The sequence below is a fragment of the Pelodiscus sinensis genome, chromosome 7 (genome assembly GCF_049634645.1).
Source record: "Pelodiscus sinensis isolate JC-2024 chromosome 7, ASM4963464v1, whole genome shotgun sequence".
Taxonomy (NCBI): Eukaryota; Metazoa; Chordata; order Testudines; family Trionychidae; genus Pelodiscus; species Pelodiscus sinensis.
In genome coordinates, this window is record NC_134717.1 from 56846524 (window position 1) to 56965341 (window position 118818).

General features: G+C 49.2%; 3 protein-coding genes and 1 long non-coding RNA gene across 13 annotated transcripts; 3 read left to right on the plus strand and 1 right to left on the minus strand.

Moving 5' to 3' along the window:
• Window positions 1–6882: 6882 nt before the first annotated feature.
• LOC142830219 (uncharacterized) lies at window positions 6883–10263 on the minus strand. Its single transcript, XR_012905268.1, has 3 exons — window positions 8327–10263; window positions 7904–8007; window positions 6883–7694 (listed from the first exon to the last, which is right to left on the minus strand). It is a non-coding gene; the product is annotated as an uncharacterized LOC142830219 (long non-coding RNA).
• A 10782-nt stretch (window positions 10264–21045) lies between these two features.
• Window positions 21046–42589, plus strand: CASP10 (caspase 10). 4 transcript variants are annotated; one of them, XM_075933868.1, is made up of 12 exons: window positions 21046–21457; window positions 25586–25709; window positions 26503–26851; window positions 27588–27687; window positions 28968–29106; window positions 30867–30976; window positions 32913–32949; window positions 33353–33424; window positions 33764–33852; window positions 35433–35544; window positions 37229–37733; window positions 42023–42589. In XM_075933868.1, exons 3-12 carry the CDS (start codon window positions 26538–26540, stop codon window positions 42183–42185), a joined length of 1641 nt encoding a protein of 546 aa, XP_075789983.1. In that variant the 5' UTR covers window positions 21046–21457; window positions 25586–25709; window positions 26503–26537; the 3' UTR covers window positions 42186–42589. The 4 variants fall into 4 exon arrangements, with proteins under 4 accessions (XP_075789983.1, XP_075789985.1, XP_075789984.1 ...); XM_075933870.1 differs by having other exon boundaries at window positions 28971–29106; XM_075933869.1 differs by having other exon boundaries at window positions 25590–25709.
• A 6710-nt stretch (window positions 42590–49299) lies between these two features.
• On the plus strand, window positions 49300–93928 carry LOC102447455 (caspase-8-like). 2 transcript variants are annotated; one of them, XM_075933875.1, is made up of 8 exons: window positions 49300–49467; window positions 64410–64727; window positions 65364–65541; window positions 66847–66985; window positions 83575–83666; window positions 85237–85348; window positions 88113–88602; window positions 90518–93928. In XM_075933875.1, exons 2-8 carry the CDS (start codon window positions 64417–64419, stop codon window positions 90666–90668), a joined length of 1473 nt encoding a protein of 490 aa, XP_075789990.1. In that variant the 5' UTR covers window positions 49300–49467; window positions 64410–64416; the 3' UTR covers window positions 90669–93928. The 2 variants fall into 2 exon arrangements, with proteins under 2 accessions (XP_075789990.1, XP_075789991.1); XM_075933876.1 differs by having other exon boundaries at window positions 49374–49467; window positions 65364–65469.
• Window positions 93929–94053: 125 nt separating this feature from the next.
• Window positions 94054–118474, plus strand: LOC102446244 (caspase-8). Of its 6 annotated transcripts, none has more exons than XM_025189907.2 (9): window positions 94054–94071; window positions 103791–104171; window positions 107115–107220; window positions 108572–108710; window positions 108810–108857; window positions 111928–111995; window positions 114494–114629; window positions 116000–116501; window positions 117683–118474. In XM_025189907.2, exons 2-9 carry the CDS (start codon window positions 103867–103869, stop codon window positions 117816–117818), a joined length of 1440 nt encoding a protein of 479 aa, XP_025045692.1. In that variant the 5' UTR covers window positions 94054–94071; window positions 103791–103866; the 3' UTR covers window positions 117819–118474. The 6 variants fall into 6 exon arrangements, with proteins under 6 accessions (XP_025045692.1, XP_006133700.1, XP_025045693.1 ...); XM_006133638.4 differs by lacking the exon at window positions 94054–94071 and adding an exon at window positions 100988–101147; XM_025189908.2 differs by lacking the exon at window positions 94054–94071 and adding an exon at window positions 100988–101147 and having other exon boundaries at window positions 108813–108857.
• Window positions 118475–118818: the final 344 nt, after the last annotated feature.

A 118818-nucleotide genomic window follows, 5' to 3' on the forward strand; every position in this document is an offset into this window, starting at 1 on the left:
AGAGATTAAAGACTGACTCTTCAGCTTAGAAAAAGCTGAGACCAAGGGAGACCGGGGTAGGAAAAAAGTCAATATGGAAAAGTTATTTACTCATTCCCATAGCATAAGAACTAGGGGTCACCAAATGAAATAGCTAGGAGGTGTAACCTATAAGGGAACTTTTTCCCAGAACTCCCCCCCTGTGGACTGCTCACTCCGTTCCCCCTTTGGCTGTCATTGGTATGGGACTGCTAAGTACGAGTAGGGTAGTCTCATCTCCAAAATCTTGCCTCCCATCCCATTAGTTCCTAAATGGAAAACTGAAACCAAGCACTCCCAATGCACCCTGTTTAAACAGACCCCACAACCAATCTCAGTGAAACAAGTGCATGGTCATTTTGATGCTTAGGCCCTCCAAAAAGCCAAACTCCATTGTGACTTCCCCCTAACCAACCCCTCACTCAGGTCTCGGTCTCTCAGTTGCAAGCAAGGGGGCTCAACTCAAAGACCTGCCTCCAATCTAGTCCATCTCTGGAGGCTCACTGCAACAAAGCACTCCCAATGTACCCTCTTTCAACAAAGCACCAGTGAACAATGTACACAGACATTTGGATACTTATCCCAACCACCTCGCAGCAAAGCACAGCCAAAAGCCACACTTACCAAGCTCCACTCTGACTTTTCCCAAGAGACTCCCCTATAAGCTGCTCACTCAGGGCTCTCTGGTTGCCAGCTCCAATCCAATCTGCCCATCTACAAGAAATCAATCCAGTCAGATTCTTCCAGCAGACTTTAAACACCACCATTGAAGGAAGCAAATAGACATTTCTATACCTTGCCCAGCCACCTCACAGCATACCCTCCCCCAAAAGCCTTAGGGTACATCTAGACTACGTGCCTCTGTCGCCAGAAGCATGTAGATTAGGCTACCAGACATAGGAAAATAAAGCGGCGATTTAAATAATCGCTGCTTCATTTAAATTTACATGGCTGCCGCGCTGAGCCAACAAACAGTTGATCAGCTGTTTGTCGGCTCAGCGCAATAGTCTGGACATGCAGGTGTCGACATCAAATGTATTTGTCAACCACACAGGTAAACCTCATCCCAGCATGAGGTCCCATCTGCAAGAAACCAATCCACTGCACCCTCTTCCATCAGGCCCTTCAAACACCCGCGAACGAAGTAGACAGACATTTCACCTGCAAAAAAGCACTCCCAATATACCCACTTCAAACAGACCATACAATCAACATCAGGTGAAGGAAGTGGACAGACGTTTGGATACTTAGCCAAGCCATGTCACAGCATGGCTCCCTCCCTCCCCCCCCCAAAAAATCCACACTTACCACAGCTCCACCACACTTTTTCCAGGAGACTCCCCTGTAAGCTGCTCACTCAGTTTTCTCTGGCTGCGAGCTCCAAGCAGTGGGGCCTGTCTCAAAGCCTTGCTCCCAGGTCCCATCTGAAAGAAACCAATCCAATGCACCCTCTTCCATCAGACCCTGCAACCAACACCAGTGAACGAAGTAGACATTTGGATACTTAGCCCAATCATCTCAAAGCATAGCCCCTCCCCCTCCATAGCTGCACTTACCAAGCATCACTGGGACTTCTCCCAGGCAGGCTCTTCTATTGGATGCTTACTCCATTCTCTCTGGGTGCCAGCTCGAAGCAGAGAGGCCCGGCTCACAGCCTTGCAGTCAATCTCATCTGTCCCTGAACTCCTAGCTGCAAGAAATTACCACTGATGTACCATCTTCAAATAGACCTGCCAACCAACACCAATGAAAGAAGTGCAGGGACATTTGGATACGTAGCCCAACCACCTCACAGCACAGCCAAAAGCCACACTTACCTGAGCACCTCTTAGATATTTACCAGACGACTCCTCTAAGTTACTCAGAGCTCCACTTCTAGCTGCTTTTCGTTTAAGCCTGATAGCTCCAAGCGAGAGACCCATCTCAAAGCCTTGCCTCCATTCCAGACAGCATCCAAAGGGTCACCTACAACAAGGCATTCCCAATGCACCCTCTTCCAATAGACTGTACAACAAACATCAGGTGAATGAAGTGAACAGACATTTGGATACTTAGCAAACACCCCCCAAAAAGAAACACTCACCACAAGGCCATCAGATTTCCCCCCAAGAGACTCCCCTGTAAGCTGCTCACTCAATTCTCTCTGGCTGCCAGTTCCAAGCAGAGGGGCAGGTTCAAAGCCTGCCTCCAATCCAGTCTCCAGGGACCTATCTGGAACAAAACACTCCCAATATACCCTCTCACATCAGGCCCTGCAATCCACACCGGTGAAGGAAGTGCACGGACAATTGGATAACTAGCCCAAACACCTCACAGCACAGCCAAAAGCCACACTTACCTGCGTACCTCTTAGATATTTCCCAGGCGACTCCTCTAAGTTGCTCACTGAGTTCTGCTTCTGGCTGCTTTTCGTGTAAGGCTGCCAGCTCCATGTAAAGGCCCATCTCAAGGCCTTTCCTCCAATCCAATCTGCCCTGAACTCATGCCTGCAAGAAACCAATCCAGTGCACCCTCTTCCATCAGACCCTCCAACCAGTATCAGGTGAAGAAAGTGGACAGACATGGGGACACTTAGCTCAGCCATCTCATGACATAACCCCCCCCCCAAAAAGCCACACTTACCACAGCTCCATCAGAATTTTTCCAGGAGACTCCCATGTAAGCTGCTCACTCAGTTCTCTCTGGCTGCGAGCTCCAAGCATAGGGGCCCGGCTCAAAGCCTTGCCCTCAGGTCCCATCATCAAAAAACCAATGAAGTGCACCCTCTTCCAGCAGACCCTGCAACCAACACCAGTGATCAAAGCACATGGACATTTGGATACTTAGCCCAACCACCTCAGCAAGCTTTCCTGCTCTCCCTCCCCTCCCCCCATCCCACTTACCGAGCCTCATTTGGCCTTTCCTGAGATTGCTCATTCTTTTTTTCTGGGTGCCAGCTCCAAGCAGAGGGTCCTGACTCAAAGCCTTGCATCCGACCTCATCTGCCCCTGAAATCCTAGCTGCAAGAAATGACAACAAAAGCACCATCTTCAAACAGACCCTCCAATCCACACTAGTGAAGGAAGTGCACCCGCATGTGGATACCTAGCCCAACCACCTCAGAGCACAGCCAAAAGACACTTACCAGAGCTCCTCTTATGTATTTCCCAGGTGACTCCTCTAAGATGCTCACTGAGTTCTGCTTCTGGCTGCATTTCATGTAAGGCTGCCAGCTCCAAGCGAAAGGCCCAGCTCAAGGCCTTGCCCTGAAGTCTCACCTGCTAGGAACCCTCTTCCATCAGGCCCTGCAACCAACACCAGTGAACCAAGTGCTCAGACATTTGGATACTTAGCCCAATCACCTCACATCACAGCCTCCCATCCATCCAAAAAAAAGCCACACTTACCGCAGCTCCACTTGGACTCATCCCAGGTGGGCTCCCCTATTGGATGGTCACTAAATTCTCTTTGGATGCTACCTTGAAGAAGGGAAGCCCACCTCAAAGCCTTGCCTCAATTCCACTCAGCATCTAGAGGCTCACCTGCAACAAAGCACTCTCTTCCAACAGACCATACAACGAACATCAGGTAAATGAAGTGAACAGGTATTTGGATACTTAGCCCAATTACCTCACAGTACAGCTTCTCCCCCACCCTGAACCCACACTTACCCAGCCGCACTTGGAACTTCTTGAGGCCAACTCCTCTTTGGGCTGCTCACTCAATTCTCTGGCTGCCAGCTCGAAGCAGAGGGGCCGGTTCAAAGCCTTGCCTCCAATCCAGTCTCCGGGGATCCATCTGCAACAAAACACTCCCAATACACCCCCTCACATCAGGCCATGCAACCCACACCAGTGAAGAAAGTGCATGGATATTTGGATACCTAGCCCAACCACCTCCCAGCACAGCCAAAAGCCACACTTACCTGAGCACCTCTTAGATATTTCCCAGGTGACTCCTCTACGTTGCTCACTGACTTCTGCTTCTGGATGCTTTTCTTGTAAGGATGCCAGCTCCAAGTAAAGGCCTGTCTCAGGGCCTTGCCTCCAATCCAGTCAGCCTCCAGCGGTTCACCTGCAAAAAAGCACTCCCAATGCACCCTTTTCCATCAGGCCCTCCAACCAACATCAGATAAAAAAGGGAATAGATATTTGCATACCTTGCGCAGTCACCTCAAAGCATAGTCCCTCCCCGAAAAGCCACACTTACCACAGTTCCATCAGACTTTTTCCAGGAGTGTCCCCTGTAAGCTGCTCACTCAGTTCTCTCTGGCTGAGAGCTCCAAGCAGAGGAGCCCATCTCAAAGCCTTGCCCCCAGGTCCCATCTGTAAGAAACCAATCCAGTGCAGCCTCTTCCATCAGACCCTGCAACCAACACCAGTGAATGAAGTAGACAGATGTTTGGATAGTTAGCCCAGCCACCTCACAGCACAGCCAAAAGCCACACTTACCTGAGCTCCTCTTAGATATTTCCCAGGCGACTTCAAGTTGCTCACTGGGTTCCGATTCTGGCTGCTTTCCATGTAAAGCTGTTAGCTCCAACAGAAAGGCCTGTCTCAAAAGCCTTACCTACAATCCAGTCAACCTCCAAAGGCTCACCTGCCAAAAAGCACTCCCAATATACCCACTTCAAACAGACCGTAAAATCAACATCAGGTGAAGGAAGTGGACAGACATTTGGATACTTGGCCAAGCCATGTCACAGCATGGCTCCCCCCCCCCAAAAAAAATCCACACTTACTACAGCTCCACCACACTTTTTCCAGGAGACTCCCCTGTAAGCTGCTCACTCAGTTTTCTCTGGCTGCTAGCTCCAAGCAGAGGGGCCTGTCTCAAAGCCTTGCTCCCAGGTCCCATCTGTAAGAAACACTTACCACAGCTCCACTCTGTCCATTTTCACCCCGTCGCTGTATACCAGAATGTTGCGGGGGGGAAAAAAAAAAAAAAAAACGTCAGTCGGGTGTGATAGCTGCCCGGGTTCTCTCGGTTGCCGTTTACAGCAACGTATGGCCGTCCCGTTGATTTTTTTTCGAGTCCATACTTGGGGAATGGCCTCATGCAGGGGCTTAGCTTGATTTACAGCATCTTTTAGAAAAATTTCCAATCTTGATTTACTAGTGATAGAGAATTTAGACAACCCTTGTTACATTGTTTCCAAGTTAATTACAGACCTTGTTATACAATGGTGAAAGGCAACTTGATTCTTACATTTGTTCCAGTAGGCAGCGTCAGGACCAGCGTCTGGCAAATTAGAAGGACGCTCAGTGGTGGGCCAATTTGCTATCAGGAGCCATTTTTTTTTCTTGCTCGCTAGGGGTTATAAGTAGCTTACGCAGTTGCAGGAGGTCTGCTTCAGAGGATTCATAGGCATTGCACACTAGCAAAAATTCCTCTGCAAATTTGGTAGGGTTTTCCTGGGGCTCTGGAAAACCTTTTACAATTGAGTGGAGCTCCGTGTGGGTCCAGGCTTTATAGCTCCAAGTGGGACAGGTCTGAGTCTTCTCGGAGGACGGGGTAAAGGGAAGCGCTTGGTCTGGTGGTGGGAGAGGAGGTTTCCAATAAAGCTTTTTACTTATAATTAGAATTTTTAAGGGAGGCGAACTTCGATTCAGTCCATCTAAGATTTGCCTCGGCCCACCACTGCATGAAGCAATCTACCTCTCCTCTAGCCAATTTAGTTTTGGGACGGCCAAGTTTGTCTTTTAAGACGTCCACTTGGTCTTTGTTCCAAGATCCTAACAGTGGCCACTGAGTTTTGGGATCCCCCAGAGTCAATCTAGATCATTTTTCCAGAAATTTGCAGGGGTCCGGACCCTTTCTAAAATATATAAGCTGAGCCGGGGTCCCTTGAGGGAACTGCCCCCCGCTTAGACGTCTGGTTACCCATACAGGAGGGCTTCACACACCAATCACACAAGGAGGAAATCTGGGTTCATCAGAGCGGTGCCCAGTGCAACACACAAAAGAAGCCCACAGGCTACTGCCTCAATCGCCCTTGCGTTCACTCCAAGGATTTTATCCAAGATGCGGTGCGGCTGCGATAGTACAGATTCCAGTCACGCAGACCGCGGGGACAGGAGCCCCTTGGGTCAGCCAGTCCCTGGACAGGGATGGCTCCCAGACTCACTCACACCACAGGGAAGACGGATAGTCACAGAGACAAGACAGTCCTCAGTCCGGACAAAACACAGAAGTGACGACCTGACCAGAGTCCTGATGTTAGATCCCGGGATCCCTACCAGAACCGAGCGGGAACCAACAGGTTCCATGGCGTAGACTTCGCTGTGGTTGTGCACCTTTCCATTCTGGTAGAGGACCGCTCGGGCCAAATGCCCAGGTGCCGGCTGCCACGGTCATCCTGCAAGACAGTCAGGGATGATCACAACCTCAGCAAAGACGGTTGCCATCTCGGTGGGACCTCCAAATTGTCAAAGTCATACAAGACTCAGATTTGTCAGACCGCTCTGTTTATTAGCAATGCCGCTCTGCTAAATGCACCCAGAAAATGTGAGTGCCATACAAAGTTCAAACCCCTTGATTTATACACTCAAAAGAAAGCCAAAATTAACAGGATTAAAAGAGGGGGCAAAACTTCACATGATTAGTGTGAGGCTAGTCAAGTATCTTCATTTCCACGCCAAGCACACAGCAATCTCCTGTCCATATCTCCTTGGTGATCTCACTTGCTTTCTCCCTAACACCTAATGTTCCTTTGCTAGCCAGGTGGGCCTGAGTTAATAGGAAATCTGATCTGCATCCCTACAGACAACATTAACATACTTTTCTTCTTCCTGTTCAGAGAAACAATATTCCTTCAACTTATTCAATTACAGCATAATTCATCTTTCTCTTACAGTACAATTCTTTCTACTTTCACAGCTGCTCACTCAAGTCTCTCTAGCTGCCGGCTCCAAGAGAAAGGCCCAGCTCATGGGCCTTGTCTCCAATCCAACACTGCAAGAAACAAATCCAGTCAGATTCTCCCGAAAGACTCTCCAACCAACACCAGTTAAGGACATGCATGGATATTGGGATACTTAGCCTGCTTCTCCCCAACCCCAAAAAAGCCCAAACTTACCGAGCTCCAGTCGGACTTTCCCTCAGCCAAGTGCTCTGTGGGCTGCTCACTCAGGTCTCTGGCTGCAAGCCCTGCCTCTGATCTTCGCTGCCCCTGAAGTGCTAGCTGCAAGAAATTACCACCGATACACCATCTTCAAACAGACCCTCCAACCAACACCGGTGAAGGAAGGGGACAGACATTTGGATACTTAGCATAGCCACCTCGCAGCATAGTGCCCCGAAAAGCCACACTTACTGCAGCTGCATCAGACTTTCCAGGAGACTATTCTAAGTTGCTCACTCAGTTCTCCGGCTGCAAGCTCCAAGCAGAGGGGCTGGTTTAAAGCCTGCCTCCAATCCAGTCTCCCGGGAATCCATCTGGAACAAAACACTCCCAATACACCCTCTCACATCAGGCCCTGAAATCCACACCGGTGAGAGAAGTGCAGGGACATTTGGATACCTAGCTCAACCACCTCACAGCACAAACCAAAGAGACACTTATCTGAGATCCTCTTAGGTATCTCCCAGGGTACTCCTCTATGTTGCCCACTGAGTTCTGCTTCTGGCTGCATTTTGTGTAACGCTGCCAGATCCAAGAGAAAGGCCCAGCTCAAGGCTTTGCCCTGAAGTCTCACCTGCAAGAAACCCTCTTCTATCAGGCCCTGCAACCAACACCAGTGAACAAAGTGCTCAGACATTTGGCTACTTAGCCCAGTCACCTCACATCACAACTTCCATTCTTCCCCATCCACCCAAAAATAGCCACATTTACCACAGCTCCACTCTGACTCTTGCCAGGCAGGCTCCCCTATTGGATGGTTATTAAATTCTCTTTGGATACTACCTGGAAGGAGGGAGGCCCATCTCAAAGCCTTGCCTCCATTTCAGTCATCCTCCAGAGGCCTATCTTCAATGAAGCACTCCCAGTGTAGCCTTTAACAACAGACCCTGCAAACAACAGCAGTGAAGTAAGTGCTCATTAGGGTAATTAGCCCAACCACCTCATACCACAGCCCCTCCCCAGAAGCACCCTCACACCGCTCCACTCCCTCTTTCCCCCGGCCAGCTGCTGTGGGTTGTTCTCTCAATTCTCCCTGGGCACCGGCTCCAAGCAGGGGGCCTGGCTCACAGCCTTGCCTCTTGGCCACACTGCCCCAGTCCCAACTGCAGGAAACCAACCCAGTCAGTCTCTTCCCCCTCTACCCAGCGGGGGAGGAGGGATCCCTGCGCCCCGCCCCCTCACGCTGCCCCCAAAAGCCGCACTCACCGCTCGCCACTGCAAGGCCAGATGCTGCGCGAGACCAACGCGCGTTCTTCGCGCCGCCATGTTAAGCCAGCCCAGGAGGGAGCCGCACGCGCCGGCAGCCCCACGCGCTGCAGCTGGAGACCCGGGAGCGGGCGGGGCGGGGCCCTCGCTGGGAGCCGCGGGACCGCTCGGTGCTCTGATCCCCCGCCCGGTCATTCACCAACCGGAAACATGAAGCCGGCTGCTTGAAACGTGCCGCGCGAGTCAATAACCAACTTTCTGCCAGGCAGCCAGCGGCACGTGCCAGGACAGCGAATCTGTTCCTGTGTGATGAAGCACGCGCCAGACCGGCCCTTTTATATGCTGGGCGATACCATCGCCTCACGAGGGCGGGGTTGGGGGAAACAGGTGGTGTTAATCCCGTTTAAATGCCCCACCCTCTTTTGGCGCGAAAAGGTGGCTCTCGCGCCTGCGCAGTTGGGGAGCGTCTGTGTGCGCCAGAAGTCCGGCGGGGGCACGTGCTATGAGGCCAAGTCCCCGAGCAGGGGGACGCCCCCGCGGCGCGTGGCCCAGCGGCTCCGGGACCTGTACAGCCGCGGGCGAAGGGGCTACGCGGCGCGGCGGACGCGCAGGGCCTGGGCGGGGGGTGAGGCGGCGGCCGGCAGTTTCCAACGGGCGGAGGGACCCGCCGCTGCGGCAGGGCCAGGGGGCCTTCGGGGGGGAGCGGGGCGCGTTCTCCTGCTGGGCCAGGGGCGGGCGGCGCCGCGTGGTGGGCGGCTGCTGGGGGTCAAACCCGCGGGGCGTCTCCTTGTCTCCGCTGGGCTCCTCTGTTGCCGGGGGGAACTGCCCTGGGGCGGCCCGAGACGAGCTGCTGGCAATCGGCGCCCCCATCTCCAAACCTCTCCACGATATTGGGCCGCCTAGTTCTCCTGTATGGACGGGCGCCCCTGATTGCCCCCCCCCCCCGCGCTGTGACCCATTTCCACTGTCGCTTTGCAAACGTTGTTTCGGTGACTCCTTACTCTGCGCAAGGTGTGTCCCTCTCCCATTGGTTTGTCTTGTAATGGCCAATGGGAACAAACACAGGAGCAAATAGTAGGGACTGATTTTAGCAAGTCTTTCTGTGATTCTCTCATCTGCTGTGCTCCGGTTGGTTTTGTTATAGGGCTGCATGCTAGAGGGCATCATGTCCAGCCATGCAGACTTATGGAAAAATTGCTCCCTGCCCTTCCCTGTCTCTGCTTGCACTAAAGCCAGTCAGCAGACATCGGGGAAGACCCCCTTCTTCCCCTGCACTCCCCAAAGCTCCAGTAGCCACATGCGCATTGCTGCATTGTATACAGAATGGAGAACAGAAAGCTCAACAGAGGAACTGCACTGAAATCAGGGAAGCATTGCATGATGGGAAATCCCTGCTCCAGCTGATAATGACCCCTCACCTAACTGCACCCAGCTGCCTAATGATCAGGCCAATTCTAGGAATAAGTCCTTTGATATCCCAAACACTGAAGCTGCCTAATTGTATGATGAGGTCCTTCCAAGGCACTATTTGACTGGAGGGCCTGCAGGCTGGAATGCTCTATTCCCGCCCCTCCCCTGCAATAGGGCAACACTGCATTGGTGCTCCAGCCATGTGGGGGGAGGAGCTCTGTGGCTTGTGGCCCCCTTTATCCTGCATAGCTGCAGCACCAGCATGTCTTGCCCTATTACACGGGACCATGAGCTTGATTGGCTGAATCCTGCACTATGTGCTCCAGAGTATAAAGCTCACACTGCACAGCCTTCAGTTAGGAGCCGGTGCCTTCAGTGAGGAGCCAGCTTCCAACTTGCAGCTGGCGGCCCTGCTCCAGGGCAGCCAGATTCTTTACAGTGTAAAGCTGCACAGTCTGCAGTGTGTATGATTGGGTAACTAGTAAGATTTTAACAGTTACATGCTTACATTTTAGCTGGTGTTTACATCCCTAAAGTATCAGTATTTGCACACCTATGGAAGGTGTCCCAGGTAATTGGCCCTCTGTCCCATCCTGTCTAGACCCTGCAGACCCACACTTTTCCAGACCCTGCACCTCCACCCCTAGCCCGCTCTTGCACACCACGTCATGCCCAGACTGCCCATTTGCCCTTTGCTCTTGTACCCTATGTCCCAACCAGACCCTGAAGCTCCACCACCCCAAGCCTACATCTACGCCCTAATGTGACCCACACAACTCATGTGGTTTGTTGACCCATGCAGTGGCACTTAGACCGCTTACAGCAAGAGAGCCAGCTTGCTTTTAGCTCAAGCTGTAGAGGTTCCCACACTAAGCTCCAGAGGGCCAGGTTCAAGTCTGCCCAGTGGCAGACAAGTGGGCATTTCACTTCTTCCATTTTCCATCATACAGTCTCCTCTCAAAACACAACTCCGAGAGAATAAACATGGCACAGACACCAGACTGTTTCCCTGGTCGGGGAAATGTTTCTGAATACTTCCCCAGTCCTTTTACTTTCCAGTAGGGAGGTAGGGAACAAAAATATCTTGAGATGGAAGATCATTCATAGCAGTGTGGGGTTGTCAGCCTCTAGTGGCTGGACCACACAAAGAGATTTATGAGACGGTACATTTCTCACAGGTGACCCACCCAAATGGGTTGTGACAAACACTCAAGCTACTTCCCCAGACTTCTTTCCTACAGAGCAATGATCTATGATAGGAATTCCTCCCAAGCCCCATCCTTATAATCGCAGGAAGAAGGGTCACCAAGCCCCTAAGCAATCCTTTTGCTCAGTGCTGCAAAGGAAGGCAAAAACCCCTTTTATGAAAAATCTAGGCACACTAAACAGATATCGGGGGAGGGATGGGGGAGAGGAATAACTCTAAGTGAATACTTTTAGGCCAAAACATGTCAAGGAGTTTTCTTTTAAAATTTCCTTTTATCTTCCATTTAAACTTTTCAAATATTTCTCAACTCACTACCACAAAACAAGGTGGCCATCACATGCACTCCAAGAGTAATTAAGCAACCAAAATAGAGTGACTGGCTGGCCTGCATCTATTCTGTAAAATAGTTCCTCTTCTCTCAGCTTTATACATTAATTTCTTTTTCAAAATGTCCTTCTCCTTTTTATTCCCCCAACCCAGAGTAAGGATGTGAAAGGCACCTCTTGATCAATAAGTTCCTGAGTTACAGTGCCAAACCCGTGTTGCAGACATCAGGGTAGAGAGATGACAGTTAGGGATGTCAGGGATGGTCTAGATCAGTGTTTGTCATTCAGCGGTATGAGTACCCTCGGGTACTCAAGAGACATCTGGGGGGTATGTCAACATAAGTAAATTTGGACAAAACTGAATTTTTGTTTTAAGTTTTACAGCATTTATTATTTTTGTACTTTTTACATCCAAAATCGCCTGCCTTGCCACTATTAAGTTGTTTAAACAAATGTGTTGCACAAAATATGTGTTGCATCTGAAAACTGTAGGTACTGGGGGTACTTATAATTTTTAAGGGGTACTTTATAAAAAAAGGTTGAGAAATACTGGTCTAGATGGTACTGGGTCCTGCCATGACGGCAGGGGACTGGACTCGACCTGTCAAGGTCCCTTCCAGTTCTAGTGTTCTATGATTCCCCCTTTGATCATGGGCCTCCCAGAACTTTGTTCTTAAAGGCTCAGGCACCTGAGTTTTTGCCAAGTTTCCTTTCATCCTTTCATTTCCTTTCATCTGGGATTTGCCTGAATTTTTAATTTTGACTTTTTCTTCTTTGTAGAGCAGAAGTTTATCCTATTGCATCACCTGAATTCCACACTGACTTTCTGGCCTAGTGTCAAAACTGTTTTTCCATTCAATGCACAAGTGGGGATTGCATCTCTCCAACTGAGGTTTTGCCTCTAAGCCCAGCCTTTAGTTTTTTTCCACGTGCCACTGTGTACAACTGTCTTGTCAATATTCAGTAAAGGCAGTATACTGACTCCTGTCATGTCTCTTGTATAGAGAAATCTGTTGTAATTTTTGCTGAAAATTAGAATCTTCTGTCGAAGCAAAGACTTCACTCAGTTTACACGGCTAAACAGACACTTATTGGCCAATAAAAGCAAAGTGAGCCAAACGAGGTCCCAGCAAAGTCGGGGCCAGTAAGGCTGGCTAATACAATCAATCCTAGTATTTTATACCCTTAACCAAACAAGTCTGACGTCAGGGCAAGAAATCAAAGCGAACTTCAAAGAGGAATTATTATCAGCATAGAAAGAAACAGGTTTAGAGGGAGTTCGAGCTTCAGCTCAAAATAGTTCATTAACACATTCCAACAGCGCATCCTTCTGGCCTCTCTCCACCTCGGTGAAGGCCAGTTCACTCCCTCGTGCAGACACAAGAAACTGAAATGGCTTTTGTTATACAGAATGGCTTCTATCTAAATGTGAAATGGTATCTACACTTCTCACAGCGTCCAGTACCAGTTGCATCTAAGGCAGGCGTGGGCAATAATTTTGGAAGGGGGGGGGGTCACGTCACACATTTTGGAAGTGGCTGATGGCTGACCCAGAAGGAGCAGGGCCTTGGGCAGAAGGGGCGGGGTCGAGAACTACCCTGCCAGGAACTTTGCTTGGCCTGGAGTCCCTGCCCCCTGACTTTTGGGCAATGGAAAGGACCTGGAGCCGATGGGAGGGTGCTGGGGGCGATCCTCCTCCCAGAGTTGGAGGCTTAGAATTCACATAATATGGCTGGCAGCTCCTGGCCCCCCTGCTAATCTGTTGCCTGGCAGCCACCCAACAGGAACAAGCCCTGTGAACAGAAGCAGTTGAAAGGGCTCATGCCTCCCGGGCAGCTCCCAGACAACAGGCCAGTGGGGCTGTGAGCCCTTTCAGCTGCTTCTTTTTAAAGGGCTGGAACCTGCCAGGTGGCTGCCAGGCAATTCAGCTGCCCAGCAAGCGCGAGCGCTTTAAATAAGAAGCGGTTGAAAGGGCTTGCACGTCTCTGTCTCCTGGACAGCGCACTAGGGGAGTGGTCAGCAACCTTTCAGAGTGGAGTGCTGAGATTTCAATTATTCACCGCTATGTATGGGTCCAATTGCCAGTGATACTTTTTAATGTCACTAATAGTCCTACTTACAGCAGCTTCATTAATAAATTAATTAAATCCAGATCTTATCTTTTAGTGCAGAGGTCTGCAACCTTCAGAAGTGGCATATTGAGATTTAATTTATTCACAGATCTGTGTGCCGAGGGGAGAGAAGAGGCCAGGGCAGGCTGGGTACGGTGACCTTATTATCTGAACCAGGTGCAGCTAGTGAGAACGGATTAAATTATGAAACAGATTAAACGTTTTTACTGTCTAATGTCAGTTTATCAAACTTCATTTTAAATACAGTAAAATATGTCCAACACAAAAGGTTTCAATGTTTTCTTTATTTATGGTAGGGGTGTGGAACCCTTTTTGGGTCAGGAGTCACTGACCCACATAAATATCAGTTGGGGACCACACAAATGAGAAGCAAAAAACTCCTCTAAAAACCCTCAATGCTCACTGATGTGGCCCCTAACTGAGACACTTTACTCCTTTGGCGCCCTAGCCTCACGGGATGAGGGGAAAGGAAGTAGAGGTTCAAAGCTTCCCATAGACCAGATTTACTTTTCTGGGGTTCTGGAGTTTCTAGCTGTTATAGACTTCCTTAGGCACTAGGTTAGGAACCAAAATAAGAGGTACAGTGTGTGAGACAGGGCTGCCAGCAAGTAGGATAGGGATGGGATGCAGGATCTGAGAGAGAGGTGGGGTGCAGAAGCAGGCTGGGAGTAGGATATTTGCCCAGGTGGAGAGAGCAGAAACAAGGGAAGGTGAGATGTGTGGGCAGCAGAGGATGCAGGAGCAACATGCATGAAGAAGCAGGGTGGGGTGTCTGGCCAGGAGACAGGGTGCAGGATCAAGCAGGGGCGGCCTGTGACCCCAGGCGAGGTAGGCAGCTGCCTAGGGCGCCGCTGCCCCAGGCACCTGATGATGACGTCACAGCCATTCAGGCAGGGGTGCTGATTGTGCCGCTCCGCCTAGGGTGCCAGCTGCTGCACCGGCCTCTGGCCGCTCCTGGGGATAAGGAAAGGTCTTGAAACAAGCTGGGGGTGCCAGGTCTTGAGTGAAGTGGGGGGAGTCTGGGCATGAGGGGGGACCTTACCTGACTTCCTGCCACCTTGCAGCAATGGCTGCAGCAACACTGTCCCAGCCTGCCCCAGACGGAGGCCCCGCTGCCAGAGCAGCCAAGCAGTCTGGACTGGCCCAGAGGCTGAAGGGACCGTTGTCATGACGATATGGCCGGATGCCGTCGCCATGTGGCCCAAGTCCAGCCCCAGAGGCACATCTGCTGCAGACATGTGGCTCGGGGCCGGCCTCAGAGGCCAGAGATGCAGCTGCTGTGGCTATGCAGCCCGGGGCCAGCCCCAGAGGTGCTGCTGACGCAGCCATGCGGTCCGGGACTGATCCAGAAGCTGAAGGCACTGCTGTCACTGCCATACAGCCTGGTATCATCCCCGGAGGCACACTACCATGGCCATGGAGCCTGGGGCTGGCCCTGGAGGCAGCGGTGGATATAAGGCAGGACGAGCAGGGTAGCTGCCCTGGGGCCCGTGCTTCAATAGCCCTGCACCAGCCCCGCTCGTCCTGCTGTGTATCTGCCACTGCTGCCCTTATCTGCTGGAGACACCTCCGCCACTGCCTTTCGCTGTGAGTCCACAAGCGGCTCCCTTAGCCAGTGGCTCATGTGGCAGCTCGTTGCCATGGAGGCAAACGGCGACAGCTGGCCATGGCGCCCGAGTATCCCGCTGCTCCACCTTCCTGCCCTGCCCAAGGAGAGGCTGTGGGTGGCGCGGTTTCTCCCCTGGGGGGAGCCCAGACCCCTTTCCTGCCGTGCCCAGGGGTAGAGCGACCTGCCCGCCAGGGAGACCCCATCTCCTCCTGCCAGTCCCCACCTCCCCCCACTCATGGGCGCAGCGCCATCCAGCTCCACAGACAGCGCTCCCCCCCCCCCACACACCCCTGGGAGCAGGGGGAGTTGTCAGCTGCTCTAGCCCAGCCAGGAGCTGTTCAAGAGGCTGAAATGGTCATTTTGGCCTGTCTGATGAGTCAGACACCCCTGCCCGCTGGTCCTCCCTATGGCCCATCTGTGCGCCATCCTCCACATAGCCACACCCTGCCTGCCCCCCAACCCGAGTAACCACACGCTGCCTGCCCCCCCAAGTCCCAAAACCCACATGCTGCCTGCCCCCCAAATCCCAGCACCTAATGCTGCCTGGCCCCTCAAGTCCCAACAGCCACATGCTGTCTATCCCCAACACCCAGCGCTGCCTGCCCCCCCAAGCCTCAACACCCACATGCCCCCTGCCCCCCCCAGTCTCAACACCCACACTCCACCTGGCCCCCGCAAGTCCCAATGCTGCCTGGCTGCGGAACACCCAACATGGACAGTCAAAGAGAATCTACTGTGAGCCAGGAGCGTTTTGTAGGTCTTTCCATTATATCGATTGAAAACGACCTGTGTAAAGAAATGGATTTTACTGACACAATTGAAGAATGTGCTGCCAAAAGAGCTAAACAGCTATAGTAGACTTAAATACAAATTAAAATGTTTAATTATTAATGCAGAATTGTGTTTAAGAATGAATTATAATATAATTAAAATAAAAATTATCCAACTAAATTCTATCAAATTTACCCAATTCACATTTAATATGAAAAATAGCCTTCAATTTGTGCATTTGACACCTTTTTTCTATTTTGTCTCCAAAGGGGGGCCCCGCAAAATTGTGCTGCCTTGGGCCCCGCAAAACTCTCATCCGTCCCTGCTAGAAGGCACCACTGCCATGGACGCACAGACATGTCCTGCGTGTCCACGGCAGCAGCACCTCCCTGGCCAGCTCTGGTCTGCGTCCCACAGCACCTCCAATCCCTGCCAAGGCTCCACTGAGGAGCCTCAGCCTCACTGCTGCCTCCTCCCTCCACAACATAACCTGCTGCAGAGAGGAGGAAGCATTCTCCAGTGGCTGCAGGGGGAGGAGGGGCCGAGCTGAGCTCCCTCCCCCATGGTTCCTGAAAATTGTCACATGTCGCATGTGTTCTGTAGGTTGAGGCAGCTAGAAGACAGGGCTCAGAACTGCCTCACGGGCTGGATCAATGCCCTAGGCATTTTGCTTACCCCAATCTAAGGGAATGAACAGCACAGGCAATCATTGAGAGTGCATCTACAGTGTTATTTTGGAATAATGGCTATTATTCTGAAATAATGCAGCATCTACACAACAATTTCAAAATACATTCAAAATAACGGACGGCTTGTTCTGACTTCCGTAAACCTCATTCCATGAGGAATAATGTTTATTCCGAAATTGCTATTTCAAAATAGCTCCTCCCCAGGGCCATTCAGAGTAATTACTCTCTAGTGGTTCATGGGGCTCTAAATAGAGATAGTACATCAACATGAGGGGAGCCTGCCTTGGACTAATTTCAAGGCTTCCCTATAGTATAGATGCACTGTTTTGAAATAAACTATTTTGGAATGTTTCTTCCAGAATAGCTTATCTTGAAATAAGCATGCAGTGTAGACTAGGGACGTAATAAGTAGTCGATTAACCAAAAAGCAAAAGCTTATAGGTTAATGCTATAGACTACACACATTTCTCCACCCCCGACCTTGCCAGTAAATTTTTTAGCTCTGCATTTAAAGTGTATTAGAAGCTGGGTGGGAAGGCAGCCTGGCTTAGTCCTGTTTCACACTGGGTCTGGGACCTACCCCCACTGTGTTTCTGCATTTGAAGTGTCTTAGGAGCCAGGAAGGCAGGAAACTCAGCCCAGTTCCAGATTGCACCAGGTACAGGAGCTCAGACACACACACCCCAGATGGGGTGCTGCCACCCCACTAAGCTGCCTCTGATAAAGAGGCAGCAGGAGAGGGAGACAGGCAGCTGGTCCACAAGGGGAGCTGATTTTTAAACTAGCTCCCATCATGGAGCAGCCCCCACCTGGCACCCCGCACTGCGGCCTCTGATACAGAGGCAGCAGCACAGAGTGGCAGGGGTTTCTCAGGAGTGAAGCCAGAGCACACTGGCTGCTGGCCCCACCCCTTCGGGACTATAGACTAGTTGACTAACCTATAAGAATTCATGAAGTTACTCGACTATCCAGGTAACTAATACTTAAGGGTATGTCTACACTACCCTCCTAATTCGAACTAGCGGGGTAATGTAGGCATACCGCACTTGCAAATGAAGCCCGGGATTTGAATTTCCCAGGCTTCATTTGCATAAGCCGGGCGCCGCCATTTTTAAATCCTGGCTGGTTGGAACCCCGTGCCGCGCAGCTACACACGGCACGAACTAGGTAGTTCGGACTAGGCTTCCTAGTTCGAACTACCGTTACTCCTCGTGGAGTACCAAATATTTAAGTCTTTAAAGTTCTTTAAAATGAAAACAAAACAGCCTGAATTAAAAAAAATAAAATGTTGAAAAGAACAAGCAATAGAGATAAAAAGAGAATGCAGGAAGAAGACCATCACCAAGAATGGAGGCTATCCTATTCATTGCACCCAATATAGCATGTATGGTTATCTTCCCTATATGCAAAAGCGACAAGGAGTCCTGTGGCACCTTATAGACTAACAGATGTATTGGAGCATAAGCTTTCGTGGGCAAAGACCCACTTCATCAGATGCAGGCCCGAATAAGACTAGAGATAACGAGGTAAATTCAGTCAGGGAGGGTAAGGCCCACTTCTAGCAGTTGATGTGGAGGTGTGAACACCAAGAGAGGAGAAACTGCTTTTGTACTTTCAAAGCCATCGTTTAATCCTAAACTGATGGTGTCAAATTTGCAGATGAATTGTAGCTCAGCAGTTTCTCTTTGAAGTCTGGTCTTGAAGTTTTTTTGCTGCAGGATGGCTACCTTTAAATCTGCTACTGTGTGTCCAGGGAGATTGAAGTGTTCTCCTACAGGTTTTTGTATATTGCCATTCCTAATACCTGATTTGTGTCCATTTATTCTTTTACGTAGGGACTGTCCAGTTTGGCCGATGTATATAGCAGAGGGGCATTGCTGGCATACAATGGCGTATATTATATTGGTAGATGTGCAGGTGAATGAACCAGTGATGGCGTGGTTAGATCCTGTGATGGTGGTGTTGGTGTAGATAGGTGGGAAGAGTTGGCACCAAGATTTGTTGCATGGATTTGTTCCTGAGTTAGAGTTACTGTGGTGCAGTGTATAGTTGCTGGTGAGAATTTGCTTTAGGTTGGTGGGTTGTCTGTGGGCAAGGACTGGCCTGCCTCCCAAGGCCTGTGAAAGTGAGGGATCATTGTCCAGGATGGGTTGGAGAGGTTTTAGCTGAAGACTGTAGGTGATGGCCAGTGGTGTTCTGTTGGTTTCTTTCTTGGGCTTGTCTTGTAGTAGGAGGCTTCTGGGTACATGTCTGGTTCTGTTAATCTGTTTCTTCCCTTCCTCGTGCAGGTATTGTAGTTTCAAGAATGCTTGGTGAAGATCTTGTAGGTGTTGGTCTCTGTCTGAGGGGTTGGAGAAGATGCGGTTGTACCTTAGTGCTTGGCTGTAGACAATGGATTGTGTGGTGAGCCAGGATGGAAGCTGGAGGCATGAAGGTAGGCACAGCCAGGTCGGTAGGTTTCCGGTATAGAGTGGTGTTTATGTGACCATCACTTATTTGCACCGTGGTGTCCAGGAAGTGGATCGCTTGTGTAAATTAATGGAGATTGCCTATCTTCTAGAACTGGAAGGTATCTTGAAAGGCCATTGAGGCCAGTCCCCTGCCTTCACAGCAGGACCAAGTACCATCCCTGACAAATTTTTGCCCCAAATGGCCTCATAGAGCTGGAAGAGACCTCAGAATGTCATCAAATCCAGCCTCCTGCTCTAGGCAGGACCAATCCCTTGAACCTCCTGAAGGATTGAGCTCACAACCCTGGGTTTAACAGGCCAATACTCAAACCACTCAGCTATCCCTCCCACCAGTGTAGACTGGTCCAGGCTAAGGTTGATGGTGAGGTGGAAGCTGTTGATGGTGATGTGGAATTCTTCGAGCCTCCTTCCCATGGGTCCAGATGATGAAGATGTCATCAATGTAGTGTAGGTAGAGAAGGAGTGTTAGTGGATGAGAGCTAAGGAAGTGTTGTTCCAGGTCAGCCATAAAAATGTTGGCATATTGTGGGGCCATACGGGTGCCCATAGCAGTGCCACTGGTACGGAGGTATATAATGTCACTGAATCTGAAATAGTTGTGTGTGAGGATAAAGTCACAGAGCTCAGCCACCAGTTGTGCTGTGGCATCATCAGGGATACTGTTCCTGACAGCTTGTATTCCATCTATGTGTGGGATATTTGTGTAGAGAGAGCCTCTACATCCATGGTGGCTAGGATGGTGTTTTCTGAAAGATCACCAATGCATTGTAGTTTTCTCAGGAAATCAGTGATAGCTGGGAGTACTGGTGGTATAGGATCTGAGTAGAGAGTCCACATATCCAGACAGTCCTTCAGTGAGAGTGCCAATGCCCGAGATGATGGGGCATCCAGGATTTCCAGGTTTGTGGATCTTTGGTAGTAGATAGAACAACCCTGGTCTGGGTTCTAAGAGTGTGTTGATTTGTTCCTGTGCTTGTGTAGGGAGTGTCCTGAGCAGATGGTATAGTTTCTTAGTGCATTCCTTAGTAGGCTTTGAGGAAAGTGGCCTATAGAATTTGGTATTGGAGAGTTGTCTGGCAGCCTCTTTTTGGAAGTCAGACCTGTTCATGATGACAACAGCACTCTTTGATTATAATGTCAGAGTTGTTTCTGAGGCTGTGGATGGCATTGCGTTCTTCACGCAGGGCTGGACAGAGGCATGGGCAAGCCAGGCAGCTGCCCAGGGCGCCAACCCACGGGGGGGTGCCTGATGGCAGCTGTAAGGGGTGCGTGGCTTCTCTTACAGCTGCCATCAGGAGCTGCGCACCTGGCTCCCACGGTGCCAGCCCCACAGCATCGGACAACAGCACCCTTGCCCCTATGGCTGCGGGGCCATACATGGCCCAGCGTGTGCGCTAGCAGCGCTGGCCGGGCTGGGCTGGGCAGCGCATGCGCCATGCGCCCCATGGGTGAGCCCCGGGCTGTGCGCCAGGGGCCATGGCTGGTGCACGCATGCGCCATGTGCCCCAAGGGCAGGTTCCGGACTGTGCGCCAGCGGCTGTGGCCGGCGCCCCAGGGGCAGCGCCACACACCTGGGCCCAGGGTGCCAAAGGGGCTCGGGCCGGCCGTGTCTGCACAACTGAGATTATGAGGCAAGCGATGCTGTTTTTCCACAATTTCTGCCTGTGCACGTCAGCAGAAGTGCAAGTGCAGGTGCAAGAAGCTCCTGGCCCTCAGGGACCTTCTATGGGCTTTGAAGACCATGGTGGCTGAATTGGAGGAGCTAATGAAGGCAGAGAGGTACATTGATGAGACTTTCCAGGACACACTAGAAGAGTCCCATCCCTGGTCACACAGCCTTTGTGCTCTTGAGGACGTTTCAGAGGAGAAATGTTAACACTCAAGAAAGAGCTCTTGGAGTATTGGGGATAGCTCTTCGAAAACACCCACTCCATAGGTGCTGCTAAGGAAACTCTCAGACAATCTGTGCACTTTCGGTGCGCACCTAAGTGGAAGGGATGTGAGCAAGCACTGGAAGAAGAACTGGTGTAACTCCGCCCTGTAGGATTGTGCTACTGCTGGCAGCAATATCTTACAGGAGCCCTCCCTGCTAGCCTACCAATCGGAAAGCGCTCCGGGAAGCCAGTTCCTAGAAGGGAGCAGCCTTCTCCAGGCCAGAGCCGGGACAGTCACCGTGACGAGGCATTTCACGGCCGCGGTGCCTGCAGGCGGGACCCTGGTCTGAGAGTCGGGGGCTTGGGAACGCGGCCGGTGTAAAGTCAAAAAGTGAGCGAGTCCCCAGGGGAGAGCGCGGGGCCATCCCGGGGGCTGGACCTGCCCCGGCGCCGCCCCCCGCAGACCCCAGGCAGACCCCCACCCTGCTGCGGGAGGAGACGCGCCCCGTGCGGCTGCGATCACCAGCCCCGCCCGCGGCCCGGTGCGCCCTTCAGACGCGGGGCGGCGCTGCGAGAGGCCGGCAGCGGAACCGGAGTGAGACCCCCGCGCCTGCCGCACAGCGCGCCGCGGCCTGCTGCCGGGTGAGGCGCTTCCCGTCCAGCCCCCCCCAGCACCCCGCCCCCACTGCCGGCAGCCCCCCCCCGGTATTAGCCCCTCCGCCCCCACTGCCGGCAGCCCCCCCCCCGCATTAGCCCCCCCTCCGCCCCCACTGCCGGCAGCCCCCCCCCCCCCGGTATTAGCCCCTCCGCCCCCACTGCCGGCAGCCCCCCCCCGGTATTAGCCCCCCCACCACCTCCACTGCCGGCAGCCCCCCCCCGGTATTAGCCCCCCCTCCACCCTCACTGCCGGCAGCCCCCCCCTCGGTATTAGCCCCTCCACCCTCACTGCCGGCAGCCCCCCCCCCGGTATTAGCCCCTCCGTCCCCACTACCGGCAGCCCCCCCCCGGTATTAGCCCCTCCGTCCCCACTGCCGGCAGCCCCCCCCGATATTAGCCCCCCCACCCCCACTGCCGGCAGCCCTCCCCCCGGTATTAGGCCCCCACCCCCACTACTGGCAGCCCCCCCGGTATTAGTTCCCTCGTCTCCACTGCCAGTCCTCCCCCCCCCGTATTAGCCCCTCCCACTGCTGGCAGCCCCCCCCCCCGGGTATTAGGCCCCGCCCCCTCTACCGGCAGCCCCCCTGGTATTAGTTCCCTCGCCTCCACTGCCAGCCCCCCCCCGTATTAGCTGCCCCCCGGTATTAGCCCCTCCGCACCCACTGCCGGCAGCCCCCCCTCGGTATTAGCCTCCCCCCGGCCCCTACTGCCGGCAGCCGCTCCCCCTGGTATTAGCCCCCTCGCGCCCACTGCCGGCAGCTTTCCCCCTCCGGTATCAGCTCCCCCCCCCTCCCGCCCCCAGTCCCTACTCCTGACAGTACCGCCCACCCGGCACCCGGCGCCCTCCGGCAGCCCCCCCCCTCCCAACCCGCCCTTCCGGCAGTCCCCTCCTCAGCCCCCACTCCTTGCAGACCTTCTCTGGCACCTGCCACCCAGACCCCCCCATTCCCTGCAGCCCCCCTCCCTCGGCACCCAGCCCTCCTCCCAGTGCACTGTCCCCAGCCCCCACTCTCTGCAGCCTGCCTCCCCCTGGCACCTAGCACCCACTCCATGCAGCTCCCCCACTTCTAGCACCCAGCCCCCCCAGTTTACTGCCACTCACGGCACCCAGCCCCCACTCCCTGCAGCCCCCTTCCACCCGCAGCCCCACTTCTGCACAACTTCTCACATCTTACACCCAGCCCTCCACACTCAGAGCTTGCACAAACACCCTTTCTCCCACTGCACCCAGCACCCACTGTCTATACAATCCGCTGGCATCGGAACAGGCACCCTGCCCTTAACATTCCCATGAGCACCCTTTCCTGGCTCCTTGGGATGTTATCTGACTGAAATATGAGTTCTCTGATTAAAATGTGGCACTTGGCCAGGAAGGGTGAACCAGCTCCTAACCGGAGACCCAGCATCCAACTTTAAAATCACGTATGGAGATGTTAGATACTAAGCAGGGTAAAAAAAACAACAAATGGTCTGGTAGCACTTTATAGACTAACAAAACAAAGTGCTACCAGACCATTTGTTGTTTTTTTTCGTGTAACAGACTAACTTGGCTACCCCCTGAAGCTACGTGGATTGTTAGACTAGAACTTGGAAATGCCAACTAGCATTTTGAGATCGGTGGAGTGGTAGGTGTGCTTAGGTCTGATGATGGGAACAAACAGCCCTTCTCTGCTACTTTGACTCAAGATCAGAAGGGAATATTAACATTTTTGATGAAACTTAATTGAAATAGTATTATTGGTTACATGTCTCTTTGAAGGTTGTGGGACACTGAATGTGAACAGATTAAATGGAAAAATTGCCTTGTTCTAGTGGCACAAGGACAGAAGATGCATCTGATGAAGTGGGTCTTTGCCCACGAAAGCTTATGCTCCAATAAATCTGTTAGTCTGTAAGGTGCCACAGGACTCCTTGTTGCTTATGAAATAAAAGTTTACCAACCTGAAGATCCTGCATGTTCAGACATTTTCCTTTCATCATCTTCAACACAGCTTCCTCCTGACAAGGAACTTCTCATGATGATGTTTTATTTGGGCCCCCAGGCTTTTCATTTCTTTGTTGCACTGTTTGCATTTAGCATGAACACCTACCTTCATTGAACTTTTTAAAATTTTCCACTTTTTGAGAGGGAGGTAAGGGACTGATTCTGTGTACTCATATTTGCAAAAGGACAATAGGATTCAGGTCTGTTGTTTCTCATCTCTATATATTACTCATTTTAAAACATTTTTGCTGTTAACAACCATGTTATCTCTGGAAGCACAAATCCACAGTGTAAGAACTAGGGATGTTAAAGATTAGTCGATGATCTGATAAGCAAATGCTTATCGGATAGTCTTTTGACTAAATTACTAGTTGATTTCCTCCTCCCCTCCCTCCTCTGCCTCTGAGATAGAGGCAGCAAAGGGAGGGGGAAGGGGTACTTCAAAGTACCCTAAGGTGGCGTTTCAAAGGAGCAGCCGCTGCACTGCTGATCCGCGCATCAGCTGTGCAGTGGCTGCCCCTTTAAAATGCCATCTCCGCACATTTCAAAGGGGCAGCAGTGGATCCTGGTGTCAGCTGGGGACTCCCCAGTTGATTCCGGGCTCTGCATGGCATTTCCCCAGAACCCGGGGTCAGCTGGGGAGTTCCACTGCCACGCAGAGCCCTGGATCAGCTGGGCCTCCCCAGCTGATCCTGGGCTCTGCGCAGCACTTCCCCAGAACCCAGGGCAAGTTCTGGGAAAGTGCCATGAGGAGCCCAGGGCCAGCTGGGGAGTCCTCAGCTGACCCCCGGGCTCTTAGCAACATGCAGCTTAGCATGGAGCCCGGGGTCAGCTAACCCTGGGCTCCATGGCTTTGAAATGCACAAGAGCCCCATCTGGGGACTCTTGTGCATTTCAAAGCAGGCACCTGCTGCAGCCTGGAGTCAGCAGGACTTCCTGTTGGCCCTGGGCTGAACGTGGAGTTCCGCATTCCTCCTTTGGAATGTACATTTCAACGGAGGAATGCGGAAGTGCCTATTGACTAGTTGATGGAAATTCCATTGACTAGTCAATGAACTGCATTTTAACATCCTTAGTAAGAACTGCAAAACTAAGCATCTCCGATGGTATCTTCTAGACTGAACACTAAGTCCCATTGGGTAGATAGAAATACCTAATACCCTACACAGAAGCCTCTGGAAAGCTAATCCATAAACTATTGGAACTCATTTACAAAACGTTTCTTAAGCATCACATACAGCTATTGTCTCGTACTATAGAATTAGTATTTATAATCCCTATTCCATTATTAGATATCTTTGAGCTATAGCTATCTTTAGATAGGGTTTTTTCCTCTCAAAAAGCATTTTATCAAAAAACAATTTTTTTAATCATTGATTTTTATCCACCTTGCTTTATGTGGGTTTATTGGGATTTGACACACTGGCAGAGAAGAATAGGGTCTGCCTGTGGGTGGCAGGAGAAGTTGTGCAGGGAATGGGGGCTATATGGCTATGGGAGGGAAGGAAGTTTGTGTAGCTCCTTTTAACTGATAGGTCTGCACTTGGAGCTGAGGTGTGATTCCCAGCTAGAAGGGATGCACCTGCTGTAGCGCTCATCTAGCTAGTGCAGTCAAAATAGGACAGCCAAAGCAGACAGTGCCAGTTGCTGCCCTGGGTATGTACCTAGGATCTCTTGATAGGATTATGCTTTGGGATGCTGGCCCTCCTGCTGTCCTTGTTTAAAAACCAGTCCTCCAGTAAAGGCCTTACATCTATGCCTTATTGCAGCCACTTTGTTTATAAGGGAAGAGGGGGCTGCACTATGTGGTACAGAGGGTTGGGGTGTGTGACTGTGTGACAAGGAGTAATGTGGGCTCTTACTACATTTAAAGTGCAGAGTCTCAGAGGTGGTAGCGAGCGTCCTCACTCCTCCCCAAATCGGCTAATGGAGTAGTCGATGGAAATTCCATCGACTACTTGATTAGCCAATTATTACTTAACACCCCAATTTCCCATGAACCATTGCACACAGCAATGCCTTGCTAGTTTCTTCCGGACACACGCACGTGCAGTCATCTTTTTACCTACTGACTCTGAATTTAGTGTTGATTGATCATCTCCCACTTTTCCTTTCATCTCTGTTCCAAGGTAGCTGTGGTGAAAGGCTTAAAGATGACTTACTGCCATGTAGTGGTCCACTGAGGAACCTCAACATGTCCAGGAAAGAAGGGACCTGGCAGTGAAAGAGAAGACAGATTATTCTCCATTAAATGTAAGAGCTTTGTATTCATTTCCCCAGAACCATATTAGTTTCATCCCTATTAAATTCCGCAGGACTTTTTCAGGAGGAAGGATTGAGCGTAGGAAGGGGACGCTTTTGCTTTCACATTTGGTACAGAACAGCAGACTAGCTGCATAGTGGTTGTAGGAGAAGCGTTGTACACTGTACAGCTGCCACAATACTGAGAGCTTGGGCTTCCAGGTGGTAATGTTGCCGCTGCTGTGTTTCAACCTGGAGGGGCACCAGCCATTTTGGCACCAGGGCAGAAAACATTTCCAGTGCCCCCCCTTGCCTCCGGCGGCTGAGCTCCCCTCCCAAAAAAAGCTATGCAGCACCCCAGTTGGGTGCTCACCCAGCCCTAGCTTTGGGCTGGAAGGGGTACCTCCTCCGCCTCCTTGTCACCAAAAGGGGTGGTAGAGCACCCATGGTGCAAAGCCAGGGGCAGGAGGAAGTGGCACTTGTCCTCTGACAGCCATGGAAAGTTATAATCAAGCTGCAGGACCAAGAGTGGCACCTTGTTCTTTCTGCCCCTCCCCTTCCCTTAAAGACACTGGAGTGAGGAAGGGGGACTCCTCCCTCTCTTGATTCAGAGACGAGAAGGAAGCAGGGGAAGGATTTAGGTCATCTGCTGAGTATTTAGCTTCTGATGGGTTTGGAAGAAGTATCTGGCCAACACAGCGTATAAAGGATGCTGTTTAGCGCCTATTGGAAGCTAAATTTCAGTTGTGCCCTAGCTCCGGTGCCATGTGATTCATTACATTGGTCTCTTCTTTTCCATTCTCAGGTTGTGAAGTGCATCTCCTAAAGGAAAACGCCAGCATGGATGATAACATGAGCGTGAGCTTTCGTAAGCAGCTTCTAATGATCAATGAACATCTGGGAACTGAAGAAGTGGAGGCCCTGAAATTTCTCTGTAGCGATTTGCTCTCCTTCAGACAACTAGAAGCTGTAAAATCAGCTCAGGACATTTTCCAGTTCCTTATGACTAAGGATTTTCTGAATAAGAAAGATACTTTCATTCTAGCTGAGCTCCTGTACAGGATTAGGTATCATTCCTTGCTCCAGGATCTTGGCTACACCAAGGAGGAAGTACGAGAAAATCTATGCCACAAAGGGAAGGTGTCTAATTACAGGTGGGCTTTCTAGGATGTGGGTATCTCCAGACATTTTCTGCCTTGAAAGGTTTTTGATCTATTGCTGTGTGATATTTGAAAGTTATGAAGTGAGGCTTGGTAACTAGGTTTTATAATGTGCAGATACTCAGACTGATCACTGACATTTCATAATTTTTTTCTTGGGATGAGGCTACCAAGCTCAGAGCATTCTTGGGACCTGTACATTGGGTCATCTTCTGACCCTCTGCTGTGCAAGAGGAGAGAATTGACACAGTGTGCCACAGACTGTCATTCCTCTCCTATAGCTTTTCACTACCATCACTCTGGTGCTTCCTCCTTTGCTTTGTCCCTCTCCTTCTGTGAATTCTTTGGTTGAATTGGGATTTTTTTATACTATCTTCCTCCTACCCCAAACTAAATTCCCTCCGTTCCTCCATATTAATTTGTTCTTAGCTGCTGCTCATGCTGCTCTAGTAATACACCCACTGCAGCTCTCTAGCATTCCCTTACTCTGCTTGTTGTGAATGTTGATCTTTGCTGAGCAAGCTAAGTGGAGATCCCCAGATGTGCTACAGGTGAAGCGGGTGGCAGCGTTAAAGGGGCATAGCAGTAGTGAGGTTAACAAAGGATACATTTCCATCCTCTGAGAGCATTGCTTTGGGTGTTTGGCCTAGAGGTAATGAGGTGCCAATGCCAGATGTACAGTATGTATACCATGGTATTTAGTTCACCTAACAGGATCTGTGTCACATAGGCAGATGCTGTATGAACTGTCAGAGGACATCACCAGAGAGGATTTACAAAGAGCCATGTTTCTCTTGAGGGATAAGCTCCCAAAGAAGCTGACAAGTATGGTATGTGGGGAGAGGTGCCTAGAGTGTTAGAGGCTGTTAGTGAGGCTAAGAGGGAGAGTGGATCAAGGGCTTTGGTAGTATATGGCATCAGCCTAGTGGGGCAGTAGCTATTTGGGCAGTGGTATATTTCTGCCAGAGGGGAGGTGATGGCAGAAGGTGGCTAAGAAATATAGAGCATGGCTCTCATTTACACAAAGGACAGTTACACTGCATTGGAGCTCTCTTGCGTTTGCTGTGTGATGGAATCTGAGTAACGATATTAAGAGGTGGATAATTCGCTAACCTTGTAGTTGATAGAATTTTTATCGACTCCATGATGAGTCGATAAAGGAAGAAGTGCTCAGTCCCGGCTCACGCGGGGCCCGGGAGCTACCTCTGCTATTAAAATGTAGTAAGAGTTGGGCAGGCAGGCAGGCAGCCCAGCTCCTCCTACATTTAAACTGGGAAGCCATAGCAGGGGTAGGTCCTGGACCCGGCGTGAGTTGAAACTGAGCCAGGCTGCCTGCCCGGCCGGAGCTGCCCCTATTCACAGGGGGCTCTCAGCTGGGAGGTGAGACCCCCCCGCAGATAAGGGCTGCTGCCGGCACCGCCTCCCCTCGTGCCTCTGATAGAGGCAGCAACGCGGGGCAGGGGGAGCAGGCAGCACCACAGAGACAATGCTGGGGGAAAACAGCTTTTAAACTTGCCCCTCCTCCCCGCTCCAGCACAGGCTCCTGCTCCCCCTCCTTGCTGCCTCTGATACAGAGGCAGCGGGGACAGGGAATGCAAGTAGTCAACTCCACTACCCCAAAAGCCCAGTCTTATCGGTTAGTCAACTACTCACATCCCTTCTGAGGTCACTGGGAAATATAATTCCAGACTAATCCCCCCAGCTGTGTTTCAGCACAGGTGGTTCTGGTCTGTGTATATGGACCAAGATACATGACATTAACTGGTTACTTGGTGGTGATACATACTGATACGGTGTGATTCTGGCTATGCAAGCAGAATCGAACCACATTTTGAAGCTGTCAGTGAACAACCCTGTGACATGATTTGCCCCCCATTGCTGAGCAGTGTACTGTGGAGTACTCCTTGGTAGTGAGAAGCAAACCTGATGATAAGTATAAAGTAGGCAGTGTAAGGCTCATGAGGTAGTCTGTATTTCAGCAATGTTTTCCAGGAGAATCTCCGACTATTCCTTTTTTTGGAAGGCAAAGCAGGCTTTTGTAGATCTTCCTAAGATTTAAGGAGCAGCTGAAGTGCATTTAACGCTTTTTCTCTCTCGCCTGTTTCACTAGCAGTCCTGTCTAGAGCTGCTGACGTTCCTGGAGAAACAAGCCCTTTTAGCAGAGAACAACCTGCAAACTCTGGAGAAAATTTGTGAGGACATTTCACCTGATCTCCTGGCAATCATAAACAAATACAAAATGGAAAGAGGTGAGTAATTCTCAGTGAGCTGCCGTGTGTTTACTAGCAGAGATGGAACTAGTTGCTGTTTCTGCTGTATGCCCTCTGCATACTTTGCTACATCTGAGACTAAAATTGGGACACTTGTGGTTTTTACAAATGAGTTCTGCTTTGCTGCCTCTAGTTTTTGCTACCTGCTAGCTGCAGTACTGTAAGAATATATGTTGTAGCTCCAGAGTAGCTGTGGCCAGGCAAAGTGGTCCAGTGAATGGGGCATGGGACTTGGACATGTTTCTTCTGTCCCTAACTCTACCATTGACCCTGCTGTAAGCAAGTCACATCACCTCTGTGCCTCAGTTTTCACGTGTGTGAAATGGAAGTAATCAGACTCCCCTTTGGATAGAGCTATGGTTAGGGCTATGGTTTGTCACCGAGGCCACGGGAGTCATGGAATCAGCTGTTGATTGGGAGCTGGTGGGAGCTCAGCCTTCCAGGAGCAGAGGGCAGCAGGGGTGCTCCGCAGCTCCCAGTTGCTGCGCAGGAGGGAGGGGGGTGTGCTGCACAGCTCCCAGCCACCGCTAGCACCCTGGAATGCAGTGCTACCCTGTGCAGTGGAGGAGCCAGGGCTGCGGAGCTGTGGCAGCAGAGCCGCGGGTGTGGATTTGCAACAGGTTGTGGGAGACCCTGCAACTCTGAGCCAGGCCCCTCAGGCATTTGTGAATATTTCTTTAATGCCTGTGACCTGTTCATGCCGTTTGCTAAAAATATGCAGGACAAAATCTAGCCTTATTTATGGTTATGGATGAACAGAACTCTAGAAGTGCTATGTATTAACCTGCACTAGGGATGTTAAATATCGGTTAATTGAATAGTCGATTAACCTCGTGAATTTTTATTGGTTAGTCAACTATTCTATAGTCCCCGGGGATGAGGCCGGCAGCCAGTGTGCTCCAGCCCCGCTCCCGAGGAGCCCCCTGCGACTCGGCGCTGCTACATCTCTATCAGAGGCAGAAGCATTGTGTGCCAGGCGGGAGCTGGTCCATGAGGGGAGCCAGTTTCAAAACCAGCTCCCCTCGGCTGCCTGTCACCCTGCATGGCTGCACAGCGTGGGATGGTAGCAGCCCCTGTCCGGGGTGAGGGGCGGGACTGAGCTCCCAGACACCACACGAGCCAGAACTGAGCTGGGCTGCCTGCCTACCTGGCTCCTAATACACTTTAAATGCAGAGCCACAGCAGGGATAGGTCCCAGACTTGGCACGAGCCAGGACTGAGTCGGGTTGCTGGCCAGCCTGCTAAAAAATTTACTGATAAGATGGAGGCGGGGAGGGAAATGCATGTAGTCTATAGCATTAACTGATAAGCTTTGGCTTATTGGTTAATCGACTACACTATTACATCCCTAACCTGCACTGGAGGGAGGGTGCCAGGCTAAATGAGTATTGTGTGTATATATATATGTAAAGTACAAGATTGTGGTTCAGTCACCATTAGAGTCTATTAAGCTTATTTCAGTTAGGCAAGTAATTTGCATGCTTAAAGAGCACACTGTTTTAGTTAGACAGCTATCTAGAACCTGTTCTGGGAGGAGCTGGAGAGTCATCTCCTCCCTCTCCCCCCGATTTCATCGCTTCTCATCCCCTTCATGGAATTTCTGTATGTCTATGTTTTAAACCTCTCTCAGTGGATGACTCTCCATATTTTCCTTCAGTGAGGAGTTAAGTTTATGCTTAGCTATAAGGCACATGGGGTTCTTGCCTTCACAGAGTTGTTCATTATGCCTCTTCTGTTAGTTTCTGTGCAGGAAAGCAGTCTGTCAGCTAATTCAGCTGCATCATTTTCCCATCACCGCCTTGGACAGTTTCATTCTGGAGGTGATGTTGGGCTATTGATTTCCTCACAGGTATGCTGCAGTGAGCTTATTTTCTTCACTCTTGTTTCTGTATTGCCATTGGCTGGAGTCCAGCTAAATTTTCACATCTGGTTTGAAGAAGGGAGCAGAATCTCCCTTGGTAGCTATAAATGTGGCTACCAAGAATATGAAATAATTGGGGTCAGCACATCCTAAAAGCCAGTCATGCATTATTCCTCTTGAAAATATTTAGTATTAGGAAGGGAGAAGAATCAAAAGAGATGTCTCTAGATCAGTGTTTCCCAATTTTATTTGGCCACAGAACCCTTTTAAACTCAAAAGAATTTTGTGGAACCCCTAATAGCAGTCTTATATATGGAGCTGAAAAAGGAGACCACAAATAAGTAAGGATAATAGTAAACAAATGCTAAACAAGGTCATGAGATCAACACAAATGAAAACTGGTTTAAATAAAATTAATAAATGCTTAATATTTATTATTATTATTATTATTATTATTTTAACAACATGTTATTGTAATGGAATTTTCTCACGGAACCCTTATTTTCACTTCACGGAACCCCAGGGTTCCCCGGAACACCATTTGGGAAACACTGCTCTAGATAGTCTGACCTCATAGAATCACAGAGTTGTAAGAGACCTCAGGAGGTCATCAAGTCTAACCTCCTGCCCAAAGCAAGACCAATCCCAATTATGTTTCTAAGTTGGTCATTCCCAATCACCTGAGCTAAGTGGTTATGAAGACTTGATTATGCTCCCTGTAGACGAGCTGAGGTACATGTAGGCACTTGGGGAAGTTTGCATTGATGCTGTCTGTGATATACCCAGTTTATGTATAAATAGAGGACTTCAATTTCCATGGCTTTCAGTCTAGAACCTTACACAATGGAAAACTAGTACAATTACTTGTTTGTTTTTAAAGCATAGTTTGCATGAGACCATGTTATGCTCCTGTTTCCCTCTTTGATAACACAACAATTTGAAGTCACTCATAGGCAAGGCTTACCAAGCGTCAGCGAGCCTTGCTTGCCAGCCGCACGGAAGCGCACACTGCGCATGCGCAGAGCGCGCTGCACGGCCGTACCAGGCTAAAATCTACTCGTCACGGGCGAGTAGATTGCCTGATTTGTCGAGCTCTGCTCATAGGGATAAGAAGGTAACATTTAAAAATGATAAAAAATGTACACATCAAGGAACTTGCTGCTGTGGGATGTCATTGTCAAACCCTTTTGAATCTTAGCAAGCTATTTGTCAGCTATTTGGGGAAATATGCTAAGATTCAGTTGCAAGGGTTCTCAATTCTTATCTAGGGCACAGATGAGCTGAGGTAGAAATAAATCTCTTCCCTTGGAGATATAGATAAAGATAGTGTACAATTTAGGTGCGTCATGGGACTGGAAGCCTTCCTCCCCTGAAGCATCTATTGTCCCATGATTGAGCAAGGATATCAAACTATACAGAAATTGTTTTGCTCTGCTATGGTAATTTGTATGCTCCTGCACTATAGGGAATGTTTACCTTGGGAGAACTGCTGGCACCATGGACCTCAATAAGTTTTGTTGCTGACTTCAGTGTGCTAAGTGTTTCCTTTGTGCAATTGTGTGTACGGCAGGGACCACTTATAAGTTCAACGGAAGTGTAGTTTCACTGAAGGATACCATCTATGCTTTTGGAAAGGGGCTTCCCCGAAAACGAAACCCACTCTGCGGCCGTACCCTCCTCTAGATGTTCACCTCTGATGCGTTTGCTGCAGCTGTGAAATGTCTGGCCACTAAACCTCTAAACACATTGTTGCCCTTGGCTCTGTCTTGCTGCTCTCTGCTTCCCCTTATTTTTTTCCAAAACACCACATGTTGCTGACATTTATCAAGTCTTTTTTCTGTTAAAATTATTAAAATCTATTTTATTGATTTGTATTATATTTATTTTTTTAATGTGGTTATTCCTCTTTTCCTCCTTCATATAGGAGACCCCTGTCAAATCTCTGGGTTCTAAAATTTATGGTAAGTATTTCTGGAAAGTGGGTTTTTTACATCTATTTCTAGTTTGATATGTTTCTATGTTGTTTTAATTTACTCCAGAAAATTTTGAAGGCTCTGTTTACAACCGTAGTTTTAACATAATTTGATTTGCTTGAGGTTGTTTTATTTCTTTTCCCATTGGCACAAACTGGTTTGGGGGTTAGCTACTCACATTTAGAGAACAGTGACAGGTAATCAGCAAATCTCTCCTGTTGTGGATTGTCACTTGTGACAGTGAAATAGCCAACATTCTTTCCTTTTAATTATACACAAATACCATGAAATTAGGTGCTACGACTGTTACTGTAATAACTACTGTAATGTCAAATTGTTAATTTTGTGGGCCTGTGATTCAACTTTATTTCTATCTTTCTTGCTATTGTAGAGTCTTATAGTTCAGAGTCTGGGAGTCTGCGGGAACATGTTGAGAGTGTGCATTTCATAGCTGCCAGACAAGGTCTGTCTTAAGATCTGTATTTTTATTTTTCGTGGTTATTATTGCTGATTCCGTAAAAGTAAAGAGAGTATGAATGAATTTTCAGGGCAGGAGCAAACAGATTTGGAGAGCTCCTGAAATGCCCCTTGAGAGATGCTATGTTCTGTTTCCCTGGCTTGGAAGGACAGGCCAGTTGGACAGTAACAAGTAGAGGACTACAGAATTTTAACTGTTCCTTTTATTATTATTATTATAGTGCTATTATACTAAAAGTGCTGCATTTTAGTAGAACTCTGGTTTGGTGCTTCTACAGAGAGTTGATTTCGCCCCCCTAAACATTTGTATAATTTTTTTTTCTAGATGACAAAGCAGTAAATGTTACACATGGCATCTCTGAACTGAGAGAAGCACAACCTGCCAGGACCAGTGACCCAGAAAACAAAATCGAGGTAATCTCCAAAATATTTTCCTGGCTCTAATCAATCATTTGAGGGTTTGGAGCTCATCTTAAAAGTCAGTGTGCCATGTTTTCCACTGTTCTTAATATCTCCTCAGAATCCTGATATACTTTTCTTTTCCCCTCATACCAACAGACACCCATTGGGATCCCCCCTCCTATCTTCTTCCCTCTGGTTTAAATAGAGGTTGTGGGGCTTTCGGGGTGGGGCAGGGGAGGAATTAATGCTGCCCTTTTTATTTAACTGCTTCAGCTCCTAAAAATTCTTATACCAAAATATTTGTGTTGGTGCATCAGCAACATCAACTGATGTCTTCTGCCCTGTACTAGAAATGGTGCAGTTGGACACTGAAGGAGCGCAAAGCACTGACCCTGATTCTGTTCCCACTAAATGGGGAGTCACTCCATTATCAAGTCAGTAAGATGAAGCTATTGTAACTGGGAGCAGAGTCAAGCCTGCTCTTTTTAAAAGACTCTCCTCTTCATAATCTTGAGGATGAGTTGTAGATTTAGAGAGATGCTATTTGGCGACAAACTGATTTTTTAGTTTTTACCGTAGTCACATTTGAGACGAAGGGTCAGCCCTAAGCATGTGCCAGACTTGTGGCTTTAGAGGGCCCTGTTCTGCCAGTTTTCTTTCCCAGCACAAGAGCCACCTATACCTCCTAACCCTGGGAGACAAGTTTGGGGATCGATGTGTCTGTGACTTCACAATGCCAAGGGTTCAAGCTAATCTTCCTACTAGGTGGAAATAATCTGTTCCTGGCCCCTCAAGACTATTTACCCCCAACTCTCTACCAAATGTGGAATTCAGTTGCTAAGCCCTGCCCCACGTGCTCACTTTTCATGCTCAGAGCCAGATGTGATAAGGTCCTGAAATCTGCCTGGCGCTCCACATCTCTCTCCTCATACAGAACGACACGCCCGAGGGCGACGTTTTCCAAAGCGACTAGTGAATGTGGGTTTTATTTCAAACTTTGGGTCTGATCACTAGAGTGAGCATCAGCATTTCCTGACGTAACCAGCCTCCTTAAGGTTTCTCTGATTGGGAGCTTAAAAATTGGAAGCATCTCAAATCGCTGGTGACTTTGAAAATCTTGGTGTCTGACTCTGTTACAGGCTGAGTCCTTGCCTCACTACTAATTATTGTTGATAGTACATTAATATCACTTCTAAACTTAGCCTGGTAGTCCCACTTTTTAGCATACCTTTGTATTACATAAGCTGCAAAATGTCTATGGCTTTTAAGCAAGGCTAAATATCACTGTATGGTTCATTTTTAAAGCATTATAGGAGAAGAGTACGGCCTCTTCCCTTCCTCTAATGATATATATCTAAATCACAGAGGACAATATTTTTGGGGCGGATGGGAGGACAGCAAAAAGGGGATTCCAGAAACTCTAGGCAGTACAGAGATTGAAAACACCGGGGGAAGGGGAGGAGGGAAGGGAATACAGAAATAGTAACCGCGCAGGTGGATTGCACCCTTGAATCTTAAGGCAATAGATTGTCATCTTAAAAATATAATTCCAGCATAAAAGCTGTGAGTGTCTTTCTCCTTCCTGTCAACAGAAGCCAATAATCTATAAAATGGATGGGCCACACAGAGGTTATTGCCTCATTATTAATAATTCAAACTTTATTGGGACTCTTCAGGAGAGGAGAGGATCTTGTAAAGATGCTGGTAAGTCACTTCTGATTTAGGGTCTGCTCTGCATCTTCATGGGTTCTACTACTAATGCCCACGTAGGTTTTATTAGCTCGTATTTTAAGTATATTCTTATAAGCAGTGTATACTTATACAAGCCAAAAAATGCCACTTGTAGAATTTTATCATGGCAGGGGGAGGGAAACTAAACACAAGATTGATTACTAGACAGGAATGAGTTTGCAGTGGCATCTTTATCAGTGCAACCACTCTCTGTGTAATTCTAAGAGTGTCCAAAATAAAACTTCCACAGGAGTTACTATTACTAGATCTGTCATAAGAGAAATATGTTGGTTCGTTTTCTTAGAGCACTGAACCCCTGTTATATTAAATGTGACATCCATTGTATGTAACTATTAATAATTTTGTCTCTCTTATTTGTAGAAGCTTAGTGTAAACTGAGGTAATTCACAGATAAAAGTGACTTGAACTTATGATTTATCTCTTTGAGGTGACTTGTTAACAATGGAAAAATATGTGTTGTTGATACATTCTTGAATGTGCATATTGCAACAGTGTTTAGAGGCCATCTAGGTCAGGGGGGTCTTGTGTTACATGCTGTACAAACAAAAAGAAAACCATAGTCCCTTAGGGTATGTCTACACTACCCCGCTAGTTCGAACTAGCGGGGTAATGTAGGCATACCGCACTTGCAAATGAAGCCCGGGATTTGAATTTCCCGGGCTTCATTTGCATAAGCGGGGAGCCGCCATTTTTAAAACCCCGCTGGTTCGAACCCCGTGCAGCGCGGCTACACGGGGCACGAACTAGGTAGTTTGAACTAGGCTTCCTAGTTCGAACTACCGTTACTCCTCGTGAATGAGTACTACCTAGTACTAGTACTTTGAACTACCTAGTACTAGTACTTTGAACTAGTACTACCTAGTTCGTGCCCCGTGTAGCCGCGCTGCACGGGGTTCGAACCAGCGGGGTTTTAAAAATGGCGGCTCCCCGCTTATGCAAATGAAGCCCGGGAAATTCAAATCCCGGGCTTCATTTGCAAGTGCGGTATGCCTACATTACCCTCCTAGTTCGAACTAGGAGGGTAGTGTAGACATACCCTTATACATCTAAGTTTTGGGGTGGTTTAGCCCCTTTGACTACAGTCAATCTGTTCCTAATGCCCAATGCTAGTGTAAATGAGATCCAAGTCAGACCCTTTCGTTTTTCTTGTTATGTCGATTTTTTTGTAATGGTCTGTCCTTTTTATTTGTCGTTGGTTCACTTGCTCTCTTAATTCTCCAAATTCTGTAGTATTCCAAGGTCTCCATTTACTAGTATGAATGAGCGGGGTTGGAGGTACTGGGAGCAAACCCAACCTGAAATTCTGCAAAAGAGTATCCAATGTCTACCAGGAATCTCGGTTTTACTCATCTCGTTGAGTGCACACACTCAAAAGGGCCCGTAGACCTCAGGCCTTGCTTTATGAAACTCTGGCATGAAAACCTCAGACATATTATTGTCTGACCATGATTGTGCTGGCTTAGGTTCCATTTGTTCTGTTTAGTCTCAAATCTTTTGTAGCATGTGGGTTTGTTTGTAAGTGCAGCTTTGTGTAGTCTGTTACTCTTCAACTTAGCTTGTGTAGGAATTTTATATTGGGGTTATATTATTCTCGCGTCCTCCCCAGCTTTCTTTTAATTTTTTTTTTAAATAACAGAGTCCCTAGCACGAGTGTTTACGTGGCTTGGTCTGGATGTGAAGACTTATCCTGATCAGACATCAGTAGAGATAGAAAATCTCATGCAAGAATGGCGGACTTGGAACGATCACAGAGACAGGGACTGCTTTGTATGCTGCATTCTGTCTCACGGAGAGTCAGGATCCATCTATGGAGCAGATGAGCAAGAAGTACCAATCCGCAGGATCATGTCCTACTTCACGGCCAGGCAATGCCCACAGCTGGCTGAAAAACCCAAGCTCTTTTTTATTCAGGCATGTCAAGGCAAAGAGATACAACAGGCAGTCTACATTGAAGCAGATGCACAGAATCCTGATTTGCTTCCCATACAGCAGCGAGTCTCCCCTTCCGAAAGCATTCCGGAAGAAGCCGATTTCCTCCTTGGCATGGCCACGGTGGATGGTTATGCATCGTTCCGCCACATACAGCAGGGTACTTGGTACATTCAAGCCCTTTGCAACAAGTTACAGCTCTTGGTCCCAAGGTAATCCTTCTGTGTGGCTTGAGGGGGAGAACTTACTAATAACATAGGCCTGCATACCTGGCAGGTTGTTGTGTGGCATGCCAGAAGGAGGATCTACAGCACACCAGCTTGCTGTGTAGTAAAATCCCATGTAGACACTGCTGCGCTGTAGTGCAAGTCCAGGAGTGTGGGCTGGTGCACTAGTGCTCGACAGTGTAACGTGTGTGCTTGTACGCTGAGATTTTACTGCACTGGAGCAGTGTCCGTGGGACACTACTGCATGGTAAGCTGGCGTGCTGTAGATTTTGCCCCTGGCATCCTGTTCAGTAACATGCCAAGTAGACAAGCTGTACCCTAGAGGGTGGAGAAACGGGAGTGACTGCTGAAGTTTTTGCTCACCTCAGGCTCAGTGCTGGATTTCAGTGGAGCCAAAGGTGCGATTGATTGGCCCCGGGCCCCAGCGCAGCAAGGGGCCCTCCTGCCCCACACGCTCTCTCCCCCTTCAGCACAGGCTTTCCTCTTTCTGGCCTCTGCTCTGTGCTCCTGCCTGGCTGACTCAGGGCTTCTCCTCGCCAACACTTTCATCCTTTCTCAGCTTGTCACTGGCTGAGAGCTCATCTCCAAACATGCCCCCCCCACACACACATACACCCCTCGCTTCACTGGCATGCAGGCAGCCTACTAGAGAGGGGAGGGGGCTTGGAGAGGATCCTGGCAGAGAGTCCACAGTCACTTCATGTTTCCCTGGGGTCAGGAAGCCCGAGTCCCTGCTGCTGCCCAGTGCTGAGGCTGCGGCAGCAGAGGAAGGGGCAGCAGCAAAGTGGGGCACCGAGACCCTGAGCCGCTCACACTTGGTTGGCATCAGGTGTGAGTCAGAGAGGAAGGGGGAGCACTGAGTTCAGAGATCCCTCTACCCCGGGATTGGGCTGGGAACAGGGATCCTTGGAACTGGTCCTGCCTAGAGCAGGGGCTGGACTTGATGACCTTCTTAGGTCTCTTCCACCTCTATGATTCTAGGACAGCCCATCTGGGGATAGATGTAGGTTGGAAACAATGGAATGGGATCAGCTGGTGGTGTCTCTGCACAAGCAGCACAGCAGACTGCCCAGTTGCTCCTCTCTTCCCCTGCCGACCCCCATCCACCACTTATTTCCCACCCCCACTCCTGCTCCCTTAACACTTAGCTCTCCCACTTTAAAAAGTGATGGTCCCTCTGTATCAGAGGCAGCAAGGGATGGGGAGAAGCAGGAGCCAGTGCTGGGAGGAGCCAGCTTAAAAGCCAGTTCCTCCCTCTCCCCAGCACGTCCTCTCTGCGATGCCACTTGCCCCCACCCCCATGCTGCTGCCTCTGATAATGGCAGTGAGGGATTGCGGTGAAGGGAGGTGGGACACACACAGACGGACGGACAGGGGCTGCTGGACCTTGCACGAGCTGGGACTGTGCAAGCCTGGCTCAGTGCCAGGTCCAGGATCAACTCCCAATGCAGCTCTGCAGTTTAAATGAAGCGCAGGCTGGGCAGCCTGCCCACCCGGCTTTTACTACGTTTAAACTACATTTAAACTTACTACATTCAAACTGCTATTGACTACACGATTAGACAACAAAAATTCTATCAACTACATGATTAGCGATTCATCCACCTTTTAATATCCCTAGTAAGCATCAGCTCTGAGTGGATGGGGGAATCTCGTTTTCCCCCTCCCCAGCCTTGCTGTGTTTATCCCCAGGCCCTCCCTCGCTCCAGAAATAGCCTCTGGCCCCCACCCCACTGTGCTCTTACCCCCCCTCCCCCAGCCCCTGCCTTGCTCCATCGGGAGACCAGTCCTCCCCTGCCACATGCTCCTGTCCCCACTCCCTGTCCTGCTCCAGCTGGGGACCAACCCTCCCTTCCTCTCCCCTCCTCCCACACTTTTTACAATCATTCCCTGGAGGCCCCCCCAAAGATGCTTGGTGCCAGATTAACAAGGCTGCTAAGGCTGAAGGCTTGTCCACTTTCAAACTTGCACTAGTTTATTTTTTTTAACTCCTACATGGACACACTTAAATTAGTTTAAAACTGGTCATCTGTTTAGCTTCTCCCCTGTGAACTAACATAAATGTTTGCAGCACCAAGGCCTTAGGATAGTCTGAGGGGGCTGGGTTTTAGTTTTACCAAATCAAACTCAAAACCGACTCTAGGCTGCTTCATGTCCACGTTCTCCTTTTGAGTGGGTTCAGATGGCAGTATGTGGTTCTACCCCGTCTCTCTGGTGGTCAAATCAGCGCAATTTTAGTTTTGCAAACCACAGACCATGTGGATTTTGGATCTGTTTCTGTATGAATGGCCAGCTTAAGGGGGGTGAGGGTAGTTCTGAATGAAGCAGTCTGGCTTTATATACCGACGCAGTAACTTCTAGATGCTATGGTAGAATAACAGAAAATGCTACAGTCTTGCAGGTGATGTTTCTTTGCTGCTGCCTGGTGTTGCAGTAAAGTGCATGATGTCTGTGCATGAGTCCAGCTATGAGGAACTCTTGATTAGGTTTCCTTGCTATAAGTGGCCAGCATCGGGGGGAGAGGGTGCAAACTTCCTCCCTTGTGTAACCTCGCTGATTTGAATGGGGTCACAAGAGATCAATCTGGTGCAAGAGTACAGATTTAGGTCATTACTTTACTTTTCTCTTGTTATTTCATGATTGTCTCCTCTTCTTTAATACAATGTGCTGTAAATACACTCTGGCATCCGAGGGTGTCTTGGTCCCAATTTTATGCACATATAGAAGACAAGCTGTCTGGGAAAATGTAGGAATACTTATGTAAGGGGTGTATTAGTAGTTTATCATCATCTACGCTCAAAATCTTTAGTTCCATTTCCCTATAGCTCTTGCCTCTCTGGCAAGTTGAGAATTTCCTAAGGAGGTAGGCCCTAGACTGTACTCAATTCTCCCCAAAATCAGTACCTTTGTCCCAAGGTGAATCTTCTCCTCCTGTCCCTTTATGGATCTATTTTCCATCTTGGCATTCCTTCTGCTTCCCTTTATTTTGGGAGTTGTGTCTCTTCCTCTCTGGAATGAGCTGGGTTGGTTAATATAGTCTAAACTAGTGATGGACAACCTAGGCTAGTGAGTAGGACACGAGTGGCCCTCCTTCATCTCAGTGGGCCACGAGATTGTCATAACCAATAAGATCTCCTGGAATAGGGTAGTTTTGCTAACTGCACTTGCGTACCTAAAATTTGTGGGGGTGTCAGTTGAACCATAGCAGCACTTTGATTGGATGCACAGGGCGCACATGGCTCTCACAGTGTTGTGTGCAATCAGCATGTGCTTCACTTCACATGTCCTTGTTTTACGTGTGTGTCACTTTAGTAATACTGGGAGGCGAAAGACTACGCAATGGAAACCAGCAGAATCCGGCAATCCTGCGCAAGGCCAGTAGCAAACAAATGATCTCTTGGGCCACACGCAGAATCCTGAAGGCTGCAGTTTGCCCACCACCTGTCCACACCCTCACACTTCTAGCAGCCACTGACAGGACTGGTTAATTGGAGTCGTTTGCTCATGAAGTTGTGTTTTCTCTCTCTCTCCACGCGGCAGTTCATTCTATCACAAGTAGAATGTGTGTATGAGAGAGTCTCTGAGTCAGGACACAATTGAAATCAGAGAGAATTGCTGTTGATTTTACTGGTGGGATAGTGGCTTTCCTAGTCTCAATCTACTATATATATTTGAGAGAGTTTGTGAGTGTGTCTGTGCATCCATCTGTGAGTTCATTTGTTCCAGAACTACTCCTCAACAGCAAGACCTAGGACCACCACATTTTGTAGGCAGTTTCCTTTTACCATAACTTAAAGCAAGGTCAGGGTTGTGTGGAATGTGATTTTTCTCATCGAACGGAAAGGAAGTGATAGCAGGGACAGTTATACTCCAGAATGATCATGGGGGCAGCAAGTGCTCAAGCCCCAGGGAGCAGCCACTGACAGCCTGCACCCCGTCTCCTGAAGCCCCTTACACTCTCATCCCCCTGCCCTGACTCCTGCACTCCCACCTTCTGCCCTGAACCCCTCCTTGCCACCCAACCCCGACTCCTGCATGCCTGGTCCCTTGCCCTGCACATCCTTAAGCTGCTACCCTGACTCATGCATCCACACACCCCACGCGCGCGCACACAGTTCCCTGCCCTGAAGGACCCGAGAAACTTCAGATAAGTCTTCTAGCGCCTCATAATTCAGAAAAGTATTTAATCTGGGTTAGTGTGATTATGGCATTAGTTCTGTGAATCGGTTAGTGATTCTGTTTGATCAGAGATCTTGTCTTTTCTCTGGCTCTAGAGGTGAAGACATCTTGTCAATTCTTACTGAAGTCAATGAAGATGTGAGCAAACGTGCCGACAACTTGGGGAGAAAGAAACAGATGCCTCAACCAGCCTACACCTTGAGGAAGAAACTGATATTCCCAGTGCCTAGAAATCCACCCCCATTACAGCAGCAATAGGATTTTTTTTTCTTTTCATTCATAATTTCATCATGCATTGGACACATACATGATGTGGTAGATGGCTGAACACAAACGAGCTGCTGATTATCTTTTGTCTGTCAGGTGGAGAGTCTGATGCTGCTGTGGATCCCATAGGTTTTGATTAGCTTTGTTTTTAAACACAAAGGGCTACAGGTATTAATTTCACCGCTATTAATAAACACCACCACAAATGTGGGCATGTGAGAAATGGGTGAGAGTTACACTGGAACAAAATTAATGTCTTTGGGGTAAGAGTGACTATATCCTCTATTCCAGTGTGAGCAGACTAAAGTCTGTGTAAATGTCCTGCAAGGTGGATGTCCTGTGAGATGAGAAGTGGAATTCAATGTATAATAAAATCTTCAGTGGTGCATCTCTGACCTGGAACTTTTCACTTTGTTTTGTATCCAGGGGTGGTCGTGTTCTCATGTGGTGACCCGGGCATGTGGCAACATAAATTAAAGTTAATTGGCAAAAATTTCTATTGTTACTAAAACACTAATTTACATTTCTATAGCCTCTTTCTCTTCAAAGGACCCCTACATGCTTTTCCAACAGTATCCATGCAGAACTAGCTCCATCAAACTTTACAGGCAAGTAAGCGTAGTTGGCCCTACGTGTGATACAACTGTGGTTCTAGAAATGCTGGCTATTCCAAACTTTATGCACAGTTATACATGCAGGAGGAGATGATTTAATAAAATGCTGCTAGGGTAATAGAAGTTGGTAACATTTATTTTTAATTGCACAGTTTTTACAATTTAAAACACCACTCCCAAGAAAAATAATCTTCCCACAGCACCCAAAAGTGAGCTTTTGAGGTGAAGAAATAGGGCTGGCATTTAAGAGGCCTGCATTCAGTTCCTGATTATGCCTCTGACTTCATGGGTAACCTTGGGCAAGTCACTTAATCGCTCCATGCCTCAGTTCTCTGTCTAGAAAATGGGAAATAGTGTTTCCCTAGACTGTTGGTGTCAGGATAAAATAATTAACATTTGTGAGGTGCTTTAGATAATTGTGGTGCAGGAAAATGATAGGAGTATCCAGGGAGATCGACCTAGATCCCAGGCCACAGTATTTAAAGGGAAGATACTTAGGATTAAGCCAGGACCCAATCCTGTAAGGTGCTGATATCCCACATGTCCCCTCTGGAATGAAAGGGAATTAAAGGGATTCTCTGCATTGCAAGATTGAGTCATTATTTGTTGTGAGGCAGAGACTGTTTTCCCTCTCTGCCCGGTTCTGTGTACACCAGGGCACTGTCAGATGGCTCCAACAGGGGTTATTTAGCAAGCTGAGATACTCCCTGTCTCCCTCAGGCTGCTTTAGCAGCTCCATGCTTTCCTTGTGAGCGTCTACATTCTGAGCCGCTGAGCTGAGGGAAAGAGCCAGCCTCAAAGCTGTTTCCACAACCTTCCCCACCAGTCATTTTCTTTGCTCTTCTGACATGCCTTCCAAATGCTGTTTGGGGGGAGATTATTAGAATCCTAGGACTGGAAGGGACCTCGAGGGTCATTGAGTCCAGGCCCCTGCCAGCACTGTCTAGATCATCCCTGACAGGTGTCTTAGAACCTTTACCCAGGCTTTACTTGACTCTGCAGGGCTGATGATGAGTTTGTTGTAGGTAGATAGGTCTCACGGGCCCAGTTACACTAATCACAAACAGCAAAAGAAAAACATTTCCTAGTCCGAGATGGGCCTGCTCTGTTGGAAGGCGGTGATCCTGCTAATGCCTAGGTTTCCTGAAAAATAGCCTTCCCTTTGGGACTCCTTGGCTACGTCTAGACTGGCATGATTTTCCACAAATGCTTTTAATGGAAAAGTTTTCCGTTTGGGAAAAAGCACTTTTTGCGGAAAAGCGTCCGTGCCAATCTAGACGTGCTTTTGCGCAAAAAAGCCCCGATCACCATTTTCGCGATCAGGGCTTTTTTGCGCAAAACAAATCTGAGCTGTCTACACTGGCCCTTTTGCACAAAAGCTTTGCGCAAAAGGACTTTTGCCCAAACGGGAACAGCATAGTATTTCCACAAGAAGCACTGATTCAGACAGTAGGAAGTCAGTGTTCTTGTGGAAATTCAAGCGGCCAGTGTAGACAGCTGGCAAGTTTTTCCGCAAAAGCAGCTGCTTTTGTGGAAAAACTTGCCAGTTTAGACATAGCCCTTTAGTTCCCTAATCACCTTAATCATTTCTGGTCATTCCTCTGGCCAAACAGGTGGAGGAGGTCCCTGTTTCAGTGCTTCCTTTAATTATCCAGAAGAATTAAATATGTTGGCTAATCCTCTAGGTTTTCTTAAAGCACTCTCTCTGAGGGACAACTTGAGAGACAACTCTTGGAATTTTTTGTAATTGTAACATGCCAAGTGTATTGTGACAGTTGTATTTTGTTATAAGCCTTTATTTTGTGTATACTTACTGGTTTGCAATGTAGTGCGATATTCGTGCTAGCCAAATACCATCTGTGGACCTCTGCTTCCCATTGAATACAGATGGCTAACATTGCTGACTTCAGTGGCCACAGTGAATGTGGCCCAAAATGTCTTATCTGCTCCAAGATCAGCCCACGGTTCCATACGTTGGAGAGCAGCTCCGGTTCAGTTTTGGAAAGTATTGCTTAGCAGCTGCACTTTTTAATATACTCCTTGCAGAATAGTTTCAGATTCAAGTTGAGATTTAGGTAATAGCATCAACTAGCACTATGGTATCCAGAGGACAGGGGAAAGCAATTATTTTGCACTGTCAGGGTTTTAGCAAATGGCCTTGCTGAAGTATTAAATATATTTACTTGTAATATCTAAAGTATTAGAAAACGTTTGCTGAGGCACAACAGTGGCAACTGTTTTAACTAACCCAGTGGTATCCTACCCAGTGACATTTCATTTGCAGGCTATAGAGGGTCTACCCGTGAATTCTAATCTCTGTACTATGGCGAGCAACCTAGTCGTCCTATTCTGGCTGTGGTTGAGCACTCAGGAATGTGTAAAAGGTTTAAGAGAGAAATGCGTATTTACCTGTGTTGCATTCAACCTGAAAGTGCTGTTCTGTTAATACCAGAATATGGCACAACCCTGGTGTGAAAGTTCAAGCAAGCTGCAACAGTGTAGTCTGGAAAGGGATCCTTGGACCACCTGAACAGGGAAGTTCAAAAAGGTTGCCAGGCAGGTCAACAGAGCGACCAATATCAAACATTTCTCCCCAAATTTTTCTTTAAGGATCCAAAAGGGATAGGATAGACTGTCCTTTCATTATTTTGTCCAGCAATTAGACCTGGCTTCCAGCATGCTAATTTCATTCATTGATTTCCAATTCCAAAATATCTTTGTAAGGCGTTACCTTAATATGATCCTTGAATAACAATGGGAATCCTTTTTGTTTGGGCTATATCGGTCTTTCTGTCTCCGTTATGCATCTTTCCCCATCAATATATGGGGACAGTTATTGTGACATTTTACAAACTTTGACTTTTCATGGTTAAGCACACAGTTAATACAGGCCCAATTAGCACCGTGGGGGACTTTGGGCAACAGAGAACAATATGGGGGAAAAAATAGGAATGTAGTAGTGAAACTGCTGGGATATACAGAGGAAACAAGGGGAAGCAGCCTGGACCCTGCAAAAAAGGATATGCCTCTGAAATTGCTGCAGGTAGTAAGAAATGCCCCAAAGAGAACTCTGTGTGTGAATGAACAACCAAGAGTTGTCCTGTTGGTAAATAAAATAACTCCATGCCAAGTTGTGAGGAAGTGGGGAGTTTTGGGTGGTTACATACAGGGGGGCACCTGGTTTAATATGACTATGGTGGGGAGTTTGTTGTTCAGAGAACAGCCCAGAACTGGAGCCATGGTGTCTGGTACCTTGGTGATCCTGGCCCTGCTCAGAGGACACAGCTGGTTCTGGCCAGAAGACAGACAATGGGGCTGCAGAGGGGAGACCCCAGTGGCCAGCCCAGCTGATTCCAGGGAGGGGAGAACATTGGACAGAGGAGAGAAAAGGCAGAAAAGAGAGGCCCAGGCGAGCCTCTTACCTGGAAAGAAGACAATGGAGTGGGGAGGGGTTGTTGCTGGGGATATTGAAGGCTCTGCTGGGAGCCTGGGGGCTGTTTTCTGGGGGACTGAGGGCAGAGCAGGCAGGACTCAGCTAGCTGCAGGGGAGACTGATGTGTAGGCCCTCCTGAGAGACCCCTTATTGTGTTCAAAGCGCAATAAACCCTTGTGTTTTGAGGTGGCTGAGAGTCGCTCTGGTCTAGAGAACAGGGTGGCGCTATTCCTTCCGAGAGTGGAGGCCTGGGGATCCGGAGCGAGAGGCCCCCCCAAAGGGCTCACGGCGGAGGCAGGTGGCTGAAGGCCCTGAGAGGCGCCGTCCCGGAGGCGGGGAGCAGACCCCCAGGTAGAGTCGCTGCACTGGAGTGGACTCGCTGAGAAAGGGCTGTCTCACTGCCGCTGGAGAGGAGTGGGCACCCCACGAGAGGGTCACCACACTGGAGCGGAGCAACCAAGTGTGGGCACGACCTGCGAGCCATTACACAAGTCTACCTTGTTTTCTCGGTTCTTGGTATGTCTGTATAAATGGAAACTAAATGCAAGGTGAGTAAACCAGTGAATTCCAAAACTCAGTTGACGTGGAGCTGTTTCTATTTTGTATCCTTGAGCTAGCAATCCAAGACCATTCATAGACACTTAAAATGGGTAGGAGAGGAAGCAGCCTCCTAAATGATGTGAAATTAGTGTCTCTGCATAAAATGGTGAGGATCTTGGAGATCTTTTAGTGTATTCATTGTCTTTTGGCTTCTGAGGAAGTGGGTCTGGCCCACGAAAGCTCATCATCTAATAAACCTTCTTGTTAGTCTTTAAAGTGCTACATTGTCCTGCATTTTGCTTCGGCTTCTCTTGGACTTTGTTAATCTCAATGAAATATCAATAATTTAGAAAACATACCTTAATCTGGTCTATATTGCAATGTACTAATAGCTAAGCACACAAAAGGCTAACCGGTAGAATCAGAATTGCTCCTGGTTGCCATAGGCCTTGTACCACAGGCCTGATGGAAAGTCTCTGTTAGCTTAGGTGGAGAGAGCATGTAATTTTGGGGCAAAGGAAGGGCTCTGCTATGGAGTTTTGAGCAGCCTTGGAGTTCCAAAGCCATTATGTTCTATTAGGTGACTGCTTATAGGTCTGGCCGAGAGTGTTTTGATTACATGTTTTTCTTAATAAAATATCAGTTCATTGAAACCTCTGTCCCTCCTCTGCCTAATTGTGGAGGTGAGTGTCCTAACCAAGGGGCTATTGGCTACTTTGGCATTGGGTCTGCCTTTCTGGTGTTTTCCATTCAAAGTTTGGAAAGGTCTCGATTGTGTTGTTTGGACCAAAAACCAGATTTTGCAAAACAGAATTTTTGTTTTCTGGCCACTGATTCATTACAATGTATCTTTCTAAAAACCCCATTCAAACACATGAATTTCAAGAGACTGCTGGTAATGTATTTAATGGTGGTGCCCATCTCTCCTTTTTTCTTTTATTAATTTTCCATAAAAATAATATTGCATGTGTCACATTACTGAGTTGGAGGGAAGCAGCCAGATCGCTGCTGCACCCCTAGGTGGGGGTGTTGGCCCCAGAAATTGGTATGAAAGGGAGCCATGTGGGGTATTGAATGGGAGCTTATTGTTTGTTAATCTTATGTACACTATTTATGTGAGTATATAATGTCTGTGTGTGTAGGTAGGAATCTGTAATCTGTGTGGAAGCTGAATATTTCTATGAATGTGGTTAAGCATGGCTATGGACAGGCTGAGTAGCAAAGCCCTGTGGAACAATGGCTCTCAATAGGCTATGGACACACCCAAAGAATGGGGTTTTGTCACCTGAGGGCAGCCAGCAGGGAACATAGAGATTGGCCTCTGACCAGGTGACTTGCTGCATACAAGAAGAGGCCAGGAAGGAGGTATAAAGAGGCCATGCGGTCGATGCCATTTTGTTCTCAGCTCAGCACTTCATCCCAGAGGCAGCACTGCAGGGATTGAAGAGCCCGGAAGACCTGTGAACCCATCCTGATCGTAGGATGTGCAATAAGAACTTTTAAACCAGCAGCTGTACATCTCTGCTAGAGCCTGCATCGAGAACTGGGAGATTCGGTGCATGTAACGTACTGTACTTTAATAACCTTACTCTCATGCTTTTCTTTCTTGTAATAATAAACCTTTAGATATAGATTCTAAAGGATTGGCCCAGTGTGATTTGTGGGTAAGGTCCAGAGGGTAAATTGACCAGGGATCTGTGGCTGGTTTCTTGGAACCGGACAGAACTTGTTCGGGGTAGGTGGGATTGGGTGCTAGGACCCCCCACCAGTGTATAGGCCCGGGGCCATCTGGGGCACGGATATTGCTGGGGTGTCGGAGGGGTTTTGCTCGGGAGGCTTCAGGCAGGCAGCTGAAGCGCTCTGTGGGACTGGTTTGTGACCTGTGTGGAGAGGTCACCAGTCAGGGGGACTGTAAGGAGCCCCGGATTTGAGCAATTCGCCCTGAGCGGACGCCCTCAGCTGTGCCCAGACACGGCCCGGTCCGTCACAGCATGTTAAAAGTGATCCCACTGCATTGAAAAGATGAGTGCTGTTCTGTGGGACTGAAGGTCAAAGCAGGGAGGTGGTACTGAGACAAAGGGTTCAATTGGGGAAGCATTTTGAAGCAAGCATGTTTTCTCCTTACTCTTTAATTCTTCATCTAGAACAGTGGTTCCCAATCTGTCGTCTGCAGACCTCTGGCGGTCCACGACGGTACTGTAGGGGGTCCGTGGAAAGTTTAAAATAGAAATTAAAACAAATGTACATTGTATAAAAACACTTGGGGGGTGGGGGGGCAGTAACATTTTAATAGATTGAAAAGGGGTCTGCATGCTCGAAAAGGTTGGGAGCCACTGATCTAAAATATCTCAAGTCACGCCTCATATTGAGAGGTCTCCCGATTATGCTCCAACTGCCCCAACTTTTACCCATTATTTATTTTATTTTTTACAAGTTCTGTTTCTATGTTGGCAATATCTGAATAACGGAAATTGTAAATGTTACAAGTTTTGGAAGCGAACAGTTCTACAGTCACTGTGTTTATCACAACTTCCATTCTCTTATATTTAACTTAATCTACTGCTGTAAGTCACGTGATAATACTCCATCTCCAAGCCCCTCCTTTCCTGTTGCGAGAGTTCCTGGTGGAATTGAGAAGGAACAAGATCCAGAGGACTTTAATTCACCAGTGTGCCTGATCCCAAAAGTAAGTGAAATGAACAGTCTTCAGTACCATTTTATGTTTGAGGAAAACTGAGTCTTGCTAGGGCAAGATAGCTTTCCATTTTTTCTCTCTGTCTGTGTTTGAATTATAATCCAATGGCAGAAGAAGGCAATAGAGTTAAAATTTTTAGTACATTATCTGCACAGGCAGACATACACCCATGCAGAAATATGTACATAAACTATAGTGTTTAAACATTATAGTTTGAAAGTGAAAATGAAATTAAATTAATTTCCTTCACAGGGAAGCTTGTTTTTATGGCTGTAAATTGCTTATACCTTAATCTTGGGGTATTCATGTATGTCAGAGGGGACCTGGTCTCCCAGGTCTATGCTGACAATTAGTCCTCGAGTCTGTATTTTTTTCAGAGAAGTAGCAAAGGAACTAAGCACCTACGCCTATTTGAATGACTCATGTGCTGCTTCTGTTCGATTTAATATGTCCAAGGGGAGCAGATTCTCATTAGAACGGATTGTGCATACGTTGAAAAAAGAAATGAGGATGGGGAACAGAGCTTTATTTTTATGTATTTATTTATTTGATTAAAGAGGATGTTTTGTAGGACAGTGACTGAGGCTTTGTCTACCTTAAAAGTTTAAAGCACAGCTGTGGCCACACTTTAAACTGAAAGTATGGTCACACCACAAGTGCTGGGAGAGAGCTCTCCCAGCTCTCTATGTAACCCACCTCTGCAAGGGGAGTAGCTAACAGTGCTGGGCTGTAGCCTAGTTCACACTGGCACTTTACAGTGCTGTATCTTGCTGTGCTCGGGGAAAGGGGGTGGGCAGTGTGTTCACACTCTGAGCCAGAACGTTACAGCGCTGTAAAGTGCCAGTGCAGATGGAGTTTTACCGGGGTTTTTTCTAGACAAGAGTTTAAGATCCTATTGTAACAAGATGGCAATTAACTTGAGTTTACTAACATGATTGTTAATGCTAATTTATGCACTCCTCAAACCTTTGCAGTTTATCTTAAAATGGACCCTGAAGTCAACCACAAATTTAAGGTTTATGTCCTGGATTGCAGAGTGTCTGGATTAGCAATTACAATTGCATTGATTAACTCAAATTAATTTGGCAATCAGTCAACTCTTTACCCCAGGGTTAGGAGCCCTGATATACACAATGCTGTTGTGTGTTTGGAGAGAACCAACTACAAATGGGGGTTAGGTCCCACCCTCTGGGGGGTTTTGGATGCGGCCAGCCTACAAATGAATTACTGCCATCTCTGGTAATGTGACGGGGTAGGCTGGCTTGCTGTGGCAAAGGGTTGCCATACTAAATGTTCTCTTAGTTTCAGCAGGGGCACCATTTAATGGGACTGTAGCCCCCCAAAAGTTTGAACCTATGGCTACGGTGACCATATTTTCTGAATAGGGTTGCCAGGTGTCCGGTTTTGAACCGGACAGTCCAGTATTTGAACTTTCTGTTTGGAAAACAAATTGAGAAAATAGAAATGCCCGGTATTTTCTAAATAAGATGTAATGTAGATTGTGCTGTAATGTCAAGTGTGCCCAGTATTTTTGTTGAAACCATCTGGCAACCCTATTTCTGAATAAAAAATGGGGGCACATGATATAAGCGCCCTTCCATCAATCGAACGTTAGCCACGGCGGATAGCCATGGGGCCAGCGGGGGCACACCAGAGGCAGCCGGTGGCGCCGCGATCGCGGACTGCTGGGCCAACGCAGCATGGCCGGATGACGCCGCTGGTGACGTCACACGCGAGTCCCGGAGGGGCGGGGCGGGGCAGGGCAGAGAGCATGGAGGCGGGGCCAGCAATAGACTCCAAGGCGGGCAGTTCAAAAGGGGCAAGGAGCCCCGACAAAGGGAGTGGCGAGCCGGAGCAAGGCGGCGCACGCCCCAGGAAGAGAGGAACAGTATGCCTGGCTCCGCACTAGGAGCCGTAGGAATCGGCGGGGAAGAAGTGGCCCAGGGCAGGGTCGTGGAACCCATGAGCGGAGGGGTTAGGGGCTACAGCCCCCTCCACTGAGCAGGGACGAGAAACCCTGCCTTAGGGACCTGGGCCGGGGCTTAGAGAGAGGGAGGGCCTGAGCCCCCTTCCCGGACCCTGAGGGTCCACTTACACCGAACCCCTAGGGGCTCTTGCAAATGCAAACACGGTCCAGAGTAGGACCGGTCAGAGAGAACCACACAGAGCTGCCTAAAACCATAGACATTTTTCGGCTCGTACAGGGGAGTCGGGGACAATTTGGGGGAACTGGTGACACTCCCATTTGGCCAGAATCCGGTGAATGGGAGCAGCAGGAGGCCATGTTACATAGTGCCTATGTCGTGATGCGAAAACAAGCAAGTAAGTAGCCTCCCTCCCTCTCATGCCCAGATCCTGTACCTCCAAACCTCCCCACCAAGACTCTGCGCCCCCAACCTGCTCCTGCCATCTCCCCTCCAGCCAGACACACTGCCCCCTCCCCTGCTTCTGCTCCCTTCCTTCTGGCCAGATACCCAATCCCAGCCTGCTCCTGCACCCTATCTTCCACCCAGAACTTTCACCCTCTCCCCTTCTATAACCTACCTCCTTCCCAGATCCTGCACCCCCATCCTTATCCCGCTCACTCGCAGCCCTGTTCCACACACCAAACCCCTCATTTTTTACCTCACCTCAGAGTCTAGGGGGCCCACAAAATCCACTAGCCCTGGAACCCCAGAAAAGTAAATCTGACCTGAGGCCTTGAACCTCAGTCGTCCCAGGAGAGGGAGAGGGAGGACTGAGCACCAGGGGAGCGAGATGTTTCAGGTGGGGATCACATCAGTGAGAGTTGGGAGGTTTTGGAGGTTTGGTGTTTTTTATATTTTGCTTCTCACCAGTGTGGTCCCTGACTGGTTTTTCTCTGGGTCAGTGGCCCCCAATCCCAAAAAGGTTATCCACTCCTGCCATAAGTAAAGAAACTTTTTGTGTTGGATATAATATTTTACTTTATTTAAAAATGAAGCCTGGCCAGCAATCCACCAATTTGGGCCCAAACCCATCTGGCTGCAATGTCATAACACTCCTGTACACCCCAACCCTGAGCCCATCATACACCTGAACCCTCTGCCGTGAGCCCCTCATACTCCCGCATTCCCAAACTCCTGCATCCCGACATCCCCAGCCCCCTGCCATAACACTCCTGCACCCCCCCACATACACCCCAACCTTGTGCCCTGAGTCCATCATACACCCAAACCCCCTGCCTGGAGCCCCTCATAACCCCAACCCAGATTCCTGCACCCCCGCATCCTCAGCCCCCTGGCATAAGACTGTATGCAGCATGAAGCTGGATTTCACCAGTTATGATGTAAATTTCAAAGAAATGTGTGAAAAGACTAAGCAGCAGAAGTCCCATTAAATAAAGTCTGTGAGTACAATGTTTCATGTATGCTATTATTAATCATCATGTCAATTATCAATCATATTAAGTTGTATATTTTCAGTCATGTAAATGTGCATTCTTATATGGCACTTTGTTGACCGCTTGTTCTGAATGTTAATGTAGTTTGGCTCTTTGGTTCAAAACTGTTGCCGACCCCTATCATAGCCCTAGACACAGGTCTTAACTGCCACAGAGTTTTTGCTGCTCCCAGCTTTGCCTTTGGGTCAGCGAGCCTTTTTTTATAAACAGAGGGAGGCAGAGTGATTAAGATAACAAAAGGCTTGTCATTCAAGTAACTGGAGGGTTGTTAGACGATCATGAAAACATTGCCTGGTACTCCACTTAAAAGACAGGAAACCGGGGTAGGAATAAATGTTGAAAATGCAGAGTTAAATAGTGGTGTGCTCCAGGGGTCTGTTTTGGGACCAGTGTTGTTCAACTTATTCATAAATGATCTGGAAAAAATGGTAAGCAGTAAAATGGCAACATTTACAGATGACGCAAAATTACACAAAAACATTGTCCAAGGCTGACTGCTAAGAGTTATAAAGGGATCTTAGAAAACTGAGCAATTGGGCAATACAATGGCAGATTGAATTCAGTGTTGATAAATGCAAAGTAATGTACATGGAAAAATATCATCCCAACTATGCGTACCAAACAATAGGATCTAAACCGCTGTTACCACTCAAGAAAGAGATCTTGGAATCATTGTGGGTAGCTCCCTGAAAACATCTGTTCAATGTGCAGTGGCAGTCTAAAAAGAAAACAATATTGGGAATTATTAGGAAAGGAATAGATAAGATGACAGACAATACCATATTGCCGCTATATAAAATCATGGTATGCCCATGCTTGAATACTGTGTGCAGATCTGGTCCCCACATCTCAAAAAGATATATTGGATTTGGTAATGGTACAGAGAATGACAACAGAAATAATCAGGGGTAAGGAACAGCTTCCGTATGAGGAGAAATTAAAGATTGGTACTTTTCATCTTGGAAAAGAAATGACTGAAGGTGGCTTAAAGGGCCATGTAGAAACTGCTTTGTGGACCCGGCCTTGCTTAAAGGGCCAGGTAGAAACTGCTTTGTGGACTCAGCCTGGCTTAAAGGGCCAGGGATAGACTGTATCACAAGGGTGTCGGGGACCCAGGCGGAGGAGGGGGCGGGGGGGGGGGGGGGAACCTGCCACACGTGGTGGAGAATGTGGGCATTTTCTTCCCCTGCGATGAGGGGAAGGTAGGGAAATCCATTAAAAAAAAACCCCACAAGCGGGAGGATAAGAGATGGGGCGATTTAGAAAGAGGAAACACCCCCAGACCTGTAACTATGGGCAGGTATTGATGGCCAGGCAGAGGGCCCAGAGAGGGGACGAGGCCAAAATGACGGTATCCGTGCGGGTGAATGGAACACCCACTACTGCCCTAGTGGACTCTGGCTGTAGCCAAACCATTGTCTGGAGGGGGGTGGCGGTAGGAATGGACCAGCCGGGACCCCCCGTGCAAATGATGTGTGTCCATGGAGATGTACGGTCCTACGACACGGCTTGGGTGAGGTTGGAAGATGGACAGCGGGGGGCACGCAGGCTGGTGGTGGTGGCCCTGAAGGCGCCCTACCTGGTGATCTTGGGGCGGGACTGGCCAGGGTTTAAGGAACTACTACAAGAAGGGAGTGAGCTAAGGGCAAATATTGTCCAGGCACGGCAAGCTTGCCGGGCCCCACTGAGCCCGCCCCTCAAGGTAGCAGTGGGTGAAGGGACCCCACAGCACACTACATTGGGGGCCCCGGCGGCGGACGCAGGCAGCGCCCCTGCAGGTTCCCCACCTATCAGCCTAGAGCTAGATGGGGACTTCCTGGTGGAGCAACGGAACGACCCCATGCTCAGCCGGGCCTGGGAGCAAGCTGTGATGCGCCCGGAAGGGGAGGAGCCGGTTTCAGGCCAGCCCCAAGGACCCCGCTTCGAGGTACGACAGGACCGTCTCTACCGCCTAGTACAGGACCCTCAGACCCAGGATGAGATGCACCAGCTATTAGTCCCACGCCGTTTCCACCGGGGCCTGTTACAGTTGGCGCACGCGAACCCCTGGGCGGGCCATTTGGGCCGAGAGAAGACCCTACAGCGAGTGGCGCGACGGTTTTTCTGGCCGGGAATCCACCATGAAGTGCGGGAGTACTGTGCCTCGTGCCCCAAGTGCCAGAGGGCCAACCCCGCCAACGTTCCCCGGGCCCCGCTGGTGCCACTACCTATAGTGGGGACACCCTTCGAACGCATCGGCCTAGACTTGGTGGGGCCGTTGGAAAGGAGCCAGACGGGGCATAAGTATATCCTAGTTGTGGTGGACTATGCTACACGGTATCCGGAGGCCATCCCGCTACGGACAACCACCGCCCGCGTCATTGCTGGGGAGTTGCTGGAAATATTCTCTTGGGTGGGTCTACCCCGGGAGATTCTTACAGACCAGGGGACAAACTTGACGTTGCGACTCATGGCGGAGCTGTGTTGGTTGCTGAACATCCGTGCGCTCCGGACCTCTGTCTACCACCCGCAGACGGACGGGTTGGTGGAGCGCTTCAACCGCACGTTGAAGTCAATGCTGCGCAAGTTTGTGGAGGACGATGCCCGTCATTGGGATAAGACGCTCCCAGCGCTGATGTTCGCAGTGCGAGAGGTGCCCCAAGCCTCTACCAGGTTCTCGCCCTTCGAGCTCCTGTATGGACAACAACCCAGAGGGGTCCTAGACCTTGTCCGAGAGACCTGGGAAAAACAAGAAACCCCCGCCCGAGGCTCCGTACACTACATCTTGCACTTGTGGGATCGGCTCCAGGAACTAGGACGTTTGGCCCAAGAGAATCTACGCCAAACCCAGGGGACCCAGACTGCCCACTACAACCGGGGAGCCAGGACTGTTGCTGTTGCTTCCGTCCTCAGAATCCAAGCTGCTAGCAAAATGGCAAGGCCCATTCGAGGTGGTGAGACGGGTGGGCCCAGTGGACTATACAGTACGGCTGCCAGGGCGGAGGAAAGAGGTGAGGATATATCATGTGAACCTGCTCAAGGGGTGGAAGGAGCAAGAGGCCTTGATGATCACCCCGTACCCGATGGAACCAGAGTTGGGGCCAGCCGCCGAGGAGGATCCCCCGTCCACCCGCCTGGACGTCAGTCCTGACCTCGAGACCAAGCAGCAGGAACAACTCCACCGGCTGCTGAGCAGCTTTCCCCAGGTCCTGTCATCGAAGCCGGGCCAGACGAACCTGGCAAGCCACCATATAGCCACCCCCCCCTTTGTAGAGAGTGCGCGACCATCATCGCCTGCTGCCCAGGAAGTTGTGGGACACGGTACGAAGGGAATTGGACCAGATGCTAGCTCTGGGTGTGGTAGAAGAGTCCCGAAGTGACTGGAGGAGCCCCATAGTGCTGGTGCCAAAAGCAGATGGGTCGGTCAGGTTTTGCATAGACTTCAGGAAGGTAAATTCCATCTCCCGCTTCGATGCCTACCCGATGCCACGGGTGGATGAGCTGTTGGAGTGATTGGGGCATGCCAGAGTCATATCCACCCTCGATTTGACTAAAGGGTACTGGCAAATCCCCCTAACACCTGTGTCCTGAGAGAAAACGGCCTTCCCAACCCCGTTCGGACTCTTCCAGTTCACAACAATGCCTTTCGGCCTCCATGGGGCCGCAGCCACTTTCCAGAGGCTCATGAATAAAGTACTAAAGCCACATAATGACTACGCAGCGGCATACATTGACGATATTGTGGTATACAGCCGGAGCTGGACAGAACATCTCCAACATCTGTCCCAAGTGCTGCAGGCATTAGCGGAGGCTGGCCTCACCGCCAACCTGGCCAAGTGCCACTGGGGATATCTGGAGGTGAGCTATCTCGGCTATACGGTAGGGAAGGGGCAGCTCCGACCCCTGGTGGACAAAGTCCAGGCGTTACAGGAGAGCCCTACACCGACCACAAAAAGGCAAGTACAGCAGTTCCTGGGGCTGGCCGGATACTACCGCTGTTTTATACCTGACTTTGCGACCATCGCAGCACCCCTGACAGACCTCACAAAAATCCCTGGGAGCACTGCATAGAGTGGACCCCGGAGTGTGAAACTGCCTTCCAGACCTTGAAGAGGCGACTAGCGCAGGAGCCGGTGCTCGTCCAGCCGGACTTCGACGAGCCATTCGTATTGCAAACGGATGCCTCCCGAGTAGGCCTAGGGGTGGTATTATCCCAGGTGGTGGAGGGGGAAGAGCACCCTATCCTATATCTTAGCCGCAAGTTATTCCCGCGAGAGACTAAATACTCAACGATAGAGCAGGAGGCTCTGGCGGCGAAGTGGGCCATAGAGTCCCTTAGATATTATTTATTGGGGACCCCGTTCACTTTAGTGACCGACCATGCCCCCTAAGATGGCTCCATGCCATGAAAGACTCAAATGCGCGGATCATGCGTTGGTACCTAGCATTACAACCCTTCGCTTTTCAGGTAGTGTATCGGCCGGGAAAAGCCCATACTAACGCAGATTTTTTTTCAAGGACGACTGAAGAGGGGTCGGCCGAAACCCCGTCGCTGACCCTCTTAAGGGGGAGGGTGTGTGATGGGGCGAGGCAGCCCCGCACTGAACCTACAGGGCCCAGCCAGGGTTACCTGGCTGCAGAGGCCCCTCCCCCACAGCCCTACCGAGCATGCCCGGGCTGCAGCAGGGCTATAAAAGCCTGGGCCAGGACTCAGTCTGGGGAGACAGCCGAAGGAGAAGGACTGGAGAAGGAAGCTCTCCCTCAGTGGTTGCCAGGGACTCCAGGAGAGGCTGGAAGGAAGGCGGAGGTGAGTTGGTGCAAGTCCAGGAGAAGGAAGCCCGGGGACCCAGGTAGGAAGTGGCCCAGGGCAGGAGCGGGAGCCGCCTCTCCCGGCCCGAGAACCTCGGCGCGTTTCGGCCGGATTCCCCGCCGAGGAAGTGACCCGGTACCTGGTCGCTCACAGGGCCCTGGGCTGGGACCCAGTGGAGTAGGGTGGGCCCGGGTCTCTCTACCTGGGGTGCGTCCCCGCTACAACGGTAAACTGCTTTTTGGACCAGGCCTGGCTTAAAGGGCCAGGGATAGACTGTATCACAAGGGTGTTGGGGACCCAGGCGGAAGGGGCCCGCCACATATGGACAAAAGGAATAAGGAAATGTTATTTGCTTCTTCACTACACATAACATAAGGTCACTCAGTGAAAGATTATAAGCAGCAGATTTAAAACAAAAAAACTTTATTTCTTCACGGACAACCAGTGCCAGGGGGTGGTGGAAAGGCACAAACTATACCAGGGTTCCAGTAACAATGAAATAAATTTATGGAGGAGATAGACCCATCAATGGCTACTAGCCAGGATGGACAGGGATGCTTACCAGAAGCTGAGAATGGGCGACAGGGGCAGGATCATTTGATTATTGCCTCTTCTATACATTCCTCTGAAGCACCTCTCATTGGCCACTGTCAGAAGACTACTGTTCTAGATGGACTATTGGTCTGACCCAGTATGGCTAGTCTGATATTCTTGGATAAAACCCATATATATCTGCCCTTCCCCCCCTCCCCCCCCGCGTAACCCATCAAAGCCTACTCTCCTGTTTCTGTAGCAGAGAGAGCCCAGGAGTCCTGATAGTGTGTCTGTCTCTCCGCAGAGTTAGTAACAAAGTAAGAATATAAATTAAATTTTTAAATCTAACCTGTGTCTCTTATGTAAATTGCCACAAGATGTCAGAACGTTAGTATTAGAAGACTTGGCTGGTGTTCCTTGGGCCCTTCAGGACAGGGGGCTGGCAGCATAGGGGATGCAGGAGTCAGGGCAGGAGCTTGGGTCTTTAGGGCAGGAGACCAGGAGTATGGAGGTGCAGAAGTCAGGGTTGGGGGTTAAGGAGAGGGTGAGGGTGAAGGGGCAAGAGTCAAAGCAAGGGGTAAGGGTGCAGGAATCAGGGCAGGCAGTTGGGAGGTAGAGGACTTGGAGAAGGGGTGGGGGGCTCAGGACAGGGGATGGAGGTGGCTGTCGGCTTCTTCCAGAGCCAGCCCGGGGGAAGGTGGGGCATGTGCCCTTACCTAAGAACGGCCGTACTGGGTCAGACCAAAGGTCCACCTTGCCCAGTATCCTGTCTGCTGACAGTGGCCAGTGCCAGGTGCCCCAGAGAGGGTGGACCGAAGACAATGATCAAGCGATTTGTCTCCTGCCATCCCTCTCCAGCCTCTGACAAACAGAGGCCAGGGACACCATTTCTATCCCCTGGCTAATAGCCTTTTATGGACCTAACCTCCATGAAATTATCTAGCTTCTCTTTAAACTCTGTTATAGTCCTACCCTTCACAGCCTCCTCTGGCAAGGAGTTCCACAGGTTGACTACACGCTGTCTGAAGAAGAACTTTCTTTTATTAGTTTTAAACCTGCTACCCATTCATTTCATTTGGTGTCCTCTAGTTCTTCTATTATGGGAATTAATAAACAACTTTTCTTTATCGGCCCAGTCCATACGACTCATGATTTTATAGACCTCTATCATATCCCTCCTCAGTCTCCTCTTTTCTAAACTGAAAAGTCCCAGTCGCTTTAACCTCTCTTCATATGGGACCCATTCCAAACCCCTAATCATTTTAGTTGCCCTTTTCTGAACCCTTTCCAAGGCCAAAATATCTTTTTTGAGGTGAGGAGACCACATCTGTACACAGTATTCAAGATGTGGGCGTACCATAGTTTTATACAGGGGCAGTAAGATATTCTGGGTCTTATTTTCTATCCCTTAATAATTCCTAGCATCCTAGTTGCCTTTTTGACTGCTGCTGCACACTGTGTGGAAGTTTTCAGAGAACTATCCACGATAACGCCAAGATCTCTTTCCTGATTTGTCGTAGCCAAATTAGCCCCCATCATACTGTACGTATAGTTGGGTTATTTTTCCCAATGTGCATTACTTTACACTTATCCACATTACATTTCATTTGCCATTTTGTTGCCCAATCACTCAGTTTGGTGAGATCTTGTTGGAGTCCCTCACAGCGTGCTTCTGTCTTGACTATCCTAAACAGTTTGGTATCATCTGCAAACTTTACTACCTCGCTGCTTCCCCTTTTCTCCAGATCATTTATGAATAAGTTGAAAAGGATTGGTCCCAGGACTGACCCTCGGGGGTACACCACTAGTTACCCCTCTCCATTCTGAAAATTTACCATTTATTCCTACCCTTTGTTTCCTGCCTTTTAACCAGTTCTCAATCCAAGAAAGGACCTTCCCTCTTATCCCATGGCCATGTAATTTACACAAGAGCCTTTAGTGAGGGACCTTGTCAAAGGCTTTCTGGAAATCTAAGTATACTAGATCTACTGGATCCCCCTTGTCTGCATGTTTGTTAACTCCTTCAGAGAACTCTAATAGATTAGTAAAACAGGATTTCCCTTTACAGAAACCATGTTGATTTTTGTCCAACAAATTATGTTCTTCTACATGCCTCACAATTTTATTCTTTACTATTGTTTTGACTAATTTGCCCGGTACTGAAGTTAGACTTACCGGTCTGTAATTGCCAGGATCGCCTCTAGAGCCCTTTTTTAAAATAGTGGTGTCACGTTGGCTACCTGCTAGTCATTAGGTATGGAAGCCGATTTAACAGATAGGTTACAAACCACAGATAATAGTTCAGCAATTTCCCATTTGAGTTCTTTTAGAACCCTTGGATGAATGCCATCCGATCCCGGAGATTTGCTAACATTAAGTTTTTCTATTTGTTCCAAAACCTCCTCTAATTACACTTCAATCCGGGACAGTTCCTCAGATTCATCACCCACAAAGGACGGTGCAGATTCGGGAATCTCCCCAACCTCCTCAGCTGTGAAGACTGAAGTAAAGAAATTATTTAGTTTCTCCGCAATGGCTTTATCGTCCTTGATTGCTCCTTTTATATCTCGATTGTCTAGGGGACCCACAGGTTTTTTAGCAGGCTTCCTGCTTCTAATGTACTTAAAAAACATTTTGGTATTTCTTTTTGAGTTTTTGGGTAGCTGTTCCTCAAAATCTTTTTTTGCTTTTCTTATTACATTTTTACACTTGATTTGACAGTGTTTATGTTCCTTTCTATTTATCTCACTAGGATTGGACTTCCACTTCTTAAAAGATACCTTTTTGCCCCTCACTGCTTCTTATACATGGTGGTTAAGCCACGGTGACTCTTTTTAGGTCTCTGGCTATGTTTTTTTAATGGGGGGCCCACCTTCTGGGATTATGTGTGGGTATAACTGTCCCTGCTATTACACTTCTCTCTTTCCGTTTGATGAGAGACAATCACATTCTACACATATCCCATTGTCCTGGCACAACCAAACCCTGACTTTGCTCTAAGTTCTAATAAGTAGAAGCTGCATACCTAATTTGGTGGTCCTAATTCTTACCATTCAGGAGAACTTCTTGAACAAATGGATTCATAGACAGACAGACAGACAGAAACAAAATACAGGACTATGTAGCACTTTAAAGACTAACAAGATGGTTAATTAGATGATGAGCTTTCGTGGGCCAGACCCACTTCCTCAGATCAAATAGTGGAAGAAAATAGTCACGACCATATATACCAAAGGACAGACAGAGGAACATTTCTAACACATATAGTAATATCAGAGCTGAGGAGATCTAATATTTATTTATTTTTCTTTTATATAGGAATTAGATGTAGGGATGTTAAATATTGGTTAATTGAATAGCCGAGTAACCTCATGAATTCTCATCGGTTAGTCGACTATTCTTTAGCTCTGGAGGCGGGGCCAGTAGCCAGTGCGCTCCAGCCTCACTCCCGAGAAGACCCCTGCCACTCCATGCTGCTGCCTCTGTATCAGAGATTGTTCGTAAAATGCTAAAATATTTGTAACACCAAACAAAACATTACGGTTCTTTCAAACATTTGCAACTGGAAACTTTACTGTGCAGAAGAAAAATGCTGCTTTTCCTTTGCTTTTTAGTAGTTAACATTTAACACAGAAGTATTGTATGTGCTCCTACCCACCTCTGGCTGCCAGGTTGTGTACTTCCAGTTCCAAATGAAGTGTGTAGTGTGCGTCACTTTGGTGTTTGTAATTCCTAACTGTAGCCCAGGACTGAGAATTCCAAGGTCACTAAAGGCTTTAGGAGCACAGTGAAATGGGAGGTATGTGCCTAAACCCTCTGTGAGGTTATCTGATTAAATCCTGACCATATAGATAATTGTGGTGACCACTGTTATATACTTGCCACACTTCATAAAAGATTTGTTGCAAGTGAGGTGTTTCTGAAATGTGTATGGTTGGCTAGTTATGATTACGTTGTTTGGATGCATCTATCAGTTTTCTATTTGAAGTTATGAGTATTGGCCATGTACTTGTGTTTCCAATGTTTGCTTCTGGGAGACACTAACAGATCTGGCCAACGTATTGGGACTATTCAAGTTGAGTAGAAGTACTTGACTGACAATGGGCTGTTGAAATGCCAATCTGGGAGACACTAACAGATCTGGCCAACGTATTGGGACTATTCAAGTTGAGTAGAAGTACTTGACTGACAATGGGCTGTTGAAATGCCAATCCACATCTGACTAATAGTCATGAGAAAGTGCAGATTACCACAGCCTGGGGGATAATTTTTGATGGGGGTCCCACTGTCAAGAATTTGGTAAGTGGTCAAAGACCGCACTCGTCTATATTAATGGCGGGGACATGAGATACATCTAGACTGCACTGTACAATCAAAAAAAGATATGCAATTTGTGGCTATTTCGAAATTTGGTGCATCTACACGGTGCCAAATTTCTAAATAAAGTGCTCTTTTGAGCCATCCCTTATTCCTTGTAGGACAAGGTTTACAGGGATGGTGAAAGAGTGCATCTTCTATTTCGAAAATTTTTCTGAAATAGCGGATGCATTCCTTGGATACGGCGTTACTATTTTGGTATACTTCCAGTATCCCGACACAGCAATGCAATCTAGACGCAGCCATGGAGTCTGTGATGGAGTTTAGGGCATGGGATTGGAGTGCAGGAGGGGGTGTGAGGCTAGGGTATGGGATAAGAGGGGGTGTGAGGTTAGGGTACGGCACTGGAGTGCGGGAGGGGGTGGGAGGTTAGGGTACGGCACTGGGGTGCGGGAGGGGGTGGGAGGTTAGGGTACGGCACTGGAGTGCGGGAGGGGATGTGAGGTTAGGGTACGGCACTGGAGTGCGGGAGGGGATGTGAGGTGTGAGGGGGAGTTTGGGTGAAGGAGGGGGTTGAGCCTAGGGCAGGGGATTGGGGTGGGGGATGGGGTGCAGGGTCTGGGAGGGAGTTATGACCAGGGAAAGGCTTGAGGGGGGTACAGAGGGTTTGGATTTAGACCTGGGGCAGGAAGCTGCGGTGAGGGAGGGGTAGGGTTGCCAGGTGTCTGGTATTCTACCAGACAGTCCGGTATTTGCGCGCTGTGTCCGTTAAAAAAAAATCATAAAATACCGGACATGTGCGGAAAATACTCGGCCAGACCCCCTGCCGTCCCCCAGCCCTCCAGCTTTGCTTCCCGCCAGCCCGTTCCTCTTCCTTGTCTCCCCCGGCCAGTGCCGCTGCACCTCTCCCTGGCCCCGCCAGCTTTGTTTCCCGCCCCCCCTTCCTCCTGGCCAGCGCTGCTGCACCCTCCGCTAGCTCTCCTTCCCGCTCCCCTTTCCTCCCAGCCACCCTCACCGCCCCTGATTCCCCCCAGCTGTGCTTCCCGCCCCCCCTTACTCCCAGCCAGCTCCGCCCCCTTCCAGCCGGTACCCCCTCCCCCGATATCCCATGGCCAGCCCTGTTCCACCCGACACCCCCCCCCCCAGACCAGCCCTGCTTCCTGTTGCCCCCCCATCTCTGCCGGCCAGCCCCATTGCTGCCCCCCCAATGAAGCATGTTCAGGGTTGTTGTTGTTTTTTAATGATTACCTGGTAACTGCTAGCAGTGATTCAGGTTCTCGGGGGGGGGGTGTTTTTCTCCTCAACAACTTTGGTGTCTCCCCCCCCCCTTTTTTTTCCTTCAACAAATTTTTTCCCTGGTGTTTTTTTTTGGGGGGGGGGGGTTCAGTATTTTTCTTTCAGACATTTGGCAACCCTAGGAGCGGTGGTATGCCAGGTGCAGGTTCTGATCAGGGGGCATTTACTGGAGTAGCCAGCTCCTGGCCAGCAGCCCGGTGGGACCCTCAGGCAGGCTCCTTGCCTGCTATGGCCCCACACGCTACTCAAAGCATCCAGTGTATGTCTGTGCCATGTGCCCCTTAGGGGTGGGGGCTCGTCTGCTGCCCCCAGCACAATCCTTGCAGCTCCCATTGGCCGGTGTTGGGCAGATCCTCGGAGAAGGGGCAGGGAAGGAGGAGGAGCCAGGGTATTTGGGTTTGAGGTAAATCCTGGATTGACTTAAATTCAAAAAGTGATTTTGTGCTTAAAAAGATTGGTGACCACTGCTGTAGCAGGATCCACGTATTACAGGGCAGTTCACACGACGTATCGCCTTTGTCGCTGCGCTGACCCGTCAGTCACATTGTTCCATCATCCTCTCACTTTGTCTCTCAGCCATAAAATGAACACCGATATATACAGGCTTCTCTTCTCCATCAGCGAGGCTTTGGACTTGGAAAACCTGATGGCCCTGAAGTTTCTGAGTCTGGAGCACATCCCACAGAAGAGTCAGGAAGACATTCAGAATGCCAAGGATTTCTTCCTAAATCTCCAGAAGGGAGGACTGATAAAAGAAGATGATCTGTCTTTCTTGAAGGAGCTGCTGTTCAGAGTGAACCGCATAGACCTCTTGGCTGAAAAACTGGACTGCAACAGAGATGAAATGGAGAAGGAGCTTCAAAATCCAGACAAGGCAAAAGTTTCTCCATATAGGTAAGCAGTATGATAGCACAGGGCCTCTAGGGCGTAAGAGGCCCAGATAAAGGGTCCTGATATGTCCAAGTTCATTCTTGTCTCCTGCCTCAGTTGTCTTCCACTTTATCTCCCACACATGCAAATCCCAGGAGAAGTTTATACTTTGCAAGCTGGCCTTGTATGCCTGGCACTCTTATGGACGGGTATTCAGCTCTGTGCTCTGATGCTGTTGATTACGTCCTCAATACTATTCCAACAGAAGTGACATTTCCCATTTTCCTTAAAGGCACCCAGCCTCTAAGAAGATTTTTTTTCTCCTGGAAATTCTCTCACAGTATTGAATTAGAACCAGAGAGGAGTGAGGCAGGTTTTAGCCCAAAGAATGGCAGCGCCTTAACTTGATTATTTGGATGCCTACGTGTGCTGTGTTCTGGGTTCTTCCTGGAAGCCCCGGGGTGCTTCTGAGAGTAACTGTTTTCGTTGTGGATGGCTCTGATGGGTCCGCTGATGTTGCTCACAGCCTTAGCTTTCAAAGATGTTGTACATAGCAGTGATAAGGAGGAAGCAAACCCCTCCCTGGTAGAGATGCCTGACCGCTTTTAGGTAATTCCCATTTTGATTAACTTGCTTCCTTTCACATTCCCTTTTTGTCAGGCAACTACTTTACCAGATCTCAGAAGAAATAACCAGTGAAGAAGTTGCCAGTGTCAGATTCCTGCTGCAAAAGGAGTTGCCGAAGAAGAAGCTTCAGGACAATGCTGTAAGAGTACTTGATTGTGGTGGTTCTTTGCGCAGAGCTGGTTGGGACCCTCTGGCTGAGCTACCGCTTAAGGTGACATAAATTATGCTGCTCACAGGTGTGAATTAGTCATCCCCCTGAGCAACCTGATTTACCAACTCAGTAGTGTCCACACTGGCGCGTAAGTCGGTAGGACGGCTTCTCCCTCTGAGGTGTAGGCTGCTACCACTTGCAGGGGCTGGAGGAATTAAGCTGACAGAAGAGAGCTCCTGTTGGCTTAGAGTGGCTATGCAGAGAGCTTACAGGAGTGCTGCTGCAGGGTCTCCAGGGAAGCCAGCCCTTAACTTTGTCTGACAAGAAGGTGCATGTAAATCCCAGCCTGAAGGGGAGATGGCTCGTGATAACATTCTCTGGTACCGAGGAAGTGAGATGGACTCCATTAGGAAATGGCCCTTCTTTATGACTCCTTTCCACTATTTCATTCTCTCCCACATTCTCATTGTCTTATCCCCATCCCTCTGCCTCTCCTCTTCTCTGCCCACTGCTTTCAGGAGGAGGATGTGGTCTGGAGGAAAAAGCATCGCGTTTGGGAGTCAAGCAGTCCTGCTTGTCATCTTCACTCTGCCAGTGACTCATGTGGTCCTGGGAAATTCACTTGACCTTTCTGTCCTGTTACTGATTTGTAACATTGGACTAATGATACTTGCTCAGTTGCCTCTCGTGGTGCGGTGACAGTTCAATAGTTAATGTCTGTAGAATGCTTTGGGGATAGAAATTGCTATGACAATGCTACATACTATTAATAAGCACCCGTCCTGAGCTCATTGGCAAGGCCTCTGTGCTCTGCATTAAAACACTCGCTAAAAACCCCAAATCTGCGATGGTCCCTATGGGAATCTGAGGAGTCATTTGGAATAATTTATGTAATAGAAAACCTCTATCAAGTGTGACTCTGTTGTTTTTTAAACTCCATCTAACTTACGCAACCTGGAATAAGAGATGCATGCAATCAGATTTATACCACACTTTGTATGCTTGTTTAGTTTACTTTGGTCAATTATTTGGATTAGTCTTAAACTGGTTTAGCTTATCTTCATGCATGTTTTGCACTGGTATAATAAAATCTGTTTTGGTACATATGTGCAGAAAAGCAATGTCTTAAAATTCCCTGTTAGCTTAATTTATATTTCCATGAGGTGGGTAATTCACACCTTGACACTACCACCTTCGGATTGGGTGTATTCTTTCCCTATCTCTCCCATTTTTCTCTCTATATCTGTCTTCAGCCTGTCCTTTGTTCAGATCAGGGATATTGCCTTCCTTTTGGTCTGAAAAATGCCTACTGTGTTGGCATGCTACCTGAAACTCGTACATAATAATACTTCTTTTTCCAAACAGTCAATACTGAAGCTCTTTACAGAAATGGAAAAAGCTGGGATAATGAATGAAACCAAACTGACACTGCTGAAGAGTATTTTACAGGAAGTGAGACCTGACCTGGCACAAAAAATGAATACCTATGAATTAACAACACAGGGTAATGATTTTAAACTCTCCATTTGAATACAGTACCAGGCTGGTGTTTTTTTGACTGAGCTCCAAGGAGCGGTGATGAGGGAGACATTAGCTGTAGTCTGCCCCCTTAGCAGCTGTTGCAAAATTGGCCTGGATAGTATTATTTCTCCCAATCTAGCTTGTAAATGTCTATAGCAGCAAGATCTGCACTGCTTTTATTTCCATTGGGAGACTAGTCTGTAGACTTACATGTCGGTGGGTTGCTAGGCTACTGTCTCCGTCAGCTAGTGCCAGGAGAAAAAGGGAAAGGTTTGGAATGGAGGCATTTTAACTCAAGTCCGTGCTCGTATGCTTCAAAACAGAAGTTGGGACACTTCCAGCTACTGTCTTCCAGTTACTGTGTTCTTGATGGGCTTTGGAGCTCAGCGTGTTTGCTTGACAGGCCTAACCTTCAGGCAATGGCTCAGGAGAGGCATCTGGCAGCCAGGAGACAGTGAGGATACACAGATGATTTTTTTTCATAGTGGGTTCTTATTTGCATTTGGCTTTGCCATGTGTGTGTCTCTGTGGCACCCTGGATGGCCCTCAGAGCACTTGAACTCTTTCTCCAAGCCATTCTCATCAGGTACTTGTGAGGGTTCACCTGTTTGGAAGGTGAGCCTTCCTGTAGAGCAGATAATGGTTCTGGGACAGAAAGTGGCTGCGTCTAATTCGGACTATAAAAATGTTCCCGCCTGTGGTAGCTCCTATAGCCAACAAACCACACTCAACTGGACAAATTTCCACATTGTTCAAGCCAACTAGCGCCACACAACCAGCCCAAGAGCCACATGTGGCTAGTGTGTTGGACACCACAGGCATAGACGCTCTCCATTGCTATCTCTAGAGGCATTGCAACAGTGGGAGATTTCCAGGTATTTCTAGTGTAGACAAGTGGGCAACAGAAATGGCCAACCTGTCAAAGGGTTAATCCATCAGTAGGAGGGTGTAAAGGGAACACATTGCAGGAGGGGAAGAGAAGAGATTCGTCAGTCACTAATGGCAAGAAGAATCTCCTCCAGCATCTAAATATGTAACCTCAAGGGAGCTCTTCTTCAGCAGGACTTGCTGCCCAGGCTGTTTGTCCTTTAAAGCTTCAAGGTAGTTTCTGTGGAAGGCTAGGTTGTAGCTAACTTGATGGGGGTCTTGCTGCACTAAAGACCTCTAGGATAGCCTAGGCTGAATTTGTCCCTCATTCTTCTTGTCTTTTAAAAGTTCAGCCCCAGAAGAATTGATCACAAGCTTGGAATGTGCCTTTCAGAGCCTGACAATCACCAAAGGTATTTTGTATGGCTGTCAAGCGATTTGAAAAATTAATTGTGATTAATCGCACTGTTAAACAATAATAAAATACATTTTCAAATATACTGATTTCAATTAGAACACAGAATACAAAGTGCACGGTGCTCACTTTATATTTATTTTTATTATAAATACTTGCCCTGCAAAAAACAAAACTATTTTTCATTTCACCTAATATTAGTACTGTGGTGCAATCTCTTTAGCATGAAAGTTGAACTTGTAAATGTAGAATTATGTACCAAAAAACCCTTCATTCAAAAACAAAACAATTTAACACTCTAGAGCAGTGTTTCCCAATTGGTGCTCTGGGGAACCCTGGGGTTCCGCGAAGCAAAACGAGGGGTTCCGCGAGGAGCTGGCACTCCCCTGCCCCCTCTGAAAGAGAGAGAGCCGGCTAGCCAGCAGAGGCAGGGGCGGTGAGTTGTATGGGCTCGTGGTGCCCATGCTCCACCAATATTTGGAGCTGGAGCGGGCCCCAGCCCCAGCCCCAGCCCCAAGCATCCTCCCACCCCGGCCCCAGAGCGTCTCTCCCCCAGCCCTGTCTCCGTCCCTGTCCTGTCCCTACCGTGCGCAACCTTCACTGAGCTCCCCCTTGCCAGCTGCTGCTGCCTTACGCGGCATGCTCAAACCGGTGGGCAGGGAGACGCCCGGGCATGACGTAATGTCACGGCCCGGGATTTTAAAAACTGCTGGGTGCTGCGTTGAGCCACGCAGCTGAGCTGCGGGTTCCGAGTCCAGGGACAGAGCGCAGACTCCAGCCCTGCAAAGTGGAAGGCAGAAGGTAGGGGAAGGGGAAGGGCTGGGAGAGGAAGGGGCTTGTGTGAGGGCGGGGAGAGGGGGAAGAGAGGGGAAGGCACCAAAGGGACAGGGCAGAGGAGAGACAAATGCCAGGGGGCCAAGTGCAGACAATGAGGAAAAAGTCAGGAGGGGAGGTGTCAATGGGAGGGGGACAGGGTGATGCTGGGAGGGGAGAGGGTAAGGGTATTGGGGGCTAGAGGGGGGAGAGGGAGGTGTGGGGAGAAGGCTTGAAAGAAGGGGTGGGCATGACGAAGGCCAGGATGGAGCAAGGCATGTGAGAGGGGAACGGGGGCATGAGGGTTGTGAGGGGGTGAGCATCAGGGAAAAAGAGGGCAAAGGGGGCAGGGGCAGTGAGGGAAGGAGGAGGCAACAGGAGGGTGCAGGAGAAAGAGAAGGTGCAAGTGCCAGGGGATTCTGGGGGTGAAGCAGAAGAGCAGACACCTGCAGGGGAGGGACCAGCACCAGAGGAGAGACGCAGGGCAGGTGTGTAGAGGGAGGTGTTAGAAGAGGGGATGAGAAGGGGTAGCTCACATGATCAGAGTGGGGCTACTGGAGGAGTGGGCACAGCGGGGAGAGAAGGGCTGGTGGACAGGTGCAAGTTGCAGGAGAGCTGAGGGCAGTGAGAAGGGCAGGAGTCAGGACTGGCAGTTGTGCAAGAGTTCTTGTGCAAGAGTATGTCCACACGGCCATGTGCGAGCTGTGCTTTTGCACAAGAGCATCTATGGCAGTGTGGATGCTCTCTTGCCCAAGAAAGTGCAGATGGCCATTTTAGCCATACGGCTTTCTTGCGCAAGAAATTCATGTTGCTTGTCCACACTGGCCTCTTGCGCAAGAACCGTTGCGCAAAAGGGCTTATTACCGAGCGGGAGCATCATCGTTCTTGCACAAGAAGCCCTGATTTCATACATGAGAATGTCAGTGTATTTGCGCAAGAGCACATGGCCAGTGTAGACAGGCAGCAAATGTTTGTATGAGAGCGATCGCTTTGGTGCAAGATCGCGCCAGTGTAGACACAGCCAAGGGGAGGGAGGGAGAGGGGCAGGGAATCAGTACTGGCTCAGCATGTCTGCATGGTTTGGGGGAAGGTGCAGGGAAATTGAGCTCAGCTGGGTTACAGAGTGGGGAGGTCTGGGGAGCTGGGCTGGGCTGCGGGGTGTGTGTGTGTGTGGAGCTCAGAGCTCAGTTTGGCTGCAGGAGGAGGGAGGTGCCGGGAACTGGGGCTAGACTCAAGGGGAGGAAAGGGCAGGGAATTGGTGCTTGGCTCAGCAGTTTTGTGGGGCTTGGGGGAGGTGCAGGGAAACGGGGCTCAGCTGTGCTGTGGGGGAGGCATGCAGGGAACCAGTGCAGGGCTCAGATGGGCTGAGGTGGATGGGGGAGGGCATACGGAGCAGACGGGCAGCTCAGCTGGGCTGTGAGGGGCTGCAGGGAACTGGTGCTGCACTCCATTGGATTGTGGGGGATGGTTTTGGGGGAGGTGCAGGGAACCAGCAGGGGTGGGCAGCTCAGTTGGGTTGCAGGGGATGGAGGTGCAAAGTAGCCTAGTGGGGGGAGGGGAGCCAGGAGCCCTGAAATGACCTCCCCTTGTCCAAAAATCCCTCATCTGGGACCAGTCAGGTCCAGAGGGTGCCAGATCAGGGAGGTCCAACTCCTACCCAAGTCCCGTCCTTGCACCCTCCCTCATAGCCAGACACCGTACCCCCAATCTGCTCCTGCTCCCTCCCCCTGGCCAGACACCCTACATCCAGCCTGCTTCTGCACCCTACCTACCACTCAGACCTTGACCCCTTCCGCCGCCCCACCTCCTTCCCAGATCCTGCACCCCATCCCTATCCCGGTCCTCGGCAGCCCTGCCATCCACCCTAGCACCACTCTGGCCCTGACCCCAGCACCCTGCCACCCACGCTAGCACCCAGCTGCACCCTGTTCCTTGTCCCAGCACCCTGCCAGTCACCCTAGTGCCCAGCAGGACCATGTCCCTGACCCCAGCACCCTGCCACCTGCCTGCCCCAGCACCTTGCCCCAGTACCCCGCCACCTGAGCCAGCATCCTTCCACCCAGCAGCACCCTCTCCCCAGCACTTTCACTCTGTCCCCTACCCCCACCAGCACATTTGGGACCACATTAGTGAGGCTTGGGGTTTTTTGGAGGGTTGTTGGGTTTTTTTTGCATCTCACTTGTGTGGCCCCAACTGACTTTTCTGTGGGTCAGTGACTTTGACTCAAAACAGGTTCCTCACCCCTCTCATACATAAAGACAATGCTAAAACCTTTTGAGTTTGACATAATATTTTATTTAAAAATGAAGCCAGGCCAACAAGCCCCCAATTGGGGCCAAACCCCCATCTCACTGCAGCATCATAACACTCCTGCACCACCTGACCCCAAATCTGAGCCTATCATACACTGGAACCCCCTGTCCTGAGCCTCTTACATCCCCAAACACCTGCATCCCCACATCCTCAGTCTTCTGCCACAACACTCCTGCACCATCCACACATGGCAAATCTGTGTCCTGAGCCCATCATACTCACAACCTTCTTGCCCTGAGTCCCTCACATATCCAGCCCAAACTCCTGCACCCTCACATCCACAAGCCCTGGCTTGCTCAGCACCCCAACCTTCCACCTGAGCCCAACACTCCCCAGCCTAGAGCCCCCTCCCCGAGCCAACAGCCCCTTCTCCTGCATCTAAATTCCCTCCCAGAGCTTGTATTTCTCACCCCTTCCCACACCCAAATCCCTCATTCCCACCCCACACATCCTGTCTCAATCTAGTGAGCGTGTATAAGGTCTGAGGATAGCAAGTGATGGAGAGGAGGGGAACAGAGTGGATAAAGGCCTCAAAGAAGGAGTGTGGGGGGGGGGGTCTTGGGGAAGGAATGTGATTTTCATGTATTAGTGGGCCCCCCCCCTTTTTTTTTTTGCTTGACAAACCTAGGAGTTCCTTGAAATTCGGAAAAGCTGAAAAGGGTTCCTCGGCCAAATAAAATTGGGAAACACTGCACTAGAGCCTACAAGTCCCTTCAGTCTGACTTCTTGCTCAGCCAATCGCTCAGGCAAACAAGTTTGGTTACAATTAGCAGAAGATAATGCTGCTTGCTTCTCGTTTACAATGTCACCTGAAGGTCAGATCAGGAGTTTTGCATACAGGGCCATCCCCAGGCATATGCAAAATACGCAGCTACATAGGGCACCTGAAAATTTTGGGCATCAAATTTTTGGATGCCCCTACACAGCTGCATATGGTTGTATGACTAAGTATGGCCCCATTGCCTCCGCTGCAGCCTGCAAGGAGGGGAGCCCCAAGCCCCATGGGCCCCAGCTGTTTGTGGGAAGCCCCAAGTCTCTGCTACAAGTTGCACGGGGAATTTTGGAGGAATTACATTGTTTTGTTTTTGAGCGTAGCTACGTACCAAAAAAAATTCTACAGTTGCAAGTTGCACGTTTACTCTAAAGAGTTTTTACTACAGTACATGTCTGAGGCGAACCGAAAGATACAATTTTCTGTCATTTTTACAGTGCAAATATTTGTAATCAAAATATTACGTGAGCACTGTACAATGTGTATTCTGTCTTGTAAAAAATCAGTCTATTTAAAAATGTAAACAAACATCCAAAATATTGAATAAACTTAATTTGGTATTTTATTGTGAAACAGTTTGATTAATCACACCTCAGAAACGCTTGCCTAGGAACCTATCCCTGCCACAAAACCTGTTGCCAATTGTGTCCACATATCTATACAAGCAACGTCATCACAGAAGCTAGCCACAGAAGCCACAATATGAGTTCATCCTCCTGCACATCCACTAATGCAGGGCTGGCCAAAATATGTCCTGGGGGCCAGATCCAGCATGCCAAGCCACAGGATCTGGCCTGTGGACCCCCCTGCCGGGACCCTCAGGCACACGCAGCTGCCACAGTTTAAAACACAGTCCCTGTGTGACGTAGTGGGGGTACTTGCTGGGCTGTGGTGACCCCTGCTGTCTGGAGCAAGACCCAGCAGGGAAAACCTCACTAGGCAGAGGTAAGGCCAAACTTGTTAAACCAGTGGCCAGACACCCCCCATGGAGAGGAACAAAGGAAGGTGAATGCGGCCCTGGCTGGGGGGGCAGGGCTGGAAGTGGGTTAGTTGGTTGGTGGCTGTCTGTGAGGATGGATGAGACAGCCTAGGGAGAGGAGCTGGAGTTTAGGGGCCCAGTCTCCCCCATCTCAAGGGGGCCTGAGGCATCCTAGCCCAGTTCCTGTAACCAGATTACATCTGTGCTGCGCTGTGCTGGAGGAGCAATAAACCACCCTCAATTCCACTGGCTGGTACAGTCTGTTTGTGCCATTTCGGGGTGCAGGAGACGGGGAACCCCCAACGTGCCGTCACACTGGTGTCAGGGGTGGGATGCACTGCACCCCGTGGATGAAGCTCCCAGCGGCAAGCGACAAGGCGCAGTAGAAGCAAGAGCCCTGGAGTCAGGCGTGCTGGAGACAGAGCGAAGCGGTTCCTGGGAATCGTGGGGCGCTGCAGCACTAGACTGGTGAGTCTGCACCAAGGGGACCAGCGGGCAGATGGCCTACGCCCGACTCTTGAAGGCAGAGCTGGTGGGGCTGTGCAGAGAGAGGGGCTTGCCTGTGCGGAAAGCAACCAAGGCCCAGCTGATTACCCAGCTGGAAGAGAATGACCAGCCACGGGGCCAGGATCTTGTCCCCAGGGGAAGCAGCCAGACCCCACCTGAGAGTGTGTCAGGCTCAGAGAGGGGGAGGAGCGCTGGAACCCACCGGAGAGATGAGACAGCGTCTCCCGGGAGGCCTGCAAGCCGTAGCCCATCTAGGGCAGGGGCCAGCCCAGCGGAGCTGCGGCGGCTGGAGATCCAGCTGCGGATGAAGGAATTGGAAGTACAGGACCGAGAGAAGGAGCGCCAAGATCGAGAGAGGGACCGCCAGGATCGAGAGAAGGAGCGCCAAGATCAAGAGAGGCAGCGACAGCATGAGCTGGCCATGGCAGAGCGGAGAACCTGCGGGACCCCGGCTGCGCCAAGAGTGGATGGGCCCCAGAGTCCCGGGGATGCCAGGCGCTTGGAGAGGCTCACGGTGGCCCAATTGAAGGACGTGGGCGACATAGACGGGTTCCTCAGCTCCTTTGAGAGGGCCTGTGGGCTGCAACAGGTCCCCCCAGCTGACTGGCTGCAGGAGCTCATCCCCGCACTGAACCAGGAGGCGGCCGGAGTGCTCAGTCAGCTGGAGGACCTACAGCCAGGGGATTACAACCGAGTCAAGGAGGCCCTGCTGCACAAGTTCGGGCTGACCCCCGAGATGTACAGGAAGAAGTTCCGGGGGGTACAGAAAGGGCCACGGGAGACCTATGTGGATCTGGCCTCCCGCCTGGCGCAATACTGCCGCAAGTGGGTCTCAGGAGTCGGAGCCCAGACCGCAGAGGAGCTGCTCAAGCTGGTCATGATGGAGCAGTTCTATGAAGCGTGCCCACCCAAACTGAGGCTGTGGCTCAAGGACCGGAGACCAGAGAACCCCCAGGAGGCCGGGAGACTGGCGGATGAGTTCATGGAGAGCCGGTCCGGGGGTGAACGGGAGTCCCGGAGAGAAAGAGAATCGCGCAGAGACCGGTTCTCGGCGGAGCAACGGAGAGAGACACCTCCGAGGCGAGCCCCAGGGACCAGGACCAGTCATCGATACCCCAGAAAACCAGCCAGGGCCCGGGCAGAGCCGACCCGAATGGGCCCACAGAACCTAACTTGCCATCGCTGTGGGCAACGGGGCCACAAGAGGGCTCAATGCACCAGGCGCAAGAACAGGTCCCATGACCTGGGACGTTCCAGGGTTAACTGGCTGGGGCGGGAGGAAGGGCCGGCTGCCCCAGTGGCAGGGGCTGGCCGGCAAACCTCCGCTCGGGGAGGGGGGAAGGATGCTCAGTGCACCTCCCCTGGGAGGTCTGACCCTCGGGAGACAGATTTATCCGTGCACCGGGTGGGGGCGGGGCGGCCCCTACGGAGGGACTGCCTCGTACCCCTGGAGGTGGATGGCAGGAAGGTGACGGGTTTCTGGGACACGGGGGCGGAGGTGACGCTGGCCCGGCCCGATATAGTGACCCCAGACCGTATGCTACCCGACACTCAGCTGACACTGAGGGGCATAGGCGGCACCCCCTTTAAGGTACCCGTAGCCAGGGTGCATCTGAAATGGGAGGCCAAGGAGGGCCCCAAGGAAGTGGGGGTGCACCCGCACTTGCCCACCGACGTGCTAATGAGGGGTGACCTAGAGGAGTGGCCAGACGGACCCCACAGGACGCTGGTCACCACCCGTAGCCAGAGCAAGCGAGGGGCTTGCGGCCCGGAACTCGAGGAGGTTCCCCAACAGGGGGCCCAGGGCCCCGTCCCAGTAGACCTAGAGTTGGACCTAGGCAGTGGGGGGAACCACGGCCCTGTCCCAGCCCCAGCCGCTGAATTCCAGGCGGAGGTGCGAGCGGATCCCTCCTTGCAGGCCCTGAGGGACCGGGCTGACCTGGGTGCCGCTCAACCCCTAGGAGGAGATTGCCAGGAGAAGTTCCAGTGGGAGAGGGGATTTCTGTACCGGGAATGGCTTTCCCCCGGGACGGTAGGCAAGTGGGGGCTCCAGCGGCAGCTGGTGGTTCCCCAAAGGTATCGCCGCAAGCTGCTACACCTGGCCCATGACATCCCGTTCTCGGGACACCAGGGGATCCGGCGCACGCGGCTGAGGCTGCTCCAAAACTTCTATTGGCCGGGGATGTTTGCAGCTGTCCAGCGGTACTGCCGGTCCTGCGACTCCTGCCAACGAGTGGGGAAGGCCCAAGAAAGGAAGAAAGCTGCATTGAGACCCCTGCCCATCATAGAGGAGCCTTTCCAGAAGGTGGCGATGGATATTGTGGGGCCCTTCAACAGAGCGACCCGGACAGAGAAGAAATACATCCTGGTGGTGGTGGACTTCGCCACCCGCTACCCCGAGGCCGTGGCCCTGCCCTCCATCGAGGCAGACACGGTGGCAGACGCACTGCTGACCATTTTCAGCAGGGTGGGGTTTCCCCAGGAGGTTCTCACGGACCAGGGATCCAACTTCATGTCGGCCCTGCTCCGGTGCTTGTGGGAGAAGAGTGGGGTGCAACACACCTGGGCCTCGGCGTATCACCCCCAGACCAACGGGTTGGTGGAGAGGTTCAATGGGACTCTGAAGCAGATGCTACGGACCTTTATGCACAAACACCCGCAGGACTGGGACAAGTACCTACCCCACCTGCTGTTTGCGTACAGGGAAGTGCCCCAGGAGTCCACGGGGTTCTCGCCGTTCGAGCTGTTATATGGGAGGCGAGTGAGGGGCCCCCTGGACTTATTGAAAGACGAGTGGGAGGGGAAGGTCTCCCCGGAGGGTGAGCCGGTCGTGGAATACGTCCTGACATTCCGGGAAAGACTTGCCGAGCTCATGGGCCTGGCCAGAGAGAACCTGAGCAGGGCCCAGAGGAAGCAGAAGGTCTGGTACGACCGCAATGCACGGGCCCGCGCCTACGCTACCGGGGACCAGGTGATGGTCCTGATCCCCGTGCGGAAGAACAAGCTGCAAGCCGCCTGGGACGGCCCCTTCAAGGTGGTTAAGCAGCTGAACGAGGTGAACTACGTGGTGGAGCTGACGGGCCGGACGCGCGGCCAGCGGGTATATCATGTTAACATGATGAAGCCGTACTGGGACAGGGAGAACTTGGTGCTGGCCGTGTGTAAGCCCTGGGAGGAGCAGGGGGAGGATCCCCTGGTGGGCCTGTTCCCTGGGACCGGAGAGGACTCTTCGCTGGAGTCAATTTCCCTCTCGGACCAGCTCACCCCGGCCCAGCAGGCCGAGATCCGGGAGGTGCTGCGCTCCCACCAGCAGCTGTTCTCCAACAAGCCGGGTCTCACCAACCTGGCTGTCCACCGGGTGCAGACGGGCACTCACCCCCCGGTGCACTGCTCCCCATTCAGGGTCACAGGGAAAACAGCCCAGGACCTGGAGAGAGAGGTCCAGGACATGTTGGCCCTGGGGGTGATCCAGCCGTCCTCCAGCCCCTGGGCCTCTCCCGTGGTGCTGGTTCCCAAGAAGGACGGGTCGATCCGGTTCTGCGTGGACTACCGGAAGCTCAACGCCATCACGGTGTCCGACGCCTACCCGATGCCAAGGCCCGACGAGCTCCTGGACAAGCTGGGGGGAGCTCGCTATCTCACCACCCTGGACCTAACCAAGGGCTACTGGCAGGTGCCGCTAGACCAGGAGGCCAGACTGAAATCGGCTTTCATCACGCCACTGGGGCTCTATGAGTTCCTGGTCCTACCCTTTGGCCTCAAAGGGGCGCCGGCCACCTTCCAGCGCCTGGTGGACCAGCTGCTGCGGGGAATGGAGAACTGTGCCCTAGCGTACATCGATGACATCTGCGTCTTCAGCCAGTCCTGGGAGGACCACGTGGCCCAGGTCAGACAGGTACTGGATCGGCTGAGGGAGGCTGGGCTGACCGTAAAGGCTGGGAAGTGCAAGGTTGGAATGGCCGAAGTGTCCTACCTGGGCCATAAGGTGAGGAGCGGCTGCTTGAAGCCAGAGCCGGCCAAAGTGGAGGCCATCCGGGACTGGCCTGTGCCCCAGACCAAGAAGCAGGTCCAGGCTTTCATTGGGATGGCGGGGTACTACCGGAGGTTTGTGCCCAACTTCAGCTCCATCGCTGCCCCGATCACAGAGCTGTGCAGGAAGGGGAGGCCCGACAGGGTGGTCTGGACGGAGCAGTGCCAGAGGGCTCTCTGTGCACTGAAGGGAGCCCTGGCCAAGGCTCCAGTGTTGGTAAACCCAGACTTCGACAAGCCCTTTATCGTGTTTACTGACGCCTCGGACACTGGGCTGGGGGCGGTGCTGATGCAGGCGGACGAGAAAGGGGAACGTCACCCCATCGTGTACCTGAGCAGGAAGCTGCTGCCCCGGGAGCGGAGCTATGCGACCGTAGAGAGGGAATGCCTGGCCATGGTGTGGGCCCTGCAAAAGCTGCAACCGTACCTGTTTGGCCGGCGTTTCACGGTGTTCACCGACCACTGCCCCCTGACCTGGCTACACCAGATGAAAGGGACGAACGCCAAGCTGCTGCGGTGGAGCCTGCTCCTGCAGGACTACGACATGGAAGTGATCCACGTCAAGGGGAGCGCCAACATCATCGCCGACGCGCTGTCCCGTAGCGAGGGGCCCGAACTTCCCCAGGTCACGAGCGGAGTGACCCTGCTCAGTTCGCTCTCGGAGGGGGGAGAACTGTGACGTAGTGGGGGTACTTGCTGGGCTGTGGTGACCCCTGCTGTCTGGAGCAAGACCCAGCAGGGAAAACCTCACTAGGCAGAGGTAAGGCCAAACTTGTTAAACCAGTGGCCAGACACCCCCCATGGAGAGGAACAAAGGAAGGTGAATGCGGCCCTGGCTGGGGGGGCAGGGCTGGAAGTGGGTTAGTTGGTTGGTGGCTGTCTGTGAGGATGGATGAGACAGCCTAGGGAGAGGAGCTGGAGTTTAGGGGCCCAGTCTCCCCCATCTCAAGGGGGCCTGAGGCATCCTAGCCCAGTTCCTGTAACCAGATTACATCTGTGCTGCGCTGTGCTGGAGGAGCAATAAACCACCCTCAATTCCACTGGCTGGTACAGTCTGTTTGTGCCATTTCGGGGTGCAGGAGACGGGGAACCCCCAACGTGCCGTCACACCCTGTATTTCTCTGCTCTGCAGGAAGGGGGAGGCTTCGTGTGATCTCCCTGTCCCCAGCCCAATCATCAGCTCCTATTGGCCAGAAACAACTGCCAATAAGAACTGACCTCAGCCAATCTCTCAGCTCCTATTGGCTGGAAACAGCCAGCCAATAGGCACTGCAAGATTGGCCTGGGAGACCGGGGCAGCTGGAGTTGAGAGCCATATGGAGGGAGCAGCTTGTATTTTTCAAGCGGGCTGGGGCTGCAGCAGGTAAGCACCTCCCAGCCAGCACCTGCCTCTGGCACCCCAACCCCTCCTGCATCCCAACTCCCTCCCCCAGATCACCATCCAAACCCTCTGTACCCACTGCCCCAGGTGACAACTCCCTCCAGACCCTGTATCCCCTCCTCCACCCCTCCTGCCGGATAGAATCCTCTCCTGCACCCACACTCCCTCCTTGATCCTATATCCCAATCCCCTGACCCAGGTCACAACCCCCTCCTTCGCCCCAACACCCTCTCAGAATCCACACCGTCTCCTGAACCCCAGTCCCTTACCCTGTGCGCCCTTCTGCACCCAATCTCCAACCTAGACCCTGTACCCCCCTCCACAGAAAAATGTGGCCCTTGGCCACTTACCAAAATCTTGGAGTGGCCCCCCCAACCAAAAATTATTGCCCACCTCTGCACTAACGTGATTTATGTCATCAAATGCCAGCAGTGTCCCTCTGCCCTGTACACTGGCCAAACCGGACAGCCTCTGTGCCAAAGGATAAATGGACACAAATCAGACATCAGGAATGGTAACACACAGCAACCTGTCGGGGATCATTTTAACCTCCCTAAACATTCAATACAAGATTTAAAAGTAGCCATCCTTCTACAAAAGAACTTCAGCTGTCTCCTTTTCTAACCGGTTTTTGAACTGGAATTCATTTGCAAATTCAACACTATCAGCTTAGAATCTCAACTGCTTAACGCATGACAAAGGCAATTTCCCCTCTCTGGATATTCACATCCCCACACCAAATGCTATGAATGACTCACTTCCACCCTGACTTGATTAGCTTCATTAACACAAGCAACTTCTTCCTTATATATCCCACTGCTTTTGTAACTTCCACTCCAATTCATCTGATGAAGTGGGTTTTACCCACTAAAGCTTATGCCCTAATAGTCTCTAAGCTGCCACCGGACTCCTCATTATTTTTGCAGCTACAGGCTACAGCTCCTATTGGCCAGAAACAACTGCCAATAAGAACTGACCTCAGCCAATCTCTCAGCTCCTATTGGCTGGAAACAGCCAGCCAATAGGCACTGCAAGATTGGCCTGGGAGACCGGGGCAGCTGGAGTTGAGAGCCATATGGAGGGAGCAGCTTGTATTTTTCAAGCGGGCTGGGGCTGCAGCAGGTAAGCACCTCCCAGCCAGCACCTGCCTCTGGCACCCCAACCCCTCCTGCATCCCAACTCCCTCCCCCAGATCACCATCCAAACCCTCTGTACCCACTGCCCCAGGTGACAACTCCCTCCAGACCCTGTATCCCCTCCTCCACCCCTCCTGCCGGATAGAATCCTCTCCTGCACCCACACTCCCTCCTTGATCCTATATCCCAATCCCCTGACCCAGGTCACAACCCCCTCCTTCGCCCCAACACCCTCTCAGAATCCACACCGTCTCCTGAACCCCAGTCCCTTACCCTGTGCGCCCTTCTGCACCCAATCTCCAACCTAGACCCTGTACCCCCCTCCACAGAAAAATGTGGCCCTTGGCCACTTACCAAAATCTTGGAGTGGCCCCCCCAACCAAAAATTATTGCCCACCTCTGCACTAACGTGATTTATGTCATCAAATGCCAGCAGTGTCCCTCTGCCCTGTACACTGGCCAAACCGGACAGCCTCTGTGCCAAAGGATAAATGGACACAAATCAGACATCAGGAATGGTAACACACAGCAACCTGTCGGGGATCATTTTAACCTCCCTAAACATTCAATACAAGATTTAAAAGTAGCCATCCTTCTACAAAAGAACTTCAGCTGTCTCCTTTTCTAACCGGTTTTTGAACTGGAATTCATTTGCAAATTCAACACTATCAGCTTAGAATCTCAACTGCTTAACGCATGACAAAGGCAATTTCCCCTCTCTGGATATTCACATCCCCACACCAAATGCTATGAATGACTCACTTCCACCCTGACTTGATTAGCTTCATTAACACAAGCAACTTCTTCCTTATATATCCCACTGCTTTTGTAACTTCCACTCCAATTCATCTGATGAAGTGGGTTTTACCCACTAAAGCTTATGCCCTAATAGTCTCTAAGCTGCCACCGGACTCCTCATTATTTTTGCAGCTACAGGCTGCTCCTCTGAGACTAATTTTTTTAGTTAATCGCATGAGCTAACTGCAATGAATCGACAGCCCTAGTGTTTTGTTACTGCTACTGAAAGAGATTAATAAATTATAAAACCAGATGAGGTTCTTTTGATCAGGTCTGGACTCCTGTATGACACAGGCCTTAAGACTATCCCCAAATCAATGCCTCTATTAACTAGAGCATAGACTTGATGACCGACTTAAATGAAGCCAAGAGTCCGGTCCCTGCATAGGCGTGAAGATGTTTGTTACCTTCATTGTTTCCCATCTAGATTGTGAAGCCTGTGCAGTGCCATGGAGACTCAGCCTCTTAATTAATATGGTTAAAAATCAGACTAATTATCACAAACTAAGTACACCTAAAACAAGCCTGATGTTGAACAGTGTCAGGCCCAGAGGTGCTATGGCGATTGACATTATCTAAATGGCAAATGAAGATGAAAATATGAGTGGGTCACATGTTTCAAGAGTTGGAAATGATCAAACACTCTGTTCCAGCTGGTAAATCCATCTAATATTGTCCCCATTATTTTAGCGTCTGAGCCCCCATGAGGTTTTGAAGTACCATTGTCCCTACCTCAGATGTGTGGAACTGAGTTAAAGGGGCAAAGTGACTTGCCCATGGTCACAAAAGCACTTTGTTGCAGAGCAGGGAATTGAATGTGAACCTCCAGAGTCTCCTGAAGGCTTAACTATATTTCTGTGCCCACCCATTTATCAACCTCTGACTTAATTATCTCAGAGCCTCTTCTTACGCATGGAACACCCTCTCTGAGCGATCCCCTTTAAGATCCTTCTGCCTACACTGAATGCTCGGGGAAGTGACAAGTTAGCTGATAAGAGGTTGGGCATTAGGAATACTGGTGGGGTCAGACTGTTCATCCTCTATCTAGCTCCATTTCTCTATGTTCTCTCCTCATCCAGAGTTCTCTTTTGATTCCACCCCTTCTTTCCCCAGCTAACAGCATGCAGGCCAAAATCCCACAGGATCATGCAGAGGGGAGCTTTACATCTATACATAGCCCATTGCAAAATCAGGTCCACAGGGCCTCCTTCCCCAAATACCAATTTTTCTTATTTCGCCCCCCAGAGCTTTGGAGGAAATGGCAAACCACATCTGCATCCTACTCTGTGATTCTTGTCTAAATGGGAGGAACTCTCTCCTTTTATATTCGGTGGGGTGGGGGGTGGGAATATGAATTAACTGTTTTAACTGTGGGCAGCCAGCAGTGTGTGTCTTTGGTCTCTGGCATCCAGCAAAGTTACATTAGTCTTTTTTGACACGTGCTGCTGTCCCACTTCTGCTGTGGGATATTACTGTAGCTCTTTTCAGCATAGTGCACAATATATCTTTCTTTGCATTTGAGAGAGGACCAGATAGGAGCAGATTATCACTCTGTGGGCAGATACCCACCTTTTCTTCTTGAAGCATCTATTGCACTGAGGCCTATCCATCTAAGATACACAACTTCAGTTACACAAATAGCAGAACTGAAGTTGACGTCCTTACCGTGGTATCTTCCATGAGGTAAGGGTTGACAGCTGATGCTCTCCTGTCGACTCCGCCTACTCTTCTCATCCTGATGGAGTATGGGAATCAACAGGAGAGTGCTCAGAGATCAATTTATCGCATCTAAGCAAATGTGATAAATCGATTGCTGCAGAGTCGATTTACCATGTAGTGGAGACAAGGCCTACGCCTCAGTCATAGAACCACAGAGCTGGAAGAGACCTCGGGAGGTCATCAAGTCCAGCCCCCTGCTCTAGGCAGGACCAATCCCAACTAAATCAACCCAGCCAGGGCTTTGTCAAGCCAAGACTTAAACACCTCTAGGGATGGAGATTCCACCACTTCCCTTTGTGCTTGGCTATTGAGAGAGGCGTGGACTCTCAGCCAACCAGCACCGGGCAGGGGGGCTGCACAGAGCTCCGCACAGCAGCCTTAGAGCAGCTATGACCTGGGCAGCAGGACTTAGTGAGGGGGACAGGGTAAGCACTGGGGACTCTGGGGGTAGGGCTAGTACTGAGCAGCTCTAAGGGGTGGGGGTCTCCAAGAGTTGGGGGACCAACACTGGGGGGCACCGGGCCATCCTGGGTGGAGAGCTCACACTGGGGGGCTCTCGGAGCTGGGGCTTTTTGTGGATCAGTCACATTTTATGTGAATATTTGCATATTCGTTATTTGTATAATGAATATGCAAATAAAATTTACCAGTCCACCGAAAGTTTGTAAATGGGTTTGCTGGTGTACGATATGAAAAAGGTTGGGAACCACTGGTCTAGAGAGCCTCACAGTGACATGTGCCCAACAGAAACTAGTCCCCACCCTGCTCCTTTACATCGTTTGGATGCCATTCCTTGTACAGTCAACTCTTTTGACTCTGAACGCCCTCTCATGCCTCTTGTAGGTCATATGCATCAGAAAGTCCCTTGCCTGCAAACAGGGCCATTTCTGGGTCCAGGTGAATGGGGAGCAAAGGAACCAATGTCCGTGCCCAAGGTGAGAAATCCCTGATGTTTACCTTAAATTGCTGTTCTGCCCCTGACCGTCAGGTTCATAAATGCCATTCGGATAACTTGGTACAGTTGTGGGTGAGGCCCAATGGAGGCTTCAGCCAGCAGGCAGAAATAAACCCTGCCCTTTGCTGTATTGTCTGCAGGTCAAAGTCCCATTAGGATTACTAGAAGGAAACAACGTGGGGGTGGGACATGACTCACCAAGACACCTGAAGCCAGAGGATTTTCTGGCAGTCACTGTTAATCACATTCCTCCCTTCCACCATGCTGAGTCAATGGGTGAGAACCAATGAGCCCCACAAGCAAAGGCAGGTGGGAACAGGAGTTGGAAGTAACTCTCAGCACGTGCTCCGGGGAGAGGTGGAACGTTGGCTGAGGAGCAAACACCTGCTTCCTGTCTCTCTGCTCCAGACCAATAATCCTGCCATAGCGGGAGGGATGGAGAGAGTGTGCAAGGAGAAGGAAAGAGGGTCCTTATTTCCCCACTCCCTTCATCTCCTTGCAGGCCAGATTCACACCCCCCCTCTCTCCCCATCACCCCAGCAATTGCCACTTCTGTTGCCTGATGTAAGAGATGAACGTTCTCAATTTGGACAATACGGGTTGTAGCAGTCCGCGCTGAGCCATCTGCTCAAAAGTTAAGAAGGTTCTTGTCCCAGAATCTGGCTACACAGAATATGCAAAAGACTCTCAGGGGCTGTAACAGGATGCTCACACGGAGACAAATATAGTCTTAAAACTTTTTTATTGAGGTAAATGAGAACAGAAGTCAAACAGTAATTACATGGTAAAATAAAGCAGGGTTACGAATGCAGTGCTAGTATTCTAAAGGTATTGCATTCTAAAAAGCGTTTAATTAATATGTTCTCACCCATCCTTGATAACTTGATGGTAAGAGACAAAGGACCAGCTTCCTCTGGCATGCCAAGAGAGTTCAGATCCAAGTTTTTCTGTTCCTGAGTGGGAGATGCAGAGTGTCGGAGAAGTTAAAGCTAAGAGCTGTTAAAGCTAACTTACTTTTACTTAACTGACCGTTTTAATTTCAAGTTTAAAATCAAACGGACAAATAGACTAAGGACACAGCTTAGAAACTAGCATAGAAAACAAGCTCAGGCTCTGAAAACAGGCCAACTAGCAAAGTGGATCATCCCCTTATAGGACATAGGGGCAAAGGCAAGCAAGCAGGTTAACCTTATAGGCGACACGCCTCCTTTTGACAGGGTGATTTGTAAAATGAATGTGTGTGCGGCTTAGGTAGGGCAGGGTAACAGGCTGTGCTTATGTAACCTATACACCTAGTGTGATTACTGAGCAATGCAAGTGGTACCTAGACCACAGCAACCGTTAAGATCAAGAGACCTCTACAGCAGGGACTGGGAGCCAGCTGGTTTTTAGCTCAGAGGGTAGAGGCCCTTGTACTCTGCTTCAGAGGTCTCAGGTTCAAATCCGCCTGTGGGCAGTTATACTTAGTCACATTTCTCTTCTGGGTACCTTAAAATCCACGTTGCTGCTGCTTTTGCAACCTTGTCATTATGCTCTGTACCTCTCTCTAGCCTGAGAACTCCTACAGGATGGACAATCGTCCTCATGGCTATTGTGTGATACTGAACAACGCTGTATTTAAAAATCCTGATGAAACCAGGATGGGCACAGACAAAGATGCTGGTAAATATTTTGCTTGTTGAACTGCTGGGGATGATGGGGATTTCTAGTTTGTACTTTGCCTCGGACTGAGGGAACCGTTTAATCTACCCTTCTTTGTAGAATGGGTGTGATCACTCGATACTTTCACCAGACCAATTTCATCCAGCTCCCTTCCCTCCATGGCTGGTCTGACAGACGTGTCGGCCATTATAGTACCAGAAAAGCTGGAAATATAGGAATCTACAGTGTTTATACTGTCTCTTTACTGCAGAAAGGGGCGGTCTTATTACAGCTTGGTAATTAACCAGGGTTAGCCCTTTCCCTGTGAAACTCTGATGGAGATAAGGAACAGGTAGTTTTTACCTTGTAGTTGCTAGATGAGGTCAACATGATACTCCCCAGCTGTGGATGACCTCAGCTCCCTGCACTGCGCTAACAACAGAAGCTGTCGGGTGAGGGTTTGATAACCTGAGAGCTGACTCAGATTAGTTCTCTTGCTGTAGAAAAACACTGCTCTTAGTCTCCTGGTCAGTTCTACTATTCAAATGGGTCTGTTTATAGCGGACAGATTTATTTTTACCCTCTTGGGCAGAATATGCAAAAAATGTAGTTTAAAGAAGGAAAGTCTTTCTGTTCTGGATACACACTAATGCTTATAGAGTATATGTGAGTAATAGTGTATATATGTGTGTGCTTTTTCTGCTGTGTTGTCTTTCTGCTTGATGACTTCTCTTTATCACTTTTTTGGTTTTTAATAGTCCTGTTCTTAGAACTGCCGTAAATTCCTTATGCTCGCGATTCTGCACTCACTCACCCTACAGTCTGCAACAGGAGGATGTAAGGAGTAGGGATATGAAGGACTGGTCGACTATCTGATAAGCAAATGCTTTTCAGATAGTCGACGAGATTGTCGACTAGTCGCTCCCCCCCCCCCCTTGCTGCCTCTATGGGGGAAGGGGGGGAGAAAACGGTGTACTTCAAAGCGGCAGCATCTCTTGAAGCCTGGGGCCAGACCCCAGGCTCCACATGGCACTGCTGCTTTGCAAAGCTATGTGGAGCCTGGGATCAGCTGGGGACTCCCCAGGGGACCATGGGCTTTGTGCGGCTCTTCCACTTTGAAATGTTGCGGGGAGCCTGGCGTTGTGCTATACGTGGTGTTTCAACCCTAGGGCTGTTGCTACACTTCAAAGGTGGAGGCACCCTACCAGCTAATCGAATAGTTGATGCAAAATGCATTGACTATTCAATTAGTCGATTACCCGATACTTAACCTCCTTAGGAGACCGCACTGCAAGTTAAAAAGTGTCTGATAGATAAACACATCTGGTTGTGGCAATGCTCAAATGAATCCAATGAGTGTTCCATTTTGGCGTTTGCCTCTGAGCCCCTCTTTCTTCAATAACTCTGTGTCTATCTGAATCCACACATCCCTCCTCCTTACTGTGGTGTCATATAAATACATATAGGACTGGATTTTAACTCTGAACCCTTTCCAGCAGCAACTCTTCTTGCCCATTACAAAGCAAAGTAAAAGGCACTGGGGAAAACAATATAAGTCCTTGCCTCTCTTAGAAGCCAGATTCGGCTTAATTTCAACAGGACTATTCTCAGACTATGAAACTATTAGAAAAGTAACAGAATCCAGCCTTAAAGAAGTACATCATCATCTTGTTTTATCAAGAGCTATTCATAAGTAGAATCTCAGATCTCTGCAGCATGAAGTTGGTGAAAGATGCTTAAACAAACCAAGCTCCTCTAGGGTATGTTTACACTACAGAGGAAGATGGAAGCTGCTACTGTCACTCTTCCAGGGTTTGAATTAGCAGGTCTAGTGAAGACACGCTAATTCGAACTGAGGGGTGTTCCAGTCAATGCCAGTAGTCCTGCTTCCATGAGGAGTAAGGGAAGTTGAAAGGAGAGTGTTCTCACTTTGACTTCCTTCAGTGCAGACAGCACCAAAATTTGAGTTAAGGTACTTCGACTTCAGCTATGCAATTAATGTATTTGAAATTGCATAGCTTAATTTGACCTTATCCTGTAGTGTAGACGTACCCTTCATGTATAATGAATAATTGCTAAGGAAGTAAAATGTGTTTTGGTTTTTTTCTGGGAGGACAGCATTGTAACAGCAGGAAAGGGAGAGTTGTGAATATCTTGCTAGGGCAATATCATTTTGCTCCAAGAGGACTGACTGTACAGTGCAATAAGATGGGCTTATTCCAAACTGCCTGACCATGTCTCTTGGGGTATGTCTACACTACCCCGCTAGTTCGAACTAGCGGGGTAATGTATGCATACCGAACTTGCTAATGAAGCCCGGGATTTGAATTTCCCGGGCTTCATTAGCATAAAGCCGGCGCCGCCATTTTTAAAAGCCGGCTAATGCGAACCCCGTGCCACGCGGCTACACGCGGCACAGGCTAGATAGTTCGAACTACGTAGCCATTCCGAACTATCTGTACTCCTCGTGGTACAGATAGTTCGGAATGGCTACGTAGTTTGAACTATCTAGCCCGTGCCGCGTGTAGCCGCGCGGCATGGGGTTCGCACTAGCCGGCTTTTAAAAATGGCGGCGCCGGTTTTATGCTAATGAAGCCCGGGAAATTCAAATCCCGGGCTTCATTAGCAAGTTCGGTATGCATACATTACCCCGCTAGTTCGAACTAGCAGGGTAGTGTAGACATACCCTTGTTCTCCAGTACACTCCCTACTATTTCATCTTCTGCCCCATCCTCTGCTTCTGTGTTAAATGAGTGTTGACTCTCCCTCTCCCTTTCTGTCCCAGCGGCTCTGAAACGGGTCTTTGAGAGGCTTCAGTTTGAGACAATTGAGCACCAAAACCTAGAAGCAAAGGAAATCCGTGAGAAAATCCAAGACTATAGCAACATGGATCATAGCAACATGGACTGTTTCATTTGCTGCTTGCTCTCACACGGTGAAAAAGGAAAAGTACATGGGACAGACTGGAATTCTGTATCCATCACAGATCTCGTCTCCTGCTTCACGGGATCCAAGTGCTTCTCTCTCGCTGGCAAACCCAAACTCTTCTTGATTCAAGCCTGCCAAGGCAGGACAGGGCAGAAAAATATCCCAGTGGAAGAAGATTCTTCTCGAGAGCTGGAGACAGATGCTTTCCCCATGTCTTCCATTCCCGACTGGGCTGATATCCTCATTAGCATGGCCACAGTGGAAGACTTTGTGTGCTACAGATACAGAGAGACAGGCAGCGTGTACATTCAGTGCCTCTGCGAGGAATTAGAGTCCTTCTGCCCACAGTAAGTACTACTCCTATGCCCCATGTGAATGGTATATAGAGGACTGATGAAGGGGTGGGATGCATTTCTTCCAGGAGCCCTTTCTTAAACTAATCTGAATAGAAACCTACAGACAATAGCACTTTCCGCTTACAGCACTTTGCATCTTCAAAGCATTGCATGAGTGCTAGTTAGACCTCCCAAGCCCTCTGTCATGCTGGTCAGTGCATGTTGCGGTGCCTTTTTCACAAACCAGACAGACTCTCTGTGACTTGCCTGAGGTTATGGGAATCAGCAGTGTAGCCAGGATTATTGGGCTGAACCTGCAGGTGCCCAGTTCCCAGCTCAATCCGCCACACCAGTGGTGGGCAACCTGTGGCCCACATATCACCTGTCCGGGTTCTATGTTCGGCCTGCACAGCCTCCCTCTGAGCCGTCTCCCCATGCCTCTCGTGCCTAGGGACCCCGCACTTACCTCCCCCTCCTCCTCCCCCCTTCCAGCGCTTCCGGAACTCTGTGAATCAGCTGACCTGTCCCTGCTCCTCCGCCCTCCTTCCCAGAGTTTGAATACCACAAATCAGCTGATTCACAGCATTCGAATTCTGGGAGGGAGGGTGGAGGATCAGGGACAGGTCAGCTGATTCACAGAGTTCTGGAAGTGCTGGGAGGAAAGGGAAGGAGAGGGGATGAGGCGTGTTTGGAGGGGACAGAGACGAGCCGGGCAGTGTTTTGATGGAAGGGCTGGAGTGTGAGGACAGGGTGGGGCGAAATGAGAAGTGACCCCCATTTAAAGCAAAAACCATGCTGGTCATGGTTAATGCACATGCCCACTGAGATGGAGGGCCACTCGTGGCCCACTCACCAGCCTTGGTTGCCTGTCGCTGCTCCATACTGTGCTGCCTTCCCAGACGTCTCCTATATAGTACTTCACAATGTTAAATGACCAGTGGTTTTGTTCTTCCAGTGGGAATTAGTGGAAGCCAGAGGAAGCAGGCAGTTCTTTTTAGTGAAGAGCAATGGCAAGAACCACCCTTCCCTAGGCTGCAGTCTATAGAAGAAGCCGCGCCAGTGTTGTGCTTTGGAAATGAAGGCAAATGGTGTCTGTGATCAGTCTTGTGTAGCATCATGGAGAGCAGCAGGAGGGTTGGATGATGTTCATTGGCGTCTCCATATTATCTAAATGCTCCTTCTAACCAGTATCAAGAAATGCAGCTTGATAGAAAAGCTTACACCGAGTGGCCTTTCTGAAATTCTTTTTTCTTCTGATATATGTTGAATGCAATGGTTACATCGTACCATAGGTGGTGGGTGAAACCCCAGCTGGGGAAGGCAAGTCCCCAGGCCTGCGCTTCAGCTCGAGTCCCCGTCCCTTCCACAATGCCCCCCACCACCATGGAACCAAGCTCGCTCTTGCTGTAGCAGCTGGTCCCCACCCCAGGCTAGTGGTTCCCAGCCTTGGGATGCCCCCAGGCCTCTGTGCCTCCCCCCTTCCACGGGTGGTGTGGCCCCAGCCTTCCTGGCTGGCAGGAGCACCAGTTGGCTGAGCAGCTGGGCAGCTCCAGCCTTCCCAGACGGTCGTAGAACCAGTCGACACCAGCCTTTCTGGCCCTGAAGCACCAGGGGGCTGGCCAGCCCTGCACCTCTCCCTCTCCAATCGCCAGCCCCAGCACCAGTCCAAGAGCAACCCACTGCTCACAGGTAGGAGGGGCCCTAGGGCGGAGCATGGGTGGGACCACCCCAGTTGTTTTGGGAAGGCAATGCGTTCCCTTGCCTTCCTTACCCACCGCCTAGCTAGGGTAAAGGAAAGCCATTGTCCTTGCTCCAGGGGATCATGTCACCCAAACCTGGACAACTTTCCTGACCAGCCTCACACGGCTACTCTGAAAGTCCTGTGTGTTTCCGTATCACTCTTGTTTCCCCTTGTAATTTGTTCAAGGCGTGTAGATCTGTTGACCATTCTGACAGAAGTCAATAAGAAAGTGGGAGAAAAAGTGTTTCTCGACAAAAAGCAGATGCCAGAAATAAAATCAACCCTGCGGAAGCAACTGATCTTCCAGGTGCCAACGCCAGACAAGAAGCGTCAGTGAGACACTAAACTAGGAGCCGCTTTCTGAGATGGATTCAACTTGCAGTTCCAAAAGACCAATGGACTGGATCTATTCAGTTAGGTCCCAGTCCTACAAGGTACCGAGGGCCTTCAACTCTTGGATCATTCGCCCTGACAGTGGTCCAAATCATGAAATGGCCTGACAGTGTCCAGCATCTATCTACTTCAGTAGGAGTTGAGCCTGCTCAGCCTTTTCTAGGATTGACTGCCTTGACCCTGATTTCACAGGAAGAAACACACAGGAAAATTATGACTCCAAACCAATGAGGAAATCGGCAGTTTCCATTTGTCAATGTTATTCATAGATAGTATGTCTGAAAGGGGCCATTGTGATTATTAGGGATCTTAGCTTTCTGTGAAAGGAAAAACCCCAAAATTCTTCAGTTTGTCCACAGTTGAAATGAAACGCTGAATTTTAGTTTCCCTAGCCACAATATATATAGGTATCAGTTGAATGCAATGTTTTATTGATATATTTACCATTTTTTAGCAAGTTCAAGCCTATCCATTTCACAAACACTATAATAAAATTAATAGAATTGCTATTTGTATGTTTTATGTATACCTAACAGTTGTATGTTTGTATTCTATATTTTCAGGAAATTGTGGGTTTTAAACGCATAAAAACACTCACGTGATAGTCATAGTACATTGTTTCTTTACAGTTGTTGATGGTCCTACTGTTTCAGCCTCTCTTGTGTTTTTTGTTTTTTGTTTTTTTAGTCTAGTTTGGCGCTTTCCATGTGTTCTACAAGTGTCTGCCTTCGAATGTAATCTATGACCTTACTGCATACAGTGCAGAACAGGTTGAACTAGTCTAGTGTAGCACACTCTAGTCCAGTAACATCTGTGGTTCAGCATGCTTTCTTTTGGCTGGATGTCCACTTATCATGGGTGTGTGTGGCCAAGTTTCCTGAGGTCTCATAAAGTTTGTTTACAGCCACCAGTCCAGTGTTCTGTTGTGCTGTTTAGCTCTAATTTACACCTAAATATCTTCTAAGAGGCCTGTAAGCAGTGGAAGTGTTGGTAATACTGATAGAAAATATTGATCTTGAATGGTTCAGCAAATTCTCTGGTTCAGCACCAGTGAGGTCCAGAAGATGCGAGACTAGAGAGGTTCTACCTGTATCATCAATGTGAAATTTCTCCTTGCCAAATTCATTGACTCTAGGGGTGGTTTTAAAGTTTTTGGTATCTTTTCATAACTTTGATTACTCATGTCTGGAGGTTGAAGTGAAATGTGAGAGACATTAAAACACAGAACCCTATACACTGTCGAGTAACTTCAGTACATTGGAAGTAGTTTATTGTAGTATGTTTAGCTATGTAAATTTAAAAATCAAGAGTGGGAGGCTGCACACAGTGAATAAGTGACACTGACACCTTCAGTAAGATTTAGTTAATAGTTAATATTTATATTTTTTTACACAATGTAAAAACTAGAGATTTTTTGTAAAAATGCAAATTCTGTGTTTTTTCTAAATGGATTACTAGGATCCCTGGTAATCATCTTGTCTGACCTCCTATACTGCAGACATAAGACTTTCCTGAATTTACTCCTTTTTGAACTAGAGCACAATTTCCAGAAAAACAGCCAGTCTTGGTTTACCAAAATCCATTTTTATTATCTCAGCCCATGCCCCTCCTAACTTTCCCACCCCCCAAAAACCCTAACTTCCTTGATTTGTATTCTGGATTTACAGATCTGATCCTGGGGAGGTTCTGCATGGACGGAGAAAGTTGAGCCTATAAATTGCCTAGAACATCAGGTCTATAGCATGGTTCTCAGGGGGAAAAGTCCCTTTATACAGAAATTAAATCAGCAAGCAGGAAACCACTATTTTAATCATGTTTTGCATTTGTACTTTTTAGAATGTGACTTAAGGAAATGTTGATTTCTCATTAATTTGTAACCTCAGAAGCATGCTGACTTGCAACTAAATTAATTTAGTGGAAAGGCTATATTTTGCTGGTGATTTTTGCTAACTACACTATATCTCTACATATTTCTTTAAGCAAAGCAACTATATAGATTAGCCCATTAGCATATACTTATTCAGCTTCTTTGTTTTGACATTTTTAATAGAAAATGGTGAAGGCTTTTCTGATATAGTAGATTAAATTTTTTGTGTGATCTTTGTCACACTCAAATAGGATGGAAATTCAAATTAAATTAAAATGCAGAAAAATAGCATTTTAATTGTTTTTATTAAATAAAATGATATTAAAAGTGCTGTATACATCAGAAGAAAGTTTATCAGAAAGTGTATCAAAACATTGAAAACTAACCAGTTTATTAAACAAAGGCAGTATTATCAGTGATTTGTGAATTTAACTGATTTGTTCCTGGTTACGTTGTCCTTCAAGAATTTAGAACTAGTAGATCTTACTCTCTTACACCTACTTTTTCCACATGGAGTGGCAGAGAAAAACAGTGTCCTTCATTTTTCCAACTCCCAATTGGGTTTTTAACTTTGAATGAGATAGTAAATGAACTGAACTAGATAACTATAATCTGAAATGAAGAAAATATTGTCTCCCCACCTATAGAAGATGCAATTGCTCTACATAATTTGTTTAACAGTAGACTTTAAAAAAATCAATTTGTATCCACCCGGACAGTGACAAAGAAACAGGCGGATGCTAAAAGACCTGTTCTGTAATTGGTGGTCTTTGAGATGCTGCTCATGTCCATTCCAAGTCAGGTGTGTGTGCACGCTACAAGCACCATGGTCCAGTATCCACAGGGGAGCAACTCTAGCAACTCTCAAAGCACAATATAAGGGATGCTTCACACTTTCATCACCCTCAGTTCCTGCCCACTGGAAACTCCAACAAGTGAGGAAGGAGGGTGGGTTGAGAAATAGACATCTCGAGGACCACCAGTTATGGAACAGATAACTGTTTTGTCTTCCAGTGCTTGCTCACAGCCATTCCAAACTGGGTGACTTCCAAGCAGTATTCATGGAAGCAGATAGGAGTTCAGGGATATGTCGCTTGTAGCACAGCACTGACAAAGCCAGTGTCCTCCCTAGTCTGTGTGGCTGTAGTGAGTCGTGAATGTGTGTATGGAAGATCACATTGCAGCTCTACAGATGTCCTGGACTGGGACGTGAGCAAGGAATGCAGCCGATAATGCCTGTGACCACCAGTGGCAGGACATGTGCCGGGTCATAATACGCTTTGATGCAGTAACACGCTTTGATCTTTGATTGGAGATCCTCTGTGTAGACACTGGAAGGCCCTTCATCCTGTCAGCAGTTGCCATGAAGAGCTGGGTTGATTTCCATGAAGGGCCTGGTGTGTGCCAGATAAAAAGTCAAGGCACACTTGACATCCAAAGCATGCAGCCTCCTCTCCTCATTATTGGCATGTGACTTAAGGTAAAACGCCGGGAGGAAAATATCCTGGTTAACATGGAAGGGCCATAGCACTTTCAGTAAAAAGACCATCTGGGGTCAGAGCCAGATAGAGGACTGAATATGGTTCTGATGTCAAGGCTTTTGACACTCATCTGGCCGATATCACCGCCATGAGGAAAGCGACCTTCCACGATAAATGAGCCAGGGAACACGAGCCCAATGGCTCAAAGGGTGGTCCTGTCAGCCTAGAGAGGACCCAACAGAGGTCCCATTTGGGAGGTGATTCTTGACAGAAGGGAAGAGCCTTTCAAGAACTGAGCCAACAGCTGGTGCCAAAACACAGATCTGTCCTGAATTGGAGGGTGGAATGCCAAGATGGCCACTATACGAACCTTAATACAGGACTGGGTCAGGCCCTGATTCTAGAATTTTATTTGTTCTGGAAAGTTCTAGAGCAAGGGTTGGCAATCTTTTCACGTCAAAGAGCCAAATTACATCAAAACTCAGAACAAAGAGCCGGCATAAGAGTGCCCAATTGCATGACTGAAAATATACAACTGAAAATGATTGATGATTGATGTGATGATTAATAATAGCACCAATGAAACATTGTACTCACAGGCTTTATTTAATGGACTTCTGCTGCTGCTGGGGGTTTGTGGACGTGGGGGTGCAGCAGTCAGGATTGGGCTGTATGAAGGGCTCAGGACAGGGGGATGGGATGTGTGGGAGGTGCAGGCAGCAGGGCAGGGTGCTGGGATGGGAAGCAGAGTATGCGGGGAGGTTCTGGGAATGGATTACTTTACCTAGCCGAGGCTGGGCTGCTGCAGTGGCTGGGATGAGGGGCCAGGCCAGGATCGCCACAGCCAGATTATGGCCTCCCCTCCTACCTGTGCCGCAGCAGGAGGGGAGCTGCCACCAGCCCTTCCTGCAGCCAGATGGGGACCATACAGTGGGGCTTGCCCCAGGATCGGTGCTAGGGACAGGACCCTGTGGACAGATGGGGGATTGGCTTCCGATTGGGGCCTAGTTGGCCAGGCTGCCGTAGCTGGAACCTAAACCGGGCCACCATGGCTGGGCTGTTGCAGCAGTCGCAGGTCCACCATGACTGAGCTGCGGGGTCCACCTCAGGAGCACTGCAGCTGGGGACAGACCGCGGCAGAAAGATGGGGGCTGGAGCCGAGCTGTGGCAGCCAGGTGGAGGTATCTGCTGCCGCCAGCCCCTCTCGCTATGCCAGCTGGGAGCGTGCACGTGTTCTTTCCAGCACATCCTCAGCTGGCCCTTTCAATGAGCAGAGTGCCCCCAGCCTGCCCATTTTATGTGTCTTTGAAATTGTGTATTAATTTTTCGTTTTAATTTAAAAAGTTCCATGTATTTTGGGAATGGCAAAAGAACAGGCCCTTTGGCCCATGGCCCACCCAGGTCATTATAAACCTTTCCGTGGACCACCAGGTCCTAATGGAAACTTGACGCTAATTATATAATTACACTCGAGCCATTTTGCTAATGGTGCAGCAAGGGAGAACAGTTTAATTTAGCCAGTAAGAAAGAAAATATTAGTTGAAATTATTGAACAGATTAAGCACTTCAGCTTTCTCATATTAGTTTAGCAAACTTTATTTTAAATGAAGTAAAAATGTTATGTCCAATACAAAAGGTTTCAACATTCTTTATTTATGGCAGGAGCGGGGAACCTTTTTCGGGGTGGGGGCCACTGACCCACAGAAAAATTAGGGACCACACAAATGAGCAGCAAAAAACCCCTCCAAAATCCCACAGCCCTCACTGATGTGGCCCCCCACTGAGACACCCCACTTCCCTGGCACTCCATCCCCATGGAGAGGAGGAAGAAATGAAGTTCAAGGCCTCAGGCCAGATTAACTCTCTTGGGCTTTGAGGGGCAGTGGATTTTGTGGACTTCCTTAGGCTCTGGTGTGGAGCCAAAAAGGAAGGGTTCAGTGTTTGGGACAGAGCGGCCAGTGAGTGGGGTAGGGATGGGGGTGCAGGATCTGGGTGGGAGATGGGGTGCAGGAGGGGATGAGGGTGGGAGGTAGAGTGCAGGAACAGGCTGACGGTGGGGTGTCTGACCAGGGGAAGGATGCAGGAGCAGTTTGGGTGTCTGGCCAGGGGGAGGGGTGCAGGAGTGGGCTGGGAGTGCAGGGTCTCAGTGGGCAGGGAGTTGGGGTGCCAAGTCTGGGCATGAGAGGAAGGGGGCATTCACTTGCTTTTGCGCCCCATGTTGCTCTCAGGCACCTCTTGCTGCTCTCATTGGCCAGTGGGAACAGCGGAGAAATCCTACAGGCAGCATGTCCATGTGCTGCTGTTCCTGCAGCCAAGGGAGGGGATGCAGCAGCGCGCAGAGCCACATCTGCCTCCACTTCTCCCCTGCGAGTTGGATCATGCAGCGAGGTTCGGGGCTTTCTCCCCTCTCTGCCCCCACAGGAAGCTAGCGCTAGCGCACCAATCTTGTGGAGGTGAGGGGGCTGCAAGGCTGAAGTGCTAGTATGGGCTCCTTGTAGTGGAGGGAATGAGGAGGGGGGCTGCGTTCCAGCTGCCAAAGAGCCATATTTGGTTCAGGAGCCATAGGTTGCTGACTCCTGTCTAAGACCTTGGGTTTGAGCCAAAGTCCAAGACGTTTGTGAGTAGACAGAAGGGAGAGTAGCACGTGAGTCTGAGGCCACATCTATACTTATGCTCCGGTGATAGATCTTCTGGTGTTTGATTTAGTGGGTCTAGTTAAGACCTGCTAAATTGAATGCTGAGCGCATCTCGGGTCAGCATTGGTACTCCTCCCAGTCACAAGGAATAAGGGAAGCGGATGGGAGTGTTTGCTCCCATTAACATCCACTGTGAAGATGGCAACAAGCTTGGTTTAAGATATGCTGACTCCAGCTACGTTAGTTACACACCTTGAGCCAATCTTTCGGGTTTAGTGTAGCACTGGCCTGAGTTTCAACCTGGGCTTGCACTGCAGTGTAGAATAAGTTATACCTATTTACACTACTGTCTGTCTGATAGACAGCAGTGTAGATAAGTATTGCCAATAATCATACTGAAAAGTGATTTTGTTTGTCCTGACTACTTTTGTCCAGAATGAGTAGAAAATTCTGCTTCATTGCTTTGTTTGGGAAGTCCCTAAACTTCATTTGTGGGCTTCCCCCCATCTTTTTCTCTTGTGGTAAAGCAACTACTCACCCTGACACCAACTGTTGGAATTTCCCTACCCAACATGCTATTTTAGGGGGCGAAAATGCCACAGATTTTCTGTAAGTAGAAACCTTTTTCCAGACTGCACCTTTTATTCCCAACCTGGCCTGAGTCTTCCCTTACTTTACATTGGTTTTACATTAGTGGATTTGCACTTGATTGCATCTTGTATGTGATGGGAGAATTAATGCAAAAGCTGCTAATGTAAAAAACTGATGGAAAGGATCTTCTTTTGGAACACATGGGATCTCTTAGGGGTTTTTTTTATTTGATAATGTGGAATGCTTGTTCAAGATATAATACTATATTGAGTAGAATTTATAAGGAACAAACAGTCCTTTGTTCACAGTGATAAATTTTTTTGAGGGCAGAGAAGTGTCAAGTAAGTGTGGATGTTATTAAAGCTGTTTGTTAGCTCAGAAGGAATGTTAACCTTCATTGAGTGTCTCTTGATAGAAACAGAGGGCTGGAAGGGACCTTGAGAAGTCATCTGAAGAAGTGGGCTGTGCCCACGAAAGCTCATGATACCATCTACATGTTTTGTTAGTCCGGGCCTGCACAACATACGGCCCACAGGGGCTCACTGTGCGGCCCGTGACCAGGGCCAGATTAAGGGATGGGCTAGCTGGGCAGCTGCCCGGGGGCGCCAACCTATGGGGGGCACTAAAACTCCCCAGCACCCAGAGTCATTTCACGGTGCGTGCCTGCTGCCCTGCCGTGTGGACGGGACTCCCCAACCCCGGGTCTCCCCTGCCTGCCATGGGGGGCAGAGAGGCTGGGAGCACACTGGGGCCGGGCTCGTACCGTGCCACGCGCCTGCCCAGCCAGGCTTGCCTCCGCTCGGTGTTGGATTGCTCCCGTCTGCCCGGGCCTCGTGCCCAAGGTGCGCTCAGTCAAGCGCCCAGGCGCCGCCTCCAGGAGCCTGCTACTGCATGAGGCCCAGATCCTGGCACTGGCAGGAGAGGCAGAGCAGGGGGAGGGGTCCATCGCACTCTGTGAAAGCCGGGGGGGGGGGAGGGTTGAAGGCCAGACCAGTTAAAAGAAAATGCTCCCTCGGGGGGGGAGGGGGGGAGGAGAGGAGGGAGGGAGCAGAAGCCGCGCCCCCCCCCCCCACCTCTGCTCCTCAGCATGGAGTGGGGTGGAGAGAGGGGGGCAGGCTGGCCGTTCCCCACTGCCCAGAGCTGAGGTGGAGGGAGTGGGGAGGGGCACCCCCTTTTCCCAACGCTGCCCCTTGATCCTCTCATGCTTCCCCCGGTGGCGAGGCCGCAGGCAAGGGGAGGGGATGAGCACTCTGTATTCACAAATAAAAACTTAAATAATTAAAATACATAAAAATTAAAATAATTTAAAAAATTGTTTAAGAATTTTTGAATTAAATCAAAATATAACACCCCCTCCCCCACCCAACTGTACCCTTGTGGCTAGGGTTGCCAGGTGTCCGGTTTTTTACCGGACAGTCCGGTATTTGTGCTCTCTGCCCGGTAAAAAAAATTACCAGGCAGGGTGGGGTTTTAGCCTGCGTGTTCGGTATTTTTTGGGAGAGCATCTGGCAACCCTACTTGCAGCCCGTAGCTGTTTTCTTTGGAGTAATATGGCCCTCACCGCTTTCCGAGTTGTGCAGGCCTGTGTTAGTCTATAACAGTGTCTCGCACCCGCCCCTGGAATTTCTTCATGCCCCCCCAGTTTGTGAACCCATGGTCTATAAAGTGCTACCAGACCATTTGTTGTTTTTTAAGTTTATCCTGTACAGCCTAACTTAACTACCCCCTGAAGCTTCCAAAATATATAGAATCATGAGTTTTCGTGGGTAAAACCCACTAAGACAGGATCATGTGAACCTTAGACCAGCGGCTCTCAACCTTTCCAGACTACTGTACCCCTTTCAGGAGTCTGATTGGTCTTGTGTACCCCCAAGTTTCACCTTACTTAAAAGCTACTTGCTTATAAAATCAGACAAAAAAACAGAAGTGTCACAGCGCAATAGTACTGAAAAATTGCTGACGCTCTAACTTTACCATAAAATAAATCAACTGGCATATAAATATTGTACTTAGATTTTATCATATAGAGCAATATGAACAAGTCATCATATGAAATTTTAGTTTGTTCTGACTTCTCTAGTGCTTTTTATGTAGCCTGTTGTATAACTAGGCAAATACAGTAATTTCTCATTTAACATGGTAGATACGTTTCAGAAAATGATTGTGCTAAGTGAAAACGTGTTATGCGGGGTCAATTTTCCCATTGAAAATAATGGAAAAGCTGGGGGTTGCATTTTGCTCGCGGCTCCTGCCTGCACTTGTTAGCAGCTGGGACCGGGACATACGGTTGGGGGAGAAAGGGGACTGGGTTATAGCAGGGAGGGGAGGTGTTTGACTCTGTGGAAGGAAAGAGGAGGACAGGGGAGGGGGCTTGCAGCCGGCGGCTGAGTTTCCCCAGCTGGCTGGGCTTCCCCTGCCTCCTTGCAAAGCGGCGGTGGTTTGCCACTCGCCGCGCTGTTTCCCAGCGACCCCTCCTCGCTGGACCCAAGGAGGCAGGGGAAGCCCCGCGCAGCTGCCAGCGACCAGCCAGCTGGGGAAACCCAGTTGCTGGCTGTAAGTGGTGGGCGGAGGAAAGGGAGCGAGGCATCCAGCCAGAGGGGATCGCAAGGGAACGGCACAGTGAGTGGCGAATCTCTGCCGCTTTGCAGGGAGGCAGGGGAAGCCCCGCACAGCTGCCGGCCGCTGGCCGGTGTAGCGAGCAAAACACTAACTTCTCAGAATTTGCTACTTTGGGTGCACTGAGCATGCGCACCCGAACTGAGCAAACTCAGTGTCCCTCGCTGTAGCCGCTGCCCTCTCTCTGCCCTCACTGCCTCCTCAGATTTGCTTCCTCCTCTTTGGAGGTGTTTAAAATGATGAAGGAGGGCAAATTGCAGGGGTGTGTGTGTCTGGTCAGGGAAATCGTGTTATTGCGGGGACAGTGGTGTTGTTCGAAAAATGTTCCCTAAGAAAAAAAATCGTGCTATTGAGAAAACGTGTTAAGTGGGCACGTGTTAAGCGAGGAACTACTGTATCTAGATCAGCTGAAAGTATTTAGTCTTTAAAGTGCTACTTACTTTTTTCCCCTTTTGTTTTACCAAGATCAGACTAACACCGCTTTCCCCCTCCCCCACGAAGACCTCTGCATACCTCCAAGGGTTGAGAGCCACCATTCCTGACCAATCTGTTCTAAAACACTTCCAATGATCTTCTTTGGAAAAACTGCAGCGTTTAATTATCTTTATTGTAGTTAAGTTTTTCCTAATATTGAATTATCCCCTCCTTATTAAGCCTATTGCTTCCTGCCCTACCTTCTGTGGACATAGAGAACAAGTGACAATAGTCTTCTTTGTAACAGGTTTTAACATACCTGAAGACAGTTCAGCTCATTCAGACACAAAGTTATTTGACAAAAAACAACAAAAAAACCCATTGCCCCGAGGAATATTCACGTCACTGCTGTTGTCAGAGGTGGCCATAATGACACTGGCGCACAATTAAAACAACCTGCCTAAAGTGTGCACTGCCCTAAAACAGTTCCCACTAAACAGCCCTTGTGTATGATTTTTGAAAATACGGTGACATGGCACAGCAGTTTATTAGGATTTCTGTGTGCTGTATTTGGGGTGGGGAAGGAAATGACATTACCGGGCTCTAGCTCCCGAATGCCACACCCCTTAAAACAAACTGCTCAAGCAATATAGTCACAGGAACAACTCTGCACACTTCCCATCAGCAACCAGGAAGTCTTGAGTAACTGTGTATAACGCTCGTCTTCACACAAAAATGTGGCTGAGTTATCACTAACTTTAAAAGCAGACAGGAGACTTGATTACGATCTTGAGGTGGGACAACTTTGTAATTAAAATGTAAGTACTAAATATCTCACGAGCTGGCTTTAAACCACGAGTTGGTGGCCTTTCAAGGGTGATACATGCTGCCAGATTGCTCACAAGCAGTTTTGTTCTTGTCTAAGGCTCGTTGCAAATGATCTCCTTTTATTTGTTGTTAAGATATTGGGCTAATTCAAGAGATTTTTCTCCTAATTCTCACTAACTGGTGAACTCACATGGACTTTGGTGAGAGTTTGCATGAATAAGTACTGGGTGGATCATCTATGTTTCGAGGAACAAAGGGCAAATGCATAAAAATAGGGGAAGAATTTATTTTTAAGGGACAGGAGCACATAATCTGCTAGTGGTTCAAAAATCAGAAATAACACAGAAATGTTAGGTATGTAGCAGCAATCTGCTTGGCTCTGTACAGACATATGGGCGTAGCAATTTGTTTATATCACCGCAAAGTTTTACTATTATAATTTATTATTATTATTTGTATTATCATAGCTCCTAGGATTACTAGCCAATGAGAAGGATCTTTTTTTGCTAGTGTAGGTGCTGTACAAGTACTGAAGAAGAAGAAAGATTATTCCTATCTGAAAGAACAATCTGGTTTTGGCAACACAAATAGGTTTGATAGTAATGTGGGAAATAAAACACTAGGCATGAAATAAGAGGCTGTGCTTTTAAGATACAGAGCAGATACTGTCAGCTGTAACAGGCCCTGATTCAGCAAAACACTTAAGCAACGGGCTTAACTTTTAGTACGTGCTTAAATTCATCCCTAGGACTAAGAATCTTGATAGTTGACGTGTTGTCTAATCCATTTTACTGCAGAAGAAGACAATTAAAAAGGGATTGGAAGCACTGGGTACAGCTCGCTGTAAACTTGATATAAAACGCCGCTTAGACTGCCTTGATCTATACAGTTCTAATCGTTGTTGATTTTATTGAAAAAAAGAGCCCGAGGTGACAGCAAGCGGGCGCGGGGCTCCGGTGAGCTGTGGCGAAAGCCAGCCGGGAGCTCGCTCAGAGAAGGGGCAGGGAGCTGGCTTGCAGTGGGACAGGCCCCCCTAAGAAACGCTGAGTTACTTGCACTGTTGGGGGACAAAGCAAACGCTGCTTCTGTGCGGGGCACTAAGGGGCGGGGTTTGGCTGGGCCCCGGGCGGTGCAGGCAGCGGAGCAGAGCGGGCCTGGCGCGGCCGGGGGAGCGGGGCAAGGCCTGTGCCTCGGCGGCCCCTGCTGTGCCAGGGGGCTCGTGGCCCGTCAGGCGCCCGCAGGGGGCAGCTCGCGGCGCGCAGAGGCGGCGCGCGCGCGCCACGTTCGGGGGCTCCATGGCGGCTCGCCGGCAGGCGCGCGGCCCGAGGGGCGGGCGCGACGGGCCGGGCGCCTGGCTCCAGCCTCTCCCGGCGCGGGGCCTCGCGCCTCCCGGGCCAGGGCGGCGCGTCTCTCGTGCCGCCTGGTGCCCTGGCCTGGCGGACCCGCCGCTTGCTGCCTCCGCCAGCTGGGGCCGCCTCCTCCCCCACTGCACCTGTCCCTGCCCACGGGTCCCCCACGGGCAGGGCAGCCGCCACGAAGCCCCAGCCCGCCCTACCCGCAGTGAACGGGCTGCTGCCCGGGCAGGCTCGGCTGCGGGCAGGGGCTGCCGGACTCAGCGCCAGCCGGGACCGAGCTGTCCTGGGCTGCGCTAGTCCAGGGCGCTGCCCCTTGCTTGCATTTAAAATGCAGAGCCGCCGGGTGGGTGGCTTCTGGAGCGGGCACGAGCCAGGACTGGTCAGGCCCATCTCAAGCCGGCTGCTGGGATTACCCCCACTGCAGCTCCGCACAGCGATCCTTCTCGATTAGTCGTGTAGTCGATACAAATTGTATCGACTACACGATTCGTTTGATCGCTGCGATTTAACATCCTTAGACTGGGCTGGGGTGGTGAGGGTCTAGCTAGGATTCCAGCCAATGGGACTAACAAAAAGCATCCAGGAGAGCAGTTTCCTGCACTGCCAGTAGGAGGCACTGGGTGGCCACTTTCCTCCCCCATGACCTGGATCCAACTTGTGAGGCTTGAGGCTCCCCCACAGCAATGGGAGGCCAACCTCATGGGATGCGTGTGGGGCTGCAGTGCCGGGGAAGGGGAGCAGCCCTGAGCCTGTGGCCCACGGTCGAGGACCACTCTTGAGAACCACTTGGCTAAGGTTAGAAGTAAGGCAGTAAAATACTGCTGAAGCCGAGGCAGACGGCAGAATTAGCTGTTGCAGGAAGCTATCCTGGCAAACCGCATATCTGCGAGAGGAGGAACTGGATCGTTTCATGATCATGAGTAGCACTTCTAATAAATGTGGCCAAGTTAATTAACATTGAATCTTCTTCAGAGTAAAGTATTATGCAGCCCAGTTAGGTGATTCTGCCCCATTGAAGTCAATAAAGATGTATCATTGACTTCCATGGGCATAAGATACCAAGTTCTTATTGGGAAAGGGGGTCTGTTTTTTCCAGTATCATAAGTGGCCAGGTGCAGGTACTTAACTAGGGTAGTGAGCCCAGTGGTATGCAATCCTACTGCTAGAATGATCAAAGGCATGGCAGCGCTGAGGGACAGAAATACAAAAAACAATTTACTATGAGACATTGCTAACTGTTGCCACACCAGTGACATGAAGCTGTTCTCTCATTCACAGTCTAAAGAGAGGCCACGAGGGACCCCTCTTTTCCTTTTACCTACGACTGAAATAACATTTTGTCAGCTGTCTGAGGATGGACTTCCACAGACTCCTCTTCAACATCAGTGAAGCTCTGACCACAGAAGATCTGGTGGCTCTGAAGTTTCTAAGCCTGGAATACATCCCACTGCGGAAGCAGGAAAACATCCAGGATTCTGAAGCCTTATTCCTAGCACTTGAGGAAAGGGGAATGATGGAGAAAGACGACCTGTCCTTCTTAAAGGAACTGCTGTTCAGGATAAACCGCATAGATGTCCTGACTGATAAACTGCACTCCAGCAGAGAGGAGATGGAGAGGGAGCTTCAAATTCCAGGGAGGGCAAAGGTGTCTCCGTTCAGGTGGGTAGCGCAGTGTCACACTGGTAGCAGAATCTAATGTCTCATGAAAATGTAAGTAGCAACGCTGTTAATGATTTGCATGTGATTTGTACCTGTAGTTCATAAATGCTCTCTCAGGGCCCAAGCCTTCCCAGTTAAATCAATGGCAGTTTTGTCATTGACTTCAGTTGGAGCCCAGGGACTTCAATGGGAGTTTTAAGTCTGCAAAACAGTTATGCCATCCCTTTGCATAACATATATAAATATTTTGCTACCTTGATGTGCATGTTAATGTACAGTAAATGTATGTGAATCGGACACTAATGCAACTTAAACAGTCCAAAGGCAAATCATGAATGACAGAGTAAATTGTGCATTCTTTTAAATAGTAGGTTGAAAACATCCCAGGGGAGGATCAGAGCAAGGGTGGGCAATACTTTTTGGACAAGGGCCACATCAAAAAAATTTTAAGTGGTCCCAGGTGGGACCGCAAGGGACGAGACCTAATCTGGAAGGAGCCGGGCCAGAATTCTTCTGGGCTTTCCCACCCCCAGACCATAATTGGCACTAGGACCAGTAGGCACCCATGCCCCTGGCAGGGAGGAAGAGGCTACACACACTCCCCAGGTCCTGATTGGCCTGGGGGCGTGGGAAGCCTCCTTCCACCCTGTGAAGAGCATGTGGCATTTGAAGTGTGGGGGGCAGGGGAGGCAGAGGTGTCCCAACTGTTGTGCCTCTCCCTTTGAAATGTACAAGAGCCATGAGCGGTTTTTGTACATTTCAAAGGGAGAGGTATAGCAGGATAGCGACTAATCGAAATTTTACATCCCCATTATAGAGCAGCCCTGCGCCTGCTCTACTTTGTAGCAGGGATCGGGCTGGCACAAATTGGCACGAGAACCAGAAGCTGCAAAAGCAACAAATGTCTTTGCACCATTGTTTCTCAGCTGTGCCATGTTTTGCTCAGGATCTGGCTGCAGCTGTTTATTTAAATCAGAGGATTACATAGTATTAGCATTCAAACTAGAGAGCATCGTATTTCAGAAAACCAAACTCCTGGTCTGAATTAAACACGTTGGAGCCCAGTTCTGTATGATTGGAGTTGTGGGTGTGTCTGGCCTGACCCTGAAAATGAAAGCCGGCATTTTGATTTCCTAATAAACAAATTCCTCTTCTCAGCAGGCTGGAATCCAAGGAGAGTGCATTTTAAGGATGTTAAGTATCAAATAATTTACTAGTGGAGTAGTCAATGGAATTTCCATCAACTACTGGACTAGTTAATAGGCACTTCCGCATTCCTCCTTTGAAATGTACAAGAGTCTCTGCTGGGGGGCAGAGGCCAGCATGCAGCCGGAGGCCAGCAGGAAGTTCTGCTGACTCCAGGCTGCATGCAAGCGTGCCAGCTTTGAAATGTACAAGAGTCCCCAGCGGCAGCTCTCGTGCATTTCAAAGTGGAAGCGCCCGCATGGAGCCTAGGGTCAGTGGGGGACTCAGAGTCCCCTGCTGACCCCAGGCTCCATGCTGTGCTGTCATTTTGAAATGCCAAGTGGAGCCTGGAATCAGCTGGGGAGCCCCTAGCTGACCCTGGGCTACGTGTGGCATTTCCCCAGAACTCGGGGTCAGCTGGGGATTTCTATCCCTGATTCAAGACCTGGTTGGTTCAGATTAGCTGTTTATTCCTCAGGGAAGGGTGTCATGAGCAGAATATACAGCCACTGTAATCGCCTGCATTTTCAGGCTACCTTTTCTGACAGTGAAAGGCACCAGAGGCTCATTCCTTAAGGCCCCCCACATGACATGCTCTGGTTTTTAGCTTGCCATCCATCCGTATTGCTCATTGATGGAGTGGAGACACCGCTTATCCAATAATTCCTGGCTCTGATCTGAGATAACATGCCCAAATTCATCTTTCCTTCCATTTTCCTCCCTCTCACCATTATGGAGGCAGGGTGCTTCTGCTTGAGTGTTCACCAGCATTTGCGTTGAAAGTTGCCTGTCAGAGGTTCAGTGGAATCCTGTAAAACTATTTAACAGTCCCAGATGTTTAAAGATTTGAACTTGCTTTCGGCACATCTGCAAGTTATATTGCCCCTGCAGGACAAATTTTGGATTTCCTTCTATGAATTTGATTAAAATACATGCATACATACACATCCTGCAGCTCAAATGGAAATTACTCCTATCTGTGTATTTTTTCAGCTCCATTGAGGGTCTCCGGGCTGGCTTTTAGCTAGACCTGGAACAAAGCTTCTCTGTGGGCATTCACCTGCTAGTATAAATACGATTGTGGTGCAAATTGATCTGCTGTATCTCAGACCTAGTCTACACCACTCCCCTCCTCCTCATTGATATAAACTATGCAACTTCAGTTATGCGAATAGCATAGCTGCAGTTGACATGCTTTCTGCAGAGTCTTGTTTGTATTAAGGTCAGGTGGGGCTACTTTCCTGTTGACTCTGGCTACTCTTCTTGTCCTGTTGAAGTACCAGAGTCGACAGGAGGTGGATCGATCGCTGCAGTGTTGATCCACCGAGTAGTGAAGCAAAGCCCTCAGTGTATTGATCATGGACTATTGCAGTTTAGGAACCCTGAAAGTTACTGGTAAGTGATGAAAACAGAGAAAAAGCATTGACTAATAACCAAACTGTAAAAACCATCAGTCCATAGCGGGCTTTAGTTGAGCGGCTCAGCTTAGTTTTTAAAAACCAATTCATTTTGGCTGCATAAAAAGCACCCTGTTTGAGTTCCAGGTTCTGGGACCAAGTGAATTATAAAAAAACATCAGTCTGCTTTATGTTAACAGTGGTGTCTGTAGGGAAAAATATATTTTGTGTGTGTGTATATCATACATTTTTCACTTTTTGTGCCATGTATGCTTCTAGCAAGCACTTGGTAGCTAGCCCCATAATATTAAATAATGGTAGGTCATACTGAGTGAAGTAATTCCCTGTTTTCCCACTCCAGATACCTGCTTTTCCAGCTCTCAGAAAACATAACAACAGATGAGTTGAAATCTTGGAAGTTTCTTCTGAAGAAAGAGCTTCCAAAGTGCAAGATGGACAATGAGATAGTAAGAATTGTTTCATTGCTTTTTAATGGATGCAGAGTGTTGGGTTAGCTGGGGTAGATGAGGGGGGGAACACAGGACTTTTTTGGGAACAACCACCCTATGCTTCCACATCTTAACACCACTTCTCTTTCCTCCTCCCCAGTGTGGGAAAGGAACATTTCTGGCTATTGACTAGATGGCTCATATGTTTCATTATTATTAACCATGTTTATTACTACGGTGTCCAGACTACGGTGTCTGTTGGGCTAGATAATGTAAAACTCAATAAGTGATGGACAGTCCCTACCCTAAAGAGTATAAACTCTTTTATGTAAATAAACAAGGTAGTGAAGGGGCAGGAGTAGAACAAGCAGTCAGAGTGTTTTTATCACAGGATGCTGGTGTCTTTCATCCTTCTCAGACTTAAGAGCCACGTTTTCCAATTAACTGATTACCAATAAGGACAATTAGTCAATAACATGACTGCTTTTCTTCCACTGACCTCAAAAAAATGTGGGTGAACACTATGTCTCCATTTTATAGGTGAGGAAACTGAGGCACAGAGATTAAGTGATTTATTTAAATCAGGCAATGGGCCTGTGTTAGAGCCAGGAATAATACCCTCATCTCCTAACTCCCAGACTTAGTGCCCTAACTGTTGAACCACACTACCTGGCACTATCTAGAGCCTCACCTCCTTGGTCTAGGCCACTGGGAGAGACTTACTGAGACCAATGGAAACAGCAGCTCAGAAGCACACAGGTATGGCTGCTCCATTCTAGTTCTCTGCCCATCCATTCCACAATATCCCAGTGGATGGAACACTTTATTTTCTCTCATCACAAAGAAAAATATGCAAAGACGACACATCAGGTCCATGATGGAGATAGGGGCTCCGTGCTGCTGGAGGAGTTATTTTTTGATGAGAGATGGAACTGCAGTTTTGGTTGTTTCTGTGGAGTCAGATGAATGCTCAGGAACCCGCTGATTCTTATGTGGGCACTGGTGTTTGCCTGCCTAATTTTCACTGCACTTTATGTTGTTAAGAGTTCTTTGCTTGTTTTCCCTCCAGAAAACAGGTAAAGAAACAGGCAAAGTTTCTTGGGTTGTAGTCAGAGTGATTCCTTAAGCAATCAGTAGTTAACACTTGCCATGCCCCGTGGGAATCTTGTATAAAGTGCTGTATAAATATGAGATCACCATTGTGGGATCCATCCTAGCCAGGTCTGAATAACTTCCATTCACAGAGGTCTGGAAGATGATGGGTGTATCTGAGGATATGGCTCTACTAGAAGAGAAGTTTCTGTACTGGAGAATGTGGAGGGAAAGGAAATTCTGAATTTAATAGGAAACTATCTCTCTAATTGCCCAGACAATGATCGATGTTTTAATTGAGATGGAGAAGAAGGGACTGTTGGCAGAAGAAAACCTAAAGACCCTTAAGACTATTTGTGAGAAAATTGACAAAAGCCTCCTGAAGAAAATTGAAGAATATGAATTAGTGCAAAGTGGTAAAAATAGCCTCTTTCACATCCCTTACGTTTGAATTGACACCTCATTTTAATGTGCTAAGCATTTATAACTAAACACTGAATTTCTTTTGTATGCAGTAGAAATGTACGTTGTGGAAGGACATGGAGGTCAAAGAGTCTCTGAAGGTAACTGACACGCATTAGCTTACATGGAGATGATGTTTAGGACTTTCTTAATGAATTTTCAACTGTTTTTCCCATGTTTGTCACATTTTTTTTTACTCCCATCTACTTGACTTGTCTCACCTCTCTAGATTGGTACGAAGTGATCTCTGTTTATTTGATCCTATCTAACCGAAGTAGGACTGTGAAAAGTTAACTGGTAAGCATCACTGGGTAATGCTTACCAGTTCCAGCTAACCGGTGGGTGTTGTTGCTGCTCCCCACAAGCAGGGGACCCACTGCAGACAGGGGCTGTTCTAGTCCTAATGTTTAACCGGTTAACTGACTGACTGGGATTTTACATCCCTAAACTAAACTAATTTTTTTTTTCATAGTTCATCTTCGAGTGCTTGTTCACATTGATTACTGTCAGGTGTGTGTACGTGCTTGTCAGAAAAATGTTCCCCTTAGTAGCCCCCGTTGGAAGCTGGGGAGCTCCTTGGAGTGGCACTTAATATATGACCTTTCTGACTCAACAGACCTTAGTGTCCCTCCCTTTCAAAAGTGTGGGGGCTGTTCTTGGATCAGGCCCCAACTGAAAGCTGTGCAGCCTGAAAGACTCTAGGGCAACTATGAAGTCGCTAGGGATGTACACTCCTGCTCCCCAGCATAGGCCCTAGCTGGAGCAGCAGTGGCAGTACTAGCCCTGCCCAAGGCAGGATTTCTATGTCTCTAGAGGCAAAAAGAGTAGGTATAAACTTTCAAATCCACCCTTAGGACAGGGACAGGGCCTGATCAAGCTATTTTGTCGGGCTCCAAACAAGGTTTTTCAAGGGACACCCAAGGACAGCGTACCCTCCACGTTCCTGGGCTACGTCTAGAATGGCATGATTTTCCAGAAATGCTTTTAACGGAAAAGTTTTCCGTTAAAAGCATTTTCAGAAAAGAGCGTCTAGATTGGCACGGACGCTTTTCCGCAAAAGCATCCGTGGCCAATCTAGACGCGCTTTTGCGCAAAAAAAGCCCCGATCGCCATTTTCGCAATCGGGACTTTTTTGCGGAAATCAAATCTCAGCTGTCAACACTGGCCCCTTTGCGCAAAAACTTTTGCCTGAACGGGAGCAGAATAGTATTTCCGCAAGAAGCACTGATTTCTTACAGTAGGAAGTCAGTGCTTTTGCGGAAATTCAAGCGGCCAGTGTAGACAGCTGGCAAGTTTTTCCGGAAAAGCGGATGATTTTCCAGAAAAACTGGCCAGTTGAGACACAGCCCTGCAGTCTTCCCTGTGCTTCATGAAACATCTGTCCACTTCTGCAATGCATGGTCACAGATAACATTGGACCTGTAGGTGCTCTGTGTGGTAGAAGTGGGATATTCTGACTAATTCTACTCCTCCCCTCCCTCCCTCCCTCCATTATTCCCCATCCTTCTCCTGGGACCCATCAAACACAGTTCTAGCAAGAGGGAACTGAAGGAGGGTTGTGTTGGCAGGGTCATATATTAAGCACCATGACAATGCCACTCCAGAGAGCTCCCTAGCCGACCTGATGGGAGCTGCTAAGGGAAGAAGTTTCTGATGACCAAGCACATGGTGCGCGTGCACCTGCTTGGAACGGATGTGAACAACACATCTTGAAGAATAACAGTTATGAGAAGCTGAGTGATCAGTTTTTACTCTAGTGAAACTTCCAAGAAAACCCACCACGCTCTTTATTGTATCAGATTCCTGCTGCCTCTCTCAGGTATTTTACTTTACATGCAGGCTGTGGTTCTGCATCAGCCTCATGAGCACAGATTCATGCAGTGTCTCATTGACCACAGAGACTGCACAGATGCAGAGAGTGTCTGCGATCGGACACTGATGCAGGATCTGGCCCACAGGGAATGCAGAGAAAGAAGTGATCTACTTCATATGAGTGTATCTAGTTAAGGACTCAAGTTGAAAAATCTTTGTCTCCCCAGCAGATTGTATGGCCCAGTTACATAGAGCACTGTGCTGGGACTCAGTTCCACTCCCAGCTCTGTCTGTGGCCAGCTGGGTGACCTTGGGCAAGTCTGTAAAGTAGGGGGCAGTGATAGTGACCTCCTTTCAAAACTGTTCTGTGAGCTGTCGCTGAAGCACACTAGCTCCCAGGGAAGTGGTGTTCTTTTGCATTCTGTACAGTTTTGGGGAGTGGCACAGTGAAACTTCCCAAATCCATTCCTGGAGGGAGGAAGATTTCATATACCAACAAGCTTAAGCAGGGGGACTGATACAGCTAATTGGGGCTAGCCAGAACAGGAGTGGTGCTGTGGATGAAAGTCTGGGTCAGAAAGGCCTATGCAAGATTGTGTCGTTTTAGTTTATTATACACCAAGGGAATTATTCTTGCGGCATAGAAAATTCATGCTTTACCTGTGCAGTATTGAACTTTTGTCAGTAGTCAGTAGGGCAGTTGACGTTCACATTTGATAAATAGCTGGACCAGTTCAGTATTTGGCTAGTCAGCACAGTAGTAGAGGTGGATGAAACATCCATTAGATGAATAGCCGTTATCCTGGCAGCATATATTGATACACCACAACCCAAGTGTTGGGGACCTGCTCCTGCTCCTGCTCCCACTACCAGTGAATTCATTGTGTGGAGGTTCAAAGTATGTGTGGGGCTTTTGCTGGGGTGCAGTTGGGGCTGAAGGGCTTGGGGTGCAGGCTGCCCTGGGGCTGTGGCAAAGAGAACTCCCCCCCCCCAGACACACACTCTCTCCTTGCAGCACTAACTGGACTGGGGCTGAGTTTGGCCCAGGTGAGTGAGGGGATTTCCCTCCCACCCACCGCAGGTGTTTCTCCCCTGGCCACTGCAGGTTCCCCAAGGGCCTGTGTAGCACTTAGTAGGTTGCTGTGTGGAGGAGCTTACAGAGAAGTCAGGTCAGTTTCCCTGTGAGGGCAAAGGATGGCATTTACTCATTGCACTTGCAGTGCAGCTAGGAGGAGTGACACACGTGTCTTATGAGCAGACGAGTGGCCTTTTAAAGTAACTTCTCTGCTTTCCCTGGTGATAACGTTTTATGCTTTATCTAGCTCCATTCCTGACTGTCTCTTTCTAAATTTATTTTAGGCGGGGACAGCCTTTGGGTTTCTCAGACTGCACGGGATTCTCCAGGCACCCAGGAAGAAATCCAGCAGGTAAATCAGGATTAAGAGTTACTTTATGAGAGCATGCTGTACCTGGAATAGTATGATATTTGGCAGATGGTGAGACGGGAGAGTATGAAGCAGCAGACAGATATGTCTCTGTATGAAAACAAAACCCCACAAGCTTGTGGTCCTCTCTGGAAACGCATTTACAAGCGCTACAGCAGAGGAGTTATGGCTTGCCTGGTCCCAGCTGTCTGAGCCTTGTGCAACTAGGGCCCAGGTCCCACCCTGTCCTCGAGTCACATCACCGGTGCAGAAAAGTTCAGTGAGGTGCTTCTGAGTGGGAGTCTCAGGATAAGGAGGAAGTTGTTGGGCTGGCTCCAGGGGCAATCCTTGCAATGGAGCTGGGCTGAAAGGCGAAAGAACCCAGAGAGGATCTGGCCTCTGCCAGCTGCCTGGAGGAAGCAGGGCTTCTGCACCATTCCCCTTCCTCAGGCCAGTGGGGGGATTCTCACGGACTCAGGTTAAGATTCGATTACAGATATTTTTCTTCAAAGTCAGGGACACGTTGCAGGCAATAACATTCACAGAACCCGGTGACCTGTCCCACCAGAAATCCCCTGGTGGTGGGGACACAGAGCTCTGCCGGGGCAGCCAAAGCTTGAAGGTGGCACCTCAGCCTACCCCTGGAGCCTCAAGCAACAACTCCCAAATGCTATAGGCAGGGGTAGTAGCTGTGGGTAACGAATGAGGAGAGAAACTGGTAACAAACTTCAGGTAAGAAATTTCATATTTAGCTGTAAACCCTGCAGTTCCTACTTCTGGCCAGCAGAGAGCGCTAACGCTCCCTTCTGCTTTTGGCCAGGTAGCCCAGTTTCTGCTTGTCCCCTGCTGTGGGACCCTGGCCCAGGCAGGAAGGCTCAGGAGTGCTGGAGAAAAGGGAGAGCATAAATGTAAAGATGCCCAGATCGGACTCTGCAAGGGGAGCAGAGAAGGCCACAGGGCAGGGCCTAGGCTAGATGTATAACGGGCTGGGAGCAGAAACAGCTGGGGCTTCAGGGAGCCAGGCCAGAGGGTGAATGTTGTCAGGAGGCAGCCGGGGGAAGGCGAGTGAGAAGGTCCATGAGGGCTTTAGGGAGACGGGAGAAGTGAGGCAGTAGAGTGGCCTGGGAAGGGCCTGGATGCTGGAGCATTGGGGCCTGCATGATATCGTTGAAGCTGTCGGGGGGCCAGGGATTAAAATGTGTGTATTCAGGTAAATGTGTAACCCCTAAGGCGGTCAACAACAGAGGACCAGTGGGGGGTAGCTCGATCCCTGCGTGCACTGGCTCTCTCCTGTCCCTCCCCCCTCTCCCCTCTGCACTGCTGCCTAAGGGAAAGTAGGAAGTAGGGGAAGGAGAGATCCAAGGCATCTCCTGGGAGGTGAGGGGAGAGTCTAGAGCAGGGCTACTCAACTTTGGAAGCCCTGGGGGCCACAATGATACAGCACATGCCGAAGGCCACAGCTTCAGTGTGGTTGCATATACATGTAAATATCTATGCAAATAGCTTCTTTCACACTGAGGGGCATGAATACAAAGATGAAGCCTTAAGCCTTGGTGCCAAACCCAAACGTGGCCAGTGTGAGCCAGTCAGCACCTCTCAGGCTCTGCCCAGAAGGCTAAGCAGCCAGCACTTCCCACAGTGCCCCGGCATTCCCAGCACCTCCTCTCTGTCGGCTAGAAATGCCGACACCCTGTACCCGTCTGTTCCAGCCAGCCCGTCCACTTGTGTCTTTCAGAGCTCACCCTGCCTGGGAGACGCCTTCTGTTGTGGAGCGTGTTCCCAGTGGAAGCCATGTTCAAAGGATCCCACCCGTGGGCCACATGTTGAGTCCCACGTAAACCCAAATTGCACCGTGGGCCGCATGTTGGATAGCCCTGGTCTATGAGAATGGGGAGGGCAGGAGATTTAACTGGACAGAGTGGGAGCAAGGAGCAGGATGGGGGAGAGATTTATAGGGAGGAAGGATGGAAAAATGAAATGTAAACTAGAGCAAGAGCAGAAGCAGGGAAAGGCTGAGGGGAGGGAAATGGGGAGGCACAAGCAAAAGCGATCAGACTGAAAAACAAGGCAGGGCGTGGGCAGGGTGACTGAGTGTGAAGTGAGCTAAGGGGGAACGTCTGGAAGGGTAGCTGAGGGGGATTGTGGGGCGGGGAATGAGCAAGTGGTTTGTGTGAAGAGAAGCATAGGTGGGATGGAGCAAGAATGCATGAGGAGAGAAGGGGTGGGTGGGAGACCCCCAATGTCCCTAAGTTATGGCACTTGTAGCCATGGTGACCCTGGTCTCAGCACAGCCCCTACCCTAAGGAGGGAAACAGGGGGCACAGAGCCTGCAATGAAGAGAATGGAGTAGGGAGAATCCTTGGCTGCCCCATTAGTACAGCTCTCCATGCGCTGTGCCCTGGAACCGGGCATTAGACTGAACCCACTATCTGGCAGAACACACAGGAGTATGTGAATGACTGGTTGCCATAGCTCAGACTGTGGGTTGTTTTCCCAAACAGACTGACATGTACAAAATGAACAGCCAGCCCCGTGGAATCTGCCTGATCCTCAACAATCATGACTTTTCAAAAGCAAGATCAGAGGTGCCTAAACTTCAACAAATGAAAGACCGGAACGGAACAAACGCTGATGCAGGTACAGCGAGGACTAGAAAAAATCGGGCACGGTTTGCATCTGAACTCCAGGAAAATTGTAGTAATGTGAGAGAGGGGGGGGAAATGTATGGTCTATTGTATAATGTGTACTTAACCACTACATTCACTGTCAAACAGAGGGATCTATCAGGTGGTGTTCCGCAGTGGCCAGTTCTGGATCCAGTACTTACTAATATTTTCATTTACAGCTTGGATGATGGCATAGAGGTTACACTTATAAAATCTGTGCTTGACATCTAGTGAGGAGAGATTGCCAGCACTTTGGAGGACAAAGGATTAGAATTCACAGTGAACTTGGTAAAATTAAGAATTCCTTTGGAAATACAATAATGACAAGTGCAGGTCTTTGCACTTAGGCAAAATCCAGTGCGTAAAACAAAACGGGGAATAACTGGCTAAGCAGCTGCATTCTAGAAAAGGAACTGAGGGCTATACTATATCACACATGTAATGAGCCAGCAATAAGAGGTTATTGGGGGGGGGGGGGAAATCAAATGTCATTCTAGGATATATTAACAGGAAGGCTGTAGATTACATACAGGAGGGCTGTGTCTACACTGGCATGAATTTCCGGAGCTGCTTAAAACGGAATATTATTCCGTTTTCAGTTTTTCCGGAAAAGGAGCGTCTACATTGGCAGGCTGCTTTTCCGGAAAAGCCCTTTTTCCGGAAAAGCGTCTGTGGCCAATGTAGACGCGCTTTTCCGGAAAAGAGCCCTGATCGCCATTTTCGCGATCGGGGCTTTTTTCCGGAAAAGACTACTGGGCTGTCTACACTGGCCCTTTTCCGGAACAGTGTTCCAGAATAAGGACTTATGCCCGAGCGGGAGCAGAATAGTTTTCCGGAATAGTGGCTGATTTTGTACAGTAGAGCATCGTTGCTTTTCCGGAAATTCAAGGGCCAGTGTAGACAGCTTGTGATTTATTCCGGAAAAGCGGCTGATTTTCCGGAATAAGTGGCCCAGTGTAGACACAGCCGAGGTGATTGTTCTGTTCTACTCATCACTGGTGAAAGCTTAGCTGGAAAACTGTCCAGTTCCAGGCACCACACTAATTGACACACTGTGTCATTTGCTAATTTGATAAGTACGTGCTCTACTATCATTCAAGTAAATGAAAATAATGACAATATCAGTTTGCTATTGTTCAAGTCCTTAGATTCTCCTTTTCCTCATGGTCTTTTCTATGGTAGCTGAGATAAAGCCCCACTTTGAAAACACAATTGATGGGAGGCATTAAATGTATAATGACAGAGAAAAGCATGAGCCCAATTTTCTTCTGTTACATGAAGAATTTAGCTAGTAAAACTTACAAAATGTTTCCTGCTGTGCCCCTTCTGTTTACTTTGCAGCAGCTCTGACAAAGGTCTTCACCAAACTTCACTTTGAGATAAAAGAGCACAGAGACCTCACTGCAGCAGATATCCGTCACATCACGCACATGTACAGGAACAAGGATCACCGTGCCCACGACTGCTTTGTTTGCTGCATCCTTTCCCATGGTGATAAAGGCATCGTATTTGGTACTGATGGGCAGGAAATACCTATCCAGGAACTAACCACTTCTTTCACTGGCACGAACTGCCCATCACTTGCTGGAAAACCAAAAGTATTCTTCATTCAGGCCTGCCAAGGTGACACATTCCAGAGAGGGATACATATAGAAACCGATTCTACAGAGACGGATTATTCTGTAGAGGCAGATGCAAGATTTCAGCTGGAGTGCATTCCAAATGAGGCAGACTTTCTGCTTGGAATGGCCACCATGAAGGATTTTGTTTCCTACAGAAGCACAACCCAAGGCACGTGGTATATACAGTCACTGTGTGAACACCTCGAGAAGAGTTGTCCACGGTTAGTACATCTTATTTCTAACTCTTACAGCTATCTTATTCATAAAAGCTTTTACACTGATTTGTGCCTGTACATACATTTTGTTACTTCTTCATTCGTAGCCTTATATCTGGTCTATACAAAATTGCACCTTTTCAACTAAAGCTGTGATTTAGTTAAACTGAGAAGTGTAGCTGCACAACAGTTTGTACCTATTTAAGAACTGATAAGTTACACTAGTACTGTCTTCTTGGGTAGACAATGCTTTAATGCAAGTGGTGCAATTAGTGGAGTTTTGTGAGGCATATGTGTGTAGACCTGGAGTGTTTATAGGGTAAATACGCTACAGCCCTCATATAGTTGTGTCACTACTTCATCTTCAAATTGACACATGTACAATATAAAATTGACAACAACTGATCTGGAATTGCTGTCACCTGCATGCAGTAAAATTCACGTATGTGGGAACTATGGATATATGTACATGACTCACGAGGAATGGCTGAGGGATTTGGGCTTATTTCGTCTACAGAAGAGAGAGTGGGGATTTGAGAGCAGCCTTCAGCTACCTGAAGGGGGTTTCCAAAGAGGATGGAGAGAGGCTGTTCTCAGTGGCGGCAGAATGAGGAGCAATGGTCTCAAGTTGCAGCGGGGAAGGTTGAGGTTGGATATTAGGATGACAAACCCTCATTAAGGCGGTGAAGCGCTGGAATGGGTTACCTAGAGAGGTGGTGGAATCTCCAGCCCCAGAGGTTTAAGTCCTGGCTTGACAAAGCCCTAGCTGGGATGACTGAGTTGGGATTGGTCCTGCTTTTAGCAGGTGATTGGACTCAATGACCTCCTGAGGTCTCTTCCAGCCCTAGGATTGTATGGAGGTTGGGTTGGAAATGTGTATCAACACATCTATGTATTTATAAGCACACACACATCTCAATAAAATAGAATCTCATGTATACAAGGAGAAATACCTGAATATGGTCCAACTCCTTTGTTTAGAAGACAGCAGTTACAGAGCAGCTACTATAAATTGTTCAGTGTAGCAGAATAAAGTTAAATCCATTATCTGCTCATTGCACTGCTGGCTTTGATCAGGAGATGGAAGAATGCAATAGCACCCTTCAGCAATAAAAGGGTGTTAGCGGGTAGCATGCTCGGTGAAACTCTTCCCAGTTGCTAATGTTGAGGTTCTTGTTTTTTGACAGAGGAGAGGATATTCTCTCTATCCTGACAGCAGTGAACCAGGAGGTTAGCAGAAAGAATGACAGGCTGAACCAAGGGAAGCAGATGCCACAACCCAGTTTCACACTCAGGAAAAAACTCATCTTCCCCATCAACTGAACTGGGAACTGTAGTCTCACCACCCTGAAATGTGCTGTAAGAAAGTCTTCGGTTACAAAATTACAGCTTTCAATTTGTGCTCTCAGCTTGAGAACTAAACATATTTGAAACAAACAGCCTGTGCTCTGGAAAGCTACATCGAAGGTGTTCGCTTTTTGAAGTCTATCAAAATTGAGAGTGCAGCTAGGTTGCCAGTATTTCTCAGCGACTGCTCTGTGGACTGTCACTGGTCCTGAGATCTCCTTGTTACAGTTTAGGAAGGGATAAGTCTCTGGTATTCAACAGGTTGAGAAATACTGCTGTTGATTATAGCAGGTATTAATATAGTGGCACATAGCCACTTTTTCAAATGATGCATTATTCAGGGAGAACTGTTTACCAAATTTGATAAAGAGTAAAGTTGATAAAGAGGATATTGACTAATCAAGTTTAGTGTTGTGCATACACGTGGTTTATGATCGGCTTGTACAAAAGAAAGATTCAAAAAATTTTCTCCCCCTGAAAAGCAGAATAAAATTTGAGTCTAAAAGGGGGGATTTGGAGAAAAAATGGCAAAGGCTTATACCACAAGTGCATTTTCAAAGGACTGTTGCTATTATTAACTTGTCTGACCATCATAGTATGTTCTTTTCTTAGTAAACTGTCCTTTATACTTATTCAGCTTCTGTTCTCAATAAATCTAACTCTCCACTTACACACACTGCTCTCCTGCAGAGCCAGTCAGACAGTGGCAGCAAGATCCTGTATTATCCATATTTCAGAGCATCTGCTTTTAGTATCTTAAAAATTGTCAGTTGTGAAGGTGCAACCCCAGGGAAGCCTGAAGTGGTTGGGCAGCCGGGAGATACAAATTTGCTTACCTTACTTATTTTCAGAGAACAGAAGAATGTCAAATAGACACTCATAGTGTGTCCCTTGGTATATGGGAGTCCAAACTCTGATGCATGTATGAGCTTTGGATGATATTACAAGGTAAAAGCTGCTCCTGGTTATCTTTATT

What these genes read in the sequence shown, in the direction of transcription:
- CASP10 (XM_075933868.1), top strand. Translation starts at nt 26,538, where the DNA reads ATGGATGATAACATGAGCGTGAGCTTTCGTAAGCAGCTTCTAATGATC. An exon ending in CAAAGAAGCTGACAAGTATG is followed by an intron (nt 27,688 to 28,967) that starts GTATGTGGGGAG and finishes CTGTTTCACTAG; the next exon opens with CAGTCCTGTCTAGAGCTGCT. An exon ending in TTTCATAGCTGCCAGACAAG is followed by an intron (nt 33,425 to 33,763) that starts GTCTGTCTTAAG and finishes TTTTTTTTCTAG; the next exon opens with ATGACAAAGCAGTAAATGTT.
- LOC102447455 (XM_075933875.1), top strand. Translation starts at nt 64,417, where the DNA reads ATGAACACCGATATATACAGGCTTCTCTTCTCCATCAGCGAGGCTTTG. An exon ending in AACCAATGTCCGTGCCCAAG is followed by an intron (nt 83,667 to 85,236) that starts GTGAGAAATCCC and finishes ACCTCTCTCTAG; the next exon opens with CCTGAGAACTCCTACAGGAT. An exon ending in GGGCACAGACAAAGATGCTG is followed by an intron (nt 85,349 to 88,112) that starts GTAAATATTTTG and finishes TTTCTGTCCCAG; the next exon opens with CGGCTCTGAAACGGGTCTTT.
- LOC102446244 (XM_025189907.2), top strand. Translation starts at nt 103,867, where the DNA reads ATGGACTTCCACAGACTCCTCTTCAACATCAGTGAAGCTCTGACCACA. An exon ending in CCCAGGAAGAAATCCAGCAG is followed by an intron (nt 111,996 to 114,493) that starts GTAAATCAGGAT and finishes TTTCCCAAACAG; the next exon opens with ACTGACATGTACAAAATGAA. An exon ending in CTCGAGAAGAGTTGTCCACG is followed by an intron (nt 116,502 to 117,682) that starts GTTAGTACATCT and finishes GTTTTTTGACAG; the next exon opens with AGGAGAGGATATTCTCTCTA.